The sequence below is a fragment of the Poecilia reticulata genome, chromosome 8, assembly GCF_904066995.2.
Source record: "Poecilia reticulata chromosome 8, P_reticulata-male-v2, whole genome shotgun sequence".
Lineage (NCBI taxonomy): Eukaryota > Metazoa > Chordata > Actinopteri > Cyprinodontiformes > Poeciliidae > Poecilia > Poecilia reticulata.
In genome coordinates, this window is record NC_088837.1 from 20,913,026 (window position 1) to 21,032,433 (window position 119,408).

General features: G+C 40.6%; 6 protein-coding genes across 10 annotated transcripts; 4 read left to right on the plus strand and 2 right to left on the minus strand.

Moving 5' to 3' along the window:
* Window positions 1–3,195: 3,195 nt before the first annotated feature.
* rnd2 (Rho family GTPase 2) lies at window positions 3,196–34,628 on the minus strand. Its single transcript, XM_008417001.3, has 5 exons — window positions 34,026–34,628; window positions 33,520–33,607; window positions 10,263–10,372; window positions 7,062–7,196; window positions 3,196–4,346 (listed from the first exon to the last, which is right to left on the minus strand). The coding sequence occupies exons 1-5, from the start codon at window positions 34,128–34,130 to the stop codon at window positions 4,077–4,079; spliced, it is 708 nt and encodes a 235-aa protein (XP_008415223.1). The 5' UTR covers window positions 34,131–34,628; the 3' UTR covers window positions 3,196–4,076.
* LOC145552600 (uncharacterized) lies at window positions 12,023–33,513 on the plus strand. The gene is made up of 4 exons (XM_081610199.1): window positions 12,023–12,213; window positions 13,978–14,065; window positions 21,054–21,124; window positions 33,163–33,513. Exons 1-4 carry the CDS (start codon window positions 12,112–12,114, stop codon window positions 33,340–33,342), a joined length of 441 nt encoding a protein of 146 aa, XP_081466325.1. The 5' UTR covers window positions 12,023–12,111; the 3' UTR covers window positions 33,343–33,513.
* A 5,891-nt stretch (window positions 34,629–40,519) lies between the features above and the next one.
* Window positions 40,520–78,094, plus strand: vat1 (vesicle amine transport 1). Its single transcript, XM_008417000.3, has 6 exons — window positions 40,520–41,260; window positions 48,592–48,799; window positions 62,188–62,358; window positions 63,395–63,484; window positions 66,054–66,295; window positions 73,836–78,094. The coding sequence occupies exons 1-6, from the start codon at window positions 40,850–40,852 to the stop codon at window positions 74,121–74,123; spliced, it is 1,410 nt and encodes a 469-aa protein (XP_008415222.2). The 5' UTR covers window positions 40,520–40,849; the 3' UTR covers window positions 74,124–78,094.
* Window positions 78,095–80,032: 1,938 nt separating this feature from the next.
* Window positions 80,033–87,176, minus strand: LOC103469365 (uncharacterized). Its single transcript, XM_008416997.3, has 6 exons — window positions 87,057–87,176; window positions 85,973–86,156; window positions 84,593–84,696; window positions 81,895–84,507; window positions 80,661–80,869; window positions 80,033–80,576 (listed from the first exon to the last, which is right to left on the minus strand). Exons 2-6 carry the CDS (start codon window positions 86,154–86,156, stop codon window positions 80,507–80,509), a joined length of 3,180 nt encoding a protein of 1,059 aa, XP_008415219.2. The 5' UTR covers window positions 87,057–87,176; the 3' UTR covers window positions 80,033–80,506.
* A 1,330-nt stretch (window positions 87,177–88,506) lies between these two features.
* phb (prohibitin) lies at window positions 88,507–92,035 on the plus strand. Its single transcript, XM_008416996.3, has 7 exons — window positions 88,507–88,633; window positions 89,195–89,291; window positions 89,942–90,103; window positions 90,601–90,743; window positions 90,826–90,942; window positions 91,025–91,120; window positions 91,214–92,035. Exons 2-7 carry the CDS (start codon window positions 89,207–89,209, stop codon window positions 91,424–91,426), a joined length of 816 nt encoding a protein of 271 aa, XP_008415218.1. The 5' UTR covers window positions 88,507–88,633; window positions 89,195–89,206; the 3' UTR covers window positions 91,427–92,035.
* An 814-nt stretch (window positions 92,036–92,849) lies between these two features.
* znf652 (zinc finger protein 652) lies at window positions 92,850–116,395 on the plus strand. 5 transcript variants are annotated; one of them, XM_081610204.1, is made up of 7 exons: window positions 92,850–93,450; window positions 98,339–98,448; window positions 98,535–99,751; window positions 103,276–103,423; window positions 103,540–103,655; window positions 107,725–107,869; window positions 110,772–116,395. In XM_081610204.1, exons 3-7 carry the CDS (start codon window positions 98,729–98,731, stop codon window positions 111,380–111,382), a joined length of 2,043 nt encoding a protein of 680 aa, XP_081466330.1. In that variant the 5' UTR covers window positions 92,850–93,450; window positions 98,339–98,448; window positions 98,535–98,728; the 3' UTR covers window positions 111,383–116,395. The 5 variants fall into 5 exon arrangements, with proteins under 5 accessions (XP_081466330.1, XP_081466331.1, XP_081466326.1 ...); XM_081610205.1 differs by having other exon boundaries at window positions 92,850–93,107; XM_081610200.1 differs by having other exon boundaries at window positions 98,339–99,751.
* Window positions 116,396–119,408: the final 3,013 nt, after the last annotated feature.

A 119,408-nucleotide genomic window follows, 5' to 3' on the forward strand; every position in this document is an offset into this window, starting at 1 on the left:
CCTGCAGTAATAATCCTGGGTGTGAGTGGGAGTAGATTGTCAAGATAATGTCTGATGCCCATCTGATTCGTCTAACAAAGCAGCTGCTGATTTGTATTTATCCTGACAGGACGCATCTAAATCAGCGTCTGGATGACTGCTGTCATAGACAAAGCAGCGGAGTTGATGTTTCCTCTGTGAAGAACACAGGCGGTGTTGGACTAATCTTCTCAAGTGTCAGTTTAAACTGCGGGGACACAGCAGGACTCGCACCTTTATAGCCCTGGCCAGCCCCTTCTTACAGCTCACTGATCTCTTTATCCATGTAGAATTGATGAACCTCCACTTTTCTATCGTGATAAAATCTTGTACCTCAGAGGCCTAAAATGTGTAACCATAGCAGCAGGAGTAGCAGCAAGTTTTCTAGGTCTTCAAAATACTGGGAAAAAGTTTCTAACAGTATTTTATTATTTGAAAAGGACAGAAAAGCCTCCACTTGCGGTTCTTGGTGGGTCACAAGCGTAAAATAAAGGAACATGTAAAAAGAAACAAAATTACTACACAAAGTCTGAGAATAATGCCAGATGTACAGTAAGTAGTGAAGAACCCACACTTTAAAGATTTAGAAAATATTTTTTGAGATGAAATGCTTTTCCGTTCTGTGGGCAGACAGTTCAAAAATGCTGTGGATATTTATAACCCTGCTGGGGAAAAAATAAATAAATAAACATTCTCAAATTTGATATTTCAAAATGTTGCAGCATTATGTTAAAACATACCATCCCTGCTGCCTTGGCTTGTCTTTTCAGAGGAAACTCAGAGCCGAGGATTACAGATGTCAAAGTGTCTTTATAGGGAAACCAGGAGTTTCAATTATTTCATTCAGTTCTTAAATATAAAATGTTAGTTTTTTTTCTAGAGCTTGACAGATCCAACGAATGAGGAATTTGTTTTGCTATAATAAGCAAACATCTACGTGGGAACATATGTTGTACTTGTTTATTTTAATTGGCACTAACGGTGAGATTATGGATGTGTATCATGTATTCATGCTGATAAAGAACCAGCTGGACGCTTTTATCTTAGCTGAGAGGACGACTCAGAAACATCATTTTAAATTGTGATTTTTATTTATTTTTTGCTCACCAGGCGGTTTTCTGGTTCCCTTCAGACCAAAGCGAGCAGAATCTTTCATTTGCGACAAACATCAGTGATATTATCAGCGATAATATCTCTGCATGACGTTATGGGGATGCTGATTATGTCATCAAATTCACTGGAAGTTTACTTTGAGAATATTAGCATTTTTATTTGTCGCATAAGTATTTTTTTTTTTAAAGTGGTAAAACCTCTCTGTGTTTTTACAACTGAAAATGTTTTTTTTTTCTCCAATAAACAGTAGCAATGCTACTGACCTGACTGAGCAGGTAATCAAGGAGGCCTAATCAGATGAAAATGTTGAAGCAGGTGTCTATGGGAAGTGAGCATCTGCTGCGACCTGCTGTTTCCTCTTTCTCGCGTTAGTGGAAATGTGTTTCTCTCAAAAAGCCAAAGCAGACGTTCACCTAGCAGGAAGAAGGGAGGGGAGCGGCGCTCCACTGTAACCCGTGGATGCTGCTGCTTGATGGTTCTGCAATGCCAGTTTAATTATGTAAGCGCACATAATGATCATGTTGTGGCCACATCACTCCAGCTAAATGGCCTGGAGATTATATCGGCTCAGATGTTGAAACACGGAGTGGGAATGATGTAAACGGCAGAGGAGAGAGAGATGATAGAGGGGAAGGAGGTTTATCGAAACTGACATCTTCCCCCAGTGTTTTTGCACCCGTATTCCATATATACAACAAGATTTATTATTTTTTTCTTATTTGACACCTTACAGATTGACTAATTCAACATTTTAGAGAGAGAGAGAGACTAATTTTCAGCTTTGGATTCAGCCTAAAGGTAAAACTGTTGTCAGGTAAAGATAATAAATCTCTGACAAAGGATGGATTCTGTCGGTTTAATCAGAGCTGCTATCTAGTTGTGCTGCAGCAACAGAGCTGTTCTGTTTTAACTCTTGCCATGCTGAAACAAGAAAAAACAAGAAAAGAGAGATTTTCAAATCTTAATAGAGGGAATTTTGGTTTAGATGTAGTATTTGCAAATTATTTGCTTTTTTTTGTCAAACTTGGCGGCTTCAGGTCACCAAATATATTTTCCTATTAGATAATGATGAGCTAATCAAATATAGGATGCGGAATTGAAATGAAGATTTCATTCATTGAGAGGGAAGAAAACTGTGTAAACCAAATGGCTCTATGTCATTTAACTGACTGATCTCTGTTAAATCATCATTTCATTGTGGGCTGCACAGTGGTGCAGTTGGTAGAGCTGTTGCCTTGCAGCACGAAGGTTCTGGGTTCAAGCCCCAGTCTTTCTGCATGGAGTTTGCATGTTCTCCCTGTGCATGCGTGGGTTTTCTCCGGGTACTCCGGTTTCCTCCCACAGTCCAAAAACATAACTGTTAGGTTAATTGGCCTTTCCAAATTGCCCCTAGGTGTGTGTGTGCATGGTTGTTTGTCCTGTGTTGCCCTATACGACAGACTGGCAACCTGTCCAGGGTGACCCTACCCCTCGCCCAGAACGTTAGCTGGAGATGGGCACCAGCAACCCTCCCAACCCCACTAAGGGACAAGGGTGAAAGAAAATGGATGGATGGATGGATCATTTCATTGTGGTTAGCCAGATTTTTTGGGCAATTTCATTTACCCACAACTCAACAGACTGCTTAAGTTGAACCTGTCTAACAAACTGAAATAGGCTAGGTTACTACTGGTGGCTAAAAGGTACACAAATATGATGTTAATATGATGAAAATGCATCTTGTGGATCCCCAAAGCGTTTAGAAAATATTCTTTGGATCAAAAAGACAAAAGTATTTCATTGAAAAAAAACATCGACAGACAGGAGGCAACAAAGTTCTGGATAGATTTCTGTAATTAATGAAATCATAATTTCAGACTCGTTTTTTTTTTTCAGTTTGCTCAGATATTCAAGATGCACTTTATTTTACCTTTAAATTAAACCTTTAAACTTGTCAGGAAAAAAAAGGAAAAAACAGAATAAATCAATCTGCAGCATGTTCAACGCCATTGAAATAATGAAAACAATAAAATACAGTTTAACCAGAAATTACACTTTCCCAGAGTCCAAGCACAACAAAATAGCCCCGGTTTTTAAGCATTTTATTTTCCCACAAATCTTTAAAATTGTGTTAACAGCATTAATCCCAGTGAATCAAACTGGCACAAATGGAGCAGATGAGGAAAAATAGTGTTAAATTGGAGGGAAAAAAGAAAAGGAAATACAATATTTTGTTCCTAAGATGCACTTTTGGTGATAGTGCTCACACACACACACACACACACGCACACACGCACACACACACACACCATTAACAACATTTCAGTCTCCTTCCACCACCTGCTCTTAATAGACTGTCATCATTCAGATAAACACCAGAGTCCACTTTCAGCATAAATGATGGATTTGCTTGTTTTCCTCCCAAATTTAGCAACTTCAGCCAGCCGAGCAACGCCTCCCGTGGAAAAACAACAAGTTTCATTCGCTGATATCCTGAATCAACACGGCTCCCCTCACATGGCCACTTCCCGCTCGCCGCCGCCGCCGCGCCATCCTTCTCAGGAAATTAATTTCACTTTAATTCCCTCAGACGAGACCGCACTTCCACTATCGGGGCTTCTGCATTTCCAGAGGGTTAGTCCAATTTGCCATGGTTTCAAAACAACACAAAGAAGTAAACAGCTTCTAAAGTATGCGCACGCACACACACACACACACACACACACACACACACACACACACACACACACATACAGCAAAAAAAGGGAAATAAAATCCAAAGCATTTGTTTTCACAGAGCAGTGTTTTTTCTCTTCTCCCTCATCTAGAGTGCAAAAAAATTGAAAATGCACAAAACAAAAAGAAAAAACAAAACCCTCTCAAATAATAAATAGACTTTCTCTTTCATATATTTCTGTTTTGTGTATTTACATATATACTGCATATCACTGAGGCCGGGGCTCTCTCTACATTAGCGTACAGCTCTTGGCCCGGTCCTTTTGGATGGCCGGGGCGGGGTCCGTTTGCTCAGTCCGACCCGTCAGAGGCGGCAGGGGCAGATGCGAAACCCTCTTCAGGCCTCTGCGGGAACTGCTGCGTTTCAACTGAGGCTTATGCGGCTGCCGCACCGACGCTAAGGTGGTGATGTGGAACACGTCGCGGACGCTGTTCTCCGAAACCTTGGAGGTGCACTCCACGTAGGCCACTGCCCCCATCTGTCGGGCTATCGCGCTTCCCTGGAACAAACAGAGAGGGGAGATGAAGTTAAGAAAGCGGCACGGTTTAGCTTACCAACCACAGAAACGACGTAAAAAAACATTTTTGATGGAAGTGTCCTAGGCCTTGACACTCATAGAGAAACATCTCAATTCTTTGGTAGGATAAAATACAGAGCAGCTTCGCACCAAGCATGTGAAATACTGCTCCTAATCTTGACAGGAAACGGGCAGAACTGACTTCCCATTGACGTCACATGCATAAACACAATAGGAATATGTCGTTTGAGTAGATTTCTGAAGGTGCAACCAACATCCATCCATCCATTTTCCTGACACCCTTGTCCCTCAGTGGGGTCGGGAGGGTTGCTGGTGCCTATCTCCAGCTAACGTTCTGGGCGAGAGGCAGGGTACACTCTGGACAGGTCGCCAGTCTGTTGCAACCAACAGATAAGTTACATTTTTGTTACTTGATTCTCATGGAAACCAACACTGCAAATTATGACATCTTCATGTTTGTTGTAATCTTTAAAAGTTGTTTTGATCAGAGGTTTTCTACTTGCACTCAGTCCAGTACTTGGTTGTTTCAGATTAGTGTTTTATGCTTTATAAGTCACTAAATCTGATCCATAAAAAAATTATATAAATGCTCATGGATAAATGAGTGTAGCGTCTACACATAACAGATAACTTGGCAAAGAACCGAATTTAAATCACATTCAGGCACTTGGTTGCCAACAATCTGACTCAAAGGCATTTCTTAGTCTTGGTTCTTTATTTAGATCTAAAAATACTAAAGAATAAACATTTTGACATAGAAAAAGTAGGATTTTAGGACCAAATAGTAATTTACAATACAGTAGCTAATCAACTGAAGGAGGCTGAATCTCTTGGATCCCGTGTAACTTAAAGATCGACATATTTCCTTGAACTGGGTTCCTTCAAATTTTTCACTCCAACATTTCAAAGCACAAATTCCTAAAACTCTAATCTATTAGCCCAAAATTAATCTATAAAATCCCAAAGCTTGTTATAACTATAGAAGATATTTCCAACAATATCAGACTTTAAACATGAAACTTGTCACGTTTAAAGTCTGATATTCATCTGAATTTCCATCTGATTCTTCCTTGCTGGTCGATGCTCAGACTGAAGTAAGCAGATGTAAACCCGGGCAACACCGAGTCAAGTTTACCTCAAGATTATAGAAAATAGTCCATAGCAAAGAAATTACACTCAGTTTTAAATGTGTGGACAGTTCAGACTGCTAAATGTAACTTTTGCACGAAGCGTTCAAGTTGCAGAATGCAACAATTAGTGAATAAACAAAGGCCTTTTGTCACAAGATGAACACAGATGCTGATTTCTCAGGAAGAGGAAGCGCCTGATGTTGTCAGTGAAGCCGTTCAGAGAGACTAAACTCAAACACAACTCATCTAGCTCTGAAGATTACCCCTGAGTAATGTAACAATAAACAGAGATAATTAAGACCGCAAATTGTTCGCTTAAGATCGAGTGAAGCAAATTTAATTTCAAAATCCCTCGGCCCCACTCAGCGGTGCACTTCAGACTCGGCTGATCTCTCGTGTTTCGCGAGCGGCTTTTAATTCGCATGCAGAGGTTGTGGGACACAGGATGCGGCTTAAAAACCGCATGATCTCCAAACGGCGCTTACATCCTCAGCTGACGCGGTTTGATTTCTATCGCGGCGCGCGCTCCCAGGTTGGTGTAATGAGCAGCGAAGCCTTCATCGGGTGGAAAAACGGTTTTAGACTCAGCTGCGGCAGGTTGGAGGGGGTCCAGCTGATCGAATCTCCAGCAGATTAGAGTGGAAATACCTGGAGTTCACCCAGTGGTCACTGTCGCTGGCGACTCTTCAGCTCTACTCTAAATCAATTTGAGATCAACAGCAGGATAACAACACAAGCTATTGGATTAGAGCGCCAAAATGTTTGTGTGCTCAGTTCTGGTCTCTGCTGGTAGACTCAGTTTTTTTGTGTGTTTTATTTGGGGGGGGGGAGGGGGATCTTCAAACACAGCTGCCCCGAAACAAAATTGAAACCAAAACAAGTGTTTCATGTGGTCTGCATACGATCTGCTCCTCTGTTTATCTGGATTTTGTTTGTTTAATCTTTTTATGTGGCTGAGCTTTGGAGAAAAACCTTGACTTGTACACCGAAGGACAGTAACGAAAGCACAATGAGAGCTGATTAAAAAATTCCCAGATTTACAGTTTATCATCAGCCTCCTGCCCTCTTCTCTTCCCCCGCGTCCTTGGCTTAGAGGCCAAGGCTGAATGCGATAAAAGGACTCGCCCGTTTATCAACGTCCGTTTTCTATTCATTCTGCATTTTTAAAAAGAAAAACCTCTACATCTGCATGGTTATCGTGGACGTAAACTCCACTGGCCGCTTGTTCTTCTGTGGCCTTTTTTTAAAAAAAAAAGAAAAGCAGCCTTGAATTACATATCAGCACATTCTTGGTCAGTGGGCCAACCACAGAAAGCATCCTCAGGGGATTTTACACTGCACTTTTTGTGCTTCTGTAGTATTTGATTGTTAAGAATGCAAAACCAAATGAATATCCCTGGTGGCTTCCCTTCTGCTTTAGTTGATGTTTCAAGAAGTGTTTCTTCCAAGGTTTCTCTCTGGAAGCCATCTTGGAGGAAACGCTATCTGTGTATTTATCCCAACGCCCCCTTTTCATCTCAGATATCCATCTCCAGCTCATCCTTACCTGCTCATGAGTGACAGGGATTAGTCGCTGCTTGGAGAGTTCCCTCAGGGTGTTGACGTCTGTCCTCATGTCAAGCTTACAGCCCACCAGCACCACTTTGGCGTTGGGACAAAACTCTTGCGTCTCTCCTTGCCACTGCAGAGACAAAAGGGGAAAAATAAAATCTATATTCACACATCACACACAAACACACAAAAGCTGAGGTACATTTGAAACTTCTGGCTCCCAGATGGAGTTTAATGCTGCATTTATGCAGTTTTTTTTTTTTGGTCATGCAGAGGAGCTGGAGAGTAATGAAAATTGTTTAGTTGTGTAAAACTTTGCATATAACCTTGAAAGTTGTGTTTCTACGAACAACCAAGAGGTTAATTTTAACTACTTTTTCATTTTTACGTTGCATACTTTTTGACATTTCCTTGAAAAAGTTTGCACATTTTCAAGTTCTTGCCAATTTCAATTTGATATAGAAAAAGTCTTTTCAACAAAGACTTCCTTCTAATTTGTTCCAACAATCCACAAACATGCACAGATGAACATGAAGATATATCTGGAAGGCCTTAAATTGTCTTGGAATGAATTATTTATTAGCAGTAGTAGTTTATTATTTAGGGAACGCAAAATGAGAAATTCAAAAACCCAAGAAGTCTTGATTAAACTGAGAAAACATTTAGGAAATTTTGGATGCGGGGTTCTGTGGGTTGTTATCAGCTGTCAGTATCTTACCATTGTTAAGGGGCATCTGCCAATTTTACAGTTTTTAAGATCTCTTAATGTTTGAATGAACCAGAAAGTTGTTGTTTTTTTAATGCTGCTACTCTAAAATATCAGAACTCTGTTTGGAAGCAGCTCCACTCTGACTGGCAAACAGCTCAAACCCAGAGTGAAACGAAGTTTCTGAGAAAGAGAGTAGGCTGAATGCTGTTTACAACAGATGCGATTGTGAATTCTGGAAATAACCCACAGAACTCCACTTTAACAAATCTGGGCCATTAATGCAAAGAACTGATTATTCAGAAGTAGTGATATACAACTGCAGATTTTTGGAAATATCTGAGTTATAGAGTTGATCACGTTATGATTAGGGGAAGTATTTATTTTTACAAAGCTTTGAAAATCATCACCCTAAAAAGAAATAAATAAATGTCATGTCCTGGCTCAGGGTTACTGTCAGTTCCTCCGTTTCTCAGGCTTTTATTGAAGGAAAACTGCCGTATAGTTGATGAAAGGTAGGATTTGTTGGCTGTTTGTTCTCAGAGGCAGAGCCCCCAGAACAAAGTGTTTAAATATCAGCCAGAATTGCAACCGCAAAAAGAAAACATCGAGCAATTGTTTTTGTTTTTTTTCAGAGTTTGAATATTTTATTTCCTTTTGATGGTTGTCCAAGTAGCTCGGTCCGATGCTGCTGGCTGAATTTAAAATGCTGGAGCTGAACACTATGAAGAAATATGCAATATATAATAAAGTCATGGATATTACTTTACTATTAAAGTGTTATTAGTAAATTATTACTCAAAAATAAATTAGCCTCTCATTGTTTATTTTATTGCAACTCTAAATGGAGGCTGTTCCCCGTGAGCTGATTCTCTTGGAGAGGTCTCCGGTCCGCTTGGCATTCACATGTTGTTTGCCAAGCGCTTCCACTTTGCAGAAAATGGAAACACTGAAAATTTACTCAGAAACAACAACTTCTCTGATTATGATGAGAAAAATGTTTTTGCTCTTTTCCTTTCATCAGCCGCCATATTTACCAAGAGGCTGCACTGATGTTTGTCATATCCGCAAGTAAAAACGATTTGTTGAAATCACTTTCCTTCTGCCTCTGTCTGAAGCAATGCTCAGTGTTTCACTGCGCGAGCTCAACCGGGTGTTATCTTGTGCAGCTCAGATTTCCACTCTACCTAGAAAACATTACACATTCCTCATGCATTCTCCGTCAACAGATCTATTTCAGGTTCTCCTCAGAAAAAGGTCTAGGTGTCTCCCTTCTAAACTCACTTCAAGATTAAATGTCACTCTGAGACACGGCTCAACCAACACCGTCGCTCTTCCCGGCGACCCAAATGCAAGGAGGCTCAGAGTTATACCGCCTGCCGCGTGCAAAATGTCACGGTGTCCGCTCATCCTTCACGCTTAGCGCCACCTTTAACCTCCCAAACGGGCCCCTATTCTGTTGATATGGCCCAGTCAAAAGCTTTGATTGTTTAACGCTCTCTCCTCCCCCAGCTGTCATCCAGCGACCTCTAAGGCCTCCTCGCTTCTGCAGGTCAAGAGTCTAATTTGGGATGCGGATTGTGCAACAGGTTTTCCATGCGCCCCCTGAGTTTCAGGGATTACCGGGGTGACAACGAGGGGCCAGGGGTCACGGCAGCCCCTCCTGCGAAGTAATTCCTGGGAAAAAAAAAAGTTAAAACGAGAAGCAGGCAATGCTCCCCGTTGTTGAAAGAGGCCACCGAGATACGCTGTCAAGGGTTAGACCTGCAAAAACTTCAAGGGAATTTTACCAGCTCCCCACAGACCTCTAAACACGTCAACAGGGGAGCTGTGGGAAAGTCTTTAGTCTGCAAAGTGTGTAATTTAAAGGCGAACACATTCACATGGACTCAAGATGCAAAGCCAGTAAAAAGAAAAAGCGCCTGTTCACATGATAGACGTGCAAGCACAGAAAACTCATCAAGTTGGTAATTTAAACACCTCAGATATTTCTCCATTTGTGGCCCACAGGCTGTAAAAAGTTCACAAACCACAAGGGGGAACTCCACCCCTCTATCACTCGCACTGCAATGAATTCTAACATTTAGCCCTCACATCCGGACAGCTGTTTAGCTAAACTTAAATTTGAAATTCTAAAAGCTCAGTTTGTAGTAGCGGTCGCTGAAGCAACCCGTCGGATATGGCTGACTGATTTGCATTTTAGATATATTTCTCGAAGCCACCCGGCTGCAAAGCCTCCCTTCTCATTCTTCACGCTGACCTTTTATTTCTTAAGGCGATGCAGGTCAAGTATCCGTGGACATTTTGATGAAAAAAGAACGGGAGGCTGTAGCCTCTCATTTGATCAACCGTTGGAGCATGAAAAGCTGCTGGCACAGAGATCCGTCATTATGAGATGCTGATCGGGTGGATTTTCTGGTTGCTTTTCCTCCATAAGCACATATTAAGTGCTGATGTAAAGCGCTTGAGAATAGAAATAAAAACACTGACCTTTTTAATGACACTGTCCAATGTTTCTGGTCGGCTGATGTCGAAGCAGATGAGAACAGCGTCAGAATCGGGGTACGCTAGTGGTCTTACGTTGTCGTAATAAGAGGAACCTGTGGACACACATGGACACATAGTATAAGGTCATGGCGAATTTGGGAAAAAAAATCTTGTAAGGATTTATTTTGAACCAGATTTAACCCCACAAGGTTGTTTTATATCAGTGACGTGGCTCGTCCTATCAATGAGAAATTTCCTGAGAGGTGACTGAAAGGTCATTAGTACGTGCAAAACACATTAAAGCATTCACAGTACCATGCACTCGAACACACTCTGCGGATGCAAATGAGTCCTGATCTTCACAGTTATGCGTGCATATCTTTGTGTAGTTTCCTCTTGGGTTTTTCCAAACAGCTGTGACCTCTTCTTATCACATGAGAGGGGCAGCTCAAAAAATTACACACACAAAACTGAATTTTAGAAGGCTGATTGGAGACTTAACCCATACTCATCTCAAAATGGCTTTTGAGAGGTTGAAGTAAACGCTCATCAGTCACTGGTTTTCGCTAAAAACCGTTGTTTGTTCTTTCAAATCGCACATTTTCTAATAAATTTGTGTAATCCACTTCTGCATTTTCCCAACGCTTGAGTTTTATTATTGTGCCTTGATCAAGTTTAAAGAGACATGTACAGCCACAGACTTCTCGGTTATGCGACCCAGCTCTCATTAGGAGACTTGTAAAAATATCTGGGCAATCGTAGGAATGTGACTGCGGCTGTGGAGGGAACCCTCCACACTCTTCCCCCCACTAGGACTTGACAAGGGCTTGATGTCCACGACTGCACTTCAGGGCACAAAGAAGCAGTTGTTTGCTAAAAATGTTCCCATTTTACACCCCTTGGAATGCAGGGAAATTAGTAAATCAAATCAATTATTTGCACACGTCAGTAAAGTGAAAAGCTCGACTACTAGATTTATTCCCCTAATGTTATTTAGGCTGAAAGATTAGCGCAAGGCAGGAAATCACTTGTGCCTTTGTCTCGTGAGGTAAATCGAGTCTGCACAAAAGAAATAAAGTGTTGTTTTTAGCAATGCTGGGTCCTTTTTGTCAGCGATGGAATGACACAATGACAAAAGCTGCACAATGACAAAAGCTGCCTCGTCATTTATCCAGCTGTCCTGCAGTGACAGCTGGACAGTAGATCAGAGCATCTGTTGAAAAATCACTGGATGAATAAATAAGAGTCGCAGTTTAATTCTGAATTCATTTCTTGCCTTATTGCACTTTGTCATCTCAGGCTACAAATGCACTGAATACCAAAAAGCATTTGTTTACTGCACACTTCAGCTGGCAATAACAACTTAGAATGTTTTTTTATTCTGTGGATTAAAGTGTGCTACCCTGTGTTAAAAAGGTTGTGCTGTGAAAAAGCAGGGGTTTTTTTCAGTGTCACACTTAAATGATCCAGATTATTAAACAATTTAAAATTCAATAATAAAAAAAAAGCTGAGTGAAAAAACTGTTTTCAAATGAGGATTTTATTTACTGCAGAAAAAAGTGATAAAAACCAACCTGGTCTAGTGAAAAGCTTAATTAAATCATGAAACAACTACATTTAGCCACATAGCTGGATTCATGGTTACAGCCAGAACTATTTTAATTGTGAGTTAGGGTTAATTGTGACAGTTAATCCACTTACGATTAACTAACTGTCTATTAATGATAAATTAGAAAAAAAAATTCCAAATTGATTAATAAAGTCTGCTTAGAAATTCTTTTAGTGTTGTACTTTGGCCGCCATCCAGCAGAGGGCGCCGATGGTAATCCTTAACCACAGCGGTTGATACAAGATGGCGGAACCATGTCAGAACAGGAAAGAGATGCGGTCCAAACGGAGTCCGCCGTGGGACGAGATCAACTTCTCATTCAAAACTTACTTATGTGCTACTAAGGTGAGGATCTAATGAAAGCGTTACGTAAAAAGTTATAATGTGACGGAAAAAAATACATAATGCTAATAAGCACAGTTGATTTTGAGGGCGAGTTCATGCACTTCACGGAGTCAACTTTTATTACTCCGAGAGCAACTACAGAAGATACTTCTGTATAGATATCTCTGCTAATTGATGGGGGATTAAGTGTTATTCATATTTTATCCTTTTTATCTTTTATTTTTCTATTCAGTAATCTAATATGTTTGTACTTTTTATGTTGTATATCCAATATAAAGCCAATTTTTTTTCTGTTTGTGCAGTCAGTATTTAGTACAACTGACACATAAATAATAATTTAATAATGTCTGTTTTTTAATTCAGCGTAGCCTATGATGAAATATTTTGCTCTTTAAGTTAGTTGGAACCCTTGATACGAGAGTAAACTCAGATTTTAAGAATTGCCACCTATGAATTAATCGTAAGTCGATCTATTAACTTTAGAGTAACTCATTAATCAATAACTCGCATCCCTATTGTTGAATGCTTGATTTTCCTTTTTAAAACTGTTTTTACAACTCATTTTGATTTGTTGTTGCTTTTTAAAAGACTGTTAAGTGAAAACCCCTAAATAAAACAGTTTAAAACATTTCATGTTGTCACAGAGAAGCCTTTAAAAACTACCCAGATACTGTTTTTACAGTGAGTTAGGCTAAATATTACAGGACGGTTTCAGGAAATCCACTCTCGATCTCATTACCTCAAGATTGCCTCTTTTCTGTACTGCTGAGACCGCAGACTAACAGCCAAAAGAAACCAATCGCATGAAAGTCCAACAGTCAGCAAACCTCACATTGTATGACAGCAGGCCCTGATTGGTGCCGGTCTCACTTGAAGTGCTGTAGCTGTGCAAGCTTGTCTTTAATATGTATTACGCACTTGCAGACCTCTATTAAGGTATAGAGTTGGGGAAGAAAAGAAAGTCAGTACCTGGGGTGGAATGAGGTAAAAAAAAAAAAAAGAGAAGCAGCTATAGAGGTAAAGCAGAATCCAGAGAAAGTTGAGGAAATGTCAAATGAAGCAAAGATGAGACAACTGTACTCGTTTGAAATGAGCTTGTAATAAGAACCTGAATTGAGCCCATTGGGGCGAATTTGCTGAAAATGATTGGCAGGTAATTCATCCGACAAGTCTTGTCAAGCCAAACCAATGCAGAGCTCATTTCTGTCCTGAGTGACAGCAAGGCTACATCAGCACTTTATAAAAAAAACCCCACAGAAGTGCACTGAGGGACAGGATGAGCAAATTGCAGTGTTTGAAGCAAGTTGAAGAGGTGCAAATAAAGTACAGCAATCACCGTAACAATCACGGGAACGAACAACAGAGGAAAGCAGCAAAAAGAGACCCTGACCAGGCAAAAAGGAGAACGACACTGCAGAGGAAAGGATGAGCGGCTGCATGGACAGAAAATGAAAGCTTTGGACTCGGTAGGACAGATTACAAAAAAACAAAGTCTTGGTGAAGCTGGTTTGAGCCCATTCAATGTGAGGTGGAACAAAAGGTCAATTGAATTTAAGACGGGGGCAGGTTGAGATGGATGTGGCAGGAACAGGCCGAGGAGGAAGGAGCAAACACCCTGGCAGGGGCTATTAAAAACCATCATGCCTGGCAAGGAGGGAGCACCCTGCCATAGCGTGCCAAGTGAAAGCATAAAACATCCCTCAAAAAAAAAAAAGAGGTCTGCGTTCGCTTGATTTAACGCATGCAATCTTCTCTCCCTTTCAGAAAGAGTCGAGCTGCAGACGTATTTGCAGGGAGGAGGTGACAGAAGAGGGAGGAAAACATCACCCATCAGTTGGGCTTCATCCAAACGGTGAGAATAAACCGTAGGATGCTGAGGTGGACTGGAACTTAGTATAGTACCTTAATAAGGCCTGAGGGTTTGTGGTAGGAGTTCATTTACGCTCTTTGTCTCCTGAGAAATGGACTCCCCTCCATAAGGACAGTCTGTCTGAAACTTGACATCGCTCTAACTGCTCGTTGAACAGCTCCTTAGGGATATTTTGGCCATGCAAGAACAGACAATAAAACAAGACAGTAAAACTGAAGTGAGGCATTTGATTGGGGAGGCAGAGTGTGTGTCGCTACTTTACGAAGCCTCGCCCGTCTCACTGCATTACTCTGTAACCCCAAAGCATAGTTTATATCCTTCCAACACTTCGTAACCAAGAAGGAAACCATTAAACCAGCGTTGAGCTCATGCAACGGAAATCCTCATTAAGCCATCAAGAACCTTTAAAAAAAAACCTCGGTAAATGTCTGAAAAATGCTCGCGCAGATGACAACAGCAAGCCCCACTTGATCTTTGTTCTTCTACTGCCTCTGTATCCCTCTCAAAATCCACCTTCAAAGTTAAGGGGAGGCATTTCAAGTTGTGCCGGTAGAGTGTCGTAGCAACCTGCAGGGAGCCAAATGGTTTCATTGTGAGGCATTAAAAGGAAGTTAGGAGGAGGAGAGCGGAGAAGCGACGGGGCTCTGGCGGCACTCTGCTGCCTCGGTGATTAGAGGACGCTCTGAAAGAGGAAGTGACTTCAGTCGTTGCTCCTCTCTTTCACAGGTTCTGAACCACTGTGGCTTTTTTTTTTTTCCTTAAAAGTTTTGCCTCAAACTGAGGTAAACAGTTTGAGGCAAAACTTGCTGAGGCACCTTTTGGAGATGAGGTGGATTTACTTTGACCCCGGTGCAAGCCCTTTCCAATACAAACCAGCATGTGTTTCATTATGTGAAAGATGGGCTGCACAAAATTTTATCTTGCATGTCACCGCCTCCAGAAACCAATATTGTTTAGTTTAAAAGCCCCTGACCTTATTACCAGCACAAAAATTGTCAGTTCACACTTCAGAATGAAGCAGAACCCGCCTGGGTAGATGTGCATAAACTTTTTCTTGCGTGCAGTTGGGAAGCAAATCTGTCCTTCAATTCATGCAAACTGTTCATCACAAAGTAGCAGTAGGAGCTTAAATCAAAAATACTTCCTCTCTAAAAAAGGAAATGACTGTAGCTGCACTTTAAAATTAGAAATGAAATTTCCAAGCAGGCCTTTTAGTGTAAGATTACTAAAATTCAAGCATTTTCCAAGGATTTCTGGTCCCAATCTGAACCCCGAGAGTCATTTGTCAAACAGTCAAATGTTTCTCAGATTTAAATTAAAATAATTTCTTTAACCGCCATTAAAAATCACATTTGAATTTACAAGAAGGAAATATGTAAATGTTTTGTAGACTACCGTATTTTCCGCACTATAAGGCACCTAAAAACCTTCAATTTCCTCAAAAGCCTTATAACCCATTTCGCCTTATATATGGACCAATATTGAACCACAACAGGTCTAGCAACTACGGTAAGCAGCCGGCGACTTCATTTTCCCCCGTAGAAGAAGAAGCGCGCGGTGCATGCTGGGATAGTTGTCAGAACGCTGGTTTGTAATCTATTGATAAAGTTTGACTGACCTATCTACCTACCGACATGATAATCAGGTCGTCTGCAGGTCATTTAGCACCAGGTTCTCCACCAACATGCTGTGTGCGAATGGAGAAGGGTGACCATCGTCCGGCCACGCCCCGGCCCAGTCGCGGAAGGCTCTCCTCGCCGACCGGAGTCGGACTGTTTTGTTGACATTCCCTTTAGTGCAGCTCCATCTAGTGGATGCATAACGTAACTCCAGCCTCTACTGTAGCGTCTTTTTTATGCGCCTTATAATGCGGTGCGCCTTATTTATGAAAAAAGTTTTAAAATAGGCCATTCATTGAAGGTGCGCCTTTTAATGTTGAAAATACAGTACTTTATTCTAATTGCATTTGTGATATTGACCTATATTGCATAATAACTGGACTGAGTTGAGTTTGCATTATAATCTGTACTGTAACGGGATTCCAATCAGCCAATTGCAATAGAATTAGACTCATTTGCAACTTCATTAAAACTGAACTGAATTGCATTTATACGTGAGAAAAATGCATATTAACTTGACTGAATTCTATTTGAACTGAATTTCACCTGCAAAGTAACTGGATGATGTTTGCAGGTTAGCTGGTCTGAGCAGCAGCTGCATTGTGATGGGATTGTGTTTTAATTGCTTGGAACTGGATTTAACTGTAATTGCTTGAGCTGAAAGTGGCTTCAGCTGGGAAATATGATTTCATTAAAGGAAGAATTAAAACGCTGGTTGTTTCAAAGCTGCAGAGTTCATAAGACGAACACGTCAAAAGTTTATTCAGTCAGTAAAAGTGCAAGAAACATACAGTTCTGACTAACACACACTGTTGCAGTTTTACTCTAGGAGCTTGAGGCTGTCAGAAAATAAACTCAGCTCAGAGAAGTAGGTCCTTATTAGACGTGTAATGAAGCTACCTCAGCTGGCCTCGGCCGAGAACCGGAGCTTCTATGCTTTTATTGCTCTTCCAGTCTCACACACACACACTACGTTTCTGCTCACACACAAGCGCAAAAAGGCTGAGCTGTTGATTATGGCTGTCTCAAGATTTCAAAAGCATTAGCAGGCAGACTAGGCAGGGGAAGCGACACGAGGTTAAATGTCCATTAACCTTCCATGTCTGCAGCCTTTGCATGAGAGATATTGATCAAAGCAGCAGTTTTCCTTTGTAGACTGTGCAGCCTTTGAAGGGCATCAAGCACCTTTTATGGTTCTAAGCTGATTTAATGCTCGTGACTGTTGTCCTGTTGCAGGTTTATGGAGTAGCACTCACAGCTTTGAGGTAGGAGACAGAGTATCATGGCCGTCTGCATCCCAGACGCCTCATTGGAATAGAGATGGAAGAGTGTCTTCTCTCAGTTTCCCTCAACTCCAGCATCTCCTTCATTATCACACACACACGCACACACACCCCCACACACACACACTCACTCATCCCACCAGAGTAGCAGCTACGCATTTCATCCGTCGCTGTCTGATCTCTTGTGTCTGTCTCGGGTTCTGGTTCATGCTGAGCTTTGCTTTCAAAGATCACTGAGCTTCTTTGTCACACACAAGTCTTCTGATGATCTAAATGCACACTCATTCTCTAGCTTTGCTCGACTTATTCCCCTGCGAACTGCTTGAAACTGAAAAGATGTGTGGCAGCCTGAACAGTGACAACCGTTATTCCTCAGAGATGTGCGTCGTCTTTGTTGCCGCACTGCAAACATTCGCAGGCAATTGACTGGAAAAATCAGGTGACTGTAAATAATTGTTTGCGTTGTGCAGGATGTGTATGAAGAAAAGAGTTTTGTCCGCTTTTTATTCTTGTTGTTCTGTAAGTTTGGCAATTTCAGACAACAGTCGATTGAATTAAATCTCGTTTTTGGAGCGGACATGGTTCCAGACGCACACTGTTTCGGTTTTGTCCGTTTGGCTCAAGCATGTAAAATAAGAGGAGCCTCTGAGAAACTGCGGCCGTTTCTGTGAAGAAAGGAGGGATGTTACACAATCCAGTGCAAATCAAATCAGATCAGATCAGAGGAGACAGAGCTTCAAAGGAGCACACATAAAAGTGAAGTAAAATTGAATCAAAGATAAACACGGTCAGACGGGTACATAACTGACCGAGGAATCAGTTGACTTTTGTACCCTGCACAATCTTTTGAAAGCAGACGGTAATCTAATTGTCACTAAAGAATCTTACAAATAACTTTATAAAAGTTAAGTCCGGATATTTTAACTGACCCGCAGCAACGTGCGTTCCACAATTCAGTGTGATGTAATAGTTGCTACAATCAATCAGGGTGGGATTAAAAACTAGATATTAATTAAGAACTAAACCCGTAAGATGATTTGATTCCTGCTCTTCCTCCTCCTGCCTTCAGTTTGACATTTACCAGCAGCCATGTGAGGATGATTGGATAAGGTTTGCCTGCAATAAGCAGTAATAAGAGAGGTGGCTTATTTAATCACCTTCCTCTTTTAAAGTGTGGCAGATCATTCATTAGCATTCATATAAAGTAAAGTCAAACCCCCTGGGGAAGCAGAGTTAAATACCATAAAATAAATAAAGAATGCTGCCGGCATTTCAGCTGGAACGAGACATATAAGCAAGGTGCGTAAAAAATCTTTCTTACCTATAGTTTAGTATGGTGGAGGATCTGTGATGCTGTGGGACTGTTTCTCTTTCAAAAACATTGGACAAATCAACACAGAAATTGTTTGCAAGACACAAAATCAATCCAAAATATTGTAGAAAAGTTGAGCCAAACAGAAGACTGAATAATAGAGCCAGCTAACTTTGTTACCCAAGTACCACCAAACAACCAAAGGAGATAAAAGGAAATGCAAACTAAATATAACACTGGGTCTAAATGTTGAGACTTTCAATCTCCTTTGTACAACGTTCCTACTTCAGCGGGAAGTTGACCAGGAAGTGACGATGTAAATCAGCTCAAGTCAGTCTGAGTGTTGGTTTGAAAAATACTGTTTGTTTTATCTCAAGAGGTAATGGTGTGCAAATTTTCTAAAGAGTCCTCCTCTGTCTCAGTCAGAGTCTTGGCAGTCAGCAAGATGTTTTTTGGGGCAAATGTGAAATGTATGTTTATGTTGTTTTTGGTCATCAGTGTGTTTCACCTTGGATCCCTCGTAAAGAGGCATTTTCGCCCATCCTGATCCGTACTGTAAGGGATTAGTTGGCGTTTTCTGAAATGACCGACTGCGAAGTTATGATCGACATTAGTTGTCACGTCAACCCGAGCTTGTTGGAAAGTAAATAAACTGACTTTATCTGAAATGATACTAGCAGTCTACAGCTTCAGGGACTCATCATCCCGCTGATGATCCAATCAGATCAATTGATAACACAAATTGATACAGCATTCTTCTTTTTTTTATCGCATGTAATCCAAAATTTGCTTCCAAATTGCAAGCAAAGGATGGCAGGTTTCTACACTTAATTTTGCCAAGCCATTCCTCTCTCGTGGTTACATTTTTTTTAAAGAAGCTTATTTACCCATTTTGTTTGATGATTTATATTTCTCTCCTGAACAAACTGAACTTTAGGGACTTTAAACTTTAAGAACCTTCTGCTCTCTCCCAAGGATATTATAAACAAAAATCCAATTTCATTCACATCCATCTTTCTTTTCTCATCAAAATCAAAAGCAGGGATGCTTCACTGACAGCTGACAAATATCCAACAATCAATTCTGCTCTTCTCTTTTGCAGTTTAGCACCTGGACATTATTTTTGCAAAGGCATCCATTTTTTCAAAGTTCATCCATAAGTGAAAGACCCATAAAACAGCAAAAAGCTTTGAAGTCTCTTTTAAAAATGACTTTACACTTTAGAAAATACTTCAAATGTGTGGTGCAAAATGGCAGATAAGGGAGTACACGGCTTTCTTGAAATCGTTTCCCTTTTTTTTTTCTGCAAATCATCTACTTGACATCCGTGACACCGACTACTAAACACTAAGACAAGCTGCACAAAGTTTTATTTTGAAGCATGAGTTCTACTTTATTTGGGAGCTCACCAAGTCAACTGTCATCACTTCAAAGCACTCCTGGCTTTGCAGAAAGAGCACTCCACACCCGCAGAATTTTAACTTCATCTGTACATTCCTGAAAAAGGCAATCACAGCCTTTTCATCCGCTCCTACTCCTCTATCAATCTCATATTCATCTTTCAAAACTTGTATCTCAACTTGAAGGTTTTCATTAAACTTGTAATAACACTGTGACAGCTTCTCCTCTGTCCACAGCTGTCTGTCTGATATGAAAGAAGGAAAATGAATATCCAGTCAGCTCCTGCTCAGACATATGAGAGAATTGGGGAGGGAGGGAAAAAAAACAACATTTTCCATCAACTCAACTTCCTCTGGTGTATAACCATCCAAACACATCCCTATCATGGTGCCATCTATACCCAGCTCACTTTGCAATCTCCAAAGGAGGACACCAGGGAGCCAGGGAACCACTTTAAGTGCAAAAAACCAGGAGCAGCAGTGAGAAAGTGAGCGCTTTGGACCTTGTTTATAAATAAAGTCATTCATAAATGATAGGATCTTTCAAGTATCCGAGCCAGGTGCAGGTCGGCGGCTGAAGGATGGAGGCATCCCGTATCTCCTCGCGCTTGGATGGGTAGCAGACAGACGCTGAAGGGGTATTGCTCATGTGGAAGCTGTGAGGCCAGAGGGACTCAGGGGGGGTCAAACCATTCAGAGCTGATCAAAGCTGGAGCTGAAACAGTTGCTGTGGTACGGAGAGGAGGGAACGGACCGCAAGAAAAACACACAGAGCTGCGGTTTTTGTTTCAGGTTTCCGTGACTGCATGAGCCGCTGAGGCACTGTGACTTCATCACAATATGTTGCTTCAGCTTGTGTGGTTTAGTTGTCATCTCAACATTTCTCAATGTTTCAGTTAAGCTGAAGTCTGGACTTTAACTGGGTCACTGTAACATCTATGGCTGCAACTAATGATTATTTTAATCTACTGATTATTCTGATGATTGAGCAGACAAAATAAACGGCATATTCTGCAGATTTTTCACTAAAAGATGGTAATAAATTATTTTTTAAATTAAGAAATCTAACATTTTATTGCCTAAAATACGATAAGATGGCATTAGTGAATTTGACCTGGGTGAATATAAAAAGCCACTTGAGGAGTTTTGGGAAAAATATATTCATAGACAATGGTGCTTTTATCTTATATGTTAAATTTATATTTAGCTTGTACAGTTTTGCCTTAATTACTGCTATGAATGTGTTTTTTTTGCACTTCAGTTAATGATTAATCGATTACTAAATTAGTTGATGATTATTTCAATATTCTATTAGTGAATTAATTGTTTCAGCCCTTCACCCTTTGTTTTTTACAGTCATTCTGATGCTACTGTGTTTGGAAACATCATCTTGTCAGCCACCAGGAAAACATCCAGAGAAGTTCCTGGTGAGAAACAAATCATCACTCCTCCACCACCGTGCACATTTGGTTTGTCCTTTTTTGCTGTTTGGTGGTCTGGTGCTGTAAAAACGTCTGTGCAAAGGACATTGTTTTCAAATTGGGGCTTTCTCCTAATAATCTTTCCAAACAACCAGTCCTTGTTCAGACTTTTTATAGTTGTTCTAAATTGCTTTATAATATTTAACATGCAAACAGAGGCCTGCAGATTCTCAGATTGGGTTCTTACCTTGGGGTCATTTTCCACATATGAAAAACAAAAAAAAAATGTCAGTGAAATGTTTTCCACCCTTTCCAGATTGATAATCTGTAGCAAATGTTCATTGCTGGTGTCCTTTTCCCACTTGGCATCTTGTAAACAGACACACAAGCCCTTGACGACACGAGAGCATGAAACTCCGAATAGGACGGTTTTATTTTGCTACATGCCGCTGAAAGTTCATCATCTAACAACAGGCTACACGTGTTTAACATGTGACACGGCTTGCTGTTGGGCATCTGTTTCTCTGTGAACCAGAGCAGGTCAGGTCTCCAGGGGGCAACCAACAAATTTTACTCGCAACACAAAGCCTCCGACAGTCGGCTGTTGGATGGAAGTGGGAAAACCACAGATGTACTCGTTCTCCACCCCGTTATCCCTTCTAGGTTTCAATCCAGTGCGCTGCATGCACATCCTGCTCTGAGGGCGACCCACTCACACCCTCTGTACTTATTATATTGAAGTCATAACTCCCCCACCTTTTCTTGCCTACTGCTCAGGGCAGCAGATGTACTTTGGACCTTATTGTGCCTCCTGCTCTCTCCCCCCCCCCCCCAAAGCCCTTAAACAACCCCTGTTACGCCTTGGGTCAGCTCTGCAACAATAGGAAGGGTCAAAGGGTCAGAGCTATAGGAATTTCCACACACTAACTCACTCAATCATGCATATGATTAAGTACATGTGGTCACACACATCCGTCATCTATTGTTTGTATTCCATAGTGCAAAATGGCATTTGTTATCTGAAGGTATGTGAGAAACGACTAAACTGACTTTACATTCAACAGTTTAAGTCGTTTTTTTTTCCTCTGGTTGCTAACAAAGGAAACCCGATTTTGTCATGACTAGCTAGCTAACATCAGTTGGGCCTAAATTTACTTCTTGATATAAGAAATAAAATAAAAAAAGAACATTTACAGATGTGGAAAAAGTTGTTTCTTTAATTTAAAAACTTTCGGGGGAGGGTTTAAAGTCATTCTTTAAAGATGCGGAAAAGATATATTTTTCACGCACGTGTGTAGAAAATTAATTCTCAGAGGTGTATTGAAACTAATTACATTGAATAATAATGTTAAATTAATCACTCAACTTGTCAAAAGGAAACTGTGGAGTGTGTACTTTGTCTTTCATACATTTCCCAGTATTCAGTAACAACATTTGAAATCTAATAAAATTTAGACTCACATTTATTACCATCCAAACAGTTTCTACTTAAATGCATAAAATACAAAAAAATCTTAAATCAAAACTACACTCGTTCTAATCAATGTCTTGATTGTAGAACTAAATAACACCCTCAAAACAAACACTGAAAGCATCAATATGTCTAGAAAATACAAGAGCTTATCCCTTAAAAGCTATAATGGAGGGATATTATTAATTAATAATTAATTCTGTATTCCAGTACATGACTTTGATCTAAGAGGGAACAGCTGAAAATGGAAATGAAGTCACATCAATCTCAAGAAAACCTTTGTGATCAGTCAGCTTCACTGGAAACTGGATAGAAAAGACTGCCTCACTTTAGTTTTCATTGCAGTTTCAATTCATGACAGTTGAGTCAACATAACAACTTACTAAATGTATAAGATTAAGACTAAATCCTCCATGTTCTAGAGGTGTAAATAACATCAAATTCACTTAAACTTTATACAAAATAAGCAAAAAGCACTTCATGATAAACAGAACCACTAGTCAGATGTTTATCAATTTCTCCTTTCACATCAGAGTATTTTACATCTAGCCAATGTACCAAAAGTAAAAAATATGTCTCTTAACCATTAAAACTATAGAACAGTGGTTCTTAACCTGGGTTCGATCGAACCCCAGGGGTTCGATGAGTCGGTCTCAGGGGTTCGGTGGAGCCTCTGCCGCAGAGGTAAAGACACATTTGTGTAAAATCGTGATGACGCGCCGCTTTGCCATCACTTGCTGCAGAGGATCACGTTGCATTGCTTAGCCAATCAGTGCTGCGGAGGAGCACTGATTGAAGGAGATCTACTCAGCATGGATTTGAACTTTTGTCTTTAATTACTTCAGCAAAACTCACAGTTTTTACCAAATTCTATAATCTAAATCTGCTCCTTAGTCGCATCTTTTTGGGGTTGGTACTGCCTCTAGTGGTGTGGGGTGGTTACACAGCTAATATAATTACATTACTAAATCAAAATACCACAAAGTATTTTGTGTGTTCGGTGGGAGTTGAGGGGGGGTTGGAATAAGAAGGGTTCGGTGAATGTGCATATACAACTGGGGGGTCCGGTACCTCAAAAAAGGTTAAGAACCACTGCTATAGAATAACTGACGTGTTCTGCATATTCACTCCTCACCCTGTTATCTCTTGCATGTAATCATTTCAGTGAAACACAGCAACCACGCCATTTGCTACAATCAACAATTAATATTTACATTTTTTATTAAAGCCAGCGAAGTAGATGGTCTGAACTGCAGAAGGACAGATGAGGGTGCTTTTGTTTCATTCTCATATTTCCCACTATGCACTTTTGTTTTCCTTTGCCTATAAAATTATATAAAAAAAAGAAGTCTTGATTTTATCCTTCCGCACTTTGTATGTCATTGTTACAGCCAAAGCTGCTCTGTGATAATAGCACTCCATGAGGAGGCTTAAGAAAGTGCTTGTAATTTGAGATAGAGCGAGCCATCAGAACTCGAAGTGTTCCTTTTCTTTTACAACGTACCGAAAGAGTTCCTTTTAATTCTGTCCAATCAATGTTCACTCCCGACCCACTTATCGCTGTGACTCCTATGAAGGGACATTTACTAAGTCAAAGCTGAAAGCAGCCCATCAGCCATGTGCAGTGCTTTTCAGCTGTGCTTTTCAAGCAGATTATACAGGACGACTGTAACTAGAGGTTCTGATGGGGTGGAAGAGAGATTCAACCTGTAGCTGTAACCATAGAGATATTTGCAGCATCCGACTTAAATAGGAGTTCAGAAAAAGTGGGGAGTTGCATCCTCTAGGGTGGTTGTTTCATTGTGTATGGGCAGGTGGGCAACTTAAGTCCTTTGTGTGCATTTAAAAGTGTGTGAAGTTCTTGGGCTCTTGCAACTAGCTGTGCTGCGTTATGAGCAGAGGTAGTGTGTGCTTTTTTTGTCGCTGAGGAGAGCAGCTTATTCTTGGCGGTAATTACACATCTGCCCACCACCAGCTGCCGTACAATCGCTAACTGCGAGTGACCTAAGCCCGATGCTGTGGCCGCCATCCTCGCTAATGGGCTATCAGAGATGGAGAACACAGACAGGGGAGAAGAAAGAGCGGAGGATGAATTGAGAAAAAAGATGTACTTGACAGTTCACCTTCAAATGAGTAGCTTTAACTCCTCCGGTGCCGGCTTTCATGATTTAGCTCACTTTATCACATTCATCTTAAAAAGCCTCAGAGATATAGGAAGCAATTACTGTACTTTTTTTTTATACCTCCAAAATAGTTTGATTGGGCTTTTAACTGGTTTTCTTTTGAAAAACACCAGTATGCTTTTCTGCAACCAATTTTACCCTGTGGTTTTTTTTTAATTTTTTTATTGGATCATAGTGAATGAAGTCAAGCTATCTGGACAAACAATAATAGTTGTGTTACCCGTTTAAATTTTAAAAATGTATTAGAAAAGAAGCTGTGTGTTTCTTGAAAGGTCATTTTAATTAAGACTGGATTTGTGATGTAATTTAACTATAAATGACATCACAAACACGATTTAAGCACAGTTTTAATCAAAATCTCATGCAAGTACAGTGCTGATTTAAGTCATACGCTACATTCACTCTTTTACTTTTTACACATGGTCCTCTTAATATTTTAGGATTTGGTCACCTTGGCTGAAAACTAAATTGGCTCTTTGTTCTGGCCCAGCATAGAGCTGGTATTGCTGTAGGAATGGTCTTTTTGGAAGCAGATTTTGGGCTCAAGTGCTGGAAATAAAAATAAATCCTAAAAATGGATCGGCAGCAAACTAATCGTTTGGTTTCTGAAAGAAAAGTGAAAAGTTGATAAAAAAAATTCCAAGCTAAAAAGTACTTCCCCATACAGTACTGTTGTTCAGCTCTTTTATGTGCACAAACGTTTACATGCAATAAATTTAGCAACATCACTTTTCAATTATTTCGAATATGGTGATCTCTGTTATGCCAAAAATGTTGCAAATTTACAGCTTCTTAAAGGAAACATGTTTCGTTTATGTGGGTTTGAGGTTACGATATAAGGCTTGGTGCAAAGAACAACAAGCTTATTTTAAATCTGATGACAGAAAGATTACATCAAAGAGCCAAAAAAAGTAGTCATCAATCAATGGTATTGAAAAAATGAAATGGGAACACTTTTTTCGCATTACACAAGTCATGTGATCAACAACCGGATGTTACTACTAGTGGTAAAGACAAAGATGGTGAACAGGAAGTAGAAGGAGGTAATAATTTACCATGTGAACAAACTTATTCAGATGTGATTATGATTGGCTTTTTGTATTTTATGGAAAGACCACAGTTCCAAAACTGTTATTTTAACTTTTTTTTTTTTTTGCACAATTGTAATGGAGACACAGCTACTGTTGCCTTCCTATCATCTGAAACCAGTCTCCACATTATCCTCTGACAGAAATAAGACATAGCCGGATAATTTCCATCTTCTGCAAACATAAAATCCTCATACCAACCAATCTGGCACCAACCAAATTCTTGGGCTCCGTTTAAACTCCCACAAATCATCACCAAATATCTGAGCAGCAACTCTGTGATTGACTGAATTTCAAATGTTTCAAGTTAATAAAATGGCCTGTAAAATGAACAATGCATTTTATGCATATTTTATTTTTAAGCTTGTACATCTTAAGAGGAAAACAAAAATCTTTGCAAGATTTCAAATATGTGGCTTTAAAAGTGGCCACAATATGTAATACGTGTTACACTTTTGTAAACATCCAACAGAGCGCACACAAATCCAGCAACGTTTTTTCTAAACTGGCTCCAGCTGCTCTTATGTTAACATTTCTGATAGGAACAGAAACATTTATCTAATTTGTAGAGTTGTTTCTTCCCCCAATGTGCATTTTCATTATTTATAAAATCTGCAGCCATATTTGTGTCTCGGTGAAGGAGCCTTTGTGCTGCCAGGCTCAGTCTTCAATGTCAACGCTAATGTGCTGATACTTCAAGTGCTCACAATTTTTTGTGTGTGTGTCAGTTTTTAAATAGAAAAAAGGACAGACCTTTTCTGTTCTGAGATTTATAAAATCCACACATATTATCAAAGAAAGAAAGAAAGCATGCAAGCATGCCCTTAGACAATTCACCCATTTCCTCAGATTTCTTGAGACCAAATGCTCTGTTTGGGCCAGAGGAAAGAAATGATCACTACAGCAGGTCATATCAGCCGAAGGGCCTCGGATGAAGGGAAATGTAAATTTTTGAAAAGCTTTGTATATCTCAAAGCAGATATCTAGCCCCACAACAACAGAAGGTGCAAAAAAATAACTGCAACTCCATTAACCCTGAAGATACCTCCTCCTTTTACCTGAAGTAGCATGCTATTCTCTCCAGAAAAAGACACAAAGCTCAATTGGTTCCTTTTAACTTAAAAATAGAAGCCTTTATGAAATTGTTGCAAAATGACTAATTCCTCTCAAATATAACGACATCTTGATTCATCTGCTAGATGGCTTCCACAAAACCAATGACTTTTGTCTATTTTCTTGTGCAAATATCTTAGTACACTAGAAATAAGAAAAATCTAACTTACAAATAACTTTTTAACAAGCCACAGGAGCTTGTTTTTAGTAAATAACTCAATATTAATATACTTTTAAAAAAGTATGACTTCCACTGGCAGATTTCACCTAAAACATGGGAAAATGTCTTGTTATAAATGCTACTGGTACCTGCACTGTTTTTTAAAATCAATATTAAGTAATTATTGACTTAAAAAAGCTGAAAGGTTGCGTTTAATTTAGTTTTGTCTTATTTCAAATACTACCGTATTTCCACTACAAACTAGACCAAAATTACTTGGTAAGATATTATCCTTTTGCTGTCTTTAAAAGCTAATCACTTGATGTAGAAATAAATAAAGAAAGAAACATGTTGATGTTAGTTTCTCCTCAGTCTTGTGCTTTAGTTCACTGATGAATGCGTCTCGCAGACACCGCAGTAGACGGGAGTGTCTGTCTTTTCTTCCTTGCATGCATCATCAAAACAGGTTTCGTTTAGGCAGCTGTTGCCCCAGGCAGGTTCGGCAAAGAGTAGCAACAACTTTTAAGGCCAACGCTTCTCGCTTACGTCTGGGCTTTTGAACCAGAGTTGAAAGGGTTTCACCATCCATCCCTCCAGGATGCTGAAGAAAGAAAACTAAAGGTGTGTTTATTGTCTCTGTTTGTATGTTGCTGGTTCAAACACCCTAACCAAGCTGGCTTTGAGAAGAATACGTGAAAATATCGGCCCTTGCTCATCAACCACAAATCCCTCATGACGGTAGTGATTCAGAGAGGCCGATCTGAGTGGCTGTATAAACTGTGAGAAGATAATGTAGGCTACAGTGTTCAGTATTGTGGTTACTTAGATCATATCGGGTCTTGGAGCACTTCCCGAGCATCCCGCTGCTCCAGCGAGCCGCATGCTTGAGGGGAGAGGAGACTGTGTTGATTTTATTTCTGCACTGTGGGTTTAGTTCACTCATTGTCCATTAAAGATTAATCAAGTGGAAAGTGTTGAGGATCGCAAAGCCCACTGACCTCAGCGTGTTTTTATATGCCGCTGGATGCACTGATGGTCCACTGAGCTGAGAATGTGGAGCTTTAGGAGCATAAAGTCACCAGGAATGTTGGAAAGTCGGACACGTGACGAAGAAGACGCTTTCAGACCAGGCTGATTTTAAGAGCGTGTGGTAACTGGGAATGGCACAGCGCATTGTAACCATCTTGTTATTGCCTCATAAGTCAAATATAATTGCAAGGGAATTTCGTAATGGGAAAATTAAAAATGACTTCAAAAGCCGAGGACCCATTGCATAGAATTTACACAGAAGTACTGCAATATTAATGGAAATATCTCAAAACAGCAGGCATGTTATACTCCAAGAAGTACATGGCTGGATTTTCCACGTTGTGAGGAAGGAAACCAACAGGAAAAGTGTGATGGACACGCGGTCTGGATGAAAAGTCGTGTCTTTAAAGTTTAACATGAAAAGTAGCACTAAAGATGTTTTCAAAAGAAGAAAGAGAAGCAAGATTCTTGCGGTTTGCTTTTTCAGAGCACAACCCCGCATGACTAAACAGAGCGCAAGAGTTTCAAGTGAGAATCATGTTAGGCATAAATGAGGCAGCTGGAAGTAAAACGGGGAGTTGCACTGCATACAGCAGAAACATAAGGAGAGCCCGGCCTGCCGAGGCTTTAGAGGCAACACGCCGACCTCTTTGAGGGGTTTCAAACCCACGACAGGACCACAGAGAGCTTTTCCCAGGCTCTCTTAGCATGTTGGGAACAAAATAAGTGCAATAATACCTCAGGCACAGTAAAACCCCAGACATGCTGGCTACCAGTGGGGCCCTGGAGTGTTTGACAGAAAACACTAATGGGTCTCAAACAGGTTATCACCAAGCCGCATTGACATTTTGACTGGTTGGCAGCTTGAGTTACTTAAAGAGTTAATCAAAAACACAAAGATAAGCGCTTTGTGAATCAGACTTTGCTGTTTGTCTCTATGTGACAGCTCAGCAATGTTCTGCAGCATGAGTCTGTAATACCCACATCATCTCTGTAACTCTCCAGATGGCCAAAAGCTGCAGGACAGACAAAAAAAGAAGTACCTTAAAACTTTAAATTCTTCCAAAAACCCAGATCCGATGACATGCAGAAACATCAACCCCACTCCGATGCAAAGCTCACCATTCCTGCTCTGACCTCGAGGAAGTGTTGGATTTAATGAAACCAAACTAATCAATGGCCAACTTCCATGCAGCAGCAATGAATACCGGTAATACTACATAACCACATCAGAGAAATGTGAGCTGGGTGCAGCGCAGTAGCCTGGCCTCAAGCAGTGATCAATAATGCTTTGTGGACAAAGCCAGAATGCAGAAGCCTGATTATTAAAGAGGAGACAATTCCTCATGTGAGGGCTGAGGAGAAGAAATCGGATCTAAGTGTGGATTTGATGTAGCAGGTGGAAAATTGAAGCAAACCTCTCGTTAACATAAAAATGTCAAGTGGACTGTGGCTGGACAGAAAGTGGGTAGAAAATCATCAGAGAGTTCAAGCTTTTGTAAAGCTTTGACCTCCCTAAATGAATTGTGGCCATTTACATTCTCTCTATAATTAACAGCATTCAAAATATTTATTTCTAACTATCCTCCTATAAGCACTCACTAATTATTTATGCTAGCAGCCCAGGCAACTTCTCGCCATGTTTCAGACAGCAGTCACTGTAAAACACGGTTTTACTCATTTAAAACAAAGTCTTTTAAACTGTATTTAGCATGTTATGGTGCCAGTTAGCACAGTTTGCAATGGTTAGCCCCAGTCTCCATTTTCCAAGAGAGTGTAGCTTCTATAACTAAGACATTTCTGAAAAGCTCTAATCGAACATGCTCCATGACAGACAGACTTGACAACCTGTAATATTGAGGTAAGAAGCACCCAAAACTGCTAAGACACAAAACGGTGAGAAAATGACAATATTTAGCTCTTATTAATGCTATTCATCATGGTTTTGATCCCTCCACAGAAGTGAATCTGCATTGGTAAATGACTGCAGTCAAGCAGCAAAGCACTTATAACTTCTGTGCTGGTTTGACTGGATGCCAGTGTTTGAATGATAACTTACTAATTGACAGAGTGCATAGATGAGTGGGGTTTTCTAGGAATTAGCTAGAGCTTCCTGGCAGAGGAAGAATTAATGTTAGTTGCTGAATATGAATCTACACAAACAAAGATCATAAGTGGGCTCCATTATTCAGTATCCATGTTCTCCATCATCTAGATCAGGAGTGTTAAACTCATTTTCATTTCGGGCCATATCAAAAATCTGATTGTTCTTAAAGAGACATTCTTTAAGAAAAGAACGGCTGTGTTAAAAATCAGAAGAAAAGTATAGAAATCTGTAGATTTTGTGTGAACTTTTGAGTGAGTTTTGCTAATTTGTTGAAAAACTGGAGGGACTTATTGATGTAATTTTGAGTCTAGAGGGCCACATAAAAAGCTACGGTGGGCCAGATTTGGCCCCCGGCCCTCGAGTTTGACCCATGTGACTTAGATTATGGAGTACAACATATCCTACCATACGTCTGGTGATGACACACAACTTTTTATCTCTGTCACCACATCACTACAGTCCATCAAAGGTTTGCCACATTAAAGATTTTTCTATTAAGACCCCAAAATGAGGGATCATTTCATGTTAAATGAGTTAGATTATTTCAATGGTGTCTCAAAAAAACTTTACAGAAAGTTGCTTTTCCGAAATTCCAGCAGAGTTCAGACTAAATCACTGGACTTGCTCAATGAGAGAACCATGATGGATGTAATGAACCTCTCAGGTCATCTGACTCCCAGGAACAGACTAAACAAGAGGAAACAGCATTTGGGTTTGATGCTTCTCAGCTCTGGAACAAACCCCCTGAAAACCTGAGGTGTGGCTCCTTTAAGTACTCAAAATATTAACTTTTACTGCATAAAATCCATCAAGGTGAAACTTTAGTCCATTTCAGGACATTTTACTACTGTCTTTTTTTATTTTCTTACCTCACTAGTTAGCAGTAAAAAACAGCTACAGCTTTTTCTTCCTCTAACTTTGTATTTAAACCCCTCGGACACTGAAAATAGCTCACGATACATATTGTTCCCTCAGTTGTAACTTTCACACTGAAGAGTGCTATTAACACAACCTATAAGTGTTTTTTGGTGTTGGATTTTTTGAGTTCCAACTGTATAGTCAAGTTTTATACAAAAAAAAAAGGAGACAATGAGATTCAAACTGCAATGTTTACCTGTTTTCCAAGTGAGTCTTGTATTTTACAACTAATCAAAAACAAAAATAAAACACATTTTGGTCTGAATGTTAGTGTAATTAACGCGTAGCTGAACTGGCAGTGATTGTGTCTTAAGAGAAGAAAATGATCTAAACAACAAGGAGGTGAAAGGTAAGAAGGGGAAGAACTGTTAAAAAAATTAATTGGTGTCTAAATGGGGAATGATAGAAGACGGACCGCTTTCTACTTGAAAGCTTTTTTCATCTAAGTGTGAGCCAATTATTCCTTCTTGTCGAGAGAAAATCTGAACATCTGTGTTTGCCGTGAATCAGTGAATAATCCCGCACTGCGCGAGGACCTCTGAGGACACACACACACACAAAGAAGCACAAAGGCAAACACACATTTGCCCTGTGGGCTGGGTGACGTCATGTTTGTAGTCAATTAGGCGTCTCCTGACTGAAGATTAAGGCCTGAAATCACCAGAGGTGGTTAGCCGGGGGTTTCAAGGATGGACAGAAGCACAATATTCCCACTGCATCATTAACTTCTTACAGCTGAGAGATAAGCAACTCTAAACTGTGGCCCCCGGGCCCCAGAGGACTTCAACCCTCTGAGTGACGAGCTCAAGCTGATTTACTCTCTGGGTCGAGGCTCGGTTCAAGGAAAAACAACATTCCTCCATGACTCATCATGTGACACAAAAATACTCCCATCATTTCTCCCCTGGAATATGGCCTTCAGTTCAGGTTTGGGAATGTTTATGTTAAAAAAATTAAAAAAAAGAAGTCCCCGTGGGAGGATCCAGTAGAAGTGCTCACCCATGTCACCGGCCTGGTTGACAGGAGCCAATTTGGCCCGAGACTGCTTTGACATGCAAAGTCTCAGAGTAGCTCAGAGCAGTAAATCCATCCACATTGACAAGAGCAAAATAGAGTCTCACCAGTTCAACTTGCTGGGCTGCATGACTGGGAAATCCACTTCCTCAGCAAGAACCGGTTACTTCAACCTTAACTATTCAGCTGCTATCAGTTTCCACCGGACTTTCCCACTGATGTCATCGACAGTTATTATTTTTATAACGGGTCATCCGTTTTAAAACGAGATCAGGTGACTAAAACCATCAGCTGAAACTCTTATGAATGAATCGGAACATTGAACTACATCTGTATTCTGAGTAGAACCACCGTATGAAGTTTTTATTATATAAAGCTCTCTGATGCTGAAATGTGCTTTACAAATAAATTTGAAACTCCTTCGCTAAAATCTGATGCCACACCATTTTTGTTAGCATTTCGTGAAGAAGGAAGCTCAGAGTCTTGTTCAGATATTTTTGTGTCATTTCCTTCAGTGGTTCTTGCTGCAGCGCCACCTCAGGCAAGGAGGTGAACAGGCTGCTCAAAGGTCTGGTTTTGTTTGGTTCGCCACACCAGCTGAAAATGGAACAAATGTGATTTTTGTCCTTAACTGAACCAAGTCTACCAAACTATCAGATGTGAAAACACCCTAGAAGTTAAAGATGCATTGCATTACACTTTTCTGACTCATTTGTGAAAAAAATAGAAACCCAACCAAGTATGATTTTCTTCCCAGAGGCTCAAAGGGTATGGATACTTTTGCAAGACACTGTGAAACTGCAGACGGCAAACCACATAGTTGACCTGACCGTCTGGCAAAACTGCATTCATCTAAATCGGATGAAAACATTTAAACAGTTAGAGCAATTACTGGTCCCTTCAGGCGCATCCTGTCTGAATTATCCATGCCTTCACCCTCTTTTCTTGTCTCCTCCCCCAGTGTCGCCTGACCCTCAGCCGGAGCATGGGAAGAGTCGGCCACAGACAGCGGCCTGCCCAGGAAGGAATGCAAACACAAGGCGCACAGAAGCACGGCTGGCACCGGAGTCTCCTCGAAAAGAAAACAATCATAAAAACCAAATGCCTCCAAGCGGAGACGAGAAGAAAAAGAGAAACATAAAGTTGGCAGGTCAAAGCAATTTGTCAGAAAGATGACGGGGGCGCAGGGGGTGGAAGTTGGATGGGGGGGAGATGGAGGCAGACCTCTCACGATCTTAGCCTGGGACAGACAGGCAGGCAGCATGGCAGGGTTTGATATCAGCAGCAGGCGCACACAGAGATATGAAGCCGTCTTTACCTGACGTGTCCCACATATTCAGCTCAATCCGGTGCTTGTCGATCTCAAAACTGGCAGTGTAGTTTTCAAACACGGTTGGCACGTAGTTCTGAAAACAGAAGATCCCTTTCAGCGATGGAGAGCATGATAAGCCGCTTTTAAAATGTTTTTGACACTTTTTACGACTTCCCGATTCATACCAATGCAATCCAATCAGATTCCATTCAGCTTTTATAATTCAGGAGTCAAATCCAGTCAAATACTACAAAAGTTCTCCATGCATAGATTATTTTCAGGATTAAACATAGATGCATCATGTAAGGACACAGGCGGTTTGTTCTGTGATTTTCTAAGAGCCCCCCCTCCTCAGCCCCCTGCATGTATCTGCACTTCTTTGTCTCTCTCTGTTGGGCAGGTGGATGTACTCGCTGAATCAGACCTGATGTTTCTGCTTTTTCTACATCCCCCTGTCAATTATTGCATAAACATTTTTAAAAGTTAAAGTTGAGAGTTTTCCCTAAACCCACCTCTGGGTAGCAGTCCTTGGCAAAGACGTGCAGGAGCGCCGTTTTCCCGCACTGGGTATCCCCGACCACCACGATCTTGCAGCGGCTGCTGCCTATGCTGTCCATGGTTAGTCCGTCAGAGCTGGATTCTTGACACTGAGAGCGCCTGCATCCAGCCTCCGATAAAACGCGCACAGGAGTCGCACAGCGAGAATAAAAAGGAGCAAATTCATGCGCAGGGCCGGTGCGCCTTTTAATCCAAAGTCTGTGGTCTTCTGCGCGCAGCCCTTTGGTTTCCACTGACGGACTCTATCTGAGCTGGTAGGTGCCGAAACCAGGAGCAAGACGCGCACAGCCTCCACTGGAAACTCTGGTACTTAATGACTGACCACGCCTTCCCAATATTGGCGTCTGACTCACATGAGGTCGCATTTTGGGGTCGAGGGAGAAATTAAAGAATCTGACTTTTTTTCTTTTTTTTTTTAATTATCCGGGTTATCAAAAATGTCTTTTATAGAGCTGCAAAAAATACAGCTTCTTGCTCCCCTCTGGTGATGTGCGCTAAAATCACTCTGCGTATTTAAAATTTTTTGTTTTTTTTAAAGTATAAAGTATATTTCTTGGCCAAGAAATATACTTTATATATAAGAATCCACGTAACCTGGGGGATGTTGTTGCTGCCGAGTGCCATTATTATTATCTCCCTCAACTATTTTTACTTTTTCAGCTGATATCAAATCAAAACTGATGACGACTTTTACGCAAGAATATAGTTTTTAGGTCCCTCTGCAATGTTAAGCGACTTTTTTTATTATTATTATTTTTATTTATTAAATATCGGCTATGGCTAAAAAGTTAATTCATTTACAGGCAGCACGACATTTCAATTGCAATAATACTGTAGCAAACAAAAAACGTCTATTAATATTGGTAATTAAAGTTGATGGCTTCTTTAAAGAACCCTTGACGCGTTTTTCTGAATGAATGAATGACGAAGCACCTCTTCGCGGATGCTCAGTCATTCTTTCGGCACTGCAGACCGACAGCGCCCCCTCGTGGAGACTTTGAAATGAGTAATTCATTTCAGAATCTTTAGTATGAAATTAATTTTGATCATCTTTTTTCTGCAAGTAAAGAGAAACTATTTTACTAATGAGTAACATATAGGTCTCTAATAACCTTGAGTTTTATTTATAAAAAAATTATCTGAATCTTTTCTTGAATTATACGGTGACTTAAAGCCTAAACTGTTTAGACTTTTTTATTTTTTTTTGCTGTTTAAAGTGCAAAAAAAGGACCCAGAAACAAAAATAAAATTACGTTTAAACTGAATCAGGTTGTTCATCTTCTGAACAAAATATGTGATACATTTAGAATTCACTACTAAGAGCTCAAAATTAGGACTGAGTAGTGAATAGTTTTATTAATCATTTATTAATCATTTTAAAAATGTGTTTACGGATGCCGCATTTAACCAAAGCGCTACAAAATTCAGCTACTGAAAGAAAGACTGGAATAAGTGGATGTGAACAGGTCGATGACGAATAACCTGAGCATGATTCACGACCATATCTTCAAAATGGTGGCCACTGAACTGCCACCAAGTATAGAGAGCGACCAAAACCAACCAAAGCATCCTAAATATGGCAAGTCACATCTTAAAACTGTTATTAAACAAAAATAATACCATTATGTAATATAAAAACATAACCAAAATTTAAATGTTGGTTATTTTGGAAATTTAAAATCTACAAATGGAAGAATAAATGAATAAAAACATATGTTATGCAAGCTGATCTCAAAATGAGGGAAACGCAGCAAAACATGAGACGCAAAGAAATCACTATGAAATAAAAGCAGCAAATCAAGCCAAAAATTGGAAGAAGTTGAATAGTGATCATTATGTTTTTAGTTGGTGGAAAAACATAACTATCTTGTCAATAATATTCTACTTTATTGAATGAGTGTTTGTCAAAAAAATTTGCAAGTGCAGCCTTAAAAAGTTTCCCTTTCAAGGGCTATAAAGGTCGTTTCCCTACCCTATGGCCTAATCCTTAGAAATCTAGGGTTCAAGATGAAGAGTGATGGGGAAAAATCGAAATGAGAGACAACCTGAATGTGTCCTGCTTGAAAACGATACAAGTGTAAAAGTACTGCCATTACAAATAAACGAGCTCTATAAACAATTTAGAGTTTAATTACTGACATGTACAAACATTTAATGATGAAATGAAGCAATAAAAAGCTAAATAAAGAAATGGTTATACTTTGAATCTTGTAAAATTCCTCTAGGCAAAACATGACTTCCAATACCATAATTTTTCCTTACTAATATGGCAGAATCCATATCCTCCGTATTCTATGGCCAATCCTACTGGAGCAGCTTCTCTTAGCCGACCATAAGGGCTGCGCATGTCTGCTGCCTTTATTAAGCTTTATTGGTAGTAAAAACTCTCTATCTTAATTGTCTTGAATGTTGGCAGCAATAAAACAGAAGGTGGCAGCATTCATTCATTACAGCACAGACTGTGGTACTGAGCTACGAAAACGTTAAAGTTTGACATGGCAGCGTAGGATTATCTTTCAGTTAAAATGTGCTTAAGTGTTGGAGTCAAAGGTCATCGTGGAACGGTCACAAGCTTTGATAAATAAATACAATCCTAGCATGCTGTTGCATTGTGCACATGCTGCAAAAATCAAGTGGCTTATTTTCTTAGGTGTGGGATGGAAAAGGGTGTTAAAAGATCCCTGATATAACAGAAACAGAAACGCTCTACATAAAACAATGACTTTTGTTCGATCAATAATATGTGAATGCATCTATTTAGAAAAGGTTTGCGTTGTCCATGATGCTGTAAGATGAAGATTAAATAGTATTTGTACTTTTACTTGTTTAATCATTTAAATACAATTCAACTTGGGTAAAGAACATTTTACATAACTGACTCCTTTACAGAGCAAAGCAAAAGGTCTAGTTAATGTAAAAGTGATATTACATCACATAAAAGGTCTGTCTGCTTCTGTTAGAATAACAGTGGCTGTTTTAGAAGTTAAAAAAAAGAAAAGAAAAAAGATAATACCTGCACTTTCTCTCTGATCAATAAGAGAAAGTTGAAAAACAAGCTGTCATCTTTATGGTGGGGAAAAAAAGGCAACTAAATCATGTGGTTGCACAAGTACACCATTCAACTGATAATCTGTTGAAACACCTTTTGGTTTGATCACAGTTCTCTATCTTTTTGGATAGCAGTATATCAACATGACACATCTTGACGTGGGAATATTTACCTCCTCTTCTGTGAAAATAAAATAAAATCTCCAATCAAGTCAGATTCTGATGCAGAACCCTCCTTAGACTTTCAGTGAAGTTCAGGTCTGGGCCACCGGTATAAAAACTTTAATCTTCGTCTAATGAAGCCGCTCTTTCATTGACTTAGATTAAGTTAGGTAAAAGATGAAGTCAAATAAAGTCAAGTTTATTTGTACAGCACATTTCAGCGGCAAGGAGATCAAAGTGCTTTATGTGATAAAACATAATACAGTAATAAATTACGAAGCTAGCAACAAACAAACATTTTGTCAAATCCCATCACCAACATCATCCAGTTGTTATGAATCAAGAGTAACTCTTGGTTTTAAGGAAATCAGTGTTTCAGTAAGTTTGTATTTTTAAGACTGGAAGAAATAAAACAGAAAAATATATATTTTTTCTGCTATCTTTTAAACTAAAAATGATTAAGTTAAAGGGGAGTCTATTGGCTTTTTGGATTAGAAACGGTCATAAAAAATAAATAAAATACAACAAAATGGAAATATTTTGTACTTAATTTTTTTTAAGTGGGCAGAACAAAAATAACATTTTACAAAAAAAAAAAGGTGCTGTCATTTATTGCACTATGTGAAATGGAGTTACTGGATTGGACTGATTGAGGCTTGAAGGCTTTTATCTTGTTTTTCTTACATAAGCAATTAAATCTGTTTATTCAAATTGTGCTTTACGGTTTCATGGTGACAGAAGGTGAACAGGTTTAACTTGTCATTGAAACATGATGAGTTGACTGATGAGCAGATAAGTGACTGAAGCCACACAAAGGTATTCATTTTAAATCTAGCAGTAAGTCATGCAGGCAGCCGTGTAGGAGATTCAAATCTTATTCATTTATCTTCATAGATCTCTTTTAAATCTCTGTGTTTGCTCAACTTAATGGAACGGCAATGTGGGTGTGTTTACAGTTCAAACAGCACATCCTCGGAGACTCCCTGCAGACTCCGTCTATGTGGAACAGAACACAGGAGTTTATCCAGGCTGATTATCCTGCTGAGCAACATCACGCTTTCTGCAGCCTACTGCAACAAGAAGCTTCCCGACGACATCAGGTGTGCAGGTATCTGTCGTCCTTTAACTCCAGCCATGTTAAGCTGTGACGGACGCATTTCTGAGCTGCTGGAACATGCTCTGCAAAATGGCAAAGAAAAACTTGAGAGATTAGACTCTGGATCCTTGGCAGAAAAGTAGGAAGGTAAAAAGACTTCACTCAAGTCTTGCAGAGTATTTACAGAGCAGTTGACAAGAGAAAACATTTTAGTTTGTAACATTTTGCCTGTGTCAAAGCAGCGGATCTATATCGCCTGCATTATACATCATTAAGCCCCTGTGGCATATTGATTGGGACTCTGCTGACTTAGTGCTGAGTGGCACTTTAGAGCCACAAGGTGTCTCTGCACTCCTCCTGTGGTCAATCTCCCTGATGGACACTGGGCAAGACTTTTATGCGCTTTGTTGAAATCTACTCTACTTTATTTTGGGGCGATTATGAATTGCAGCGATAATTGGTTTCGTCAAAGACGCGCTTCTTTCTAACTGTAAAACCTGCAGGAAAACCCAAACGTACACAATCCGACTCAGCGAATGTCTCTTGTGATCGCTCATTGGTCATCCCACCTGCCAGCTCTGGATTCCCCCTCGCTCCTGGCCAAGCAGTGCAGAGCAGATAATATTATTTCACCGAGAAACTGGCCTGACCTCAACACTAACTCATATTTTTCTGAGCTGCCTGTGCAGGGAAGTAGCAACAATGAGCCATACGCAGGCCCAAGGTTCCTGCAAGTCCTACTGTAGAATAGGCAGCATAAACAGACGTTTCCTCCCATTCCTGGTGTTTGAAAAACCTCTCTGCTAAACACGCCGCAGTAAACAGAATGCAGATGCAAGTGGCAATAAATTAAAATCCCTTAATTGTGTCAGTGCAGCTCGTGATTTATCTGGCAATCAGACCAAAAGGGGGGAAAAAATGTCAGCAGTAGCTGAAAAAGAAACAACTTTTGTCTTTTCTGTCTTTATTATTAAAAAAACAAACTCTAACACTAACAAATATGCACTGATACAAACCAAAGCTGGGTAGCCAGACTGCAAGATTAAAAAAAAAAATGTATTAAATGAAAACCTGTGTGTATATTTGTGTCACAGGAAGTATAAGAATCAAGCTGATTAGCTGGCGTTGGTGACCACAATGCTTTCATCCATTTTATTGCTGACAAACTGTCTTGAAATCTCAAGTGTGGCTCAAACATTTTGCTGAATCAATGCAGAATAAAAGTGAAGAGCTTTGAAAAAAACATGCAAATAAAGAAGAAAAAGCAAAAAAAAAAAAGCAAAAAAAACTCAAATAGATGGTCTCAAAAAACATCACCAGGAATACAGAGCTTTAATTTTTAATCTCTGGAATTTTTGTCCATGTTTTGTCACATTATAATCACAAACTTCAATGTATTTTTATTCCAATGTCATGAGAGACTAACAAAAAGTGGTGCATAACGGAAGTGAAAGGAAAATGAGAAATAGGTTTAAAAAGATTTTACTGATTAAAATCTGAAAAATGTAGCTTAGCAGGTATTAGCATGAAGAAAGGAGAGAAAGTCATGAGGATGCCCATTAAAAGTGGGAGAAGGTGCTCTGGTCAGAGAGTAACGGAAAACCAATACTGCCCAAAGCATGGTGGTGGCAGCATCATGCTGTGGGAATTGTGTCTTCATCAGGCACAGGGGCACTCTGGGAAAAACAGTTAGAAATGCCTTAACATATTAGCATTTCTGAAAGCATTTAAAGATTTTATTTTTATTTTTTATCCAGCTCACACTGATGCTAAATGTCTGTTACAGTTTGTTGTTGTAATGTGAAGAAATATGAAATTGTTCAAGGATTAAGAGTACATTTTCAAGGCACTGTATGTGAGACTCAGTTTTAGGAAGGTGGATTTTCTATTTAATGAGCCTTATCATAAAAATAAAAAAAAATAGCCAAATAAATAGACGCATTTATTTTCTACAGTTGAACTGTTTTCATAGAATAGTCTGGCCAGCAGTTTTAAGGCAGGTTTTAGCTTTATTAAGCTTGGCTTTGCTTCCCTGGGACTATTTCTCCAGCTGATCTCTCTGCTTAATGCTTTAAGGACTTAATTTATTGCTCCATCCGAACAGCCAAACCCAGACAGCCACATAAGCCAATCCCTGAATTTTTCCGTGTTTTCCAGTCTGCCTCCGTCTCGCCCCACTCACACTCTCAGTCAGAGCGCGGCGTTGACAGCCACTGATCAACCCACTTTGTCGGGGTTTGTGTCTCCATGCAAGACTGCTGAAAAGAGAAACTCTGACTTTTTTTCTTTTTATTCTTGCAAAGCAAATCGTGCACTTCCCGCCCGGAGAAACCGTCCACGGCTGCAGAATTCACTAAAACAAAAAGAAAGAAAGAAAGAAAAAAAAAAGTAAAAACAAGCAAACAAAAGAAAACCTTTTAAAGTTAATTTTTTTTTTCTAGAATCCCCCACCCCCACCGTCTCTGCACAACAATGTCTGGAGAGGACGCACCTGCTCAGCAGCAAAACGCCGTGGACCAGAAGCAGGAGACCAAGCCCGCCGAGGAGCCCAAAGCCGAGCCGCCCAAGACGGAGTCCGCGGAGGCAGCGGCCACCCCGGCGGCGACCACCGAGAAGGCCCCCGAGGAGGAGACGTTCACCTACCGCGCTCTGGTGCTCACCGGCTACGGAGGCTATGATAAAGTCAAGCTGCAGGTGAAGAAGGGCAAGCCGACGCTCAAAGCCGGCGAGGTGCTGGTCCGGGTCAAGGTCTGCGGGCTCAACTTCGCCGACCTGATGGCCAGACAGGGTCTCTACGACCGGCTGCCGTCCCCGCCGGTCACCCCGGGAATGGAGTGCTCCGGGGTGGTGGAGGCTGTGGGGGAAGAAGTGACTGACAGAAAAGTAAGCGCACATCCCTCTGGCATTCTTTGCATTCAGATGAATATTTGTTTCTGTGTTTATTTTTTAATATGAAAGTGATGGATATTGTTTAATATCGGCTCGTTTTTTGGGGCGCTTTGTGGATATATGGGCGTGTCAGGCTTCACTCGCTGCTCGGAGACGGCAGCGCAGCCTCATTGTGTCAGTGGCACAATGTAATGAACTTCAAGCTTCAAGATTCAAATTGATTTCTTTTTTTTTTTTTTTAAACGAATGTAACACTAATTACAATCAGTTTGTGCATTTTGATCGCCCTTTACTGGATGTTAAAATGCAGCTTATTCAGTTAGTTCTCATGTCCGAATAATTGAGGAGCATAAAAGTTGAGTTTATTGGTTTATTTGTCGGATCTGGAATCATTTAATGTTTGTAAAAAAAAAGTGGTTTGATGACACAAGTTGTAACGCCGCCAGAAAGCAGGCGTCGCCCCTTCTGTCTCACCATTTTTTTTCAACTGCAACTTAAGCCAACTTCCATTATAAGCTGCAAATAAGTTGCAAAGATGCAGTCTGTTGTTTCTGTCTGTCCACCGCTGCGTGTGTTGTAAGCGTAAAGCTAAATAAGACCATTTAAATCCACGAGATGCCTTCGATCGTCGCTGCGCCCACGCTGCTGCTGTGCGCTTTGATGTGCGCCACGGTGCGGAGCGCTGCGTTAAGCTGGCAAGCGGCGAGACAGGAAATTGGAGTTTCTTGCCTTTCAAAGTTAAAGCTCTCCTCTCTCCGTTGCGAATTGGATCCGTTTTTGATCACACATACTTAGAATGAATAATAATAATAATTAAAAAAAAGAACCATAAACGGAGAGGGGAGGGGCGTGGAACTAACTCTGTAAAGTGTCAGAATCCGCGCAAGTGGCAACTGTGAATTCAAAGACGTTTGATTTTGGTGGAGAGGCAGCAATTTATTTTGGAGAGTCATCGGAAGGGGCTCACAGTGGTTGATGTGGTTTCACACCGGTGGAGGAGCTCGGAGTCAGCGACGCCTTTTGTTACCGGGAGCGACGCTGGCGCACAAACGCGCAGAGTGGAAAAGGGCGAGGCGCGGCAGGAACAGACACCGTCAGGTGTGAGCAGTGGGGCCGTCTTTGTCCTCACAGCTGCAAGGCTGCCGGCTAGAACATATGTGCAACAATAATTATATCATAATTCCATTTCAACTCTTACTGTAAGAAGATTGTTGGGCTGAGTGGGGGTGGAGGTTTGCGTCTTTTTGCATTTCGTGATGAGTCACAGGTCAGTGGTCGCTCGTGGTTCTATCCTGGCTGCATGGCATCACCACGGCAACGTTCTCTGAGAGGCAATTTCACCTCACACACACACACACACACACACACACACACACACACACACAGCGGTGGTGATTCACATTGTTTGAGCATCATATTCCGGATAACATCCTGATTAGCACATGTGTGATGCAAGCGCGAGCAGACTGACTTCACCTGGCTGGGCGTGGCGCGTGCGTCTGAGCGCAGGATGCTCGCGGAATCAGCGGTGAAAGTTCAGCCCAGATTAATTTATTGCTGTTTTTCCCTCATTGTCAGTGATGTTGATTGGATTTAAAGGTCACAAACGACACATATGCAGCTTGTCATCACACTCCCACATCCATTGGCAGCCTTTTTTCTTTTTCTTTTTTTTTTTTTTTAGCTAATTGAATTTAGAGCCAATCCCTCTAATGACTGGAGATCTCTGAGATCCGTTGTTTGTTTGTTTTTTTAACTTCTAACTCAGAGGGAATTGGCTGACCACAATGTTGCAGCTTTTATTTAGGGAGGTTCATCTGCTGCTCTGTCCATCTCTTACACACACACACACACACACACACACACACACACACACACACACACACACACACACACACACACACACAAAGACACATAATGGGTGTGTCTGAGTGTTTCCTTCTAAGAAAGCTCCAAACACATGATACTTTTTAAACAGATTAAGTAACATATGCAGCAAATCAAATGGGATTTTATTTCATCTTTCTGGCATCTCTCACTCTCTAATTTGTTTGCCTCTCAGAACCATAAAATACATTGTAATATGAATTTATGATATTAATATTGGAAACATTTAGATTTCTATATTGAAAATAAACTTTGGTATAGAAATGTAATCTATGCTGGATGGCTTGGATGTGTCCTGACAGACTCCAGGCTCACTTATTCGTTTGATGATTGATTCCACTTCTTTTGTCTTGCAGATTTCATATTTTGCTGTAATCCTATAACTTTTACAAAATAAGCACTCATTCAGATCCTCGGTAATGTTGAGTGAGCCTGCAGTGAGCTCACCCGACATGACCTAAGAGGGATTGTTGGGAGAGTAATGGAGAGTAAGCGGTGAGAGAGAGAGGAAACATCACAAATCACACCAAAGCTCCCCTGATGCCAAATAGGAGCATTTTTTTTTCCCCCTCTTCCTCCAGGCTTGTTTAAAAAACATGGAGGCTCTCTCCATTGGCGAGTTTTGGAGGGATCTGATCCATATGTTCTCAATTACCTCCCTCCGGTCCACATTGTCAGTCTGGTATTTCCTCTGTCGTCCCCCTCCTTCCCCCCCCCCCCCCCCCCCCTCCATATCTATCTGGTCTCAAGTCATCTTGAGAAACCCCCCTTTACCCACTGGTCATATCTGAATACCTCGAATGACAAGCAAGATGACTTGTTGCTCACTTTTAAAGAACAATACAAGGCAAACGGTAAAATATAATTGATTTTCTAAGGTGAAAACTTTTACTTTGTTTGTCCAGTTGCAAAATGAGATGAGGTGATGCATTCATTTGAATAGTAAAAGAGAAACGTCAAAGTTTCATACGGCTTCAGTCTTCAGTAAACACATCTTGCTTCAATTGTGTTTTCATGAGGCAAATGTTACTGAAATGCTAAGCTAACGCTAACATGCTCGCTTTCTGTTTTTATGTACTCGTTGATAGATCAACTTGTAAAAAATATCTTAGGTTGGTTCAAGTTAATCTTGTGTTAAAATTGAACAAAAAAGTTATTCTTCTACGTCATAAAATTGCTTTGAGCATCATAATTATTAGTGACTAGTGTTTCAGCTGCTTTCTGCACAGCTCTGCCTGCACAAAAAGCTAAAAAAGCAGGAGACATGATGGACAGGTAGCCGTAGCAGCCATTTTTTCAGTGGGAACGTCTCAGCAGTGGATTAAATGCATTACATTTTGGTAGATCCAGTTTTGTTTTATTCACAGAATAATACATGAATATGAAAGAAGGGGAGAATCCATCCATCCATCCATCCATCCATTTTCTTCCACTTCATCCGGGATCGGGTCGCGGGGGCAGCAGCTTCAGAAGGGAGGCCCAGACTTCCCTCTCCACAGCCACTTGTTCCAGCTCCTGGGAACCCCAAGGCGTTCCCAGGCCAACCGAGAGACATAGTCCCTCCAGCGTGTCCTGGATCTTCCCCGAGGCCTCCTCCCGGTGGGATGTGCCCCGAACACCTCACCAGGGAGGCGTCCAGAAGGCATCCTGACCAGATGCCCGAGCCACCTCAACTGGCTCCTCTCGACGTGGAGGAGCAGCGGCTCTACTCTGAGTCCCTCCCGGATGACCGAGCTTCTCACTCTATCTCTAAGGGAGAGCCCAGCCACCCTGCGGAGGAAACCCATTTCGGCCGCTTGTATCCGTGATCTCGTTCTTTCGGTCATGACCCAAAGCTCATGACCATAGATGAGGGTGGGAACGTAGATCGACCGGTAAATCGAGAGCTTCGCTTTTTGACTCAGCTCTCTCTTCACCACGACGGACCGGTACAGCGCCCGCTTCACAGCAGACGCTGCCCCAATCCGCCTGTCGATCTCCCGCTCCCTTCTTCCCTCATTCGTGAACAAGATCCCCAGATACTTAAACTCCTCCACTTGAAGGCGAGAATTAAAAAAAAAAAACTGACTGCACATGTTGCAGCCTAATGGCTTGCTGGGGTTGGGGCTCATACAGAATGTTAAGTACATTAACCCTGCATGATATTATCAACCCTAACAGTGGTGATATTGTTGAAAACTGCAACGACAACATCATTTGCGATAAATCGTCTGTTTGATCCTGGGCAACTGTCCATTTGGCGTATATGGAAAAACTGGCGTCATCCATTACAGTGAGAATCTGTTCATCCGTCATCTTTAACCGTAGTGTCATGAGCCAGACTCAACCAATTATTTTTTTTTTCCACAATATTTGTGTCAAAAGTTTGAAAATGTGCAAATAAACCAGTATAAAATTTAACTTGTTATTAAAGTACATTTAACCTGTGCAGCTTTATACAAAAAAATCAACAGAACTAAAGTATTAAGAGGCAGCAAATATTTGAATTGATGCAAAACGAGACTCGTATTGTTTAAGTTTTGGGTTTCAAGTTTATCCTAAAATCATGTGAGGGGTGTTAAGGCAGTGTTACCCCACAGGCTTTAGTCACAGCTGAGTGTGCTGCAAAAGTGTTACATTTAACCTTTTTTTTTTTTGGACTCTGCCTGACTCAGAAACGCGGCTCAAAGGAATCTGTTCACCCTTATACATTTTTTGCTGAGCTTGTCAAAGCTCCGAACTACAAAGCCAGCTGACTGGGGGGTGGGAGGGAAGGGGGGGGAGGGGGGGCGCTGCATACCCCAAAATTGAATCACCATCTGATTAAGTCTATTCATATAAAGTTAACTGGAAGTGTCTTTGTTCGGTGACCTCCCCCCTCGCTCCTGACCCCGACTGAGACTGCTCAGAAAGAGAGCTGAGAGGAAATGCAAGAAGTGACTGCGTGTTTCTGTGTCACGCTGTGAAGATGTTGAAACAGAAGTGTCACAAGGCCTTTTTGCTTGCCTTTGAATGTTCCTACTAATGTGTCTGTATGACTGACAGTAACTCACATGCTTTGCATGGGCATGAAAGAATGGTGGCAGATCCTTTTGACTGAGTGAGTCATGTTTTTCTTTTTTTTTCCTGTAAAAGCCTGAACTCCCCCGCATATCGATTTTTGTACCGCACTGCACCCCAATTATCCAGTGAGCTTGATGAGTTTGAAGACTCCAACGCCTTGACAAAAAAGATGGAGATGTAGACAGAATAAAGAAACCAAGCGACAGCAACAAAATTAAATTATATATAGTTTAGAAAGTAAACCAAATGACAGCGAGTCGAGGGCTCGGAAAGAACGAGACGGGAATCTCTCTAATTGGAGAGGATTGACAGCGAGACGCATGGCTCCCTCCAGACCATTAGAGAGGTCCGGGCGGAGAGAGAGTTTGTTCCCAGGAGGAGAGGGCTTGTCTTATGCTCAGCCATGAGGAAGAATCTGGCAGGGAGGCTGATGAGTGGAGAGAAGCCAGGGGAGAAGATGGGCCCCATTGTCCTGTTACGCTGATGAGGAAGAAGGGATGGAAGGGGGACACTCCTCACAAGGGGCAGGGGGGAGAAGAAGAAAGAAGACAACAAAACGAGGAGCTGGGGATGAAAGCGGGAGCGGCACACAAGACAGACAGGATGAGACGGAGGGGAACTGGAAAAGGGGAAGGAAGACGTTCTAAAGTTGTAAGAGGAAAACGACTCAGGAAGTGAAAGAGAAAGAAGGGAAGAGAAAAAGTGAGGAGAATGGAAACGGGGTGGGAGGGGAGGCTATGTTGGGAGGACTGGATAAGGGGGGGGAGGAAGAAAACAGGAAGAGAGTTATAATGCCGCTGTCGTCTCTGTTTCCTGTGTCCCTCGAGTGAGCTCCCCTGATTGGCTGGTTTTGGGCCTGGGGGGGGGAGTTTATATCACGGCTCATTCTTCTGGAAAGAGACAGTTGTGTATTTGAGGATCCTGCCTTGATAAGGAAAGGTTGGGTGCTGAGGAGATGGGAACGCACAGGTTGCTACATGTTGCTCTTAAAAATGTAAAGGAACCAAAACTGTTGGTGAAAATTACATTAAGGGCCGTAACTAACAGTTATTTCAGTAATCGATTATTCTGTTGACTTATTCTGATCCTTAAATGGTTAAAAATGTTGTTACATTCTGCAGATTTTTCATTTAACCACGTAAGTCTTTTGATCTACAGTAAGACAAATACATTAAAGATGCGAACAAATTATTCAGTTCCTTTATTTGAATTGGAGAATAAAAGTGTCATAGCATTCCTGAAGTGAATGCTATGACACTTTAGGAGTATTGGAAAAAGACATGTTTACAGACTAAAGTGTTATTATCTTCAATGCAAAATGTATATAGTTTTTGTACAGTTTTGGCTTAAGTACTGGCCCAAATATGTTGAATGTGTATTAATTGATTATTAAACAATTTGACAATATTTCAATAATCAATTCGTCATGATTAATCTTTTATCCCTAATCACATTTATTTCTATTTTTAAAAATGTTTTGTTTTGGGTACTTTCTTCTTCTGTTACTTTTTCTCTTGCTGACATTTGAGCCATTAAAACCATCCATGTTCTCCGCCATACAAATTTGATTTTATTTTCTACTTACGGTTGCACCTTTGCATGCCTGTTTTTTTTTTTTTTTTTCACCAAATGACCTTGTCTGAGCAAACAATATTTCCTGTTCTTACCAGGCTTGCATGCAATTTGCATCTTTCACAAATGTATCAAAGAAACAGTTCAGGTAGGACACCAATGACTTCAAGATTTTGCTCATTTTTCCACAGCCTTAAAGTACCATGTTTGTCAATTGTCATATTATATTAGTGTGGAATATGTATAGTTTAAACTATCATGGCACTACAACATAAGCCCCCATCGTTTTCCTTGTTGCCACTCTTGGGGGGGTAAAGCCAATCAGTGCCAAAGGATTTGATTTCTACTTTCCTGGCTGCTTTGCAAACACCAGCCAAAGTATCTCAGCTTCTAAGCTAGATTTTCTTTAGAATATTATATGCGCTATGCTCTAGTTTTGTTCCACAGAAAAATGAGCAAAAACTAAACCACAAACATCCACATAAGCAGGAGCAAATGACAATTTTTTTTTAAATAAAATGTACTAAGTATTACATAAACAAATAATTGGACATAAATAGCCTTAAAATAAAATTGTCCCAAATCATTGCAAGGTGTTTCCATTTAGCTAGCAATATCATTGCTGCACAGCCAACCCATGCAGGAAATTAGAAAAGTAACAGCAAAAATTCCAGAGAGTTCAAAGTTATGGGATCGTTTTATCCATTTATCAGGATGTGAGTCACAGGAATTACGAGCCAAGATAATAAATGTTTCCTCGGCACCATTTGTTTTCTGATTTTCAGTGAGTCCGTCTCATCGTTCGCCGTCTTGTTTTTTTTTAGGTTGGTGACAAGGTGATGGTGCTGAACCGCTTTGGGCTGTGGCAGGAGGTGGCTGTGGTTCCAGCCAGCCACACCTTCCTCATCCCAGACGGGATGAGTTTCGAGGAGGCAGCTGCCCTCCCAGTCAACTACATCACCGCCTACCTGATGCTGTTTGACTTTGGCAACCTGCGGCCCAACCAGAGCGTCCTGGTCCATGCTGCTGCAGGTACAGCATCGCCTCACACATGTTTCCAGTCCATTGCTAACAGAGCCATGTGAGGATTAACTAAAAATGTATGAATTCAGTGAAATGGAAATTTAAACACTGAAAGTTAAATGTCTTTGTTTTTGTTTTTTTTCTTCCGCTTTTCTGTCTCTGTGATCATTTTACATTTTACAGGTTGGTGTAAAAATATGAATAAATAACACAAAAATTACATGGAGATATAAAATCAGTGCTAACATTCAAAGTGCACAATCTTAAAAGCTCATTTCCCATTTTGGAACCTCTAAATGGCCTAAAATAGTCCATATAGGAATATTAAGTCATACCATGAAAAACATAGGTTTTAAATTAAAAAAAGTACTAGACTCTCATAATTGCATTAAACCTAAAACCCTTAATGCAATAAGGCCACTTCACATTCTGCATCTGTTTTTGCAATGATCTCAAAGCTGTTGGAAAAGGTCCCACTGTTCACTGGTGTGAGATGTAGTTCAGTGTTTTCCTCCCAGCATGACTGCACTAATGCAAGCACACCTGTCACCTGTGCTTTCAGGTCAAAGTTCAGAATGGTTGAGTTGATGGAAGAAACATGGAGACGGAGAGAGAGCAGGCACCTGTTTGGGGGCACGATGAGCCTGAAAGCTTTTAGTTTTTGTATGTGTGCGGGTGCGTGTGTGCGTGCGTGCGTGCGTGCGTGCGTGCGTGCGTGCGTGTGTGTGTGTGTGTGTGTGTGTACATCATCAGGCCAGCTGGAATGAGGAGGTGATTAGTTAAAGGATATTTAAATTCTCACTTTGCCTCTCATTCCCACTTTTTATGTGCAGGAGGACCTAGGAATGGAGCGTTTAGATTTGGGACAGCATGTGTGGGTGTGAATGGCTCAGAGCACATAATGAAATCTGGCCTTTTTCTCGATGGGAAACAAAAACAAAATGATAAAGAGCCTTGGGAGCCTGCCAGTGCAGGTGCGCATGTCCCTTTACATTGACAGGAATTCATTTGTAAGTGTTAGCATTCTGCAATTTACATCAACGGCTAGCGACGTTGTAGCCGTGGGACCGGCGGTTTTACGAATCCCAAATGTTTGCGTTTATCATATCACATCCAGTTGAAGTCATTCACCCCTGTGAGAACACATGCTGCAGCGTTCTGTGTAGAATATGCTCCCTATAGGAGGAACACTCTGGAAATGTGGTTGAACACTCTTCTCCCTGCTGGCTTAGGCAGAGGATCACCTCTTGTTTCTCAGGGAAGGCTGCCAGTCTTTGCTCTCCAGCTGTCCGTACGGACATTAGCGTTGCAAAAACACATGCCTAGATTGTTTGCACGTCCATATTCCAAGGTTTCCTCATACCTTGTGTGGGAAAGAACCCCACCCTCCCAGCTCCCGTCTAAACATCAGCTTCCAGCATCTCTGGGTTCACATGGAGCTGGATGCTGAGCGTCTGTGTGTGGAGAAGATGTTCCACCCAGGATTCTGTCAAAAATGGTTCCTGATGTTCACTGATTAGACAGATCAAAGGTATCTGCTGTGACGGGGCCAGAGATTGAAGGAGGCTGGGAGGCAGTAGGCCCGTCTGCGCTGAGCTTTCATGTGATGATGTAAAAGAAATGGCAGGCAGGCTTCGCTATATTTCTGAACCAGGTCTTTCCACCCAAAAGAAGTCACATTTCTTGACATATTTCAATTTAACTGGATCCCCCGATATGGCAGTTATTTTTATGAATCGTATAAAAAAACAGTTATGTGTATATTATATCTATGTTGTAGCCAGAAAAAATTAGGTACATGGGAGGGTAAAAAAAAAAAGTACAGAATCAGTAGTACAGTGTTAAATCTCTTATTGGAAATTACCAAAACTAATCTAAGAAGATTAAAATTTACTTGATTAAATCTAAATTCCAATAAACCCAAGTTTGAAATCTGTTTTTATTTTAAAGTTTTAAAAAGTAAGGCATTGGTTTCAAAGAAAAAAAAAAACTCTACACTGAAGAAAAAGAACAATCGGTCACAAGGAATTACATTTAAAGTTAGTTTAGTAAGTTTCAAGTTAAAAAACATTAATAAAGTAAGTTTGGCGAACTTCATTCAGTTACTAAAAACATTTTTTAAAGATGCTTTTCTTCAACTCCTGCGGCAGAAACCACACATATAGCAACATTAGGAGTATTAAGCAATATCAAAATGTGGTTTGTATTTTACTCCTATGTTATGTTTTGTAAGGCATCCTGAGGACATCAGGAGTTGGGATTTTGACACTGCATTTCAACAGGATAGTCCTGCAGCAGATTGTGAAGGGAGCTGAGAACATCTTTAGAGTCTCTACGCTCTTTTCAGAATCTGAATTTGGTTCCGAATGTTGTCAGACGCTCTTCACACCCTCTCTGCGGACGTTTTGAACTGTTGCCATCAGGCTGAAAGCAGAACCATTAGATGTCTACGCGGCTTTCAGCCATAATCTGTTGGAGAATCTGAGCTGTTTTCCTTATTTCACCTGATTCGTCAGGGTGATCTCCTTGTGTTTTATCCAGCTAAACATTTTTCACTCTAAGATAGATCCCAGAAAACTGCTGTCTCGTTTTGTGCTAGTCTCTATTTTATAAAATGATAAATACATATACATAAGTTTCAGGGTAAGTCGTCGTTTAATCTGGTTCTGTAGTGAAATAAATTAGTTTTTGCCTGAAAAAGAATAATTACATTTTTCGGACTAACGCAACCTCTCTCGGTAATTTGCAGTCTTGTTTACTTTTCGGCCTAATGGGGCTTTCCTCACACGCTCATTTAAAGCTTCTGGTGCCGTAACCTTTCCTAATAATGGTGATCTTATTCCCTGCACGTACTTTGAAGTTACATAAGAATATTTATTTGACATTTATCTGACTTAAGTATCACATGATGATGATGTGGAACACCACCGCTATTTCCCCAATTCCACACATTCCTGTTTTTTTTTTTTTGTTTTTTTTTTCTCTCTTACAACCATTCCAAGAAGAAGTTTGCTTCTTTCTCTTTATGCATTTGTATTTTGTAATTTTGAGAAACAATAATTACAGACAATCAGGGCATGAAAAGTTCCAACCTGGCCACAAACTCGGCACACACCCTGTCTGACGGAGCGCGGCGCTACCTGCTGCCTCTCTGGGGTTAATGGTTTCATCACATCGTGACACCGCCGTTTCAAGACTTCCTGAGTTGCACGTCCAGCTAAAGAGAAGCAGATTTATGCGTCTGTCGTTCCCGAACACATCTTGCTCTCCGGCTGAATAAAGATAAAATGTTGAGCTCACGGATGAGATCAGCTTGTGAACGATTTGCACAGATGAGGAGTAACAGTAGTGCCAAAGAGAGGCAGGCAGTGATTTGTTTTTTTTATTTTTTTCACCCGCAGTCACAGGGTGCGGTGGTAATCATCGTGATTTAATGCAGTGTGATCTTTCATTGAAGGCCTTGATCAACAGCTTCTTATCGCTGCAGCCACGTACTTCCAACTCACTGCTTTCTAGTAAGCGCCCGAGGCGGGATGGGGGTTGAGGGTTGAGGGGGGGGCTGTTCCTCCTGTCTGTGCTTCATGACTGACCTGATTGTTCTAGAAACAAATTAATCTGCTGATGTGATCGCTTTGGGGAAATAATCCGGCTTCTTTCAATCCCCAAAGCCCCTCAAGCTTTCAGTTAAGGAGATGATTTATTGTAAACAGAGTAGAAAAATGTAAGCTGTGTCTCAAAACATGTGTTTTGACAATTAGCGCAGATAGTTTATAAATTTTAGAGGTTGCACATGCAAAAATATGTTTTCAAAAGTAGCAAATAAAACAAAAGTATGAATTTAACATTAATAACCTTTAATTTGAAATCCTGTAAAGGTAATTATTACTTTTCGATAGAGATAAAGGATTTTTTTTAGAGTCTTAAGCTGCAACTATTTATTGTTATGAAAACATATAGACAAATACAAGGTTATTTAGTCCATACTTATATGTACCGATATAAAAGTGGTAGATTTTACCCTTGAATATGAACTACCATTTTTATAATGTCATTATATTCACATAAATATTTAAATTCAAAACCAGGACAGCATCAATTCTTCCTAATGCTGCTGCACTGAAACACATTTGTTTTTACAGTTAAATTATATTAACATATCTTTATTGTTTTGATCTTAACATACAAACTAAAGAGACAATACAGAATAAATAAGTGTGAAACCCTGCACAGGTTTGTAAGTAAATGTGATAATTGCACAAAATATTACTTTTTCACTTTGCTGGTCGTTACAGATTAACACTCTGAGTATAACAACCTGTTTTAGCTGATCATATAGCCTGACATAACAGAATAGCCAAAATGTGTAAATGTGCAAAAGAACAAGAACTTTTACATCGTGCGAGGTCGGTTTGAATCATGTCTTTATGTCAGAAATACACATTTTACTCAACAAAGCCATTAGCATTTAGTCAGCTTATCTTTTCTCTTTAATTTGTTCAACAATCTGAGACCATTAAAGGTGACAAAATATCAATACTGTTTCTTAACATTGCAATTTACTTCCTTTGAAAGATGGAACTGAGAATTTTTCTCCAATTACCATGAAAGACGATACTTCTAGTGGTCATTGTACTACAGCTTGAGAGTCATGGAACTTGTGGGTTGGGTTTCCACTGATAAGTCTTTTTTGCATCTCCGCCCTGCTGAACTCTGTCGTGGAAACCTTTACAAGAAGGATGATGCGTCAGCCTTCAGTTGCTTTTAGCCTCTCCATTGTTCTATGTTTGCAGGTAATGTCACCTCAACATAAACTGCATCCCTTCCTGAAAAGCATGGTGACCTTTCCCGATCAGGTGACCAGTTGGGAATGTCTGAGTGGTGTTCTGTATGTCTGTGGTGAATAATCCTCAGCTGCCTCTCTCGTGGCTCCGTTCCTATCTTTTCTCTCCAAACAATAGCTTCTTGTATTTCCTCCCATCGTGCCTCTCCTCTCCACCGCACCGCACATCTGCATCCTCCGCTGCCCGCCTCCACACCCCTCCAGCCCTCCGTAACCTCGTCTCCCTCCTCGTGACCCTCGACCATATCCGTGCCGCGGTCCCTCGTCATCTGGGAACGTGTGCACGTTTTCCCTTTTGTTCTCCCCCCGGGGGCTTTTGGGCGGAGGGGGAAGCTGGACGACATTTGGATGTATCTCGTGGGTCTTGCACTGTACGCGGCCAACTGTTTTTCCTCTGACCTCTCCCTGAACTGGTCCTGATGTTTATTAGGCCCGACCCGCCAACCAAGCCACCACACCCACACTACACATTCCTGCATACATATGGGGACCCGCTGCTTACAAAGATGACGTCCGGTTCTGCTTAATTTATGAGCTCTGGAGTAAATGCAGCCCAACATGAAGTGCCGTTGTGCTGCAGATGGGGAATGCATAATTTGATTAGGAGTGAACATCCTCTTAATATTTTGGCTTCCGAAATTGCCAGAGTTATGTAAGGTGCTTTGGCTCGCTAAATAATGTAATCGGTAAAATCCACCAACATATCCGTACACTTGACATTCATGAGTTCCACTAATCAGCTGCTTCTGCTTGAAATCTTCAGGTTTTGGATGGAGTTACTGGGTTATGCTGAGGATTAGCTTCCAGGTTTTAAAGCGAGAGGCTTCCAGCTACTGTGTGTGGTCAGAACTAAAGGACTTAAGTCCTTGCTAATATTAATCTGTGGAGCTAATGTAAAGTAATTTTTGTAAAGTAATTTTTATTCTTACAATTTTTTTGTAGTTTTGTATCTTTAAAGTTGTAAACTTTTTACAAGGACAGTCTTTTCATTTTTGACTCATTTGCTTGAAAAGCCTCAAGCCTGAGCATCTCATGTGATAAAGAAAAAACAACAATCGTTACAAATAAAATAGATATAATTGGGGCTTGAAATTCTCAATTTTAATCCATTTCTCCCCTCACATTTTTCCTTAAGAAAGAGAAAATATCATAAAAAAAGGTTTTTATTCAAGTCATTCCTGTGAAATGGCCTGAATTCAAAGTCCTAATAAACAACATCATTTAACATCATTCTGAACAATGGAAATCGCAGTAGTGCAGTTGTGGGAAAAAATTTGATAAAATCGATTTATTGCACAATCCTAGATGTAAGTAATCCAGAATTTTCTGTTTTTCTGGAGGATAAAGATCAGATGACCTAGAATCCCATTTCTTTCACTCACTCAATGAGCTTGACAAAGACCCAACCTTGGCTTGTCATTCCATAGCAAAAACTTTAAATCTCCAAAAGGAGCTTAAAGTCAAAGTCCCCATAGCAACAGTAGGCAGGTAAATACGAGGTACAAGCTTACTAGAGTTTTCAATATGCTATTGAGACTTTAACTGGAACTGTTAGCTCTTTGCCCTTGAGAGTAAAAATGAACTTTTTTAGGAACCAAGGGTGAGTTTGTGTCAAAGTACCTCCTGTATGTTAAATATGGTAGTGGATCTGTGATGCTGTGGGCTTGTTTCTCTTTCAGCTGAACTTTGTTAGAGTGAATGACAACATGAACTCTTGACATTAACATTTCTAAACTGCAGACTTTGACAGTGAACTGAACAAGAGTGAAAAGTGTAAAAGAAATAAATCAAGTAAATCTTTCAAATGGACTCAAAGGTTGGATTTCTCTTAAATTTTCCAGCGGGAGATTATCCCTTCTGATACAAAATATTCTTGCGCATCTTTAGAGGTAGCAGTAAATGTTTTCAGCACTGTATTTGCTGCAAGTTTGCTTTAAACGCATCCATCATACCGCCATGTACATCAAATTAAAGTAAAGTGGGTGTGACAGGTGGCTGGATGTCTTGGTTCTGCTAAATGAGAATTGCAGCCTGGTGTGGATATTCATGGCTGCTGTCAACCCTGCAGGCAGAGCCTCGGGCGTCTCTGTCTTCCGTGCGTAGCTGACTGCAGATGTGTTGGGGCGGGGGGGGGGGGCGAATGACAAGTCAAAGATGTTTTTAGGGCTGAATGGTTCAAAGTTCTGTTTTGTTTCCTGTTGGGAACTAAATGAAACAATCTATTTGTTGTTTCTCCTCCCTGGAGTCTTTGATATGCTATTATTCTCATTTATTATTCAGTCTCATGTCGCTTGAGCATCAGCTCATTTGTACTTACGACTCTAGGGATGAGGTTTTTCTCTTAGCCTGTGACAAAAGTGTCTGAGAATGATTTCCTTACCCCAGTTTAGCGAATGTTAATCCACTCTGACCACTGAGCGGGAGTCTGGGCTGTGTGGTTGAACCGTCTCCGCGTTCCCTGGGCCTGCCATCGCCGGCGGCAGATCAGCTGCGCTGATAGTGGAAGGAAACCAGGGCAACCTCCAACCCAGCCCTCCAATCACATTTCTCCTTCGCGCTTTCAGTGCCGCAGTTTTTGACAATTGACCCCGTCTGCCCCCCCCCCCACCCGCCCTACCCGCCACCACATAATCACAGGTGGATGCGAAGCCTTTGTTAGGACACCTGCTTGTGTGCAGCAGCTTTTGCAACCGTGAAGACGGGGAAGGAGTTTGTGCATGTCTCTTTCTGCATGCAGGTCTGTAATATTAGTTTTCTGCAGCTCGTGGTTTTATTTGTCATATGGTACGAGAATGCTAACGGAGGAAATTACAAGGGCCTCCTTCACTCACCCAGTCACTAAAAATGAACTTCCTCTATGAAAATCACCTTCAGAGAGAGAGAAAGAGAGAGAGAGCACACTGAACTGCATTTCAAGCCCACACTCCTGCACACATCCAAGAAAAACAACAGCGTTACATAATGCAGCGTAATACCTCAAAAGTACACGTTCACAAACACCCAACTGTAGCTCCTCTCATTATGCTAACACTGGTATCTGAACAGCGTTCAATCTTTTCCATCCGCAATAAAACGGTCATTTATTTGCTTGTCCGTGTTGTAATGTTGCCACTGGGAGTTTGGCTAAAAAGAGATGCTCTGCTCCATGTTTTTATTTCATTCTTTCTGCAAGCCACCACCACAACCTAATGATAGGTTAGAAAAGATACAAGTCTGGGAGGAAATGTGCAAATATGTTGAAAAAAATATGCTAAGAAGAAGGAAAGCGGAGCGCTGCGATGAGGAGCCAGCCATCTTCTGGTGCTGACGGTAACAATATGGCAACACCTGACATCACAGCACGGCTCATTACGCACGGCCACCACTGTGATCATCACATTTATTCAGGAAATAAACACAAGAATATCATTTTCCTTGTTTGATTGACAGATTTTAGCACATTCTGTCCATTCCACCCTCCCTCTTTCTGATGAACCACTGGGTGTGGAGCAATAATAGAGGCCTCAGTCTCAATCTGGATTCCTTCTGTGTGTTTTTTGGGGAAAATTCCAATTCGCTCCTAACAGCCATGTTGTGGGGCACAATTTGTGCCAAAATGCAAGAACGTAAGGATTGTGGGGGAAGACAAAACCCCCTCTGTGCTCCGTTTAGGTGGAGGATGTTTGGGTCGTCCTTGTCTTCGAGCGTAAACACTTAAATCGAATCTTGAGGAGAACAACTGCAAATAGCAGCAAGTATTGGTTTGGGTTGCCTTTTCTTCTTCGTTGCTAGTTTTAAAGCCGTAACCTCCGAAGAGAGATGGTTCGACTCCGAGGACATGCTGGGAAAAATGTAAATCGAGGGGGAAAAACAAGTAAATGCAGAAACCGAAGGCTAATATTTTAATCCTTGCATATTTGTGAAGATTAGCAGATACCAGCAGCTAACTGGGAAGGAAGCTTATCTTGCCTTTGCGATGTGTGTATGTATGGATGTGCGTGTCTGATTGGAGGTGAAGTGGACTGAGGGGTTCTTGGCACAGTTCTGCAGTCTTGTGATTGGACACATGGGAGTTTGTTCCCATGGGATTCAGAAACGGGTACAGTCTGCCTGAAAACAGTCTCAAAATAATGTACAGTTCCTCATACAGCTTATTCACACCACATCACATTACAACAGCAGGCTTTAAGGTGTGTGTGGGGGGATTTTCTGGACAAAACGTTGTGCGTATTTCAGAAGTGGAAGGATAATGACCGCAGAGGTTTGTTCGATAACATCGATTCTAGACTGTAATCATGAATACCAAGAAACACAGCAGGTAGGGTTAGGGCCTGTGGAAATGTTTTAATATTCCAAGCTTTGAACACGTCACAGAGCACCTTTCAGTCTGGTATTTTAACATGCAAACCACTAGAAACCTACCAAAACATGACCATCCAATTAAACTGAGAGGCTGAATAAATGGAGCATTAATCAGAGGAGTAGAGGTTTGTTAAGAGGACAATTATCATCTACTCCACAAATTTCTCTTTTATGACAGAGTGGCAAAAAGGAGCCAATTGTAAAGCAATGAGGTTTGCTTAGTGTTTGCCACAAATGGTGTTGTTGTTGTTGAGATTAAGAATTAACAGTTTTTACCTCTACTCAAAATGCCATGTATGGAGAAAAACTAGCTCTGCGTCTCGCCTTAAACGCAGCGTCCACAAAACTGAACTGTGGCAGTGGTCGCATCATACTGTGGCCTGGCTTTTCTTCAGCAGCTTCTTGGTCATTTTTGCTGGGAAGATGGAAGGACCTGGAGCTAAAAACAGAGTAATGCTGCGAAAAATAACTATTGGTGTTGAAAAGATCCGAGACGGAAGGAGAGGTTCACTTTCCAGGAGGAAATTCAACCAGATATACAACACCAGTGAATCCTCCATGTTTGTTTGCGTCTCTGCTCCACCACATCATGTTCAAATGATTTCATTACTTCCTGTTGATCACCCATTTTTAACTTTTGGAGAATGATTTGTTTAGGATTTAGAACCACTGGTCTCTATCAGATCATTGACTTGTGTTGGAACGGTCCAGTCAAAGTCCAGACCTAAATACTTTAAATTGCTCTTCACTGATACTTTCCCTCTAGTTTGACTGAGAAGAATTGTCAAAAACTTTAGTTTCTCAATGCAGGAAACGATTGCTGTATAAAATATTGACCCCTGGGTGTTGAATCAAACATATGCTTTACGTTTCACATTTTCATTCATGGTCAGATTTTTATATAATTGAACTTCACAATAATGTGCTGCTTTGTATTTGTCACACAGAAATCCAATGAAATGCATGTGATTCTTTTGAAAGGCACTGCAGCAAATTCTCCTTTTTTTTGTACAAAAGAAAATGATTTCTGCTTTTATATTTGATACGTTTCTCTACACAGCTGCAGCGAACAGAAAACACAAAATTTATGACAGTTACTATAGTTAAATATTTAAATGTGAGCATATAAGATTCTGTTGGACACCTTATACCTGTCCATGAGAGATGTTACTGACTGACAGCTTTCTGTCTTCTCCTTGAAATTACAAAGTTCTCCTCGTGTTTGTACATTTGTGTTTTATAATCATTAGAAATACGGCGCCTTTTCAGGCGACTTCTCAAGACAAATGCTCAGCTGTAGCTGTCAAAAACGAACTGCTGACAAACTCGCGATTGTTGCGCCTGCGTGCCCGAAGGAAGAGCAGTCAATGAGACAAAATGGTTCCCTTTGCTCTGTCATTGCTGGCAATTTGGCTGAGGTTACCTTGGCAACACAAACTCGGTTTTCTCACTGAGAGCGAGGAGAGACGGTTGCTGTTACAACGCGGCCACGACAGCGCTCGCATCCAAGAGCAACAGCCTTGAGTTTTGTTTTCTCTTCAGCTACATTAACACCATCAACAGGCGCGATTATAGTGATGCAGCAGCCGGCCTGTTCATCTCACGGGATCCCGTCGATGACCCGCACTACCAGAGAACGGCTTTATCTTGAACATGTATCCAAATGATATCGGTAAATCTCAGTACTTTCGTTTCTTCTGAAGACGCCGCTGTTTGCCTTTGTGTTTTCATGCAGCCATGTTGCCACAGAGAGAAGCTGCCTGGGTTTGGTTGAGGAAGTTGTGCTATCAGACAGGCTCACTGGCTCAGAAACATTTATGTTCAGATGAAGGGACAAGAGGTGCACAAGCATCATCCAGTGCACAACATTCTCCCCTGAAAGCTGACATGCATGCCTAAAATCGGCTCAGAACGCACACAGTCCAAGTGGAAATCTCTTCTTCATTTTCTTGGTGTGCATATTTCTCACCACATTTAATTTTCCATCTAGTCCCAGTAAAAGTAAATGTTATTGAATGCAGCTGTTGCTCTGTGCTCCTTTATTCTCTCTGGTATCAGATAAGATGTGCTCTTTCCTGGTCAGGCCTGAGTGACCTTTATGGATGCCTTGCAGCCTCGGCCCCTCCAGTCAGCTTTCATTTCAAACAAGCCACTTGCTTATCGGTAACCTATTACTCCTCGCAACGGTTCCTTCTGCAAACACCGGCTACGGCATTCAAACACAGCAAAGAAAAATGCACATAGTCCAAACCTCTACTTGTATTTAAAGTCTTGGTCAGTGTGGAAGTTTTTGTTGTTGTTGTTCTTACAGCTACTTTTGTGTTTTTCTGGTACTTTAGTTTGTCTTGAGAATGCAAACTGCAAAATTGGATTTACCACAGGGTGACAAAAGGTACTTTCTCCAGAGTTGGATGTATTTGTCTTTTGTGTGGGTGTTTACTTTCCCCGGGCCAGCTGAGTTAATGTAATTGTGTTTAATATGCCTCATACATACCCCTGGGCGAAAACACATCCACTCTGTTATTGACTTGGTTGTTTGTCGCAATAAATAATGCAAATCAAATTTACCTGGCCCCGAAAATATGCGTCGAATGGGAATTCTTGTCGAGCTCCATTTTGTGGAGGATTTTGCTCCAAATAGTTTAAGAGATACAAAGGTTCATATCTTAATCAAGTTTGTCTTAATCTTCTAAATTGTTGTAAAATTAATTTATTTTGAAGCATGAGTTTTATTGATTCAATAGTTGCACTTATATAGAAGATGAGACCTCTTTTTCTTAGGAATCATTATTAATGAAACAATCCAAATTGAAAATGAATATCTAACTTAAGCTTACATTAGATACAATCTTGCCAATTACAATCAATTAAAACCAAAGAAAGTAAGATGGTTTAACTGCTATTCTACAATTCGTCTATTTCCAGCTTTCAGGTACTTTATTTATTGCGGAAGAATAAATCAAGACAAAAAGAAAGAGGATTTAAAGCCTAAAATCAGAAAGACAAAATAATGTTTTGGAGCTACTGTCTTAATCTGCCAGGCTTCGGTTTAAAACTGCCAGCAACAGGAGAGTGAAAGCTGCTTTACTTTTGGCCAGAGGTGTGTGTTGTGTTGTGTTGTTCATCTCTCTTTCCAGAAGCGTCTTGGTTTCCTTATATGCACGTTTTCTCAGCCATGAATGAAATCGCTTTGGAAACAAACAGCTGTGTTACCAGTTCAAGGTTGAACAAAACAGCAGAATGTGTTTCTTCATCCTTGGATTTTGGCCTCCTCACTTTCTGACTGGAACTGGGTGACATATTTCGCAAAAGTTAAGATTTAAAGACTTGCCTGAGATGTGTAGAACTCACACAAATGAGGGGGAAAAAAAATAAAAACATTCATCGCAATCAGATTTTGTAACAGTTGATTAGGCCTTGTTAATGGGTCCAGTCTGGGTGTCTTCTGATGGTCACTTTCTTTCTTGTTGGGTCTAGTACCATCGTCGAGGATGCAACTCCTCCTTGGAGCTCCTTCAGACTAGCTAGCAGCAATTAGCAAACACTTGGTAGATCTGCTGAGCTCATTATGCGAGCTACTTCTCAGTGCAACACTGGTAAAACGTTGTTAAAGGGTTAATAGAGGGGCGATGTTGTGATGACTTCCTGATGGTGGAGTGTCAGAAGGTTTCTTAAAGAGACAGAGGCCTAATTTCAAGGAGTTAAATTATGAAATCATAGTTTTATATTTATACCATTTTTATCAATTTAACATAATTACTTGATTGTACTATAAAATACCGCTTTGTGGTGGGAAAATGAATAACGCTGTTGTCTTCACACACAACAGCCTCTTTAGGGGGAGGAGCCATCACAAAGGACTGATCGCCCAATTAGAAATGAGTTTTGGTGTAGCTTCTGTGACCAGTCGACCGGGGGGAGAAAACATGGTGTCACCAAAATTGGACTTTCTTTAATGCATCTGAAAGACAACCGGTGGTTTTCATAAATACAAATGTTTACAACAACAACAGAAAGAGGAAACCATTTTGAATAAGCCTCTCTGACGACTAAACTCTAAAATCCAGCCGGGAAAGGAGAATCTGTGGAGACGAAAGGTCAAATGCCTTGCTGCTGAAATGTGCTATACAAATAAAATTTGATTGATTTGATTGATTGAAAGCCAACAGATGCGTTTCCCTGCATTAACCGTTGATTTATTTTCCCCTCTCTTCAGGTGGCGTCGGCATCGCAGCCACTCAGCTGTGCAAGACTGTGAAAGATGTGACCGTGTTCGGCACCGCGTCAGCAAGCAAACATGAGGCTATCAGTCAGGGCGGGGTCACGCATGCCATCGACTATCGCACCAAGGACTATGTGGAGGAAGTCCGCAAGATCAGTCCAAAAGGTGAACGAGAGCTCAGCATCCGCCGAGATTAAATGTCCTAAATTTGGATTTTGTTTCCACAGGAGAATGCGATTCAAAAAAACAACACCTCTGTTGCTAGCATTACGCGTTTTGACATTGGATATTTCAAGATTTTTTTGTTTCAGTTTCTCACAGTTGGCTGTCAGAGTGGCAGCAAATAGGGAGTCAGTTTCCCACCAAGCAAAATTTTTGCCTCCAAACACTGACGCTGTCCACCCCAAACATAGTAGCGAGAAAAGTTATATGCAGCTGGAACTGCTTCTAGGAAATTAACCAAAATCTCCTGCCTCTTTTATTAGCTAAACGAGACAAAGTCCGGGTCATGCTGCTCCTGTTTCAAATATAATATAGTTTCCCAGAAAGCTCGTCTCATTGGCACCTCTCCCCAACCTGCCTCCGTTCATTTTTGAGTCAGGCAGACATCGGAGACAGATAGGTTGAAAGCAGGAGCTGACACTTTACACAGAATGTATCTAATTAGAAGCCCGAATCAATGTGCTCACCACCAATCCTTCTATCTTTGACTCTCTGTCAATTCATGTGTGCTCCGGTCAGGGCAGAGTCATGCTGCGAGGCCCTGCAATCAATAGGACCGGGGTTTAGCGGAGCAAGGAGGGGTAGCCCAATTTAAGGAGTTCCCTGTGGCACAAAGGAACATCATTAAGGCAGAACCTACATGGTTGGACATTAATAAGCCACAGAGAAACCTCTATTGTCTGGTTTTACCATCTGTGCAGATTGTTATGCTGAAATGATAACAACAGGGAGACATCTCATCCCTCTTGTCAGACAAGAGACACGAATGGGATAAAAAAGCAATCGTAAAGGAAGGTTCTGCTGCGTTCCTCCTGTCCTCCTTTATGGGTTTGAGTAAACATGAAGCAGCTTGGCTACACTCGCTACTCCTATTGAACTTTGGCATCCGGAGGGGCAGCCCGCCAGAGGAGACCTGGCGGGCTGCGCCTGCTGAATTCACACCATAGATAACTTCCACCGCTTGCCTCCTGTGCCTCAGGGCTGGACGTCATCCTCGACCCACTCGGAGGATCAGACACCCACAAGGCCTACAATCTGCTGAAGCCTATGGGAAAGCTCATCACCTATGGTAAGTGGAAAAAATAAATAAATAATAAAATGTGTTAACTTGTATTTGGAGTCGCTGCAACGAAAAAAAACTGTGTTTTAGCCTCATATCAGAATTCTGCATGGATTTCTGAAAATATTGGCAACAATCGAATATATGACAGATGGAGGGCCAGATTTTATTCTCAAAAGTCAGTAATTACTTTCCCCCCGGCCCCCAGTATATACAATATGTGAAAAAGTTTGCAGATTTATTCTTTTGGGGGTGGGGGGGCGAAGGTTGAAAATTTAAATGCCTCCTAAACCTAACAACTGCTTCTGCCACCCATGGTATAATTGAGCCCATTTTTCCCCTTTTTTTCTGCTTAACCGTTTTAAATTTACCCACATTGGACAGATTTCAAGCTCAGATGCCAGGCAGAAGGTCACACCACAGTGTCTCCAAACAGTTTTAACATCAGACTTTTACTTGACAGCTCCAGAGCCTTCGGTTCAGTCTGGTTTTTAGGTTTGTTTGTCTTCGATATTCAGGTGTGTTGGGTGTCCTGCTGCGTCATCCAACTGTTTTCATGCTTAAGGGCACAAACCAATTTGTAACACTGAATGTCCAGAAGATAATTGTTGCAGTTTGTTGTTGTTTCAACATTGACTCAAGACGGCATCATTTATGTTTTTGGTTTTTGTAGATAAAACTACGGCTTCCAAGACATTAAGGTTGCAACTTGAATGCTAAAATCTGTCAAACGTCACTCATTCGCCACAGTTTTTCTTGTGCCTCTTGTGATGTCATCACAAAAAGCGCATCCATTTTATTTTTATTTTGTTAAAAATCTTTGAATTTTGAGACATGCAGCAGTAGAAATCCATACTTCATTACCTGTTATTTTGCTTTTATTCTCAATGTACATGTGTTAATTTAAAAAAAATGCATCACTACATGTATCTTTAAATCTACCGAGGTACTTTTTCTTCTCCTTGTTTCAAGCTAATCTGCTTCTTAAATTTTTGATTTAATAAAAAACCGTAAATGAAACCTAAAATGAAAGTTGGTTGCAGCCTGCAGACTTTCTCTGGTCTTTGAGGAGAAGTGTCTGCAAACAGGGCATTTCTTCTTGGAAAACATCAGCTACATATTCACATTATCAAACCAAATTCTTTACATTCTTATCCCTTTGGACTATAGCTGGAATTCATCCTGAAGAATCCACACTATTACATTTTTTGACTTTTATGTATCAACTGCATAAAGAACAATTTGTTGCTGCTTTTTCCTAAAAACAAAACCAAAAAAAAGTTCTCCCGGGATCTTTCAGGCTGGCTGTGAATAAATAGAATAGTTGTGGGTTTCACACTTGCCGCAGAGTAAAAGCTGCTTTCTAGTGGGCGGATTGGCCTCTCTGTGGAGGCCCATGTCCTCAGTGAGCTGTGTGTCATCCGTGGGAAGCCCTTTTACGCTCCCTCTGTTACAATGCAAATCCGAATGCATGCATGGAGTGGGCGGGGTCGGCATCCATGGAGAACAGGGCCTCGCCTTTTTTTGCGCGTTGCTCAGAAAGCCCCTACCCAGCATGGTGCCCTCCAACCTCAACCATTCAGCCTCTCCGGTCCCTCTGCGCCGGGCCGCTTCTCCTCCAGCTTATCAGAAGTAGGCACGGTGGAACAATGGGGTGTTCTATCTGCATGAAACCTGGAATGTGTGTGAATACGGCGGGCCGGGTCCCTCGGTTCTCTCTGAGCATGCTTTGTCCATACCACCCTCACCCCCACCCTTTTCCTCCAATCCAAGGAACGCAAAGATTGAGAGTAGAGAGACCGTTAAGTGAACCCGTAAGGAGGGGGACTGGAGGAGGATGTGATGGCAGTGGCTGCTGAAGTGCTAAAGAGGGTTTTGAGGGTGGGAGAATAGGCGCGAGACAGAGGTGAAACAAAGAACAGCGGATGGTTCTCATTGCCTAAGTGAGACGTGACCTTTCAACACCACCGCTTATGGCACTATTATGTCAAATCGACTTTTTTAAGCTTTACTTGATGTTATAATGTTGTTCCCTCGTCAAAAATAGGATTTCTTATGTTTGAAATGTTTAATTTACCGTGGCAACTATTCAGCTGTGCCAAACGCTTGATGGGACCAAGCCCTGCCTTCAGGGACAAAGCTCCTCCTTACCCTCCACTCAGCTCCTTCAGACTAGTCAGCCACAGTTAGCAAACACCTGGTAGAACTACGCAACTTCTGAGCTCATTGCACAAACTACTTCTTAGTGTAAAGCTGGTAAAACCTTTTGTTAAAAGGTTAATAGAGGAAGGATGTTGTGATGACTTCCTGAAGAAGTGTCAGAGCAAGAGTTTCTTAAGGCCCAATTTCAAGGAGTTAAATTAAGAATTCACATTTCTTTTAAGTCATATTTCATATATATATATATATAAACAACATAGTTACTTGGTTGTGCTTTAAAATTATTCTAGGTGGCTGGAAAACATATAATCCTGCCCCGTTGAACACAATATTACTACCAAATACTAAAACACAATAAGTAAAGTTAGCGTAGTCAAGTTTCACATTGTGCCTGTTCTTTGATCTTCGTCCCCTTCAGGTGCGGCCAACATGTTGGCGGGTCAGAGGAAGAACCTGATCGCCGTGGCTAAGAACTGGTACCACCAGTTCTCCATCCACACGCTCAGCCTTATTCAAGGCAACAAGTCGGTGTGTGGATTTCACCTGGGCTACCTGGACGGGGAGATGGAGCTCATCACCCAGACCATGAACACCATCCTGGATCTGTACAAGCAGGGCAAAGTCAAACCACGCATCGACTCCACCTGGCATCTCGAGCAGGTTGTTGATTTTTGCTGTTTGCGTCTCGATTTTTCTCACCTCCAATACATTGACTCAGAGTTGATGTTTTTAGCCTTCATTCCAAAGACAAATAAAAAAAAAATCCAAAACGGTAATTTATTTATTTTTTCCTCAAAAACACGAAAAATATTTAAGAATTTTAAATGTGTGAAAATTAGCCGTCAGAAAGGTAAAGTGCTGCAAAAAAAAGTTTTGAGTAAATAGAAAAATCAGCTACGAAGTTGAATTCAAATCAGTTCAATACAATTTTTTTATACAACATTAATTTGCAACACAAAAAGTAAATTAAATCATACAGCCTGATTCCCTGCTTTATAATTTGATCCTATTTATCAAACAATGCAGTCGGGTTCAGTTTAATGTTCAGATTGGTTTAAAAAAAAAAGCTTTCCATCAAAGGAAACCCATCAGATTGCCCCGACTCGCTTTTAGATAGTCAAAGGAGAAAGTGTTGGGCTCAAATTGATCGATTTCAGGTTATTTTCTCATTCAGCCGTTTGTATGATCACATCGGAGAATTCGGCTTGTTTTCCCAGTGAAAACGAGCCTGAAACATCTGCAACCTGCTGGCATCTGACGACTGAGCAGAAGGATGAAAGCTCTCAGTGATTTGTTGATTCTGCAGGTCTGACAGTGAACAGGGGCGTGTGGCTTGTGAAATTGATTTATTGTGAGTAATCTCAGTTGTTTCAAGATTTAGCAAGGAGTGCAGGGTGAATTTTCAAGTAAGGTCAAGTTGCTTCAGATAATTTTCATACGTTTAATAAATAAAATTATGATTTGACAACCTTTTGTATTCACTCAGGTTTTCTTTGGCCGATAATAAAATTAGGGCGCAATCTCTAAATTGCCAGCTACTTTTTTTTTTTCTTTTTTTTTTACAGCACTATATATCAAAATTTTAAGATGTTGCAGTTTTACAACTACAAACATTTTCTGCCATACCATTTCTACTGCTTAAAGTAATTTTAATCTCTTAAATAGTGCAATTATCATTTTTATGTTTCAGTACCTCTGGATTTGGAGTGAGTGGGGTTTTCTCTTTTTGACAAATAAGAAAATAACAAACCAACAAGTTTGACTTGAATATTTGCAGATTAAATAATTATGAAAATAACAATATGTCTAAACTAAGAAAACCTCTTTCTTTTACTTTTTCAAGATTATATAAATGCTAATTTAGCTGTCATCTGACATTTAACTCGCATTAACCTGCACAGATTTAGTGTTATAAGAAGCTTCCTACTTGCTATTTTGAAGAAAATGTGATTAAAATTCAACAAAATAACTATTTTGCTTGGCTAAAACTAGAACTTGGGTCTTTTCCTCATTTTTACAACATTAGTTTTGGATCTGTGCCCGTTTTTGATTTGCCTGATTTGTGCTCAGAAGTGCATTTCCGTAAAGAGATCTGGATCTGGATGTTAATCCGATTGAATCCATCCCTCCTCTTCTTGCTCTGACTGATCTAATGTGACTTGACTGCAGTCACCTCTGAATTACACTCATTTTTACATTTTGGAAGTGCTCTAAAGACACATTAATGCCAGGTAGATTTTGCGTCTTTGTGTGCTTGTTGGTAGGATCTGCAGCAGCAGCTGGGCGTGGCCCTGAGGCTCACACTCAGAGACAAAAAGTTGTCCACAAGACGCTCAGTGTCTCGTGCAGCATAAGTCACTGGGGCCAACAGGCTCTTATTGTTGCAGACGAATTAACAGCGCTAACAGATATGAATAGAGAGGGGAGAATGGATAAAAAAGGGAGCGTCATAAGGACATCTTCTGTTGTCAAAATCGGAGCTGGTCAGTATTTTGGTTGGCCAGAGAGAAACACCCGCTGTCTTTCTCCGCCATCTGACGCTCTTTCTCTGCCTCTCCATCTGTCTGCTCTTTATATCTGATTCTTCTTTTTTTTTGCCATGCTTAGGTTATTGACTCCCTCTCTGTCTCTCTCTCTATCTGGCTTTATTCTCTGCTTTCTCCCTGTTCACTGTGTATCTTCTTTTTTCCCCTCTTTCTCTCCTGTTGCTATGGTGACATCCTTTAGTCAGCGTATGCGTCTATCTTAGGGAGGGGCCCTGATGTGTGGAAGAAAAAAAAAAAAAAGACGTGATGTGGAGATACAGAGAAGAGATGAAGGTGGATGTCATGTCTTTTGGTGTAAAGTTTACAGGTTTATGTCTGCTGACACCAATACTCCGGCGCGAGGTGTCACGAAGACAAAAAAGCTGCCGGGGAGGGAGCAGCGGATGAATTGTCTTAACCCGCGTATAAATGCCACGCCCTGACCTCATTCATCACAACCCTTCCCCCTTGCCTGTACTTGATTTACGAGAGAAATCTGTAAAACCACAAAACGTTTAGAAATTAGCATGACCGTCTCCTGCTACAGATCCATAAGCTGCAATGCTCTGAAAAAGTCTTTTCATATTTACTTCCATTTTTGCTTGTCTTTTGTCAGTTCTCAAATTCTGATTCTGCTAATTAATAGACGCCCTGTGTGGAAAAAGCTACTGCCATCCCATGTTCGACCATAAATTAAAAGATTAACCACTTTTATGTTGGTTCGACCTGCCTGACTTGAAGAATCAACATGAAATGTGCTATAGGAGCTAAAAAGGCAAAACGTCATGATCCAATCTTAATAAAGTTGACAGGTAACAAACTAGTTTTCTAAGAGTTTTCATTAACAATCAGAAACTAATCCAAGACGACATTAAAAAACTGTAGACCTCAGTTAAAGTTGTGATTCATGATTCAGCAACGCAAAAGAGACCAAAATGTATTCATCGTACAGATCCAAGGTAAAAGCATCGCCTTGCCGATCAGCAGGAAAACAAAGGCCTATCTCATCTATTTGCTCCAGAATCCACTAGGATTTTCTAAAAAATATTCTGTTGACTCATTTGCAAAACTGGAACTTATTGGAAAGTGTGCGTCATAAAAACTTGTTTGGTTTGTTTTATCTGGCTTAAAATTAACACATCTCACAAAAAGAACATCAAACTGGTGGTGCTTGTGTGATGGACTGGGGCTGCTTTGCTGTGGTTGTTGGAGCCATTAATGTTGCTCTTCAGCAGAAAACGCTGAAGGAAAATGTCTTGCCTTAAGATCAAATGCTTTGCAGCCAGCTTTTGGAGTGGCCTAGTCAAAGTCTGAACTTAACTCCAGTTGAGACGTTCTGTTGTGACCTTACACAGGCTATTCATGGTCGAAAATCTCCAGTCTGGGCGAAAATTCCTCCAGAGTTGTTGGTAATCGATCGATTGAAGAATTTGCAAACAGTTATTAGGCTTAACGTGTAATTACCTTTTCAAATAGGGTTGTCCCCGGCTCCTGTTTTTCTAAAATTGCATTTTGCTTTTACACAGTTTTAATTTGTCTGATGTTAAATTTTGTTTGATTTCAAACATTGCATCATGGGGGAAAATAACTAAATATGTAAGGAGGCACGAAGATTTTTATTGCACTGATCTTTTGCACATCTTGTCATCTTGCTAAAAGTTTTAGAGCTGAAAAATGCATATTTTAATGAAGTTCTTTTATATTGCTTATATTAATTGTTCATTAATTGAAATTATATTATTAAAAATGTCTGAAAGTCTCAAATGTAACTTCCATAAACGTGCATAAACTGAGATTATGAAAGGGTTTGATTCACTAAAGATGCAAAGTAGAATAAACCTGCTAATGAAGAGCAATGACTTTTCATATCTTGTAAAAACTGTTGGCGCAGGGATTTATTTTAGTTTGCAACAATTCAATGCATTCATTTGAGTCCAGTCCACATTGAACTGTTTCCTAAAAGGCAGTCGTTAATCTTTATACTTACTGGCTCAGTTCTGTAACATAACTGCTTCATCTTTTCATTAAGAAGGGATTGGTCTTGTGGTGTGTTTTGTTTTTTTTTTTTGCTTTTTGTTTTTCAGATGATTTCTGTCTGAATGTCAAATCAGTTCACTATTACAGCTATTTGTTTCCAAAGGCTTGCACCAGTTGACGAGTCCCAGCAACATGCAGGGCAGTACACCAAGTAATTTCTGGTAACTGTGTTGCAGTATGAAATCCTGGGGCCTTTCCCTCCATGCACTGTGGTAAAAGTTCCTCCAGCAATAAATGATGTGCAGCAGTTGTTCATAGACGGGACAAGTATTTGGAAAACAACTCAAGATGTTGTAAAAATGTCCTCGTATTTACTTTATAGTCCGCTGCGTAGTGATTCAGCCGTTTTAAGCTGTTGTAATATTTCTAAACCTGGATCTTTCATTTAGAATGTAAACATGTGACAGAACAGTGCCTTGCTAAAGGGCCTCTTGAACTTCCTCACTTTATCACCTTGCTACTACAAGGTTTATTATATTTTATGGAAGATAATGAAACAGTCTGGCATACATTTCTATCCAGCAACCCTCAACCAAAACTGAATGGAGCCACTTCTTACTGGAATTACCTCTACAAGTCTTTTGGTGGATGTTTCCACCAGATTTTCACATGAAGAGAATCCAAATCTTTCCCGTTTATATTTGAAAGACAGCCAGAGCTCAGTCAGTGAACATCAACTTTCAACTCTGAGTTGGATTCCGACTCGTGTTCTTAAACATGGATATGGATTGATGTAAACCGTTAGATTGAAGCTTAGGTTGTATATTTAAAATTGTCCTGCAGGAAAGTGAACCTGCCTCTGAATTAGATTCAAGTGTTTTTCTTCCAACAGGTTTTCTTCTGAATTTAGTTATATGCATCCTTTCCTGAATTTGAGAGTTTTTCTGAAGAATTTTCAGTGAAACTCCATGTAATATTTTAACATCTGAAACTATAAACAACTCAAAGAGAAGTTTGACAGTACAACACAAGAAGCATTAGAGTGAAATAAAAAGACATCCGTGTACTTCTGTCCTCTGCTCGGTGTTTTATGTGCAGGCGGTGTGCCTGACAGTTGGAGAACTGCTTGGATTTTCCAGAGAGTTGAATGAAAGAACATCAGCCACTTTCGCTCTCACCGAAAATGATTTTTATAATTCCTGAACTCATCCCTCGCCTTTGTCTGAAGGATACCAGTTGCGCCGAGCCCCTCCCTTCGCTTCCAGACTCCCACACTCCCTCTCCTGCCCCCCTCCGTTCCCATGTGTCGAAGTCGTCAGAGCCACGTTTCAGCCAGGCTTTACGTTGCTAGGAGATGGCCCTGTTGCCTTGGCATTGGTCGTTAGGTGGTCTGCCTGCCTTGCACAAATAGGGTGGGGGATCGGAGGGAAGAGGAAGAGGGGGTGTGATGAAGACAAGAACAGACAGTGGACAGAGCTCAGTGGTCAAAAGCGGAGGAGGGTGGGGCAGATCTTGGCTGGGATCCTCCACTCATCACTATGATGGAGAGCCACTCGGTCAATTTATCACCGCGTGGGGGTTTGAGGGCAGTTGTTAGAGGAGACTATTTACTCTGGGGGAAGACATTTTGCAGGAATATTTTGCAATATCTTCTGCAACAGGCACCAACATGCATATCTGCTCTCGTCAGGATGAATGGGCGAGTTTTAAACGATACGTACGCATCTTTAAGTCTTAAAATAGAAATAACAAGACCATCTGTGCTGCATTTGTGCTGCTGGTAGTCTGACAGCCACGGTTTCATTGTAATGTGCATTTCCCTTAGACGTGCATTAATTTCAACCTGATTCCTATTTTAAATTACAATTTTTAAAACTGAGCAGACACTTAGATGTATTTTTAAAATAAGAACTTTTTCTGCAGCGTATAAGAAAGGCTGCAGATAGTTTTTATGTTATGTAGATTAGAAATTTGAGATTTTACCAAACATTCCCAAGTTTTGTCTAAATTAGTTTACTTAGCAGTCGAAATTATAAGCAGAGCTCAAACATAAGTTGACAAAGTCTTTTTAATTTGTCCTCAGCTTCTCATTACTGGGGGGGGTTGTTGCTTCTACAACAAGAATGCGTGTGAAACTTAATTGTGGATGAGGACGTGATAAAATATGAACTCACCAACAGCAAAATGACTTAAGACTATTTCAGTGTTGGTTTATTTGTTGATTCATTTGTTGTGGTCTTCTGTGCTGCCTTGAAATGCTCAAGTTGAACTTCCACAGTCTAATTGCCAAATATGTCTCGTTAAAAAGAGAACCCCCCCACCCCCCAAACGAGAGTCTCAGTGGATTTACGCAAGTTTGTGCTTTTAATTTCCGCTCTTGCCAACAGCGAACAAAACTTAAAGGCATTGATGCACCAATCAGAATTATTCTCGTTTTATTTTAGGCTTTGGTTCACCTGATTTGTATTTCTCTTTAAGAACTTTCGTAGAAGAAATACAAGTGCAACTTTCAACTGGGAGCTGAGTCAACATCACACCACATGCATGGAAGTGGAGTGGTTGTAAAACAGGGTTTGACCAGCATTTTGAAACAAAGACTAAAACCATGTCAGAGGTGAAATCTGAATCTTATGTTAGTGATTAGTCTTTTTAGCTGCCCTCGCTGTGAATAGGAGTCTTTGCCTTTATTCCCCAATGAGAATGTAGCTCGTTATTTCAACTCCCAAGATTTCTAAAGGGCTGCCAGCATTTTCAAATCTAACATCCTCTATAACAGACAGATGCTGAAAACAACATCTTTAAAAAGGACATATTTGACTTACTTCCTGTTATCTTCAGAAAGTCTTGCTCTCTCACCCTTAGGAAATGTTTCTTCTTAAATAGCTTCTTAAATGCTTCTTTTAATTTCATATTTAAATATACTGAAAACAACTTTCATTGTGTCTGCCCAAAAAACTGTTGTTGTCAGTGCGACTTTGAAGGACTTACAGGTATTACTGTTGCATCATATGTGCCACATTTCATAAAAAATGTGCAGCCATTCAATTTTGAAAAATGTTGCATTAAAGTTGGACATTTAGAGAAACAGTTTATAAGCCAATATACCCACCACACACTTTGTAATCATAAGTTTGCATAACTTTAGATTGAAATACCAGCTGGTGCAGAAAATGAGTTTGTAAGTTTTAAGTTCATAAGTTTAAATAACAAAAATAGTTTTTCCTAATAAATACATGTGCGATTAAACCGCTTGGTAAAAAGTAGAAAAATGGCAGTTAAATAAAAAACTAATATTTTGAAAACTATTCCACAAAATGAGGTGGCAATGAAATGTTTGCTTTTGTTTGATGACTAGATTATTTTTCTCTTTTGCTCCATTATTATTTTTTGTCATTTTCCTGCCATATTTTTGCTTGTTGCAGCAGACGGTAACAGTTTAATTTTCTTTCAAACATTTATAAAATCTCATATTCTTCATATTTGAATACAAGTCTGAGTGGGTTTTGTAGGCAGCTATATTAAATAAGCAGATTAGGAATAACAGACTTGCACAGCAGCAGATAATACATTGGATTTGTTTAGTTTGAGAGCGACCTGACTTCTTCTTCTCATTGAGGATTTCAGAAGTGTCTTTGTGCTCTTTGCTTTATTTGTCCTGTCGTCCAGCTTCCTCTGATTGTCCAACTGTCTTCCTCCAGGTTGGCGATGCCATGAGAAAGATGCAGGAGAGGAACAACGTCGGCAAAGTGATCCTCACCACCGAGCCCATGCCGGAGGAGGAGAAGAAGGAAGAGGCCAAGAAGGAGGACAAGAAAGAGGACAAGAAGAAGGAGGATAAGAAGAAGGACGACAAGAAGAAGGACGATGGAAAGAAGGAGGAGAAGAAGGATGACAAGAAGAAGGAGGAGCCTAAGAAAGAGGAGAAGAAGGAAGAGCCCAAGAAGGAGGAGGAGAAGAACGAAGAGGTCAAGAAGGAGGAGAAGTGAGAGGGAAAGATGGATAGTCAAGCAGACCAGCAGCAGGGAGTTTGTGTCCTGGGAGCAGGGGAGGTGGCAGGGATGAGCTTGGTGGTGGAGCTGCAGGGGGATGGGGGTGGAGTGGTAGCAAAGATGGGAAGGAGTTGGGATAAATTGGAAATGATCACACCAGTCTCAGTCTTTTACCTCCCTTCTGCCTCACCTACTGGGTGATTTACTCAGGCCTGGCTGCTCCCACCTCCCGTTTCCTCTTCTGTTCCTCATATTTACCTCTTAAAAAAAAGAAAAGAAAAAACATCTGATCCTTGAGACCCCATATATGCTCTAATCTCATCGCCCACCCTCTGCCCCTCACAGTATTAATCGATTTTTGCTATTGGGAATCAAAGCATCAGTAGAGCCGTGGAGGATGGTGGGCTTGGTCCGAGCCTGGGGGAAAATTACCATCTCCCCGACAACCTTAATCTCCTTTCACACTCCGGCCCCACCCTTGACCCTCCGTGCCCCCTCTGCATCTCGACTCCCACCGTGTTAAATTGTTCTGCTCTGACTTCCACCTGCCGCCTCCTCTTCCTCCTCCCCCTCCCCCTCACTGTGCTGAGTCCCCCCCACCCCTCACCAACACACACATCTCCCACAGCATCACCACCACCACCCCCACTCACCCACGAGCCGGACCCACAGACAGGCACCGAAGGCAGGCAGATAAACCGAGAACCACACCTACCCACCGCCATTTGTTTTCTGTGTCCAGCTTAGTTATGTCACTACTGATGAGTCAGAGATGCTTCTGATTGGCTGATGCTCCTCACCTTCCCTGGAGATATTTTCATTGTAGTTTTTCTTTTTTTTTTTTTTGCTCATCATGTTTAACAACGTAGAAAAAATATATATATTAGAGCTTCGGAGCGATGGAAACGCTTTCCCATCAAATTCCATTCGAGTTCATGTCCTTGCTTTTCCTCTCATAATGAGCCTCTCTGTGCTCTGCTGAATAGCCTGGCTGATATTATTTTCCAGCTTCCTTCTCCTTAGTTACAGATTTTTCTAGCCGACCAACTGTTGGCAAGAAGTTCAGGGTGCCAATTAAGAGAGAAATTGTTTCTGTGCAAACACACAGACACGCACGCTCCAAATGCGATGAAAGAGCCGCTGTCGCCCCAAGACAGCGAGGCGCTTGAAGTGAGCAAGCGAAGAGGGTGAAGGTTTTTTGTTTTCTTTCGTTTTTTGTTTTCCTTTGCTCCGGACTTTCTTTCCTCCCCGAACCTCCGAGAGGAATTTCATCGCATTCCTCGCTTCCTTTCGATCACACTGACCCAGGAGAGGCGAATTCAGCCGGCGTTGTTGTCCGCGCTTCGCCTCCCCACCTCCTCCCTCTTCCTCCTCTTTCTGTTTCCCTCTTTGTGGTCGGCATAGCAACAGGCGTCAGGCTCGTCAGAGATGGCACTGTGGTCTCTCTCTCTCTTTTTTTTTCTTCCCTCTCTCTGTGTCTCCTTCTTCATGCTCTTCTGACTCTGCATTTGCCAGCAGTTGGTGCTGTCAGCTGGTATTTCAACAGGTTGAAGATGTTTTAGTAAAATGAATCAAAACAGCAGGCGAGGCTGTTTTTTAAGCATTTAATATCCTTCGTCTAGCCTAATTTCAACCCTGTCTAAAGTCTAACATGTTACATTGATAGTTGGATTTGTAACTGTGGCCATTAATGGCTAATATTACATCTACATTAAGAACTCCAATGCTAAAAATAACTGAAATTATTTTTCACTTCTTCACAGCGGTGTGAAGAAGTGTTTTCTTCTATTTTTCCTTTGCTTTAACCACATTGAACAATCCAAGCAAATCAAAGATAATTGGAGTGAATAACAACATCTAGTTTTCAATCGATGATTTTATTAAGGGAACAAAGCTATCCAAATCAATCTGGCCTTGTGTGAAGAAGCAATTGTCTGCTAAATTTAATAACCCTATGTCTAATAACTGGTTATCCCACCCTTGGCAACAAGTACCGCCGTCTCGCATTTGCAATAACTGGAAATGAAGTTGTTGTTTTTTTTACTTTGTTCCATTCGTCTTTGCAGAACTATTTTAATTCCTTTTATTTGTCAACTCTCCCTTGGATGCCATTTTTGCCTAATCTCTTATTGCTGAATCGTGAACACTGACCTTAACTAGGGAGAGTCACGCCTGCAGTGCTTTAAATGTTCTGCGACCTCCTGGGTGATGTGCTCATGGAGTCATCTCAGTAGAGATTTTTGACATTTTTATTAATGAAAAGTGCATTATAAATTAAATTGATTATATTACTATTATAGACCCAACACTCTTTGGAAGGTTTACGACTGTGCCATGTTTTCTCTGTTTGTGAGTAAAAGTCCCAAAGCCTCGGAAATGGCTGTGAACTCATTTAGGTCGGGGCGTGATGTGCTTCATTCCTGTTGTCAAATTTTTCTCATTTTGATCAATACAGAATGGCTGAAACTAAACTCAGCATTTTGGATTATTACTTCTTTACATGCAGTCAGGTTGATTTGGATACCTTTTATTCCTAATAATTCAGTATTTAAAAAGTGCTTTATGTATTTAATCAGGCCGTCTTCGCCTGATATTAGGATGTGTTTAATGATGTGAAACATCTAAGTGTACCAAAAAAAGAAAAAAATAGAAGAGAAACACTTCTACATGACACTGTGTCTGCCAAAAGGGTAGAGATGATAAATCATGTGATAAAATGCATCTTTTCTTTCTACCTGTAACTACTAGCTGTGCTACACAGTGCTAATGCTTGTGTAAAGTCACTGTTCAGTTTCTAATGCTAACAGTGTGCGTCAGTGGCCGTTTGCTCGCTAGTACACTGCTGCCCCGCTCTTGGACACTGAACATTTCATCTCAGTGTCATCATCTTTAAACATGACACCTTCCTGACTACCTGCCTGCCTGCCTGCCTCTGAGTCCGGCTTCAGTGTTCAAACTCAGATGGTGACTAGTGACTTTGTAAAAAACAAACAAAAAAAAATGTTTCCAAAAAAAGAAATGGGGAAAAAAAAAAGTTTTTGTGTTGGCATGAGTGGCCTCCCTCATGTGCTGTGTGTGGTGTGCCATTGTGTGTGAAGACGTGTGTGTGTCCTCAGGTCGTTTGTCAGGTTTTAAAATCACTCGCCCTCCCTGCCACATTCCCACCTCACACTACTCCGCTACAGAACGACGTAGCTTCACATTGACCCTCCTCCATCTCTCCCTCCTGTCTGATAAGAGGCCTGTGTTATGAGGACAGTTGGTATTAGTATTTTGCACTCTGCTCGCTGATCTTAATGCACTTGCAAGCATGGCGGTGGCACTCCAGTCTCAGCCTGGCTTTGAGTTTTCATCTTTCTTTTTTTGTTGTTGTTGCTCCAGATTTGCAGCCTGTTTCTCATCCTTCCAGAACAGGTGGCACAAACGCATTCACTTGTGCAGAGGTTCCACTCATGCGCTCCAACTTTTCAAATGCATTCGCTCTTTCTCGGCTGTGGGAAACAAAACGCGGAGCCGGGTGAGATGGACTGGAGTGCGACCGCCATACTGGTGTGGGGAGTGATTGTGCTCTGTCAGCCTCTGGTTAGTGTTCTGTTCTAATCTGCTGGGCTCCCTTTGTGAACCTGTGGACGGTGCTTCTGTTCCGAGTGCCATGTGAGAAACAATTGCTTCAGTTAAAAAAGAAAAAAAAAAGAAAGAAAGAAAAATGTTTTACTTACTATGTTATTTTGATTTACCTTTATATTTTTTTTGTTGTTTTTTTTTGTTATCCAAGGGTTTAAAGTTCAAAGCTCATACAGTACTCTGTGGGGACCTGCTAACCTGCACTCCTTTTAAATGTGATAAAGTTTTTTTTTTGTTTTTTTTTTCTGTTGGTCCAAACCATGTGTGCCAAATTGTATGTATATTCCTCTGTCAATGCTTTGAATATTAACAGTGCATAAAAATATATTTAAAAAAGAACCTGCCTTGGGATGCATTTCCATCAACCCAGAAGAGGGGAAAAAATGCAGATATGCAGCAGTTTCATATATCAGGGAATAATGGGACTTTTTTTTTCCTAAACAGTTTGTGGGTTTTAATTGGTTGCTCAGACTAAGGTCTGCCTCTGTTTTCTCTCCATTCAAAAAAGGTTACCTCTACAAAAATCTGATCATCCTTCAACTAAAAGGAAGGAGAGATTAGGACTCAAAACCTCACTAGATTTCCTCACAATCCAAAGCTTCGCCGCATTCTTCTGTGCATATGTTTCTGCCAGCGTGTTTGCAAATGGTCCGTATAGCAAAGTGAGGAAAACAGATGTTCTCGCACAGCTGTGCAGTGATGCAGATACTGTAAAACAGCCCAACAAGGCCCCAGCTTATTGGCTGATCAGCCCTGGCCTGCCCCAGATGCAACATCTCCGCTTTACAGCCGCGCTCTCTCCGTTCACTGAAGGTTTGTAAGTCATTTCTCTCTTCCTGCGCTGCATCTGCAGAGCTTCTTGGCCCGTGCGGCAGTTTAGCAGCCAGCCAACAGTCCTCCCGGTATAAACCCCTTTCCCTCTGCACTCGCTTTCACAGAGAATAAAACATCATTTTGACATCTGGAATTTGATATTGCATGCATCCATCTGCATGTGGAAAACAGATTAGTTTTTTTTTTTTTCTTCCAGCATTTCCCCTATGGTTCAATGGAGCCAATGTCTTTGAGATGATCTTAATCAGTGAGGCGGTGCTTCATGTCTGGAGTTTGAGCTCAAGTGGATCTTTTGGTTAAAAGCAGGCCCATCCCCTTCCTACTTTGGTCTGTCGTCTGGAAGCTCTTCCACTTTGGTGAAGCCGGATTGTATGTCATCTTGAAGAGGTTTCCCAGTCATTCCAGACACTTATGCAAGAGCAACCCAGAGACGTACAGTTGGGGAGAAGAAAAAGCATTATAATGTAAAAATGGGCAACGCGTGGTCATTTTCCTAGATGGGGTGGCACCAATTAGCACCCATAAATTAGGGCCTGAAGACAAGAGTTGAGGTCAGTATTTCAAATCCTCATCTTTCTCTCTAAGCTTCCTCACAGAAACGTCGGTGTCAAGCTTTGAGGTGATTTTTTATTTTATTTTTTTTATTTCATTTTACATGGTTTCTCAGGTCATTCCAAACTGCAGTTTTCCTCACCACTAATACACACACACACAGCCGTTTCACGATGTTCATGACACAAACTCCGACTGCATGATTTTCCTTCACAACCTCATCCGATGTGAAAGAAGGATCAGTCAGTGGCTCATATTCACTCAAACATCTGCCTGCAGCTCTTAAGTTCTTTGCAGTCTCTCTTAAGAGTAATGCATTGCAGAGATGCTAAAAACAAAAAAAGCACAATCTGCCAGGGCTTTTCATGTACAGTATTAGAATGCATGTTTAGTCAACCAGAAAATAAAGCACATGTGTGTAGCTTCTCACCAGTTTTCCATAGCATTGTGGTGTGAAGGAGGAGAGTGCCAGTCCACCGCAGAGTCCCTGCTCTCACCTTCAGCACAGGCGTTGCCAAGGCCAGCTGGTAAAGCCGTGTGGCATCTTAACCTATCTCTGGGAACGCTTCGCAAAAACTCACTTCACAACCCTCCTCTTGTTAGCTCTGGTCGATTTCTACAGCGGATACCCAACAGGTGACTTCCACATTCCCTTCGCGCTGATGTTTTTTTTTTTTGGGTTAAAAAGAGAAAAGCAAAACAGAAAAACACACACTCCTCGTCCCGTCTTTGTTTTTTAAACCCTTTGAACTGATGCTGCTTCTGTGCTTGACTCTGGGTTTACCGCGTGGTGCCATGCTGTCCACATGGCCTTTAGAGCTTGTAACGCTTCAGTGTGTAATGTTACCATATGCCTTACATGTTTTCCAGGACTAATAAAAAACGCATAAAAAAAGTCAGGAAATGTGCTCTTTTTATTTATATTTATACCCTCCAGTATTTTGCAAATAGCTAGATGGATTGTGGTTAAACCCATACAGAATGCTCCAAAGTGCCTATCTTTATAGTGAGGTGCACATCATACCATAGAAATACACTTGTATAAAAACTGAATTAGTTGAAATGGTAAAAAAAGAAAAGTTCAGAAATGCTGTATAAAATGATCCAAACTGTGGCATCGGGACATTAAACATTCAGAGATTCAAGCACATTCTTAAAAGAAAAGCCATTAGTTAAAAAAAAATCTAAAAATATATACATATTATTTCCATTCTCAATTCTGTTATTTACATTCATAGATAAATAAGGAATGACGGACATTTTACAACCTAATACAATAAGGCAAGTGACTAATACAGTTGAAATTATATTTAAAACGTATGTGTAAAAGTTTCTTCTCAGTAATTTTTCAATTTGGACCTTGCTGATGGCTACGCAATCCCATAGGAAGTCAAGATGCTGGACAGACGTGTCAAGTAGGTGGAGTCTGGGTACCCTTTCCTGCAAGAGACAAAATAAGAACAAATTAGCCCAGATTTGTCAATAAACAGCAGTGACCTGGAGATTCAAACTGCATTCACTGACTCAGATTTGCCTCCATATAAGCTGGTTTTGTGTGGGATGCAGCCCCAGACGACCTTGGCCTCTGTCCCTTTGCCTGTCACAGTGAAGGTGAGGCCCCCCCTGAAGGCTTTTTCCAGCCGGGGAAGCAGCTTCCTCGCATTTTCATTGTCTGGGAGGTAGGCTTCGAATGCCGCCCCCTTAAATGGTTTTCCAGGTGATGGATGACCCTCCTGATCGAAGATAAATCACATTAGAACCAAAGTGCTAAGATATACAATTGATAGCACAGTACTAATGAAATAGCTATAACCCATTTGCGGTCACTGACACTTTGGGTAAACCTGTGAAAGAAATCCCTTTTATAATCAAATTAGTTCAATGTTTCTGTTGATTTGGTTTAGAATTAACCTAAACCAAACTGATAGACCCAGAGATGGTCCAATTTTCTGGCAAAAGCCTCAAGACCTTTAATTAAACGGATAGTATAATGTATTTCCTAGGCAAGTAGTCCCTTTTAATAGCACAATCAAGTAACCATGTTGTAATCAGTTGTAATAAAAAGGCTTAACATATCAAATATAACTTAAAAGAAATTTATTTTACAACTTGAGATTTGTCCCCGTTTCTTTAAGAATCTCCTGTTCTTGGGCACTGGTAGTTTCGATAACAATTATCTAACCCCGCTAAATGGACTGGATGAAAGATTCATTTTGTTAAAGATTTGTAATGTTACATGACAGCATAACAGTACTAGCTTCTATGTTTTTATGTTTGTCAATTAATATGCATTAGCACATTAGAAAGCGCTAGTTGAACTGATTTGCAGGGAAAAATATGTCACTGCAAAACAGTTTAATCAATCCTGTTGGGTGGGCTGCAAGTCAAGTAAATAGGACATTGGTGTTATGAGTTATGTTCAAACGCCAATATAGGAAGAAACTTAAAACACTTTTTGTTCTTTTTTTTTTTACATAGTTAGGAACCTTGGATGAAACTTGTATCCATCTCTTAGCTTGTGAAAAGTTCTGATGCTAAACTGTCAAAAAATTTAAAGGTCTTTTTTTTTCTTGTAAAAGCAGTCTATATTTATCTAGGAATCTAGGTCTATTTTACTTTGGAAATGCAGGTTTTGAGTAGCGTCCTTGTCTTGGTTGCTTTCTCAGTAACAGTGAAAGCCCTATCAGACTCTCTAAAAGATAACACACAAGCTATTTATCAGATAAAAGCGACGTAAGATTCTAAGTAGGCTACTCACCCCTTGGATACCATTAGGAATGCGGTAAGTGATCTTGATAACGCCGCCCTTGTGTTGACCTGGTAAACTCATGCTCAGTTTGGATTTCTTCATTTCACCACAGATGCCTTGAGGTGTCTGCTCTACCTCCTCATTGCAGACTTTGCAGTAGGAGTGCAACTTCTCCAGGCACTCTGGGCACAATGTGACTCCACACTTGGTCCTCACCAATGTTGTCTTGTCCTTCCCACAAAAACAGGTCTGCTCGTCCAGACCTGACCTGGACTTCTCTGAGGTGCTCTGGGTCTCTGCAGGTGTATGCTCTGTAGAATCCTGCTGGTTAGCCTGTAATGTTCTCTCTTTCTCACCATTCAAAGGATTCTTTTCAACTGTGTTTCCATCCTGTTTTTCCTTGGAGACTTTCTCTTTCTTCGGTAATGATTGGCTATTTGATCCATTCACAAGCCCCTTCTCACCAAAGTCTCTACCATAGGTTGTTTTCCATTTATGACTCTCACTGTTCCCATCAATGATGCCAGCTTGGGTGGACAGCACCTGATACGTACTGTCTGGGGCTCGTTTTCTTCTTTGGGTTGCATTCAATGGTAAAAATTGGTCGGAGAAGTCGTGCTGTTCAGGTTCTTTAGAAAATACCTCCCTCAGCGTAGCAGCAACCTGGGAGCACAGCTCTTCTGGACCAACGAGATACAAGTTTTCCTTCATCGTGTGGATGACAACCTTCTTGAAGCGGCTGCGCACTTCAGAGCAACAAGCCTGTAAGGTTTCATCTTTGGTACTAGAAACCCCCAACTCCGACAAGCGCAGCTCCTGAACTGAGAAGTCACCACTGACTAAGTCAACAAGCTTCTGTAGACGTTCCCGACATAATTTCACTTTGGACGAATCAGCCCCTCTTAAGATAACAGTCAAATTCTGATTGCCCTCAGAGGAGTTCTCTTTCATCTGGAGATCAGACGTGAGATCCTCCACCCGGGTGCTGTAGGCCTCCTTTATGTATTGCCACATAATCTTGGAAACTGAGATCTCTTCATGATGGGCTTCTTGTTTATTCCTCACTGTCTGGCTACTAAAGCTGGAAGACCGCTCGCGGACTCCGACTGTAGGTTTGCTGGAATCGTCTTGGCTCTTCTGGCCCAAGATTTGAGCTTTCTGTTGAGGTGTCCCTGAGAAACTACTGGCTCGCTTTAAAGAGGATCCAGACTCTGAAGGTGGAAGTGCACTGCTTTTTGGAAGGCTGTAAGGAATTGAAGCAAACGGAGCTGCTAAGTTTTTTGGTCGGGTATCTATCATATCTGTAGTTAAAGAGGTTTTAATCGGTGAGAATAAAGAGGGAGAAGATGTGTGTGCGGTTTTGAACAATATGTCCCCTCCGGTATTTTGGGCTGCTGCTCTAGAAATTCCTTCACCAGAAATCCCTGTTGATCCGGACAGCACATCGTGCCCCAGAATCGGTTCCTGGTGTGCTTGCCTGCTGGGTGATGAATTTGGACGGAAGGGAAAGCCGCCTAAAACGGAAAGTCCTGAGTCTTTAAACCGAGCAGCTAGCTTATACCTTCTTGCTCCATCAGTTCTTAGTTCATCTTCCTCAGATATCTGCAGCCGATCTATCCTTTCATTCAACTGTCCTTCAGTAGGCGGCATAGTCTTGGGTAGTCGCTCCTCATCAGCATGAAAAGGTGATGTGCCAAAATTATATGAAGGAAAATTAAGAAGACTGGCAACACCTTCCTTTTTATTTCTAACTTCCTCCTGGCCCATTAGAAGAGAGTATCTGGCATCCACTACATCCTTGTTGCTACCAATAAAGTAAATATTCTGCTCATCTTCATTCAGAAGAAGTTTTGGATATCTTGCACTTACGTTTTCCAGTTCCCTTTGCAGTCCTCCTCTGGGGCGAAGTATATTTTTAGGGAGCTGGTCTCGACAAATCTTTGCCTCATTTTCGTGGTAAAGTCGACTTATTGCCTGTTTAGCTAGTTTCATGCCCTCTTGCCTCTCTTCCACCGCTGTTGTATCAGCATTCTGCAAAAACAGAGTGGTCAGGCCCTGATTTGTTTCGCTCACCACCTCAACACCAAACTGACTGAGGATTTGCTGGTATTCCTTCTTGCAGTGCTTCTCCAGATACTGGAACACGTCTGCATCCACAATCAAAGAGGACTCCTCTATGAAAGCAGTTGGAGACCGCCGAGCTGCGCTATCTGAGTGATTGGCAGTTTCCCAGTCATCACCACCAAGTGCATGATTTCTGTTTGAAGTGACGTTCTCCCCCTTTGCTGAAACATCAGTGTCATCTTTGACTTCTCTGTGTTCCTCTTGCCTGGTTGGTTCTCTGCTCTGATCTTCTGACACTTGAGGTTTCTGTGATGTCTGAAATGACCAAGTCCTGCTGGAGGCATTTGGACCTGAGTCTTTGCTTTCTGAGAATCCGGGACCAAGTAGTTCGGCCAAAGCAGCCTGCACTTTATAGTACGAGCCAACCAGTGTGCAACACATCTCAGTAGCAATGGACTTTATCTGGACATCCTGATGACTTTTACGAAGGTTTTTTAGTACGTTGATTCCCCCAGGAAGTCTGCTGTAGTCAACCGTTGCTGTTAAGCTTAAGACAACCTGAAAACCCCAAAGCAACACAATTAAAGTTCACCCTTCTTACTGAATTACTTGACATACTGTACAAAATTGTAATATTTTGTACCTGGTCTGGGTCCAAGCTTCCTGGGCTCTCTGAAGCATCGAGTTTGTACTTCTTCCCATCTATTTCCAGAATGTGCCGAGATCGTTGAACAATTCTCTGTGCCACTGTGTGAGAGGGGTCATTGGAAGGAAATCAATCAGAGTCTGAAAAGCACCCTGACTAAGCGTTTCTGGCATTGGCTGCTCCACTGACTTGCATACAGGCATTTCAGCTCAGTTTAAATCACTGGTGACAGTCTAGAGGCTGTACTGATGCTATGTAAATGGATGCACCTAAATTTTGATAGATGGGAAATTATTTATATTGAGCTGAGAGACTTGGGTGGAGTTTTATGTGTCAGGAAATAATAAAAATTATCTTTATTAGGACCTGCAATTATTTACTCATTTCAAGTGCACAATAACACACAACAGATGCAATACTGTGATTATTTATTAAACAAAGATGAAGTTAAAGTGGAAAAGCTGTGATTGAAGAAGTAAAGTACATCCCAATGGTTAAATGGATTTCAGAATCCCCTTTAGCAGCAATAGAAATAGTTGTTTTCTGTCTAGCTTTATCAGTCTCTCATATTAATGTGGATAAATTCATTGTGATTAGAGAATAACTGTTTCTGCACAGCTTCAATCATGTAGATAGCAACATGAACTGGGCCATTGAAAAACATTGACTATTTCCAGTCTGTATCTTGTAGATATCCTGCTGTGTTTGGGGATATGACAAAGATTTTCCTACCAGGCCTCAAATATGACTCAATAGTTTGGTATAGAGAGGAGTAAACGGTCTTTTCAAAGGCTAGAATGGTTCCAGGTTCTGTGGCTGCAAAATTAACCCAAATCATCATCCCTCCGCAACTTGTAAGGTATTTGGTTTTCTCCAAACATGGAGCAATGCGTTATGGTCAAGAATCTCCATTCTTGCTAAACTGGATCAAGTGACTTTGTTGGAGAAATATTGTGGTTCAATCAGGTCAAGTTTTGTTAACCCAAATTGTGTTGCCATATTCATTTTACAGAAAGGAGGCTTTCTGCTGGGGAAATGAAGTGAGGGCTGTACAGTTCTTTTACTAAGTATTGCAAATCTGACTCAAGAGTTCATCTGGTGGCACAGAGTCACTGTCATCAGATTGTCTTAAAACGCCTCCTACATTGGTGAGCAGCAACAAGTCCTCCTCTTAAGGCCACTGTTGATGTATTTATTTCATATGCTGACCAGCAAATGGGCAAAATTCTGTTTTTACTATGTGCAGGTAAAAATACTGATGAATACTTATTCGGTACATTTTGCAAGCAGCATCCTTCCCACTGAAACCAAATGGAATTAAGCAAGGTGCTATTGGTTTGTTTTTGTTTATTCAAGAAAACACTTCGACCGACTGACCTGCACTGTCCTCAAAGGTAATGAGAGCAGATAATGGCGTTGGTTTCACAATCGTGACATGGTCTATTTCCCCTCCTCCATTCCTGGCTCTGAGAAAGTGAATGAGTAACTTGTCTTTCAGCCTGTCATCTTCCAGCTCCGTGGGCAGCCCGCTCACCCGGACAATCCTGCCCGCTTCTGCCATCTGCTGGAAGAAACACGGTCACTGCTCAGTGGGAGAAACTTTCTATATGAGAATGATGCAGCACAGCCAATCAAAAATACGTTTTCCTGGAGGGACGTTGATTGTGAATAATAATGGTTGATGGTGAAAAAATAAAAATAAAAGTGTCACGCCTCTGTTAATTATAGGGGTTTCTATGTGGGGACCCCACCCTTACATTCAGGAACAAAGATATGTCAGATTATATCGCCCTCTCCTGGGTTTACAAGGACATTACATCAATACACAAAAAGAAAATCTATCTTAATCAACGTTATATGTATAAATCGGCAAATAAAAAATGGCAATCAACTTCACGTCGGTGGGTTTTTAATCATCTTTACTTCTAAAGAAGAGCTGAAGAGATTATAAGGCAATGGTGTATTATATTTAATTTTTACGAAGCCAAAACGTGTGACGTTTGGTTATTTATTCTTCTTTAGAGCCAATCCCCCTTGTCTGACGCTTACTTGAATAAAAATAATTTAAAAAGATGCACAAAGCTATTAACCCCTCGCCCCCATGTTCCCCTCCTTTCGTCTTCTTTCTCCCCACCAACCGATTGTCAACTAGTTTGCTGCTCTTTGACTGAATTCAGCACTACTTCGTTGCACGTACTGAAGCTTTTCAGACATTCCACCTGCTTCGGCTTGTACTGTTTCTACTTATATTGATTTCAGAGTTTTGGCGTCAAATCTGCTCGCAGAAATCAGTAAGAGGCGCGTAATTACCCCATAACAAGAGAACAGGCCACATTTCAGAGGCGAGTGTCAAGGAAGTAAATAAATCAGGCACATCTCGGCTGAATCAGATCGCAACGCAAACGATGAAAACTATTCGGCGTAGCGCTGCGGATCTCGCTTGAATGTAAACATTACTGACCTTGCATGTATTTCACGCTGATTTCTCTTTTCTCGACAACTTTCATGAGCTCGACACTCTTCACGGGAAGAGGAGGAAAAGCGAAACTAAGTATGTTTTGTTTGGTTTCTTCCCACTAGGGGGCAACCAAAGGTCGTTGCTCTGAGTATGGGAGCAGGTTAGAGCTGCTTCATCCAGATGTTTGTTGGTGCTTCAACCGTTTTATCGTCTCTACTGAAATAAAGAAGATACATTTTAAAGTAAGTGATAACGGAGAGTTTGCAGATGATGTGATCAGAAAGTTTCTTATTGTCCTAATTTTGTTGCTACGCGAAAATAAAAGCATACCACGCTCATGTTGGTGACAATTGCATTATGTGTATTTTGCAAAACAATGACAGTCAGTGGTTCTTTTTATTATTAAACAAAATACCAATCAGTATTCAAAGTAAGACAGGAAACGACTGAATTTATTTGATCACATTATAGTTTTGCAATTGTGTAAACAGTGTAAAAGTTTAGGGCTGCACAGTGGCGCAGTTGGTAAGACCTGTTGCCTTGCAGCAAGAAGGTTCTGGGTTCGATTCCCGGCCCCGGTCTTTCTGCATGGAGTTTGCATGTTCTCCCTGTGCATGGTGGGTTTTCTCCAGGTACCCTGGTTTCCTCCCACAGTCCAAAAACATGACTGTCAGGTTAATTGGTCTGTCTAAATTGTCTCTAGGTGTGTGTGTGCATGGTTGTGTGTCTCTGTGTTGCCCTGTGACAGACTGACGACCTGTCCAGGGTGACCCCGCCTCTCGCCCGGCACGCTAGCTGGAGATAGGCACCAGCAACCCTCCCCTTTACACCACTGAGGGTGTAAAAGTTTAGACACTATTTATTCAGGTACAGTAAGTTTTGTAGATGATTTTTGTAAGGTCCTGAAAACCAACCCACAGTTTTTCACTTCACAGTTCAGGTCTTTCTCTTGGAACCAACATTTTAAAATCTGGTTTTCTTGTTTGTATCACGGACATACAGTGAAGGGTTAACCTTTGTAGAGCAGGATAAGAAAAACACCATGATTTAGAAATCTCGGAGCTCCTGACTGTTCAACATGTATAGTATTTCCACAGACCACAACAGGCTGTTTCCACCATCAACTTTTTAAATCAAAAAGTATGACTTATTTTGATAGTAAATCGTAACAATAGCTCAAGCTTGATGAGCTTTCTTAAGAAAAGTTAACACAAAATCATTTTAATGCTTTATTTCTACCAGGATTATACCGTGGACACCTGCAGGAATAAAAACAAAACATATCTTATGTTTGTTTTTTTTTAAAAAAAACATAAAATAAAGGCATCCATCAGCCATTGATCAATTGATTATTTATTTGTGTATTTTTATTTCCCTAACACAGAAAGCCACTAGGTGGCGGTATTGCAGTGGTGCATTAAATGTGTTCTTCCGCAGTTTTCGACGAAGCAGAGAACCGTGTGCGGTTTATCCAATCAGAAGGCAGGTTGTGACTCGCTGTGCGCAGGCGCCGTGAGTGAAATATTTCATGTGTTGTACGTCGTGTCCGGTGGAGGTCACAGTCGTTGGAGCAAACTGAGGTTAGTTATGACACATATTGTAATCAGAACACAAAAAATACAAAACTGTTAAGTTAAACCTTAGTGTAACAGTCATGATTTCTCTAAATTAACGTTTTTTGTGCAATAACTGTGTTGTTAAACGGTTGCTTTGACCCGCCGGGGGTTGAGTAAGACGAGCACGAGTTTCCACTGTCTTATCTCCATCAGCGAAAGCTAACTGCTAGCTGTTAAGATTTAAGCCGCACACATTTTACTGATACATTTCAACAGCACTGCACTTAATACCGTCTTAGTTGCTTTGGTGAAGCAACATATTTAAATCTTGTATGAATTTGCTAGCTCTCTCAATGCACTGCTAATAGCTAAGCTAAAGCTAGCTAATGATGAGCTAAATTAGCTGTACCCTACAGCCTTGGTTGGCATCAACCAAGGCCACTGTTTGTTTGTCCTGCAGTGAAGGGATTAACGGTGGCTTTTTAAGGATTTCAACAAAGACTTAATTGGTTTACATAGCGTGCCATACTAGTAAAGTTGCAGGTGTGTCTGGGTCACCGAATCATTCCTTGTTTTCACCTGCAGGCTGCTGTGGTCATGGCCAAGCTGTTTGAGTCTATCGGAAAGTTGGGGCTCGCCCTTGCTGTTGGTGGAGGTGTCGTGAACTCCGCGCTCTTCAACGGTGAGTCCTGCACATGGACAGCTTTGTTAATATTTAGATAAGGGAACATCTGGCATATAGTACATTAAAAACAATGTACTGTAGTAATGGAACCTATTCTATAAATTTAGTCATTATGATCTGAACTTGGTTGTTTTTTTTGGTCAGCCCACTCACTTGACTAGATTGTCTCTTTTTTTCCTCTTTCCTACATGCATATTTATATTAGATATTTAATCTGCATGAGAATCACTTGATTTAACTATGATCAAAATGGTCTGCAAAAATTTACAGAAGGTCTCAAAATCATTATCTCTCAAAGTGGGTCCAAAACTTCCCTGGGTAAGAATTGACGCATGTTAAGTAAACTGAAAAGAAAATTTGTATTCGACCAAAGCAATTAAGAGTTAAATAAGTCAACAAATTCACTCACATGCTCCAATATCAAGTTTACAAGACATTAGCTTTTTGATGAGCGAATGACCATATGCATTGTTTTTGTTTATTAGAGAAAGCATAAATTGGTCTTTTGAAGTAATCAGTTTTTGACATGTTGGGATTATAGCTAATTCTTTTACCTCAAGAAACGTAACCAGCTATGTTAGTTAGAAAGCATGTAATATATAATTTATATGCATAATATGTATTAATGGCAATATTTCTCTTTACAGTTGATGCAGGACATCGGGCTGTCATATTTGACAGGTTCAGAGGTGTACAGGATGCAGTCGTCGGTGAAGGAACACACTTCCTCATTCCTTGGGTTCAGAAGCCCATCATCTTTGATTGTCGATCCCGTCCACGCAACGTGCCTGTCATCACTGGCAGCAAAGGTGTGTTATTTAAATAAATTAAATTCAATTAATTAATTTTTTTTAAAAATTAGTTTGGAACAATCAATACAGCCATGTAGGTAGAATCAAAACCAATTACATACCTTCCAGTTCAGTTTTACCGATAATATAATGCAGGTGAGGAAAAAATATCTCTTCAGGAAATTTCATCAAGGCCTTGACTTTGTAAAAGTCTCTTCTAAACAAACACATGGCGACAGTGGAAAGGAACCACAACCCTTTAACCTCCATCAGAACTGAACTTAGTAATGGAAGCTATTTACTGTGGCCACAGCAGGTTGGGAAGATGGAGCAGACCCCCCCAAAAAAAACGCAATGTTTTTCTCAGATTTAACATGAAACTCTCAGGCTGTGTGTTTCTACAAATCCTTTTAAACTATACAAAAAAAAGAAGAGCTAATGCACTCATGACATGATGTCTTAAACTCATGGTTAAGTTATGTTCTATAAACCACTTTGAACCATTTATTCTGCAGATCTGCAGAATGTTAACATCACACTGCGTATCCTCTTCCGGCCGGTGACGAATCAGCTGCCCCGCATCTTCACCAGCATCGGCGAGGATTACGACGAGAGGGTGCTACCGTCCATCACCACAGAGGTCTTAAAGGCTGTTGTGGTGAGCCTTTAAGAGCCAGGAAGCAAAGATTTTTTTTCTAATGTTGGAATAATCACTCAGTCAAGCATCTTTTTCCTTACAGGCTCGGTTTGATGCTGGGGAGCTCATCACCCAGAGAGAGCTCGTGTCTCGACAGGTCAGTGAGGATCTCACGGAAAGAGCTTCCACCTTCGGACTCATCTTGGACGATGTATCACTGGTAGGAAGCTGCTTCTAAACTTTTCAACAATGTCACTTTTTTTTTGTATCAACTCCATACTAATTCACAATTCTTCTTTTAGACACACTTGACCTTTGGTAAAGAATTCACAGAGGCTGTTGAGATGAAGCAGGTGGCCCAGCAGGAAGCAGAGAGGGCCCGTTTTGTTGTAGAAAAGGTATTACTACACATGTTCAGCAAACCTTCATATGCATTCTCCTCGGGGAAGCTCAGCAGTCTAAATCAGACATTTTTCTGTACGTTTTTTTAGGCCGAGCAACAGAAGCAGGCTGCCATCATTTCAGCAGAAGGGGATTCTCAGGCCGCCTTGCTCATCGCTAACTCCCTGATGGAAGCCGGTGATGGTTTGGTGGAGCTCCGAAAGCTGGAGGCAGCGGAAGATATCGCCTTCCAGCTCTCACGCTCCCGCAATGTCACTTACCTGCCGTCAGGACAGGGCACATTGCTGCAGCTGCCCCAGTGATAGCCTCCCACCTAACCAGCTGTGACATGGGCCACGGAGGGGCCGGCTTGATGATTCAGCAGATGGTTCTTGCATCTTCACATACATTCCTCCCACTCTTTCTCAAACTACCACTGGACTTGGCTCTGCTGTTTGCAGAATGGTGGGGGATAGAGTGAGAGGTCTGTGAATACATTTATGAAGTCCACTCTTGTGTATGGAAGTAAGGAGGAGAATTATTCCACCTTTATCCTAAACGTATAAAACTTTGAGGAAGATCATTAGTGCAGTTAATTTGACTTGCAGCTTTCCCTCAGAACGGGAGCACTGCATGAAAGAAACGTTAAACCATCAAGGGAACTGGTAACTGATTTAAGACATGCTAAATTGCAAATGTTTGTTGTGCTTGAAAGTTCATTTGTAAAACAGTTTTCAGATCTCAAATGAAAGGCTTTCTTTTGATTTCACCCTAAAGGGTATTTTTCCACAAATAATGTTGCCATCTTGTACAAATTAGGTTGTGCCTATCTAACAATAAAGTGTATTCTCTCTTTAGTTTTACTGACATTGTCAGAAAGCCCCATGTCTCAGAAATGACGCAAGTTAATAAAGATGTCTTTCTACCTCCTAGCTGTGGGTGTATTTAGTGAAAGAGCGTTTTATTTTTATCAAATTTCATGGAACCAGATGAATATCTTACAAACATTTTATCCAAAACTGATCCGATTAGATAATTCTCTTAGGTTGGAATTGATTTTGTCTTCAACCAACATTACTAACAGTCAGAACTGGATTAATAATTAATATGCACCATATTTAATCCTGTATTTTACAATTTGTGTGGAAATGTGTAATCAAGGCCCCCCCAACTGTGGTCTATTATCTGTAATTTTAAATAAAAAAAACCTAAACAACCAGAAATGGTTATGCCACGTGTGGCTCGTGTTTAGATTTCGTTGCTGTTCTATTCCAGAACAGCAGGTTAGATTATTTCAAGCTTCATGACCTTTGAACTGGTGGAATTTTTTTTTTCTAATGTATCCCCTTGGTATTAATAAATTAGCCGGTGACACTGCTAATCATAACATATTTATGGGGTATATTTTTTTAGATTGGTCCAGATATTAATTAGCCTAAACTATTTTGTTTTATACATCTGAATAACCAAATATTACATGTGAAGGGCTCTCATGGCTTTATCCTTGAAACACTTTTTTTCAGTACCTATAAAGAAAAAAAAACTTTTAAATGAGTGCTGAAATTGCCACTGCAGTTCTATAAAGATAAATAAAATAGAGAAAATAATTTTGAATGTTTATTTCTTTTGCGCTTAGATTTAAAGAAATGTATTTCTTTACATTTGTTCCTTAGTTTTCCTGCAAGGAACCTTGAGATAATTAAATTGTGTATGAACAGTGTTATTGAAATAAACTCCCACGGAGCAGATCAGGTAAAATGAGTAAAATAGCACAATTTTAGAACCAGGGGGAGAATACAGATTCCTGTATGATTTCTCCCATTGTGTGCGCGCCCTGAACAGTGCCTAGCTTCCAGGGAAGACCAAAAGAATCCAGACACCGAGCGGCGCGCCTGCGCCCAGACAGCGGCCTGAATGCCTGGGATGAGCGCGGGAGGACGGCGGCGCCGTGAGCTAAGAGCTTTGCCGGGGCCACGTAGCGGGGCTGAGGACTCCGGTGCGCAGGTATCCCCGCAACCGGTGTAACGTACATTAATAAAAAATATCCTCCCGCCTTTTTTTTTTTGCACGCATAACAGAAGCTGGCATTACCCGTTCTGTGTGTACATCCGCGAATGTACATAGATAGATAGAGGGAGGGCAAGCAACCCTGCTGAATCTGTGCAGCTCTGATTGCACGAACGCAAGAAGGAGGTCGCTCTCGCTCTCTTTAGACGGAGGTAAGCCAGCGAAGCGACCGCAAAATGTCGCTGTTTTAGTGGATTTTCAGCACCTACAGGACTGACATCCAGGACAGCTGCCGGGGGAAGCGCACACGGGTCTCCGGAAGCCGGTGGCCGAAGCTACGGTAAAAACTGTCTGTGAACACTGACTTTGTGACAGTGTCGAGTGGAGTGGGTTTGCCACAGCTTTTTTTTTGTTTTTTTTTTTTGTTAGGACTCCAGCTTACAACGAGAGGGAGATACTGTGAAAACAAAGCGTGACATTGGCTTTAGCTTGACACGGGCCCGATAGCTGCCATTTATTATCTTCAATATGCAGCACAGACATGAAGTGTAACGTTTATGCTAAAAACTTTAACGTTGATGCTAGCTTTTAAGCTAACTAGCAACATTCTGGGCGGTTTGGGGTTAAAAAAAAAGTGAAAGTGCGTGTGTTTGTTTTGGGGTAGTGCATGTAAGCAAAACGTGAGATAAAACTGAAGGTTTTGAGATTATTCTGCAGATACATTTACCTAATGGGAGCATCTTCAACTAATGTAGCAAAGTTAGCTTGTCATGTGCAGGTAAGGTTAGTAACTGTAGACTTTAGCTAGCGGGCTAAGTAGCATAAGTTGCCCAGGCCTGTACAGGGTTTCTGCTATTCGCTGAGCGGTGTTGCCTTTTAGGTTTTAACCCTTTGTGCCGTCATAGTTTTCATCTTCTTAAAAAATGCATACATATTCAATTTTATTAGTTAACTGGGGATCATAGTTGACATCCTGGTTTCTGTCAAATTTGGAAATGTCTCAGTCTGTGCAGCAAAAGCTGAGATTTGTTTCCCCCTTCTACTTTTCATTAAGTTCAACCAAAAGATTTGAAGTAGACTGCGAAATCAGAGCATTGCTCCATGACCCGATTCTGGGGTTTGATGGCCACATACCTACAGAGGCATGAAGCATCCCTGCAGTGCACTGCACAGTGAGCTGGTTAAGGTCTTATGAGTTTGGACAGCGTGAGGAATGTGAACCTTTACAAGCTGCAAGAGGAGAAAGCTCATTAAAGTCTAGACTTGAGAGGGTGCATGGATTTCAGCAGCTTTGCATTGTAAAGAGTGGCATATTTGAACTGCAGAGATCTCATCTGTGTCACAGACATTTTGGCTAAGCACTTTTCAGTATGTGCACCGTTGTTTGTTTGGTACAGTTGCTTTGCAGTAACACTCCCATCCTGTGTCATATAGATCTTTAGCCACAGTAGCATCTATCCGGTACATGACTGGTTTTGTGGCTTTACCTATGTGCAATAAAAGTTTTCAGTTTGGTTCTCAGAATGCCTCCCAATGGCTGATCGAGGAAAATCTTTAGTTGTACTTTTTAGAGAGAAAGAAACTTCACTTCCTCTGTGCTTTGGATGAGTAAAACTGTCAGAGATGCATACCAATGTGCTTGATTGTCCTTCCTGCCAATAAACTTGTTTTCAAAATTGTCTAAGTTGGGGGTGGGGGGGACACTTATCATTATACTTGTCATTTGCAAAGGTAAGATCATCTTCAGATCTGACAGGTTGTGTAACCTAATCACAGTTAATATTGAGCTCTATATGCTACATGATTCCCACATCAAAGGACTTCCATATTTCACAGCGAGTGAAACTCAGAAATGACTCATCATTACTGAGTGGAAGCCTTTTATGCAGCCTCTCAGAAGTTTACTGCTTGTTTGTTTGCGCTTCAAAATTCATTTGATTATTGTTTTGGGGTTTTCACCAGTTTTGTGCAGTTAGTACCAAACCAAATAAGTTTGGTTTATCGTTTCGAACCGCATACGCTTGATGGAGAAGGAAACCACCTGATTCGACTTTTAAGTCAAGCATGTCAGGCTGCAGTTTTGCATGCAGTTTATGCTTCTCTGTCATGTAGACACGGGATAATCTGCTCGGCTGTGTGCCTGGGACGACCATGTGAGGCGAGTTGCTCTGTCAGTGCTGAGCTCCCCTCCCCGCTGCGGTTTTAATGCTCTGAGAACTGCAGTCCGATTCTCAGAGGGGATCAGCGTCGGCATGCACAGGAAGGCAGGTGTTGTCGTATGCTCCTGCGTTGCTCACGTTCGTAATTGCAAAGTTTGGCTGAACTGGTTTAGGTAGTTACTTTTTCTAGCAGTTTATGTCCTCTGCTATTTCTCATCATATATGTTTTAATTATTTGGTAAGATTCAAGTAGAAAAACAAAGCAAGGGAAATTTTACTGCATCTAAGTATTACTAATTAAGTGCAGAATGAGTGTCGAGGGAAACAAAGTTTGTAATAAATGTTGGTAAATTAACATGTATATTTGATTAGGATGGCATTTCCTTAGGTCAGAAACGTCTTTTTTTTGTCTGAATTACAACCAAATAAATTAAATGTTGTGACTACACTGGAAAATAGTATAGATTTTTTTTTTCAATTTAATGGACACATAATTGGTAAATTGACGATGCTTTTTATAATTTGGCGATAATAAATATGAGTGAACATTAGGTAGGTTCCTCAAGGCTCGAATGTCAGACCGTTTTTATTTAATATGAATATATTAAATATTAATATGTATTAATATGTCTCCTTACACCAAGGAAACTCACTCTCTTCAATCATTAGGTGAGTTTTTTCCAGCAGAATGGCAGAAGTCAGTTTTATAATTCACAAATACAGGGTTAGAAATGAAGACTTGGTGAGAGTCGGTGAGGCCAAAAACCACAGAGCACACAGGAAACTAACTTATCAATTCATCCAGGAGGTAACAGACGAAACTAGCGTAACACACTGAAGTACTGCAGACTTTATTTCCCTCAATTAAGATCAGAGTTCTTGATTTGTAAATAAGAAAAAACCTAGGGGGAAAATGCCATCCAGTGAAGAGTTCAAAGAAGAAAAAAAAACTGTAAAATAATAAAAAGGTCTATTTTATATTTTGTGACATATCTTGATGCTCCCCCAGACCTTTTGAGTAAATCTTCTGCGGTCAAAAGAGGAACATTTTGGAAGAAGTACAACCCGTTACATTTGCCGTAAAACAAACAGAGCATTTCAGAAGAACAACATCACGTTGACACAGTGTTGCCATGTGAAGATCTGAGGCTGCTTTGCTGCTTCAGGACCTGGATGACTTCCTTCATTTGGATCCATGAATTCTGCTCGGCAGAAGAAAATCCTGAAGGACAATCTGTCTGGGAAGCTTATGGAGCAGGGCAATGATCCCTAGGATTCTAGCGAGATCACCTCTGATTAGATCAAAGAACAAAAGTTTTTCAGAGTGAATTGGTCAAATCCAGCTGTAATGCTTGAAAACGATTCAAAATGGCTGAATAAAAACAATCCTGCAATAAACAGTGTGCCAAAATTCCCCCACAGAGATGTACAAGACTGATTTTTAGGTATAACAAACACTTACTAGGTTTTGTTGGCAATTAGATTGATTTTTGTATGGGGCCAGGTTAGATTGGATGGCATTTTCACTTCATTAATAAAATCATAATTCAAAACAGTTTTCTAGTATTTTTTTCCCAGTTTTTCAATATTATTTCAATGCTAAACGTGTGATAACAAAGAAATGTGCAAGGGTGCAAATGCTTTTTTCACAGTATTGTAATTGTCATTATGTAATTGGATTATAGCATCCACAAAAAGTTAGTCATCGAATCAGTTTACTACTTCACTAGCAATCTACAAAACACTACCAAAATAAAAGACAGCCTGACAAAAACAGGTCAAAGACGAGAAAACTAAATGGAAAATAACTGGGTTTGTAATGTCTGGTTTAAGTTCTTGGCAACAAATTCACTGTTGCACAACCAGGCTTCATTTTGTGGCATTTTACAAACTGTGATTTCCAAATCTGATTTAAAATCACATAATATGTGCATATATATGGTATATATGGCAGCATTACTTCATTGTCTTTCTTCTGTAGCCAGTTGGGTGTTTATTTTAAGCCAAGAGTGCATAAGTGCAAGATGTTTGTCAAGATGGAGGTGATATTTGCTGTCTCCAAGAAAGGAAATGCTGATTTGTGTGTGTGTGTGTGTATAGTGCTATAGGAGGTTTTCTAGCAAAAAAAAACCGCCTCGATGCATGCTCAGAATTACTGGTAAAGGCTTTTTGAGGTCACCCAACTGTCAACCCGGAGACGCCTCACTATGGATGTGCCAACCTTCCAACTTTTAGCACATCAATGATTCAAAGTCCAGACTAAAACAAACATATACGTCTTTTTCAGTGTGTGACTTGTTTATAAACAAGATAATCACACTTTAGGTTACAAGTGAAGCAGATAAGTTTCACTGACAGGTTGACATACAATTTCCTGTGGTTGCGTTTGCAATAGAAGCTCCAGAGCTGTGGTTACACTACGCTTTCTAGCAGTCAATGGGAGCTGCGTTTACATGTGCTGCTCAAGACAAAGGCACACCTTGACGTTGTTCAGCGTTTCTTGCCGTTTCAGGTGAGGCATTTAGATTGTTGTGAATTGATTTTTATCGATTGCAGTCCAACTTCAGATACAAGCTAAAGTACAGTGGCTGCATTCTTGCTTTTGCATGCTCCGCTTCGGTTTGTTTCGAGGTTTTCTGCTTTACTACTGCTACAGGAGTGCGCTCTGTGGTTTTTGACCTTGTTTAAAAGTTTGAAAGGTTTTCATTGTACATTTGGGGTAAAGTTTATGTTTTCCGTTAAGCGAGTTCTCTAGTTGCGTGTCACTTTAGAAATGCGTCTGAACGTTAAAATTGATGAGATCTTTCAGTTGTGGTCGAGGGAGACATTCGGGCTGCACAGTTTTGAAATTGAATTTTACTCGCAGTCATTCGTGAAACCTGTGGTTTCAGCTCCCACACTCGGCACTAAGACAAACGTCTGTGGGTAAATGTGACACTCGCTGCTTCAAGCTCGACATGCCTGCAGTTTCAGGTCGCAATCTCACCGTTTTCTCAAAGCGAGCGGAAGAACGTTGTCTTTAATCTCATCTGTAAGCCTCTTTGTTTCTTCTTTTTCTCTGTCTTGCAGTTAAATGGCGCTTCGAGCGAGACGTGGAGGTGCTGACAGGTGAGCGGTCTCCAGCTCACCTTCGCTTGTTCTGGACCCGACAGACCTTGAAGAACTGACGCTGAGATTTTGTAATCAGATTTTGTTTCCCAGCTATATGGAACAAACTTTGGGACAGTTTTAATGTCTTACCAACTGGTTGTCCTTCTCCGGACAGAATGGATGCTCTCTTTGAATCAGGTTGATCGTCTCTCACCTCGTCCCCTCCTTCCTATCTCCTCAGCAGGAGGGTGGGGGATTGGCCCCCTGCCCCTCCTTGCAGGCTAGGCTAGTCTTCTTTTTGCAACATAGTCTTTTCTCTTTTACATTGCCTTGTACTCACACCTGATCCAGCCCCGTCATCACTTCTTCATGAAATCCTGCCAGAGCCTAAAGGAGGAGGTTTCCATCCCCAGCCTGGGCGGGATGTCACAGGAGGAGGCACGTAGGACGCCCGTGTCCCAGAACTATTATCACTCTAATAACCCGGATTTGGACCTGACGGGAAAGGTTCACAGGAGGGAGGTGAGTGGAAAGCCTTATTCTGTGTTGGTAGACAACAAGATGTCCTCCAAGACGGCCGGGACGGATCAGAACATGGGTCAGGTGCCGCCTCAGCATGTGACTTCACAGCAGCATCAGCAGTACTTCCGAGAGGGAGCGCAGGAGGCGGGGTCGCAGGAGTCCGAAACGGGAAACCAGGAATCCTCTGATGACACTGAGGTGGATGAAGATGATGAGGAAGAAGAGGATGAGGAGGAAGAGGGTGAAGAGGGCTACAAACGTGAGCAGATCATCGTCGAGGTGAATCTGAACAACCAGACGCTTCACGTATCCAAGGGCGACAACAAAACTGGAACCGCAGCAGACGACTCGGAAAGAGGAGGAAGTGATGAGGATGAGGATGATGAGGAGGAAGAAGAAGAGGAGGATGAAGAGGAGGAGAGTCATGATGAGGAAGAAGAGGAAGACGAAGAGGACGAAGCAATGGAGAGTCAAACGGCGCGGTCGAGAAGAACCAGACAAAGTTCTTCGTCAGCCAGTCCGCCAAAGAGGAAAAGCCTCCGAACGGCTCTGAGCGCCGCCACGGCTGGAATGACCACCAGGGGGCGGCGGAGGCGCATGGAGCCTCCAAAAAGCAAGCGCAGGTCGGGGAGGTCAGCCCCGTCCTCCGCAGGTACAGAGAGGACGGGCGAGAAGGCGGAGATGGAGGAGGAGAAGGAGATGCTGGCGTGTGAGAAGTGTCCCCGGGTGTTCAACACCCGCTGGTACCTGGAGAAGCACATGAACGTCACACACAGGCGGATGCAGATCTGCGATAAATGCGGCAAGAAGTTCGTCCTGGAGAGCGAGTTGGCACTGCATCAGCAGACTGACTGCGAGAAGAACATCCAGGTAAATCTGACTTCATTCATTAGTTTTCATTCAACGTGCAATTAAAGATTGAAGTGGTGCAGGTCTGATGTTTGAACCAATAACGAATCACGGTTAATCAGATGCAGGTGTTTCCCAGTCAATAATATTAACCCAATATTCAGTGATGTAACAAGACATAAGAACAATACAAATGTATTTTAATAATACAAATGATAAGTTGTGACTATTGAAATCATGCTGCTGTCCAGCTGATGGTCATTAACATTCTTCATAAGGAGGTTAAGCCGCAAAGGTTCAGTGTAAATGAATGTGGCTGTTCACAAATTGCTGTATTTTAGAATAATAATGGAAAGCTCAGTGGAAGGAAATCAAAGTGTGGTTGTGAAAATAGACCAGGTGAAACTTCAGCCTGGTGAATTGTGAAGCAGAACCCATTCAAGAGTTTGAGGGAGATTTATGAATTACAACACAGATGGATCAGAGCAATGGGCTACACCTGTCATCTGTTGTTAAACCACTGCTGAAGAACATTTTACCCAAGACGTTGGGCAAGATCTGGGCACCAAAATCTGTTGAGGCAAGTGTAAGAGGAACTGACCCAATCTCAGCTGCAGTCAGACAGTTATGCTTTCATAATTCTCTCTTGTAGTTTAGAATTTCTTGACCTGAAAAACGAATGCTTGCTGTTTTGGTTGACTGATGTAATAAGAGTAGTAGACTATATTATAGTTGGCAAATGGGTCAGGCTTCAAGTTCATACAGATTCTGGAATGATCAAGAGGAGTAAAATAATGAACCTGAAATAAATGTTGGCATCTCTTACACTGGATTGAGAAGAATTGGTCTGTTCTGTCTGGAGGAATACCAGGAAACTAAAACGTTACGCAGATTAATAACACACAAACTGGTGTTTTCAAGACTTTCTTTTAATTATGCTGGTTTTTCTAACTAACAAAAACACAACATTTAGGGCTAGAATATTACATTAGATCAATAAACATTTTTTATTCAGAAATGTGGTTTAATGAAAAGTATATTTAAAACCCGTCTAAAGGTTCTTTTCAAAAGGTGCTTTTAATCTCACAAACGGGACTTATTGGAAGGCAGTTTGACATCAATCTCAACTTTATCTTTTTCATTCCCAGATAAATCCATTTAAAAGCGTGACCAAGAGGCTTCATGAACATTATCTGCTCTTACTTTAATCCAAACGCTCTTGGAGAATATTTGAAAGAAGAACAAGATTTGTTTCCTTGCTTGTTTGGCGTCATTGATATGTCTTTGGTAGTATTTCTGCATTACAATCTTGACAATTACTCATTGAGAAGTTAGTAATTTTGTGGCAAAATGAGTGTTGCTGTTTTATTTGCTGATAAATTCTGTTTGTGGGTTTTGAAGCTCCTTTGAGCCAAATGACTCCCTCTGGCAAAACTGTCCCCCCTCGTCAGTTTGTACAAAGAGTTCAGTGCGTTCAGTTGGCTTTAGGTGTTTGACAAATCCTGTAGTTTATGATCCTCGGTCTTCCAGTCATCAAACAACAATCTGCCGAAACCAGTCTGTTAGCGGGAGCATCAGGTTTTTTGTTGTTGTTTTTTTTTGACTGAAGATTTTGTAGTTGGTTTCAGATTTTTATAGAACATTCAGTATGCACAGGTGCAAAAGCTGAAGGCTTTTTCCAATGCCTGATGTGAATTTGACCCATCTGCATTAAACATTTATACATGCATTGGTAGGTTTACCATAGCAGACCTTTCAGTTATCTTGTGCTCTCGGAGTCCAGATATAGTTTTAAAACGCATGCTTGCAGATTTGCAGCACACCTCCTGTAAGCCTGTATCCTTATCTGCTGTTCTGTTGTGGCTTTAGTTTCCTGACACTGAATGGGGAGGTTCAGCTTTTGAATTCCTGAGGGACTCGCAGCTGTTTTGATCGCTTGAATTCGCCCAATTTTTGCTGACTTTGATTTGCATTCTCAGGTTATTTTGGATGACAGGGTATCTGAGCAGCTGCTCAGATTTCTACTAACAATGCCACGTTGTGAGGATGTAAAGTTATCTTTAAAAGCACCATTCATTAAACTGCTGTCAGTTCCCTCTAAAGCAGAAAACGGTTATATTTAAGATTTTTCTCATTTGGCCGAAACATACACCGCCCTAGAAAAGTCTGCAGCTTTAAATCTCTGAAGTTTAGGTTCTTTCTACCTGCATAGTTTCTGTTAATGTTACCAAAATACATCAAATTAGTTTTAAACACTTTTTAGTTTGTGTATTTTTAGTGCGTTTTCAATGGAAAGGTTTCATAAACTCATTTCTGTGTTGCATAAGTGCATGTGAGTGGAGTTTCAGAGCTCAAAAGGAGCTAAATAGCGTCAAGCCTGAGAGGAAATCATGTGTCGCACGCAACTGTTTTCATTGAACCGTAGCAGTTTAATTGAAGAAAAGAAAAACTCACCTTTTTATAGGAGGAGGAAAAAACTCCCTTTTCAAGCCAGCATAACATTAAGGATTCTAAGAGCTCCTCAGATTAATTGAGGAAGTCTGTAATTTTGATTAGACTTTAATCAGCTTTTTTTGACATTTCTGTTGCATGTTGTGGTTTAAGTTTGTGTTTCTGTGCTAAGCTTTGCAGCCTGAAAGATGGCTGCCTTTAGAGAAGCAGCTTTGTTTTATGGCTAAGTAACATTTTTGAATAAATTAGTTGTAGATGTTTACATGTCATAATTAACATGAATGTCATAAAGTTTTATTTTTTTACTTTTGAGCCATTCAAAACAGGGCTTTTTCTCGGGTGCATTGATTATTCAGTGCTGTTAAGTTTTAAAAGGGAGTTTAGTGCAGAAGTTGGAATTTATTTTCTCTACCACACATAAAATGTAGTGAAATGACCCAGTTTCAAATCTTGTGTCCTGCAGTCAGTCCCCCTCCTCTCACCGTCTTTTTACCATTTACGTTTCAGTCAGAAGGAAAATCAAAAGAAAACACAAAGAAAATAAAAACCCTGTAAATAGACAAACATAGTAGGGGGGAGAGAAAATATTACAGGGAAAACATTAATGTATGGTTTTATAAAACATGCATTGATTAAAAAAAGGCTACATATATACAGAATATGGAAACAATGGCGAAATGTGAATAATATAAAAATAATATTCCATATTTAAAAAATGAGAAAATAATGGGGGGAAAAAAATCACTTATAAAACAGGATTTGGAATAAAACATAAAACTAAATAATATGATTATTTAATACTGTTGAAATTGAACAAATACATGAATTTGTTATTGTATAACCAAATTGGGAATTTTTTTAGCTTTTGGATGCAATATTTTCTTATGCACCAAGTTAGACATCTATTATTGCTTATTGATGCAATTACTTGCCTCATAAAAATAATTTCACAGTTTAATCAGACGTTTATCCTGATGTTACACTTTTCCCCCAGCAGAGGGAGCTGAAGGACTTCCAGAAAGTCGCACCTGCTGATAAGAAACCTCAACTCTTTATTCCATCCTAATAAATATGTCTGCTCTGGTTTTCCACAGTGCGTCTCCTGCAACAAGTCTTTTAAGAAGCTGTGGTCGCTGCATGAGCACATTAAGATTGTTCACGGCTATGCAGAGAAGAAGTTCTCGTGTGAAATCTGTGAGAAGAAGTTCTACACAATGGCCCACGTCAGGAAGCACATGGTTGGTGAGTTGGGCCTTATAGTTATTTGCATAATGTTTTAAGGAGTCAGCTCTGACAACATGTTTATTAATATTATTGGAACCCCTAAAGTAGCTTTAATTATCTCCTCTCATCTCCAGCTCACACTAAGGACATGCCTTTCACCTGTGAGACGTGTGGGAAGTCGTTTAAACGCAGCATGTCTTTAAAAGTTCACTCTCTGCAGCACTCTGGGGAGAAACCTTTCCGCTGTGAGGTAAGATGCTGTTTTAATGTTGCCGTAAAACAGAAATGCATTTAATTGTCTCTAATATTTACTTTTGTTGCATGAGGGGAATTCCTGCTTTATAAATGGAGAATTGGGTCCAAAAGTACAGTACATATGTGCTATGTTCACAAGAAATACAGAATGAGGAAATGCACAGTCTGTAATTAGGTGAGTTATAGGAATACCATAAAGATATCTGTCCAACAGGTTATTGTAGTTATGGTTACATGAATTACACTCAGCAGGTTATTGCATGTTTGCATTTAATAAGAGACACAACAACTTGATGCAGAAACTCATTAGAAGATATAAATGCAATTCTAGACCAAGGTGTCATTAATAACATGGAAACATTATTAAATGTTTTCCAACACAAGCAGCACGTCTCAATATTTGTGTCCGAAACCTTAAAGCAGAGAAAATAACAGATATTTGTTTCTGAATTTATCTTTGACAGGGTAATAAAGAACAGGTTATGTTTGCAGTATGTGATTAAGTCTTTCTGCAGCGCAAATGACGGCAGGCAAAAGCGCTTCTGAATGCGAGCTGCCCTCTGTGTGGCTTTCAATTACCTCCATTTCCCCTTTTATCATGTCTCTGAATCGCGGCCCTCTGGGATCTTTCTGTGATGTTTTTGTGGCGACAGTCACGCCTTGCAACATTAACGAATCCTTTTCATCACAGCAGAAATTACACTCCTGCTTTTCAGAGACATTCCAACAGATGGCGTCATGATGCATTTGCTGAGTAAACTTTTCAACTTCAAAAAGTTCTATCCCTTTATTATGTGCAACATTTCTTTTTCTCAGCCCTACAGGTAAATACTCAATGTTTGATAAGAAGAGAGCTTTCCTTAAAGACTGAAGAAAGTCTTGGTTTGCAGAAAATACCACCATGCTGTGAAACTGTATTTGCTCCCATTACATAGTCTGTTTCCTCTCCCCCCAATCTTATCAAATCAGATTTAATTCTGATTTCCTAGATTTTCAGGAAAGCTGAGTTTATTTGACTTTCTCAATAGCGAAACCCAATTTATGCCTGATTTGTAGAATCAATCAATCACTTAAATAGAACTTCCATGCAATATGAAGTAGAAAGAAGCTAAACTTCGTGCTTCGGTATGAAGAGAGTTTTGTTGGGGGGGAAAAAAGTCACTGGCACTGGTTTCAATCTGAAACAGGTTACAAAAGGCTTTAGGACTCAGGCAGCCATTGAGAGCCGTTATCCACAAATGGGGAAAACACAAAGTGGTGCTGAGCCTACTTAAGAATGGCCAGCTTTCCAACATTACTCCAACAAAGCATTAACAACTAATCCAGGAGGTCGCAAAACCCCTGCAGGCCTCATTTGCCTTAATTAAGGCCAGACTTCAACTCCAGAAAAAAGGCTGGGTTGCTATGGCACCCAAAGCGAAAACCCACTGCTGACCAAAAGAGCCTGTCTTGCAGTTGACAAAGTGATGATTCAAAAGGTTTGATGAGACGACATCTGCATCCTGTTCCTTCTGCCATAAACAACCCAACCTTTCAGAAATAAGAACGGTTTGCCTTCAGTCACACATGGTGGTGGTAGTGTTATGGTCTGGGACTCTCTTGCTGACCCATGAATTCTGCTCTGTTGTATAAAACGCCAAAGGAGGAATATCTCTGAACACTAATTTAAATTCCTGCACACTTCAGGTCCTCGATCCTCATAACCGAACCACCAAGTCCACCTCTGATTGGCTGGGGGAAAAGTGACATTTTGGAGTGGCCTAGTAAAAGTCCGAACTTGTAACGTGGCATTTAACAAAACCCTTTAATTTGGGTGAATAAGAGCAGTTATGCAAAGGCCATTTACTCATCCACAGTGATGCAAGTTTCATCACTGATTTAAAAAAAAACAATAGTTGTTGCTGCTTGTTAGGTTTAGGGGACATTTACTTCTTTCCAAGTAGGGTCACGTTTGTTTGAATTGCTTTTTTTGCCTTAATAAATATAATATTTTATCTAACATTAACAGTTATTTGATTATGTAAAATATTGAAGTGTAATAAAAGCAAAACAAAATAAATCTATAGGGGGCAAATACGTTTTTACTGCACGCGCATTATGGCGCTCTGCTGTTTTCTGAAATAAACTACAAAGAGCATCTCTATAAATGACTGACGACCAAATTGATTAATGCAATCAATATTTTCTCACATTCTGTGTTTATTTTCTTTTTTACATCTCGAAGACACTAGTAGTAAGATTCAACCTTTCAAAATGTTTATTAACCATCTAAAGTCTTTTAAACTTTCAAAGAGGGAGCAATTGATTTCTTCCCGTTGTGATGCTCTCATTTCGTTTTCTACTCATGGCAGTAAAGCTGAGTTAGTGGGTGAGAATCCATACGGCATTATGAGTGAAGAAATTTTTAAACAGTGTTTTGCATAATGTTTTTATTATTTTTCATACTGCGTTCTAGGGTACACAGTTGCATACCGCATGAATTATTGCAAACAAACACATTGTAAAGAGCACAAAACATTAAGAAACTAGAGCAATGATTTGAAATTCAAATATAGTTTAGAACATGTGTGCTCGCATCCCTAATGCTGTGGTCTCCAAACTTTTAATGACATGGGCTGGAAATGTCAATCCAAAAAGTTTGTAAACATAATTTTAAAAAAGTATATAATTTATCTGGTCAGCGATTAAATAAAAATGCAATTTTAGTGAAACAAATAAAATCCTTAATTTTGTGGGGAAGTAATGTGCGAGTGATTGTAAATCCAGAACATAAACAGGGTTTTGTTGGTTTACCGTAATAAAATAAATGCGTACAGTTTCCAAATCTTTCAGAGGGAGGAGTTGGAAGAATTTTCATTTTTGTGGCCTGCAAACAAAAAGTTTGTTCCTCACCAACGAGAACAGGACTTTGGTTTCTTCTTTTCTTTAAAACACACCTGCTATATTTAGCAAAGTTTAATAAATCGGTTAAATACATTTGAGTAAAAATTGCTGGATATTTGTGATTCTGTTAACGGTGAAATTATAGAGAAAACATAATGATTAAAAGATGAATACTTTGTTTTGCACCTAATTGGATAATTTCAGTTCATCGTTATGAACTTTCCATCTGCATCAACCACCTGAGCTGCTGGGCCAAATATATTAAACTGTACAAATATTAAACTGCAGTCAGGACCGCACTTTGGACACCCTGGCCTTTCTGCATATGGTCGACTAATTTAATATTTTCTTTCATCTCCACACATTAACAGTCAGCAGACGGTGCCTCCTCAGAATTGAACTTGAACCATGTCAAACATTATAATGGTTGACCAGCTGAAAGACCAAACTTCTGCCGTTGCTTTGGAAACGGTTTCCCTCTCAGTATTCGTAGGGTTGTTTATGCTCCACAGGGTGTCCTTACTTCCAGCTTAGGCCTTTAACTGTACCACACTTTTAAAACATTTTCATGGGTGGAGTTGTTCTAATTAGATGTTAGAAGCTATCCCAGACACTAAGGTTTTTATTACATGCCTATTAGGTTTATGTAATGTGTAGGCCTTACATTCTTTCTTAGATTTTTTTCTCTCACCACAAACATTGATTTAGTCAGGTGGTGGCACAGAGTATATATATATATATATATATATATATATATATATAAAACCTTTGGGGGAAAAATCGAACCAAGAAACCCTCAGTGCAACTATGCACTGTGTGCAACAAGTGCTGCAACCAAGGGTTATTTTTAGTGCCTGCACATACGTGGCTTTTTTTTCTTTCTGGATTTTCTCACCTGAGCTGATGTTGGATGGTGGGAAGTCTCTTCTCAGGCCATTGGAGGAGGCCAATCAGAGCCCACTGAGTTCTTTGAAGAGAGATAACCTGTCCTCACATTAGTTTGTACTGAAAGCTAAATATGCTGAAGTAAGCAGAACTCTGCTGCACATTACCACAGGGGGAAAAAAACCCACTGTGAAATGCAGAGCCATGTGACAAGGGTTCAGTTTAGATTTCTGAGAACGTGTGCATGCGTTGACCTAGTGGGCACATGTCTAAAAAAGCCTCTCTTTCCGTTGCAGCACTGCGACGAACGGTTCCAGTACAAGTACCAGCTGCGCTCCCATATGAGCATTCACATCGGACACAAGCAGTTCATGTGCCAGTGGTGTGGCAAAGACTTCAACATGAAGCAGTACTTTGACGAGCACATGAAAACACACACAGGTGAGAACTGAGGCTCTCGCTGTGCGCCTCGGGGCCAGACACACGCATACAGCTCTGGAAAAATTAAGAGATCACTTAAAATGATCAGTTTCTCTGACTTTACTTTTTATAGGTATATGTTTGAGTAAAATGAACATTGCTCTTTTATTTTATGAAATACTGACATGTTTCTTAATGAAATGTATGAGAAGTGAAGTTTACAATGGGTTCAGTGCAATGGTCTCTCTTTTTTTTTTTCTTCCCAGAGTTGTATATACTAGGGATGACCTCTGTGTGGCAAAGTTTAGGATGAGATTAAAAGCTGAATTCAGCTCAATAACTCAAATAGTATTTCATTTCTGAACTCATGTTCTCAGACAGAAATATCCCTCAAAATCTCTTAAAAGTGCAACACATTCAAAATTGAGAAAACATTCTGGGTGTTGTTTGCTACACACAGATAAAGGAAAAATGTGACAATTTTTTTCACAGTTTTCACAGTTCTGTAAGCAAATGACATCTGAACAGAACCGAATCATTTTGTTTGTTGTAATTATCAGCAATTACAGCAAACAAAGCGGACATATTGACTCCATCAAGCAGGAGAACATTTCATACAAAAACATTGAGCAACAGTGGTAAATATTCCTGGAGATGTCCTGTTTTTATTTAATGTTTTAGTACTTTGTTTTTCATTAGAAGCATTAATCTAATATCAACGGATATGAATCCTTAAACACTGCTTTAACGAGGTCTCATGTTCACTGTGCTGCTGACCACTTAGCTGATTGCAATGCGCAAAGAAAATGTTAAGATCACTGAACAAAATGATCTGAAAGGGGCTTTTTAAATGCTGTTGAAGTAAATACAGGTTAAACCAAATTTTCACACAACTGAAAACTTTGGTCAAAAGTTTTTTTGTTTTGCTTTTTGTGTCCCATTCCTACTGACAGAACCAGTTTACCAGGGGCACTGGTTTCACATGCATCTTAGCTCAGCCCACAGGTTTTCTACAGGGCTGAGGTCAGGGCTCTGTAATGGTGTCTGCACTTTGTGCAAACTTTAATCCGCCTTTTTGTGCTTCTTCCTCGCTGAGTGAGTCTGTTTTCATAATCATCTTGTCTTACGAGCCTCAGCCAAACCAAATCTTCAGTCTTCTACATTTTACACCAAAACATTTCCCTCTCTTTTTTTTGGAACCAGACATTCCCACGGCGTTTATATTTGTACAGAATCACTTGAACAGATGAATATAAAGTAGCAGTATTAAATTATACGTTCCGACTGATCTAAAACGAGACGCATTTAAACTGATTTATTGTCCGACGGTGAGGAAGAGGGTTTCTTTTTATACAGCGTATGTAAATATCGGGTTTCAACCGTAACCAAAGTCAAATTGGAGTTTTTTCAATTATTTCATGTTGGCTTTTTATTTTATTTAAATATTTAGATTATTTGTGGAGTTTTTTATTTCTCTCTCTCTCTCTCTTTTTGCAAAGCTTAATGCAGCTAGATTTATTTACAAAGTTTTCCAAGCTCTTGTCTTCCCTCCTCGCCGCCCGCCAGGCACCATAAACTCTCTATAAAAAGGAACAAAATGGGGTGTTGCCTCTTTGCTTTGCTGTTGCAATGAGAGGGGATGTTTTACATCAAAGAACAACTCTACATATATTGTGGCTTGTAATGACTACCCAGACACATGAAGCTGTACATCCTTCTCTGTTTTTTTTTGTTTTTTTTCATGTTTCACCAATTTTCTAAGAACAGCCCGAGCACTGATGCCTGCGCGTCATCTGCTGTTTTTCCTGAGCCGTGGGTGGACACGCCACACTCAGTTGGCCCTCAAGGTTATATTTGTGATGTGTAATTACGCTGCCCTCTCGTATCCCTGCAGCTACCGACCAATTTAGCCTCGTCCAGGAGGAGACACACCCAGCCGTACTCTGTAATAAACCAAACTTCGGTTCTTTTTTTGTAAATTCCCATGATTAAACGTAACAGGTACAGAACGCTGGCGCATCAGCTGTCACCTTTTGATATTCAGTTGGCGCGGAGGAGCTTCGCATGGAACGTGCCAGAATCCGGCATTTGGAGAGCCCTTCAGCAGGCTGTTAATAGACGGCTGTGTGGGTGGTAACAGGCACATTTAGTGGCTCCGTGGAGGGAGGTTAATGAGAGCAGCATTCTAACGGGACTGCTGTTGTTCACTTTCACATCTCCCATCCTCGAAGTGTGAATTGTAATAGCTTCCTGGGGAGTGGGTGGGTTGACGGCAGAGACCCTCGATTCAAGATGGAGGCTTATTTGCATTCTCAGAGCTGAAGTTGAAAAGGAAACTTTGTGTGAAAAGCTTCAATTGTTTGAAAGTTTGTTACCAGCACATTTGACAGCAGATGATTTAGGGCTGACGCGATGATGAATCGATTATTGAAATAATCGTAGACTTGTTTACTAATCGATTAATCGTTCACTGAAGGAAACAGACTCCAAAAAAGACCACTTGCTGAAAAAACAGCATTCTCAGAGTAAGCCAAAAATGTACAAAAACATAGCTTCACCTAGTTCAAATTCTTTAAAGAAATAAAAACAAGCAGAAAGTGCTTAGCTTTTCACATGTTGATGTTAGAAGTATTTTTTAGCTGCAGATGCATCCTTTGCTACAAATAATCAAGCATACACTAAAGTAAGGGTTTGTTGCACTTTAGGAAATAAAATTATTTTCTTATTTATTTTTTAAAAATCAGTAAAAAAAATGTGTGTGCATCTTTTCATGCATTTCTACTATTACCTAAAGGCTTAAATTAAAAATCTAAAGAATGTGCAGTTTCAATAATCGTCGATAGATTAATCAATAACTAAAATAGTTGTCAGTTGCAGCTCTAAAATTATTTGACTCCGATTAATCATCCTGTTTGTCTTTCAGGGGAGAAGCCTTTCATTTGTGAGATCTGCGGGAAGAGCTTCACCAGCCGGCCCAACATGAAGCGCCACCGGCGCACGCACACGGGCGAGAAGCCGTACCCCTGCGAGGTCTGCGGCCAGCGCTTCCGCTTCTCCAACATGCTCAAAGCTCACAAGGAGAAGTGCTTCCGGGTCACCAGCCCCGTGGTCCTGCAGACTAGCGGCTCCTCTGTGCCTGTCCGCCTCTTCGCCAACGCCTTCTCCTCACCGGCCTCCTCCTCTTCCTCTCCCACCACCGTCCCCGGGCCCTCGGCGGCGACCCCCGCCACCACCTCAGCCTCTCTGGGCCTCGCCCCGACCGGAGTGCCCGTTCCACAGCAGGGCCCCGTCGGACACACGTTCTCCCATGTGCAGCTCCATTCTGCGCCCTCCCATCATCATCTCTCCAACACGCCGCAGCAGGCCAATCCTCACAGCCACCATCACCTGGTGGTCCCTCCTGTCGCCCACCTCCCACCTCCTCCTGCTCTTTTCAAGAGCGAGCCGCTTAACCACTGTGGGCATGAAGACAGCAGCTACCTGCACCACATGGCCCCCCTTGACAAGGGTCCCGGAGCGCCACAGCACCACTGAACCTGTGCAGCACCAAACCACACCTTGTTTGTCTTCTTAAAGCTCCGCCTCAGTTTCTCATTCGCAGGAACTGGAAGCCGGGTCTGCAGAGAGGAGTTTGTTGCAGATAGCAGGATGAGATGAAATGGGAGCATACATGTTCCATCAGACAATGGAGGTTTCCTGCGTAGACGTGGCTCAACTAGAATTAATCTAAACTCATGAACATTAAGGATTGAAACTGTTGCACCATCCGTGCACACGTTAAGTGAGACATCACTTTAAAAAACTGTTCAACCGGGCAAAGGTTTTACAGTCGCTAGGAATTATTCTTCAGAAAACGACTCTGTGTGAACATCTCTCTCCACATTTAATGGGTGGAAACTGGTTGTCATCACAAATAAAAGCTGCTGATGGAACTCAAAATCCATAATACCTAGACTCCCTGGATCTTCAAAGATCTGCTTCACTGAACTTCACTCTTCTTTGTATTTTGTTAAGGTCATACATTAGTCAGGACATGAGCTTTCTGTGCTGCTCATCCCCATAGCAATATTGTACTTATTCTCCAAGCTGTAGTGCAGAAACCTCATGGGCAAACAAATGTTTAATGAATGTTGAAACTGGTTCTACCTGAGCCTTTTTTTTCCTGTACAGTGGCCAATGTTAAAGGGACAGTTTAGAATTTTATAGCAGTGTCCTGTGCTATATATAAACTGCAGGTAGATGTTCTAAGTGTAGTAGACAGATGTCATATTGAAATGAGTTTGTGTAAACATGAACATTCTTAGCTTCTTGGCAGTTAGGCTAACTGCTAAGAAGACGAGTCCACAAACTTTATCTATTTTAAAGAAACTGAAAAAGTTTCTTTCAGAATACTTCTGTGTTTTTTCACTGAAAAACGTCCGTTATTTTGAGCTGACTTGTGATCAGTTAAACACAATCTGTCAATATTGCAACTCTAATGCAACCGTCCAGTGATGAGCAATATTCTACAAGCTCACAAAATAACTTTTTTCCCCCCTAAAACTGTTTATTATCTTAACACTTTCTAAATTTGATAAGTAATGCACAAGGAGTGGTTATGGGTTTACTGAAATGGCTGGCTAACACTAGCCATCTGTTGGCATGTTTTGATATGACTTGTTGATCATTCAGATGATCGATGGGAAACTTTATTAATCCCTTTGGGATTTTCCCTCAAGGAAATTGTCTTCCACATAGCACTCTTAGATATATATGATGAGAAATTGTTCCAGTTAAATTTGTGTAGACAAGATGTTCTCCTGATTCATAAGCAAAATTGATTTCTGTGGATGTCATAATTGTTGATGATTAGCATTGGATTTACGTGCAGAAACCAGATAGGCTCTCATTTTCTGTAAACATTGGTGTGAAAGGTACACCAAGACTTGGACTCGTGTAAAACTGCACATTTGTGAAATCAGAGCCACAAATTGACCATTTCGATTTAAATGTCCAATTTTGACATTTTAAACAATGCCAGCTGGGTCTAAATTAGAGCTCCTCGTCTGTTAGTTTTCCTTTGCTCTAATTATTTCTTCACTATTTTGCAAACTCACAATGTTGACATCTGTCTGCTACAGCTAAGGCAACAATTTCTGTTAAGTTCACAGAACCTCAGTTCAAAACGTTTGAACTGTTTCTTTAGGGCTGTCAGTCAGGGGCAAACAGCAGTAGAGTAAAATGCAGTGCCATAGGTTACAGTGAGATGGGAAAGATTAGTTTTTAACTACTTTGTAAATTAAATTGAATCTAGACAAAGTCTCAGATTTATATCCGTAAAAATGGTGCTTTCCATTCCATTACTTAAAAAGTCCTTATTTTGCTTTCTAATTCAATTTTCATAACCTAATCTAGTGTGTAAGTGTGTGTGGGGGGAAAATGTGTGTCCTTTCAGCCTGGCTTTTTTGCAGTGAAATTAATGTTTGACTTGATATTTTGTGATCGAGATGACTTTAATTAAACAGGATCTGCCCCAGGCACACACACACACACACGTTCACGCATACACTGCGGTCACCGATTTACCTACAGTGACCAGTAGAACCACCTCAGCTTACAGGACTGTTGGTCAACGTTTGCTTTTAGAAAATGAATGACTGTCGAATAATACTGCCACTGTGAGGGGCCAGACATGTGGCCCCGTCTGCTTTTGTCCTCTATTTTATTTTTTATCCCCACCTCCCTTTGCTGCTGTTCAAACAATACGGGTTACCATGTTAAAGGTCGCCTGACACACACACGCACACACACACAGTATACACAACTGGGACCTTTTTCATTGAAGCTCTTAACAATATATTATGCATTATTCCTCAGCCTGTATTCCACGGTTTGGTGTGGGGTGGTGTTGTAATGTAAAGGCTAGACGTTTATTTTTTTTTACTTTCTGTACTGACAAACTTTGGTCAACAAAGACCAGCGCATGTCTAAGCCTGTTGAATGTCGCCTAAGCAGAATGATGGTTTATAGATCATTCTTGTTTCATGTTCTCAGATTATTTACGTAGTTGTTAAGCTAATGAACAGCCGTCACATGCGGTTAACACCAGATCTTTACATACACTGAATAAAAGGATGATTTTTATTCCTAATCTTCTGACAAACTTTTCCTGTTTTTAGATCGGATTTAAAATTACAAAAATGATTTCTATGTAAGAAGTGCTAGAAAAAGATCTATTTGAGATCCTTTTATTATTTCTTCAAATTTAGATGTTTGCTTAATTCTCCTTGGTATTTGGTGGAATTGTCTGAATTGTGCCGACAGAAGTTGTTACTCAGTCACCTTTTCAGCTCTTCCCTCTGGTTTGCTGTGGGCCTGAGATTGCGGCTTTACAATGGTGGCTCCAAAACTCCCAATTTGTCGTCCTTAAGCAACTTAATTGCTGTTTTGGATGCTGACGGTCGATACCCAGTTGGAACAACTATTTAAATCCAACCTTTAAATTCCCACTGTCATTAAATGCTGCCTCGGTGTTTTCACATAATGATGTTTCTTCAAGATGCCATCTATTTTGTTAAGTACAACATAATGCTGCCACCCTCATACTTTACAGTTGGGATTGTGGGTTTTTGGCTAGCAAGCTTCCCTATTATTTTATTTTATTTTTTTCAGAAAATGATTCAAAGATCATTTTGGGGCTAGAATTTTTTTTTATTAAACAATAAGACAGGTTTCGAAAAACATTTGAAATTTGACTTCTTTCTCACTGAGTATCCTTTAGCTCAAATGGATAAGTTTCTGAGCTGTTTCAACAACAATCTTGGGTTGATTCTCACATGTCTTGTATAGAAGCTACCCGACTTCTGAGCACTTTGATGGCAGAACATTTTCATGGTGTTTATACTTTCATAAAGCTGTTTGAACAGATGAACTTGACACCTTTAGGGAGCTTGGAAAAGTGAATCAAGTGGCGCTCCACAACTCTCTTCCTGATTTCTTTCAATTTTCTGTCGTGTCATAAAAGGAAGCTGTGTTTTTGAGGGGTTGCCTTAAAATACATCCTCAGGCAAGCCTCCATTTAACGCCAGTGTCGGGAATTAACAATCTAACAATCAGACTCTTTATAAACATCTCTGCTTTCCTGGGTAGCTCAAAAGCATAGTCATTTTAATGTAAAACTTCTGATGTAAAAAAAAACCTCAAAACACAGGAACGAAATCCATCACTACTGATCTAAAATGGTAAAAGCTTAGTTTGATTTAATGTCCAACGGTGAGGGGGTAAAAACCAATTTTTATATTGTGTATGTAAAATCTGGTTTCAACTGCTGATGTACTGTCAGCACATGGTAGGAAATGTCAGGATAGGAGGCAGTGGTCAGAAAATGTCATGAAACTGGGGTTCTTCCGTTGGCCAATAGGTGCGTGTCTGGTGTTTTGTGTTTGGTCTGAATCTTCCCTGTTCTTGCCACCTCAGACTGATGGTGCATTGAGAGAGTATTGTTCCATGCATGGGTCTCAGTTTGGTCTCTTACCCAAAGCTGCTTTTACAATGTGTCCCAATAATGTGTCATTAGAGGAGTAAACGGGGAGGGAGGCGGACAATAGGAATAAAATAACCCATCCTGTCATTCTGATGGTAATCTGAAGTGGTTAAGTTCAGTAGTTTAGCGCCAGGCCTGCAATTAGCCTGCCATCTCTGTGCATCTTAAATACTGCTGCAATATTATTAGCCATCATTCAATCTCTGTAGGCTCACTGCTGGGATTCAGGATTTTTGCAGTAGGGGTATTTTCAGTCTTGTATTGTTCCTTTTATTTTTTATTTTTAAAGCCTTTTGTTATTCTCTGCACTTTACTGCTGCGTGGGTGATGCGCAGGGAACGGGGTTAGGGGAGGGGGTGACAATGCATTGTGGAGCAGAATGCAGTTGTGACTGTATGGGAAATGGATGGAGGCGATTTACTTTTGAGTGGATTTTTTTTATTTTTTTTTGGCAAGGAAAGGAGGAGAATCTGAGGTGGAGGTGGACGGTGTGCAAGGGACCATAGCTAATATACACATCTATGTACTTAACTTCATTTTGAGAAAAATAGCCTTCAATGTGGACCTTTCCTTCAAAGTACAAATGATGATCCTGCTGCTTTTGCGCCATCACACACGCCCCTCCATGTATTATTGGAAATGCGTTCGTCATTTTTATTTTATTTTTTCCCGTTGTGTCCGTTTTCTCTGTTGCAGAATGATTCTCCTCCTCCTTTCTTTGTTATATAGAATGCACTTTCTACTAAAATCCTTGAGTAGTTAAAAAAATAACATTGTATATTCTTTAAAGATGTTTTAAACAAAAAATCAATATTCTTTCCCCTTTGTATTTTTAACCACTTAATGTAGCATTGCGTATTTTATTATTGTATCTGGTACAAAATGTGCAGCTTTATAATGTCCTGTTTTGTCCTTTTTGTATGTTTTCTGGAGATTGAGGATAAGTGATAAAAAGTTGGGCCTTTTTTTGATAATGTACATTTAACTGACTGCTAACTTTGAAAAGTAAAAACTCGTAGCCATGATATTTGTTTCTTTGGATCCTTTTTTTCCCCCCTTTTTTCTGTCCTTTGAAATCCTTGCTGCACAGAAAAGAGTATATTGGACAAAACTGGCACTTAATTTAGGGTTTCAGGTATTGCTGCCTAATAAAATATCTGATCTAGAACTGAGCTCAAAAGGAACTTAAAAAAAAATCCACGTTCATTTATTAAAAGTTGATGAGGCCGTGTGAACCACTGCCGTTAGCTGCAGAAGTTGGCTGACGGCTGAAGCATGACCCAAAGTCTCATCTATGGGACAAAGATTAAAAAAAAAACAGCAGCAGATCTTCAACAAGAAATCAAAAAAATAATAATTCAAATCAACGTTTGAAATGTAGCAGCAGAAATATTAGAAAGGTGTGCATAGATAACTGCAAGCGCAGCAAACTGAAGCTGAATTGTCACAAACATTGGGTGATGTGAGAAACTGAAGTCACAGAAAACATTTGCTTACTGTTTCTTGAAGCTATTGAATTATTGGCTATTTAGTTTTTACAGACTTCTTATTTTTTTCCTTTTAATCTATGAAAATGTTTGAATCTGTTCAGGTTGAATTGGCGCTTTTAGAGCAGGTCACTTTATAAAAAAGAAGTTACTTTCTTTTTATTGTGAACATGAAAAATATTGATTGGGAACGGCATGTTTCTGATTGTGTGCTTCAGTTTAAGTACGTTTCAAACTGAGATTGACTCCAGCGTGGATTATTGCTGATTGATGCAACTCTTGCTTCAGCTCTGGTCTTTTTCCTGCCTTTTTTTTTAGTTTCACTGCGATTTTGGTATAACATTTTACCAACTCTTCGCACTGAATCTGAGAATTGTGACATGTTTTTACTACTATTAACACCCCTAATCTTTTACTAATCTTTCCATTTTGGACAAATGAACAGGATAGTCCCTCAATTTAGGTCATCATCTTCGTAGGTACCAAAAAGTCTTCAAGTTTTATTGGTTTGTAGTGTTTCCCTCCTCTCAGGACGCATTATTGCTGGAAGAATACCTGCTTTCTCTTTACCAGGTGCGTTCAATGAGTCACATAATCCTATAGGTAGCAGAACAGCCCGATGGGTGCAGAGAAAAGTGTGTGTGACTCACTGTGGGTGAGTGGGTGGCCAGGTACCGGGGCTCACTTCATGAGCAGAGGAGATAATAACACGCCGTCTGTACATCTCCATTCCCATTTGGGTTTGAAAATAGTCGGCCTCCCCAGCTGTTAGTCATTACGCCTTCTGGTGTCGAGGAGGGAGGAGGCTGCGTCTGTCGGCAGGCAGATAAAGAGAAGAGGGCTTCACGTCGCGTTTCCCAGCCATTTGTTCGTTCTGTGTGCTTCATTAATCAGCATACTTGCAGGGTCTTATCAGGAGGAACAAGCAGCAAACATGGACTCCCCTTGCTGCGATGCTGATGTTTCTCTGTAGTTAGTAAATGGAAACATAACCTTATTTCAGATTTTGATTACTTTTAAATCATTTCTATCCAGTCATCTCCTCAAATGCGAAACCCAACAACGAAAGCCATCCCTGTCCTGCCTTCACAACAGACTCGAGGCATTTTATCGTTAAAATGGCCCCGCTGAACTAAATATAGATCAGCCATCTAAAAGGAGGCCGAGATTGATTTTTGAAATCACTGTTTGTTTTTTTTACAGCAACATTTATAAGTAGCAATGTAATATTTTTTTATCTCTTATAGTACCAGAACAGATTTTATTACTTGGGTTAAAAGCCTCCAAACTGGAACTGCTTCCTGTTTCAGGATGCTTTTCTGCAAATCTGATCTATATTTTTATAGTGCTCGCCCAAACAAAAGTTATACTGCTCATTCTTTTCCATATTTGACATACTTGTCAAGTGGAAATAAAATAACTATATTTATCTTATAAAAAAGTATGGGGTGTGTGCATTTGTATTCAGCCTCCTTTACTGAAATACCCAAAGTAAAGTCTATTGAAACCAACTGTCTTCAGAAGACACTTAAATAATATAGTACATTTCTCAGTATAAAAAAGTGACAAACATTCTTACGAACATGTTTATCATTTCTTAGACAACTGTTGGCCCAGTTTTTGTAGTTTCTGCAATCACCATACATGTTTTCTCTGCTTGACACCAATAAGTTGACCCTTCTTGAACAGATTAACATCTTTTCCACAACCACAAGGCTTTACAGCATGGCTGTTTAAGAAATGAGAAGCTACTCATTGTCTCAGTTGGGGTTAAATAACTTGTGGCCAGTTGAGAGACAGTTGACCATAGAGTATCTATCCAATAGGAAGCTCAGACATTGCTTTGCTACTCAATCAATTATCAGAGAAAGGCAAGAGGATGATAACTTTGCAGATCTTCTAAGATCCGCCTACACTGACGATTAAAGGAATTGATTATTTGTAGTAACTCTGGAGGAACTCCAATGGTCTGCAGCTCGGGTGAAACAATTAGTTGCTCAATTGACAAAATGTAATCTTTACTGAAGAGTGGTAAGAATAAAGCTATGAGAGCCCTTGTTTGCAGTTTGATTCAACAAACATGAGGAATGTGCTCTACAGAAGTGATCAAAATGAAATCTGTTGGCCGGCATCCAAAACATTTCACCATAAACAGACTAGCATAACATTAAAACATGCTGATTGGGTGGTCTTTTTCAGTAGAGTCTGGACATCTGGTCAGAGTTTAGTGGTGGATTTAAGTACAGGGCAATCCTGGATCTAAACCTGCTGGAGGCAGCAAAAGACTTAAAACGAGGACAGAGCGGCCCTTTCACTTGATTTTGACAAAAACATGTTCAAAGTTCCAAACCTTAAACGAATGCATATTTAAACTGACGGTTTCAGAGACTCTCCAATCTAAATTTGGACAGTTTTGCAAAGTAAAATGTCAAAATAGTTCTAGTTTCTAGATGTGGAAAGCTGGACCCGTACAGCTAACATGAAGCTATGATTCCTATAGATGGCAGTTCTAAGACTCAACTCGGAGGGACAAAATGTGAAAAGGTTCAGA

What these genes read in the sequence shown, in the direction of transcription:
- vat1 (XM_008417000.3), top strand. Translation starts at nt 40,850, where the DNA reads ATGTCTGGAGAGGACGCACCTGCTCAGCAGCAAAACGCCGTGGACCAG. An exon ending in AAGAAGTGACTGACAGAAAA is followed by an intron (nt 41,261 to 48,591) that starts GTAAGCGCACAT and finishes GTTTTTTTTTAG; the next exon opens with GTTGGTGACAAGGTGATGGT. An exon ending in CCACCTGGCATCTCGAGCAG is followed by an intron (nt 66,296 to 73,835) that starts GTTGTTGATTTT and finishes GTCTTCCTCCAG; the next exon opens with GTTGGCGATGCCATGAGAAA.
- rnd2 (XM_008417001.3), bottom strand. Translation starts at nt 34,130, where the DNA reads ATGGACAGCATAGGCAGCAGCCGCTGCAAGATCGTGGTGGTCGGGGAT. An exon ending in GAATATGTGGGACACGTCAG is followed by an intron (nt 10,373 to 33,519) that starts GTAAAGACGGCT and finishes GTGTGTCCACAG; the next exon opens with GTTCCTCTTATTACGACAAC. An exon ending in TCCCTGTCACTCATGAGCAG is followed by an intron (nt 4,347 to 7,061) that starts GTAAGGATGAGC and finishes TGTTTGTTCCAG; the next exon opens with GGAAGCGCGATAGCCCGACA.
- znf652 (XM_081610200.1), top strand. Translation starts at nt 98,729, where the DNA reads ATGAAATCCTGCCAGAGCCTAAAGGAGGAGGTTTCCATCCCCAGCCTG. An exon ending in ACTGCGAGAAGAACATCCAG is followed by an intron (nt 99,752 to 103,275) that starts GTAAATCTGACT and finishes GGTTTTCCACAG; the next exon opens with TGCGTCTCCTGCAACAAGTC. An exon ending in GCACATGAAAACACACACAG is followed by an intron (nt 107,870 to 110,771) that starts GTGAGAACTGAG and finishes TTTGTCTTTCAG; the next exon opens with GGGAGAAGCCTTTCATTTGT.
- phb (XM_008416996.3), top strand. Translation starts at nt 89,207, where the DNA reads ATGGCCAAGCTGTTTGAGTCTATCGGAAAGTTGGGGCTCGCCCTTGCT. An exon ending in GAACTCCGCGCTCTTCAACG is followed by an intron (nt 89,292 to 89,941) that starts GTGAGTCCTGCA and finishes TTCTCTTTACAG; the next exon opens with TTGATGCAGGACATCGGGCT. An exon ending in TGTCATCACTGGCAGCAAAG is followed by an intron (nt 90,104 to 90,600) that starts GTGTGTTATTTA and finishes TTTATTCTGCAG; the next exon opens with ATCTGCAGAATGTTAACATC.
- LOC103469365 (XM_008416997.3), bottom strand. Translation starts at nt 86,156, where the DNA reads ATGGCAGAAGCGGGCAGGATTGTCCGGGTGAGCGGGCTGCCCACGGAG. An exon ending in GAAGCTTGGACCCAGACCAG is followed by an intron (nt 84,508 to 84,592) that starts GTACAAAATATT and finishes TGGGGTTTTCAG; the next exon opens with GTTGTCTTAAGCTTAACAGC. An exon ending in TTATATGGAGGCAAATCTGA is followed by an intron (nt 80,577 to 80,660) that starts GTCAGTGAATGC and finishes TGTCTCTTGCAG; the next exon opens with GAAAGGGTACCCAGACTCCA.
- LOC145552600 (XM_081610199.1), top strand. Translation starts at nt 12,112, where the DNA reads ATGGCGGAACCATGTCAGAACAGGAAAGAGATGCGGTCCAAACGGAGT. An exon ending in CTTACTTATGTGCTACTAAG is followed by an intron (nt 12,214 to 13,977) that starts GTGAGGATCTAA and finishes TCTCCCTTTCAG; the next exon opens with AAAGAGTCGAGCTGCAGACG. An exon ending in AGTTGGGCTTCATCCAAACG is followed by an intron (nt 14,066 to 21,053) that starts GTGAGAATAAAC and finishes TGTTTTTTACAG; the next exon opens with TCATTCTGATGCTACTGTGT.